The sequence below is a fragment of the Heptranchias perlo genome, chromosome 2, assembly GCF_035084215.1.
Source record: "Heptranchias perlo isolate sHepPer1 chromosome 2, sHepPer1.hap1, whole genome shotgun sequence".
NCBI lineage: Eukaryota > Metazoa > Chordata > Chondrichthyes > Hexanchiformes > Hexanchidae > Heptranchias > Heptranchias perlo.
The window spans coordinates 9,523,879-9,668,057 of record NC_090326.1 but is presented as its reverse complement, the minus strand read 5'-3'; the positions used below and the strand labels follow the sequence as shown (position 1 = coordinate 9,668,057).

Here is a 144,179-nt window from a genome sequence, read left to right as displayed (position 1 = left end):
ATCCTCCCTTTGTTACACTGGTTGGAGAATTCTACCTTTGTTACACTAGTTGGAGAATCCCACCCTTGTTACACTAGTTGGAGAATCCTACCTTTGTTACACGAGTTGGAGAATCCTACCTTTGTTTCACCAACTGGAGAATCCTACCCTTGTTACACCAACTGGAGAATCCTCCCTTTGTTACACCAGTCGGAGAATCCTACCTTTTTTACACGAGTTGGAGAATCCTACCTTTGTTACACCAACTAGAGAATCCTACCTTTGTTACACTAGTTGGAGAATCCAACCTTTGTTACAGCAACTGGAGAATCCAACCTTTGTTTCACCAACTGGAGAATCCGAACATTTTACACCAACTGGAGAATCCTACCTTTGTTACACTAGTTGGAGAATCCCACCCTTGTTACACTAGTTGGAGAATCCTACCTTTGTTACACTAGTTGGAGAATCCTACCTTTGTTTCACCAACTGGAGAATCCGACCCTTGTTACACCAACTGGAGAATCCTCCCTTAGTGACACGAGTTGGAGAATCCTACCTTTTTTACACGAGTTGGAGAATCCTACCTTTGTTACACCAACTAGAGAATCCTACCTTTTTTACACGAGTTGGAGAATCCTACCTTCGTTACACCAACTGGAGAATCCGACCTTTGTTTCACCAACTGGAGAATCCGAACATTTTACACCAACTGGAGAATCCTACCTTTGTTACACCAATTGGAGAATCCTACCTTTGTTACACCAACTGGAGAATCCTACCTTTGTTACACTAGTTGGAGAATCCCACCCTTGTTAAACTAGTTGGAGAATCCTACCTTTGTTACACTAGTTGGAGAATCCAACCTTTGTTTCACCAACTGGAGAATCCGAACATTTTACACCAACTGGAGAATCCTACCTTTGTTACACCAATTGGAGAATCCTACCTTTGTTACACCAACTGGAGAATCCTACCTTTGTTACACTAGTTGGAGAATCCCACCCTTGTTAAACTAGTTGGAGAATCCTACCTTTGTTACACTAGTTGGAGAATCCTACCTTTGTTTCACCAACTGGAGAATCCTACCCTTGTTACACCAACTGGAGAATCCTCCCTTTGTTACATGAGTTGGAGAATCCTACCTTTTTTACACGAGTTGGAGAATCCTACCTTTGTTACACCAACTAGAGAATCCTACCTTTGTTACACTAGTTGGAGAATCCAACCTTTGTCACACCAACTGGAGAATCCAACCTTTGTTTCACCAACTGGAGAATCCGACCATTTTACACCAACTGGAGAATCCTACCTTTGTTACACCAACTGGAGAATCCTTCCTTTGTTACACTAGTTGGAGAATCCTACCTTTGTTACACTCGTTGGAGAATCCTACCTTTGTTACACCAACTAGAGAATCCAACCTTTGTTTCACCAACTGGAGAATCCCACCTTTTTTACACGAGTTGGAGAATCCTACCTTTGTTACACCAACTGGAGAATCCTACCTTTGTTACACCAGTTGGAGAATCCCACCTTTGTTACACCAGTTGGAGAATCCCACCTTTGTTACACTAGTTGGAGAATCCTACCTTTGTTACACCAGTTGGAGAATCCTACCTTTGTTACACCAGTTGGAGAATCCCACCTTTTTACACTAGTTGGAGAATCCTACCTTTGTTACACTAGTTGGAGAATCCTACCTTTGTTTCACCAACTGGAGAATCCTACCCTTGTTACACCAACTTGAGAATCCTCCCTTTGTTACACCAGTTGGAGAATCCCACCTTTGTTACACTAGTTGGAGAATCCTACCTTTGTTACACTAGTTGGAGAATCCTACCTTTGTTTCACCAACTGGAGAATCCTCCCCTTGTTACACCAACTGGAGAATCCTACCTTTTATACACTAGTTGGAGAATCCTACCTTTGTTTCACCAACTGGAGAATCCTACCTTTGTTACACTAGTTCGAGAATCCCACCTTTGTTACACTAGTTGGAGAATCCTACCTTTGTTACACTAGTTGAAGAATCCTACCTTTCTTACACAAGTTGGAGATTCGAACCTTTGTTACATTAGTTGGAAAATCCTACCTTTGTTACACTAGTTGGAGATTCCTACCTTTGTTACACGAGTTGGAGAATCCTACCTTTGTTACACTAGTTGGAGAATCCTACCTTTGTTACACGAGTTGGAGAATCCTACCTTTGTTACACTAGTTGGAGAATCCTACCTTTGTTGCACCAACTGGAGAATCCTACCTTTCTTACACAAGTTGGAGAATCGAACCTTTGTTACATCAGTTGGAAAATCCTCCCTTTGTTACACTAGTTGGAGAATCCTACCCTTGTTACACTAGTTGGAGATTCCTACCTTTGTCACACTAGTTGGAGTATCCTACCTTTGTTATACTGGTTGGAGATTCCTACCTTTGTGACACTCGTTGGAGCATCCTACCTTTGTTGCACCAACTGGAGAATCCTACCTTTGTGAAACGAGTTGGAGAATCCTCCCTTTGTTACACTAGTTGGAGAATCCTACCTTTGTTCCACTCGTTGGAGAATCCTACCTTTGTTGAACCAACTGGAGAATCCTACCTTTCTTACACTCGTTGGAGAATCGAACCTTTGTTACATTCGTTGGAAAATCCTCCCTTTGTTACACTAGTTGGAGAATCCTACCTTTGTTACACTCGTTGGAGATTCCTACCTTTGTTGCACGAGTTGGAGATTCCTACCTTTGTTACACGAGTTGGAGAATCCTACCTTTGTTACACCAACTGGAGAATCCTACCTTTTTTACATTGGTTGGAGATTCCTACCTTTGTTACAATAGTTGGAGATTCCTAGCTTTGTTACACTAGTTGGTGAATCCTACCTTTGTTACACTGGTTGGAGAATCCTACCTTTGTTGCACCAACTGGAGAATCCTACCTTTGTTACACGAGTTGGAGAATCCTACCTTTGTTACACTAGTTGGAGAATCCTACCTTTGTTACACCAATTGGAGAATCCTACCTTTGTTACACTAGTTGGAGAATCCAACCTTCGTTACACTCGTTGGAGAATCCAACCTTTGTTGCACCAACTGGAGAATCCAACCTTTGTTTCACCAACTGGAGAATCCTACCTTTTTACACCAACTGGAGAATCCTACCTTTGTTACACCAACTGGAGAATCCTACCTTTGATACACCAACTGGAGAATCCTTCCTTTGTTGCACAAGTTGGAGAATCCTACCTTTGTTGCACTAGTTGGAGAATCCTCCCTTTGTTAAACTCATTGGAGAATCCAACTTTTGTTACACTTGTTGGAGAATCCTACCTTTGTTACACCAGTTGGAGAATCCTACCTTTGTTCCATTAGTTGGAGAATCCTCCCTTTGTTACACTAGTTGGAGAATCCTACATTTGTTTCACCAACTGGAGAATCCTACCTTTTTTTACACCAGTTGGAGAATCCTACATTTGTTACACCAACTAGAGAATCCTACCTTTGTTACACTAGTTGGAGAATCCAACCTTTGTTACACTCGTTGGAGAATCCTACCTTTGTTACACCAACTGGAGAATCCAACCTTTGTTTCACCAACTGGAGAATCCTACCTTTGTTACACTAGTTCGACAATCCCACCTTTGTTACACTAGTTGGAGAATCCTACCTTTGTTGCACCAACTGGAGAATCCTACCTTTCTTACACAAGTTGGAGAATCGAACCTTTGTTACATTAGTTGGAAAATCCTCCCTTTGTTACACTGGTTGGAGAATCCTACCTTTGTTACACTAGTTGGAGATTCCTACCTTTGTTACACCAGTTGGAGAGTCCTACCTTTGTTACACTGGTTGTAGATTCCTACCTTTGTTGCACTAGTTGGACAATCCTACCTTTGTTACACTGGTCGTAGATTCCTACCCTTGTCACACTAGTTGGAGAATCCTACCTTTGTTACACTGGTTGGAGATTCCTACCTTTGTGACACTCGTTGGAGCATCCTACCTTTGTTGCACCAACTGGAGAATCCTACCTTTGTTAAACGAGTTGGAGAATCCTCCCTTTGTTACACTAGTTGGAGAATCCTCCCTTTGTTACACTAGTTGGAGAATCCTACCTTTGTTCCACTCGTTGGAGAATCCTACCTTTGTTGCACCAACTGGAGAATCCTACCTTTCTTACACTCGTTGGAGAATCGAACCTTTGTTACATTCGTTGGAAAATCCTCCCTTTGTTACACTAGTTGGAGAATCCTACCTTTGTTACACTAGTTGGAGATTCCTACCTTTGTTGCACTAGTTGGAGATTCCTACCTTTGTTACACGAGTTGGAGAATCCTACCTTTTTTACACTCGTTGGAGAATCCTACCTTTTTTACACGAGTTGGAGAATCCTACCTTTGTTGCACTAGTTGGAGAATCCTACCTTTGTTACACCAACTGGAGAATCCTACCTTTGTTACATTGGTTGGAGATTCCTACCTTTGTTACAATAGTTGGAGATTCCTAGCTTTGTTACACTAGTTGGTGAATCCTACCTTTGTTACACTGGTTGGAGAATCCTCCCTTTGTTGTACCAACTGGAGAATCCTACCTTTGTTACACGAGTTGGAGAATCCTACCTTTGTTACACTAGTTGGAGAATCCTACCTTTGTTACACGAGTTGGAGAATCCTACCTTTGTTACACTAGTTGGAGAATCCTACCTTTGTTACACCAACTGGAGAATCCTACCTTTGTTACACCAACTGGAGAATCCTACCTTTGTTCCATTAGTTGGAGAATCCTACCTTTGTTACACTAGTTGGAGAATCCTACCTTTGTTTCACCAACTGGAGAATCCTACCTTTTTTTACACTCGTTGGAGAATCCTACCTTTGTTACACCAACTCGAGAATCCTACCTTTGTTACACTAGTTGGAGAATCCAACCTTTGTTTCACCAACTGGAGAATCCTACCTTTGTTACACTGGTTGGAGGATCCCACCTTTTTTACACTAGTTGGAGAATCCGACCTTTGTTACACTAGTTGGAGATTCCTACCTTTGTTACACTAGTTGGAGAATCCTACCTTTGTTACACTAGTTGGAGAATCCTACATTTGTTACACTAGTTGGAGAATCCTACCTTTGTTACACCAACTGGTGAATCCTACCTTTGTTACATTGGTTGGAGATTCCTACCTTTGTTACAATAGTTGGAGATTCCTTGCTTTGTTACACTAGTTGGTGAATCCTACCTTTGTTACACTGGTTGGAGAATCCTACCTTTGTTGCACCAACTGGAGAATCCTACCTTTGTTACACGAGTTGGAGAATCCTACCTTTGTTACACTAGTTGGAGAATCCTACCTTTGTTACACCAACTGGAGAATCCTACCTTTGTTACACTAGTTGGAGAATCCAACCTTCGTTACACTCGTTGGAGAATCCAACCTTTGTTGCACCAACTGGAGAATCCAACCTTTGTTTCACCAACTGGAGAATCCTACCTTTTTTACACCAACTGGAGAATCCTACCTTTGTTGCACCAACTGGAGAATCCTACCTTTGTTACACCAACTGGAGAATCCTTCCTTTGTTGCACAAGTTGGAGAATCCTACCTTTGTTAAACTCATTGGAGAATCCAACTTTTGTTACACTTGTTGGAGAATCCTACCTTTGTTACACTAGTTGGAGAATCCTACCTTTGTTTCACCAACTGGAGAATCCTACCTTTTTTTACACTAGTTGGAGAATCCTACCTTTGTTACACCAACTAGAGAATCCTACCTTTGTTACACTAGTTGCAGAATCCAACCTTTGTTACACTCGTTGGAGAATCCTACCTTCGTTACACCAACTGGAGAATCCTACCTTTGTTACATTGGTTGGAGGATCCCACCTTTTTTACACTAGTTGGAGAATCCTACCTTTGTTACACTAGTTGGAGAATCCTACCTTTTTTACACTCGTTGGAGTATCATATCTTTGTTTCACCAACTGGAGAATCCTACCTTTGTTGCACTAGTTGGAGAATCCTACCTTTGTTACACTCATTGGAGAATCCCACCTTTGTTACACTAGTTGGAGAATCCTACCTTTGTGACACTAGTTGGAGAATCCTACCTTTGTTACACCAACTGGTGAATCCTACCTTTGTTACATTAGTTGGAGAATCCTCCCTTTGTTACACGAGTTGGAGAATCCTACCTTTGTTACACTAGTTGGAGAATCCTACCTTTGTTACACCAGTTGGAGAATCCTATCTTTGTTACACTCGTTGGAGCATCCTACCTTTGTTGCACCAACTGGAGAATCCTACCTTTGTTACACCAGTTGGAGAATCCTATCTTTGTTACACGATCTGGAGAATCCTACCTTTGTTGCACCAACTGGAGAATCCTCCCTTTGTTACACTCGTTGGAGATTCCTACCTTTGTTGCACTCGTTGGAGAATCCTACCTTTGTTGCACCAAATGGAGAATCCTACCTTTCTTACACAAGTTGGAGAATCGAACCTTTGTTACATTAGTTGGAAAATCCTCCCTTTGTTACACTAGTTGGAGATTCCTACCTTTGTTACACCAGTTGGAGATTCCTACCTTTGTTACACCGGTTGGAGATTCCGACCTTTGTTGCACTCGTTGGAGAATCCTACCTTTGTTACACTGGTTGTAGTTTCCTGCCTTTGTGACACTCGTTGGTGCATCCTACCTTTGTTGCACCAACTGGAGAATCCTACCTTTGTTAAACGAGTTGGTGAATCCTCCCTTTGTTGCACTAGTTGGAGAATCCTACCTTTGTTCCACTCGTTGGAGAATCCTACCTTTGTTGCACCAACTGGAGAATCCTACCTTTCTTGCACTCGTTGGAGAATCGAACCTTTGTTACATTCATTGGAAAATCCTCCCTTTGTTACACTAGTTGGATAATCCTACCTTTGTTACACGAGTTGGAGATTCCTACCTTTGTTACACTAGTTGGAGATTCCTACCTTTGTTACACCAACTGGAGAATCCAACCTTTGTTACACTAGTTGGAGAATCCTACCTTTGTTACACGAGTTGGAGAATCCTACCTTTGTTACACTAGTTGGAGAATCCTACCTTTGTTGCACCAACTGGAGAATCCTACCTTTCTTACACAAGTTGGAGAATCGAACCTTTGTTACATTAGTTGGAAAATCCTCCCTTTGTTACACTAGTTGGAGAATCCTACCTTTGTTACACTAGTTGGAGATTCCTACCTTTGTTACACCAGTTGGAGAGTCCTACCTTTGTTACACTGGTTGGAGATTCCTACCTTTGTTGCACTCGTTGGACAATCCTCCCTTTGTTACACTAGTTGGAGAATCCTACCTTTGTTCCACTCGTTGGAGAATCCTACCTTTGTTGCATCAACTGGAGAATCCTACCTTTGTTGCACCAACTGGAGAATCCTACCTTTCTTACACTCATTGGAGAATCGAACCTTTGTTACATTCGTTGGAAAATCCTCCCTTTGTTACACTAGTTGGAGAATCCTACCTTTGTTACACTAGTTGGAGATTCCTACCTTTGTTGCACTAGTTGGAGATTCCTACCTTTGTTACACGAGTTGGAGAATTCTACCTTTGTTACACTAGTTGTAGAATCCTACCTTTTTTACACGAGTTGGAGAATCCTACCTTTGTTGCACTAGTTGGAGAATCCTACCTTTGTTACACCAACTGGAGAATCCTACCTTTGTTACATTGGTTGGAGATTCCTACCTTTGTTACAATAGTTGGAGATTCCTAGCTTTGTTACACTAGTTGGTGAATCCTACCTTTGTTACGCTGGTTGGAGAATCCTACCTTTGTTGCACCAACTGGAGAATCCTACCTTTGTTGCACCAACTGGAGAATCCTACCTTTGTTACACGAGTTGGAGAATCCTACCTTTGTTACACGAGTTGGAGAATCCTACCTTTGTTACACTAGTTGGAGAATCCTACCTTTGTTGCACCAACTGGAGAATCCTACCTTTGTTACACGAGTTGGAGAATCCTACCTTTGTTACACGAGTTGGAGAATCCTACCTTTGTTACACTAGTTGGAGAATCCTACCTTTGCTACACCAACTGGAGAATCCTACCTTTGTTACACTAGTTGGAGAATCCAACCTTCGTTACACTCGTTGGAGAATCCAACCTTTGTTGCACCAACTGGAGAATCCAACCTTTGTTTCACCAACTGGAGAATCCTACCTTTTTTACACCAACTGGAGAATCCTACCTTTGTTACACCAACTGGAGAATCCTACCTTTGTTACACCAACTGGAGAATCCTTCCTTTGTTGCACAAGTTGGAGAATCCTACCTTTGTTAAACTCATTGGAGAATCCAACTTTTGTTACACTTGTTGGAGAATCCTACCTTTGTTACACCAGTTGGAGAATCCTACCTTTGTTCCATTAGTTGGAGAATCCTACCTTTGTTACACTAGTTGGAGAATCCTACCTTTGTTTCACCAACTGGAGAATCCTACCTTTTTTTACACTTGTTGGAGAATCCTACCTTTGTTACACCAACTAGAGAATCCTACCTTTGTTACACTAGTTGGAGAATCCAACCTTTGTTGCACCAACTGGAGAATCCAACCTTTGTTTCACCAACTGGAGAATCCTACCTTTGTTACACTGGTTGGAGAATCCTACCTTTGTTGCACTAGTTGGAGAATCCTACCTTTTTTACACTCGTTGGAGAATCCTACCTTTTTTACACTCGTTGGAGAATCCTACCTTTGTTTCACCAACTGGAGAATCCTACCTTTGTTGCACTAGTTGGAGCATCCTACCTTTGTTACACTCATTGGAGAATCCCACCTTTGTTACACTAGTTGGAGAATCCTACCTTTGTTACACTAGTTGGAGAATCCTACCTTTGTTACACCAACTGGTGAATCCTACCTTTGTTACATTGCTTGGAGATTCCTACCTTTGTTACAATAGTTGGAGATTCCTAGCTTTGTTACACTAGTTGGAGAATCCTACCTTTGTTACACTGGTTGGAGAATCGTACCTTTGTTGCACCAACTGGAGAATCCTACCTTTGTTACACGAGTTGGAGAATCCTACCTTTGTTACACTAGTTGGAGAATCCTACCTTTGTTGCACCAACTGGAGAATCCTGCCTTTGTTACACTAGTTGGAGAATCCAACCTTCGTTACAGTAGTTGGAGAATCCAACCTTTGTTGCACCAACTGGAGAATCCAACCTTTGTTTCACCAACTGGAGAATCCTACCTTTTTTACACCAACTGGAGAATCCTACCTTTGTTGCACCAACTGGAGAATCCTACCTTTGTTACACTAACTGGAGAATCCTTCCTTTGTTGCACAAGTTGGAGAATCCTACCTTTGTTAAACTCATTGGAGAATCCAACTTTTGTTACACTTGTTGGAGAATCCTACCTTTGTTACACTAGTTGGAGAATCCTACCTTTGTTTCACCAACTGGAGAATCCTACCTTTTTTTACAGTAGTTGGAGAATCCTACCTTTGTTACACCAACTTGAGAATCCTACCTTTGTTACACTAGTTGGAGAATCCAACCTTTGTTACACTCGTTGGAGAATCCTACCTTCGTTACACCAACTGGAGAATCCTACCTTTGTTACACTAGTTGGAGGATCCCACCTTTTTTACACTCGTTGGAGAATCCTACCTTTGTTTCACCAACTGGAGAATCCTACCTTTGTTGCACTAGTTGGAGAATCCTACCTTTGTTACACTCATTGGAGAATCACACCTTTGTTACACTAGTTGGAGAATCCTACCTTTGTTACACTGGTTGGAGAATCCTACCTTTGTTACACCAACTGGTGAATCCTACCTTTGTTACATTAGTTGGAGAATCCTCCCTTTGTTACACTAGTTGGAGAATCCTACCTTTGTTACACTAGTTGGAGAATCCTACCTTTGTTACACCAGTTGGAGAATCCTATCTTTGTTACACTAGTTGGAGAATCCTACCTTTGTTGCACCAACTGGAGAATCCTACCTTTGTTACACCAGTTGGAGAATCCTACCTTTGTTGCACCAACTGGAGAATCCTCCCTTTGTTACACTCGTTGGAGAATCCTACCTTTGTTGCACTCGTTGGAGAATCCTACCTTTGTTACACTGGTTGGAGAATCCTACCTTTGTTGCACCAACTGGAGAATCCTACCTTTCTTGCACAAGTTGGAGAATCGAACCTTTGTTACATTAGTTGGAAAATCCTCCCTTTGTTACACTAGTTGGAGAATCCTACCTTTGTTACACTAGTTGGAGAATCCTACCTTTGTTGCACCAACTGGAGAATCCTCACTTTGTTACATTCGTTGGAGAATCCTACCTTTGTTGCACTCGTTGGAGAATCCTACCTTTGTTGCACCAACTGGAGAATCCTACCTTTCTTACACAAGTTGGAGAATCGAACCTTTGTTACATTAGTTGGAAAATCCTCCCTTTGTTACACTAGTTGGAGATTCCTACCTTTGTTACACCAGTTGGAGAGTCCTACCTTTGTTACACTGGTTGGAGATTCCTACCTTTGTTGCACTAGTTGGAGAATCCTACCTTTGTTACACTGGTCGTAGATTCCTACCTTTGTCACACCAGTTGGAGAATCCTACCTTTTTTACACTGGTTGTAGTTTCCTACCTTTGTGACACTCATTGGAGCATCCTACCTTTGTTGCACCAACTGGAGAATCCTACCTTTGTTAAACGAGTTGGTGAATCCTCCCTTTGTTACACTAGTTGGAGAATCCTACCTTTGTTCCACTCGTTGGAGAATCGAACCTTTGTTACATTCGTTGGAAAATCCTCCCTTTGTTACACGAGTTGGAGAATCCTACCTTTGTTACACTTGTTGGAGATTCCTACCTTTGTTACACTAGTTGGAGATTCCTACCTTTGTTACACGAGTTGGAGAATCCTACCTTTGTTACATGAGTTGGAGAATCCTACCTTTGTTACACTAGTTGGAGAATCCTACCTTTGTTACACTAGTTGGAGAATCCTACCTTTGTTACACCAACTGGAGAATCCTACCTTTGTTACATTGGTTGGAGATTCCTACCTTTGTTACACTAGTTGGAGATTCCTAGCTTTGTTCCACTAGTTGGAGAATCCTACCTTTGTTACACTAGTTGGAGAATCCTACCTTTGTTTCACCAACTGGAGAATCCTACCTTTTTTTACACTAGTTGGTGAATCCTACCTTTGTTACACCAACTAGAGAATCCTACCTTTGTTACACTAGTTGGAGAATCCAACCTTTGTTGCACCAACTGGAGAATCCTACCTTTGTTACACCAACTGGAGAATCCAACCTTTGTTTCACCAACTGCAGAATCCAACCTTTGTTTCACCAACTGGAGAATCCTACCTTTGTTACACTAGTTGGAGGATCCCACCTTTTTTACACTCGTTGGAGAATCCTACCTTTGTTACACTAGTTGGAGAATCCTACATTTTTTACACTCGTTGGAGAATCCTACCTTTGTTACACTAGTTGGAGAATCCTACCTTTGTTTCACCAACTGGAGAATCCTACCTTTCTTACACAAGTTGGAGAATCGAACCTTTGTTACATTAGTTGGAAAATCCTCCCTTTGTTACACTAGTTGGAGATTCCTACCTTTGTTACACTAGTTGGAGAATCCTACCTTTGTTACACTGGTTGTAGTTTCCTACCTTTGTGACACTCGTTGGAGCATCCTACCTTTGTTGCACCAACTGGAGAATCCTACCTTTCTTACACTCGTTGGAGAATCGAACCTTTGTTACATTCGTTGGAAAATCCTCCCTTTGTTACACTAGTTGGAGATTCCTACCTTTGTTACACTAGTTGGAGATTCCTACCTTTGTTACACGAGTTGGAGAATCCTACCTTTGTTACACTAGTTGGAGAATCCTACCTTTGTTACACTAGTTGGAGAATCCTACCTTTGTTACACTAGTTGGAGAATCCTACCTTTGTTACACCAACTGGAGAATCCTACCTTTGTTACATTGGTTGGAGATTCCTCCCTTTGTTACACTAGTTGGAGATTCCTAGCTTTGTTACACTAGTTGGTGAATCCTACCTTTGTTACACTGGTTGGAGAATCCTACCTTTGTTGCACCAACTGGAGAATCCTACCTTTGTTACACTAGTTGGAGAATCCTACCTTTGTTACACTAGTTGGAGAATCCTACCTTTGTTACACTGGTTGGAGAATCCTACCTTTGTTACACCAACTGGAGAATCCAACCTTCGTTACACTAGTTCGAGAATCCAACCTTTGTTGCACCAACTGGAGAATCCAACCTTTGTTTCACCAACTGGAGAATCCTACCTTTTTTACACCAACTGGAGAATCCTACCTTTGTTACACCAACTGGAGAATCCTACCTTTGTTACACCAACTGGAGAATCCTTCCTTTGTTGCACCAGTTGGAGAATCCTACCTTTGTTAAACTCATTGGAGAATCCAACTTTTGTTACACTTGTTGGAGAATCCTACCTTTGTTACACCAGTTGGAGAATCCTACCTTTGTTCCATTAGTTGGAGAATCCTACCTTTGTTACACTAGTTGGTGAATCCTACCTTTGTTACACCAACTAGAGAATCCTACCTTTGTTACACTAGTTGGAGAATCCAACCTTTGTTGCACCAACTGGAGAATCCTACCTTTGTTACACCAACTGGAGAATCCAACCTTTGTTTCACCAACTGCAGAATCCAACCTTTGTTTCACCAACTGGAGAATCCTACCTTTGTTACATTGGTTGGAGATTCCTCCCTTTGTTACACTAGTTGGAGATTCCTAGCTTTGTTACACTAGTTGGTGAATCCTACCTTTGTTGCACTGGTTGGAGAATCCTACCTTTGTTGCACCAACTGGAGAATCCTACCTTTGTTACACTAGTTGGAGAATCCTACCTTTGTTACACTAGTTGGAGAATCCTACCTTTGTTACACCAACTGGAGAATCCTACCTTTGTTACATTGGTTGGAGATTCCTCCCTTTGTTACACTAGTTGGAGATTCCTAGCTTTGTTACACTAGTTGGTGAATCCTACCTTTGTTACACTGGTTGGAGAATCCTCCCTTTGTTTCACCAACTGGAGAATCCTACCTTTGTTGCACTAGTTGGAGAATCCTACCTTTGTTACACTCATTGGAGAATCCCACCTTTGTTACACTAGTTGGAGAATCCTACCTTTGTTACACTAGTTGGAGAATCCTACCTTTGTTACACCAACTGGAGAATCCTACCTTTGTTACAATCGTTGGAGAATCCTACCTTTGTTACACCAGTTGGAGAATCCTATCTTTGTTACACGATCTGGAGAATCCTACCTTTGTTACACTCGTTGGAGAATCCTACCTTTGTTGCACCAGTTGGAGAATCCTATCTTTGTTACACGATCTGGAGAATCCTACCTTTGTTGCACCAACTGGAAAATCCTACCTTTGTTACAATCGTTGGAGAATCCTACCTTTGTTACACTCGTTGGAGAATCCTACCTTTGTTGCACCAACTGGAGAATCCTACCTTTCTTGCACAAGTTGGAGAATCGAACCTTTGTTCCATTAGTTGGAAAATCCTCCCTTTGTTACACTAGTTGGATAATCCTACCTTTGTTACACTAGTTGGAGATTCCTACCTTTGTTCAACTAGTTGGAGATTCCTACCTTTGTTGCACGAGTTGGAGAATCCTACCTTTGTTACACTAGTTTGGGAATCCTACCTTTGTTACACGAGTTGGAGAATCCTACCTTTGTTACACTAGTTGGAGATTCCTACCTTTGTTACATTGGTTGGAGATTCCTACCTTTGTTACACTAGTTGGAGATTCGTTGCTTTGTTGCACTATTTGGTGAATCCTACCTTTGTTACACTGGTTGGAGATTCCTACCTTTGTTACACTAGTTGGAGATTCCTACCTTCGTTACACTAGTTGGAGAATCCTCCCTTTGTTGCACTGGTTGGAGATTCCTACCTTTGTTGCACTAGTTGGAGAATCCTACCTTTGTTACACTGGTTGTAGATTCCTACCTTTGTCACACTAGTTGGAGAATCCTACCTTTGTTACACTGGTTGTAGATTCCTACCTTTGTTACACTAGTTGGAGAATCCTACCTTTGTTACACTAACTTTAAAAGCCGGCCCCGATATTTATGGGGAGGCGGGGGGGATCAGAGGAGTGTGACTGCGGCTGGGAGACCCGGAAATATCGGGAATGCGGAGGTCCTTCCTAATTTTACGGCAGGACTTCATTCGCACTTTTTTTACTCTTTTTCCCACCAGGCAGCTGGCCAGATTGACGGACTGGCCTGTGAGGCGGGCGGGAAAGCCTGCTGTAGATGGCAGCAGCCGGGGATCGCTGGGGACAGTCCCCGGCAAACGAGAGAATCAGGGGTTGGTGATCTGGGAGCGGCCTCTCAGCGCAGCAGCAAGGAGGGCGTGATCGCATGGGGGTTGGCCGATGGCGGGAGGGTGGGCAGCTGGTCTCGGCGCGGGGTGTGGGCTTGGCCGATCATGGGGAGGGAGAGATCACGAGGAGGGAGAGATCGTGGGGGAGGGATAGAGATTGCAGGGATGGAGAGATCGCAGGGGAGAGATAGAGATCGCGGGGATCGAGAGATCGCAGGGGAGAGATAGAGATCGCGGGGATGGAGAGATCGCAGGGGAGAGATAGAGATCGCGGGGATGGAGAGATCGCAGGGGAGAGATAGAGATCGCGGGGATGGAGAGATCGCAGGGGAGAGATAGAGATCGCGGGGATGGAGAGATCATGGGTCAGCGAGATCGTAGGGACGGTCTGGAGATCGTGGCAGAAGTTGAGCTTGGGGGGCCGGGGGGAACCTCTCCTGCTCCTCCTGGCCCACAAGCAGTGCTGGAAAGGCAGTTGGATCAGGCCATTCTCGCCTCCAGTCAGTTACCGGGTTTTCCGAGACCTGGGTATCCCGGCCCTCAGCCCTTAAATTCAAATGGCTCCCAAAATCTAAGGAACGGAGCCTCATTTAAATTTTATAATCACAGACCCGCCTCTCCAGAACAGGTTATTCGGATGACGCCATATCCGTCATGGTTAAACTGGAAGTAGGCACGTTCGTAGCGGCTTGGGGTCGGGGTTCACATATTTACCGATTTAACCCTCCCCCCACCCCCGACCCTTTCCTGTCATCCTGGGCAGGTCAAAATCCCCCCCCCGCCGCCCCATTTCTGTTGCTTCAACAGACACTAGCCAGAAATTCGTATCGATTCGTTGACTTCTGTGTATGCATGATAATACCACATCCAGGTCCCTACTTTTTGGACGCCATAATCTGTCGGGTTTGTATTTTAATTCTCTTAAGGGTAATCAGAGGTGAGATCGACTAAGACTTTAAACTTTTCAATGAGGAGTGTAGAAGAGCATGCCAGGAGCAGCACCAGGTGTACCTAAAAATGAGGTGCCAACCTGGTGAAGCTACAACTCAGGACTACATGCATGCTAAACAGCGGAAGCAACATGCTATAGACAGAGCTAAGCGATTCCACAACCAACGAATCAGATCAAAGCTCTGCAGTCCTGCCACATCCAGTCGTGAATGGTAGCGGATAATAAAGTAACTAACGGGAAGGGGAGGCTCCATTACACCCCATCCTCAACCATGGCGGAGTCCAGCACGTGAGTACAAAAGACAAAGCTGAAGTGTTCTTAACTATCTTCAACCAGAAGTGCCAAGCGGATGATCCATCTCGGCCTTGTCCCGAGGTCCCAACCATCATAGATATCAGTCTTCAGCCAATTCAATTAATTCCACTTGATATCAAGAAACGGCTGAGTGCACTGGATACAACAAAGGCTATGGGTCCCAGCAACATCCTGGCTGTAGCGTTGAGGACCTGTGCTCCAGAACTAGCTGCGCCTCTAGAAAAACGGTTCCAGTGCAGCTACAACAAGGCATCTACCCGACAATGTGGAAAATTGCCCAGGTATGTCCTGTGTACAAAAAGCAGGAGAAACCCAATCTGTCCAATGTTACATTGCAGGAAAATCCTCATCCCCTTGTGTTATCGGCCCATTGTGTCTATGCCGGCTCTTTGAAAGAGCTATCCAATTAGTCCCATTACCCTGCTCTTTCCCCATAGCCCTGTAAATTTTTCCCTTCAAGTAATTATCCAATTCCCTTTTGAAAGTTATTATTAAATCTGCTTCCACCACCCTCTCAGGCAGTGCATTCCCAATCATAACAACTCGCTGTGTAAAAGAATGTTTCCTCATCTCGCCTCTGGTTCTTTTGCCGATCACCTTAAATCTGTGTCCTCTGGTTACCGACCCTTCTACCACTGGAAACAGTTTCTCCTTATTTACTCTGTCAAATCGGTTCATGATTTTGAACACCTCTATCAAATCTCCCCTTAACCTTCTCTGCTCTAAGGAGAACAAGCCCAGCTTCTCCAGTCTCCCCACATAACTGAAGTCCCTCATCCCTGGGACCATTCTAGTGAATCTCTTCTGTATCTTCTCTAAGGCCTTGACATCCTTCCTAAAGTGTGGTGCCCAGAATTGAACACAATACTCCAGCTGAGGCCTAACCAGTGTTTTATAAAGGTTTAGCATAACTTCCTTGCTTTTCTATTCTATGCCTCTATTAATAAAACCCAGGATCCCATATGCTTTTTTAACAGCCTTCTCAAACCACCTTCAGAGATTTGTATACATACATCCCCAGGTCTCTCTGTTCCTGGACCCCCCCCGCTTTAAAATTGTGCCATTTAGTTTATATTGCCTCTCCTTATTCTTCCTACCAAAACATATCACTTAACACATCTCTGCATTAAATTTCATCTACCATGTGTCTGCCCATTTCACCAGTCTGTCTATGTCCTCCTGAAGTCTGTTACTATCCTTCACACTGTTTACTACATTTCCAAGTTTTGTGTCATCTCCAAATTTTGAAATTATACCCTCTATACCCAAGTCCAAGTCATTAATATATATCAAAAATAGCTGTGGTCCGAATACTGACCTCTGGGGAACACCACTATATACTTCCCTCCAGTTTGAAAAACAACCATTCACCACTACTCTCTGCTTTCTGTCCCTTAGCCAACTTTGTATCTTCGCTGCCACTGTCCCTTTATTCCCACGGGCTTTAATTTTGCCAACCAGTCTGTTATGTGGTACTTTATCAAATGCCCCTTTTGAATGTCCATATACATAACATCAGCTGCACTACCCTCATCAACCCTCTCCGTCACTTCATCAAGTTAGCCAAACATGGTTTTTCTGTTAACAAATCCGTGCTGACTTTCATTTATCAGTCCATACTTTTCCAAGTGCCAGTTAATTTTGTCCCGGATTATTGTCTCTAAAAGTTTCCCCACCACCGACGTTAGGCTGACTGGTCTGTAATTATCAGGTTTTTGAACAGGGGTTTAACATTTACAATCCTCCAGTGCTCCGGTACCACCTCCATATCTAAGAAAGATTGTGGCCAGAGCCTCCACAATTTCCACCCTTACTTCCCTCAGTAACCTAGGATGCAACACATCTGGACCGGGTGACTTTTCTACTTTGATTACTGCCAATCTTTTAAGTGCCTCTTTATCTATTTTTATCCTATCCAATATCGCTACCACTTCCTCCTTTACTGCTACAATGGCAGCATCCTCTTCTCTAGTGAAGACCGGTGCAAAGTATTCATTTAGTACCCCAGCCATGCCCTCTGCCTCCACAAAAAGATCTCCTTTTTTATCCCTAATCGGCCCCACCCTTCCTTTGACCACCCTTTTACTCATGATCAACAAATTCATCGGGTCCCGTAAACAATGTTGTCTTAACTGTTCACACTAGCCCTATACAAGCATCGGTAAAGTTCCTGAAGTGTGCAGCACCTTTATATGGCTAACTACATCACTTAAGCGTGAGGTTATTATGTAAGCGTGTTCTGACTATGTGCGGTTAGTGCATAAGTACATTCAACTGATACATCGTGTTATCCCAACGCAACTACTCCTTCCCCGCCCATGCGCTCACTAGTACTACTATCTGTTTATTGTTCTCCGATCATCCATCAGAGACCACATCTATTTCTAATGACCTTCACATCCTAATCCAGATATTTATTAGAGAGACCCATTATTCCTTCACACTCCCTTCCTGTTCTCCACACACCCTGGCACTGGTCCATTTGTTAAGCTTCCTTTTTCCGTATCTTCCCACACCTCGGTGCTGATCTCTGTGCCTTTCGTGTTCGGAGACTGATTTAATTCCATTAACCCTTACTCCAACCATAATCCAGCCTAATATGATGCTGGATATTCTACGCGGTGTACTTACTATTACAGCCAATTACTGCCCGATCAGCCTACTCCCAATCGTCAGCAAACTGATGGAAGGAGTCATCAGCAGTGCAATTAAGCGATACTTACTCACCAATAACCTGCTCACTGATGCTCAGTTTGGGTTCCGCCAGGACCACTCGGCTCCAGACCTCATTACAGCCTTGGTCCAAACAGGGACGTGAGGTGAGGTGAGAGTAACTGCCCATGACATCAAGGCAGCATTCAAGCTTATGTGGCATCAAGGAGCCCTAATAAAACTGGTCAGTGGGGATTAGGGGGAAAACTCTCGAGAGGCTGGAGTCATACCTAGCACAAAGGAAGATGGTTGTAGTTGTTGGAAGCCAATCATCTCGCTGCAGGAGTTCCTCAGGGCAGTGTCCTGGCCCATCTATCTTTAGCTGCTTCATCAATGACCTTCTCTCCATCATAAGGTCAGAAGTTGGGATGTTCACTGATGATTGCACAGTGTTCAGTTCAATTTGCAACCCCTCAGATAATGAAGCAGTCCGTGGCCGCCTGCAGCAAGACCTGGACAACATCTAGGCTTGGGCTCATAAGTGGCAAGTAACGTTCGTGGCAGACAAGTGCCAGGCAATGACCATCTCCAACAAGAGAGAGTCTAACCACCTCCCCTTGACATTCAATGGCATTGCCATTGCCAAATCCCCCACCATCAACATCCTGGGGGTCACCATTGACCAGAAACTTAACTGGACCAGCCACATAAATACCGTGGTTCCTAGAGCAGGTCAGAGGCTGGGTATTCTGCGGCGAGTGACTCACCTCCTGACTCCCCAAAGCCTTTCCACCATTTACAAGGCACAAGTCAGGAGTGTGATGGAATACTCTCCACTTGCCTGGATGAGGGCAGCTCCAACAACACTCAAGAAGTTCGACACCATCCAGGACAAAGCAGACTGCTTGATGGCAGCTCATCCACCACCTTAAACATTCACTCCCTTCACCACCGGCACATCGTGGCTGCAGTGTGTACCATCCACAGGATGCACTGCAGCAACTCGCCAAGGCTTCTTCGACAGCACCTCCCAAACTCGCAACCTCTACCACCTAGAAGGACAAGGGCAGCAGATGCATGGGAACAACACCACCTGCACGTTCCCCTCCAAGTCACACACCACCCCGACTTGGAAATATATCGCCGTTCCTTCATCGTCGCTGGCTCAAAATCCTGGAACTCCCTTCCTAACAGCACTGTGGGAGAACCTTCACCACACGGACTGCAGCGGTTCAAGAAGGTGGCTCACCACCATCTTCTCAAGGACAATTAGGGAAGGGCAATAAATGCTGGCCTTGGTAGCAACGCCCACATCCCATGAACGAAAAGAAACTGCTAATGAATTGGCAGCTAACAAATAGCAGGTGATTATTTAGTTACTGGCCAAGTGTTAATTAATCTACTGTGTAATACGGCTGAGCAGCTGAAACTGGTTTGTGATTGGTGGAGTATAAAAAGAGAATTAGTAAAGAGTGCAGACCAGTTCAAGTTCATTCTTTGTGGTGAAGTGAGCTGAGAACTAAGAGTGAGAACTAAGACTAAGACCGAGAGTATGACCAAGACCAAGATCAGAGTACTTTAATTGAAATTCTAAGTAGATAAAAGAATATAGACTTAAAACTTAACTATACCTTTTAATAACATTTCTAATAAGAATGGCAGCATGTGATGCTATAGTGATGTGCAGTTCTTGCAGGATGTGGAAGCTTCAAGTAACTGATGGTGACTCAGACAAACACATCTGGATACAAAGTGTTCAGGAAAGATAGGGAAGGTAAAAAAGGAGGGGTGGCAGTATTGATTAAGGAGAATATTGCAGTGCTGGAGAGAGAGGACGACATTGAGGGGCCAAGGACTAAATCTATTTGGTTAGAGTTAAGAAACAATAGAGATGCCATTACACTACTGGGGGTAGTCTATAGGCCACCAACTAGTGGGAAGGAGATAGAGGAGCAAATTTGCAGGGAACATAGGAAGGAACATAGGAATATAGGAACGGGAGTAGGCCATTCAGTCCCTCGTGCCTGCTCCGCCATTTGATAAGATCATGGCTGATCTGTGATCTAACTCCATATACCTGCCTTTGGCCCATATCCCTTAATACCTTTAGTTGCCAAAAAGCTATCTATCTCAGATTTAAATTTAGCATTTGAGCTAGTATCAATTGCCATTTGCGGAAGAGAGTTCCAAACTTCCACCACCCTTTGTGTGTAGACTAAGGTCAGAGAAAGCAAGGAGGGACAGGCTTTAGCAGGAACACCCACAGCAATCAAGTCCTCTCCAACAAGTTTGAAGCATTGTCTTCTTGTGAGGAAGATGATGACTCTGAGTAAGACATCAAATTTTTTCTTTTTTTTTATTCGTTCATGGGATGTGGGCGTCGCTGGCGAGGCCGGCATTTATTGTCCATCCCTAATTGCCCTTGAGAAGGTGATGGTGAGCCACCTTCTTGAACTGCTGCAGTCCGTGTGGTGAAGGTTCTCCCACAGTGCTGTTAGGAAGGGAGTTCCAGGATTTTGAGCCAGCGACGATGAAGGAACGGCGATATATTTCCAAGTCGGGATGGTGTGTGACTTGGAGGGGAACGTGCAGGTGGTGTTGTTCCCATGTACCTGCTGCCCTTGTCCTTCTAGGTGGTAGAGGTCGCGGGTTTGGGAGGTGCTGTCGAAGAAGCCTTGGCGAGTTGCTGCAGTGCATCCTGTGGATGGTACACACTGCAGCCACAGTGCGCCGGTGGTGAAGGGAGTGAATGTTTATGGTGCCAATCAAGCAGACTGCTTTGTCGTGGATGGTGTTGAACTTCTTGAGTGTTGTTGGAGCTGCCCTCATCCAGGCAAGTGGAGAGTATTCCATCACACTCCTGACTTGTGCCTTGTAGATGATGGAAAGGCTTTGGGGAGTCAGGAGGTGAGTCACTCGTCGCAGAATACCCAGCCTCTGACCTGCTCTTGTAGCCACAGTATTTATATGGCTGGTCCAGTTACGTTTCTGGTCAATGGTGACCCCCAGGATGTTGATGGTGGGGGATTCGGCGATGGTAATGCCATTGAATGTCAAGGGGAGGTGGTTAGACTCTCTCTTGTTGGAGATGGTTATTGCCTGGCACTTATCTGGCGTGAATGTTACTTGCCACTTATGAGCCCAAGCCTGGATGTTGTCCAGGTCTTGCTGCATGCGGGCTCGGACTGCTTCATTATTTGAGGGGTTGCGAATGGAACTGAACACTGTGCAATCAGCAGCGAACATCCCCATTTCTGACCTTATGATGAAGGGAAGGTCATTGATGAAGCAGCTGAAGATGGTTGGGCCTAGGACACTGTCCTGAGGAACTCCTGCAGCAGTGTCCTGGGGCTGAGATGATTGGCCTCCAACAACCACTACCATCTTCCTTTGTGCTAGGTATGACTCCAGCCACTGGACAGTTTTCCCCCGATTCCCATTGACTTCAATTTTACGAGGGCTCTTTGGTGCCACACTCGGTCAAATGCTGCCTTGATGTCAAGGGCAGTCACTCTCACCTCACCTCTGGAATTCAGCTCTTTTGTCCATGTTTGGACCAAGGCTGTAATGAGGTCTGGAGCCGAGTGGTCCTGGCGGAACCCAAACTGAGCATCGGTGAGCAGGTTATTGGTGAGTAAGTGGACTACAATGGCACCAAAAAAAAGATGATATGGCTTGGGGAGGGGGGCAGATTAGCAATTCAGTTAAGAATGCAATAGAAACGGGAGACTCAATAGGGGTGGGCACTATCCTTTGCAGTCCAGACAGAATCCCAACAACAGGTGTTTTCCAGGTGCTAAGGGAAGGGATGTTTTGGAAAGACTAAAAAAGACTGTGGAGAGAAGCCAGTCATTGCGGTTCATGTGGGAACCAACAATTTGGGAAAGGACGCGCCTAAACTCCTGCAAAAGGAGTTTAGGAGATTAAGAAGCAGCTTTAATAGCAGGAGGTCAAGAGTGGTAATCTCTGAAATACTCCTCCTGCCACGTTTGGGAAGATTACTGCGGTAAAGGGGTGATATTAGTACATCTGTTTTATGGGGCATTGGTACCAGTTGTGGGTAAAATGAGAGCAGTTCCAGCAGGATGGGCTCCATCTCAACAGGAAGGGAACTAATGTACTGGTAAAATGGATAAATAGAGAAGTGAAGAGTCATTTTAAATGAGGCAGGAGAAATAAAGCAATCCAAAAACAAGTAGGGAAGATAGGAATAGATAAGCTTATTATATAATTTTTTTTAAATAGCGAAAGGGACATCATGCAGAAGGAATAAAGGTAGTAGAGGAGAAAAATTAAATCGACCATTATAAGCAGGGACTAGACTGAGATAATGAAATGAGGTAAACAAAAAATGTTGGAAACACTCAGCATCTGTGGAAAGAACAGCCCAGTGGAAATCAAAGGGAAAAGAGTAGTGTTAAATATGAACACAAAAAAGATACTGAGCCATACTGAAAACACACCTCTTATTGTAAGTTCTGGAACGATAGGGATTATAAGGACAGATCAGACTCAGGCACACATTTTCGGGCTCAACTGTATTGTGTTTAATAAGATTAACAATGACACTAGTAAACAGTACAAACAGTACAACCCTGGCTTGTCCAATAAGCCCTCCCGTGCTAAATTACCACGGCCTAATAAGAAAACCCCCCCACCGTGACACAAACTAACACAGGACCCCCCCCCGGCACTAAAACCCTCTAAGGTTTGGTTGGGACTTACAATCACCCCCTCACACAGCTAAGTGGTCTTGTGGATGTGTAGACGCAGGCAGTATACTCACCCCGATTGCCCGTTGTCTTGCTTGCAGCTTCTTCCTCGTCTCGCTCCTGCCGACACAGAATCCAAGTTCCAGTTTGAGTCGAGGTCTGTTGATGAGGGATGAAGAGCAGCGCTCAGCTTTGGGCGGTGTTCCGTTGAATCGAGCCGAACCCCACTCGGGAGACTCGCTGTAGATTGATGTCAAGGAGAAGAGAGCAGAGCAGAGCGCGGAACCGTTGCCAAACGGCTCCTTATATCCCCAAAACCCATCACCTTTTCTCCCGCCAATACTGATCGATATATTGACTCAGGTGATCTGTCTGGACCCCCGCCCCCCCCCGTGGCCTGGAGTGATTCATAACCTTTTAAATCTTTGTGAAAAATGCTATATCATTTTCCCACTCCCAGGCCTTGCACCTGGAGAGACAATGGGTGCTGATTACTGGGTGTCTGTCGTTTCCTGAGTTGATGGCCCCCATTAGCAGGTAATGGGTTTCAATCTCAAACCGATCTTGCTTAACTGGCTTCTCTCCTGGAAGACAATGGCCCGGCCATCTCCTGCCTTCCACCAGTTTCGGTTGGGACTGAGTGTCTCTGAGTTACCCCTCGGGATATTGTTCCCAGTAATCATGTTACAGAAGTACAGACCAGTGAGCCTGACATCTGTAGTGGGTAAGTTGTTCGAGGGTATTCTGAGGGACAGGATCTACAGGCATTTGGAGAGGCAGGGACTAATTAGGAACAGTCAGCATGGTTTTGTGAGAGGAAAATCATGTCTCACGAATTTGATTGAGTTTTTTGAAGGGGTAACCAAGAAGATAGATGAGGGCTGTGCAGTAGACGTGGTCTACATGGACTTCAGCAAAGCATTTGACAAGGTACCGCATGGTAGGTTGTTACATAAGGTTAAATCTCATGGGATCCAAGGTGAGGTAGCCAATTGGATACAAAATTGGCTTGACGACAGAAGACAGAGGGTGGTTGTAGAGGGTTGTTTTTCAAACTGGATGCCTGTGTCCAGCGGTGTGCCTCAGGGATCGGTGCTGGGTCCGCTGTTATTTGTTATTTATATTAATGATTTGGATGAGAATTTAGGAGGCATGGTTAGTAAGTTTGCAGATGACACCAAGATTGGTGGCATTGTGGACAGTGAAGAAGGTTATCTGGGATTGCAACGGGATCTTGATCAATTGGGCCAGTGGGCCGATGAATGGCAGATGGAGTTTAATTTAGATAAATGTGAGGTGATGCATTTTGGTAGATCGAATCGGGCCAGAACCTACTCCGTTAATGGTAGGGCGTTGGGGAGAGTTATAGAACAAAGAGATCTAGGAGTACAGATTCATAGCTCCTTGAAAGTGGAGTCACAGGTGGATAGGGTGGTGAAGAAGGCATTCGGCATGCTTGGTTTCATTGGTCAGAACATTGAATGCAGGAGTTGGGATGTCTTGTTGAAGTTGTACAGGGCATTGGTGAGGCCACACTTGGAGTACTGTGTACAGTTCTGGTCATCCTATTATAGAAAGGATATTATTAAACTAGAAAGAGTGCAGAAAAGATTTACTAGGATGCTACCGGGACTTGATGGTTTGACTTACAGGGAGAGGTTAGACAGACTGGGACTTTTTTCCCTGGAGAGTAGGAGGTTAAGCGGTGATCTTATAGAAGTCTATAAAATAATGAGGGGCATAGATAAGGTCGATAGTCAAAATCTTTTCCCAAAGGTAGGGGAGTCTATAACGAGGGGGCACAGATTTAAGGTGAGAGGGGAGAGATACAAAAGGGTCCAGAGGGGCAATTTTTTCACTCAAAGGGTGGTGAGTGTCTGGAACGAGCTGCCAGAGGCAGTAGTAGAGGCGGGTACAATTTTGTCTTTTAAAAAGCATTTGGACAGTTACATGGGTAAGATGGGTATAGAGGGATATGGGCCAAGTGCAGGCAATTGGGACTAGCTTAGTGGTATAAACTGGGCGACATGGACATGTTGGGCCGAAGGGCCTGTTTCCATGTTGTAACTTCTATGATTCTATGATTCTATAAATGGAGATGACGTCAATCGGACTGGGTTCACTTCCACCCAGCCTGTCAGTGTGAAATGTCCGTTTACAAATGAATGCACCTTCGTCAGGTTAGCCTGGCTCGAAACTCCTGCCAGTCAATCCTATTCCCTAAGCCACTCCCACAAGCTTGCCAAACAGTACAGTTCTTTCTTGGGGGTATTGGATTTAAAATATGATTCATAAAAATGGCCAGAACACTGGTGCTACAATTGTAATGCTCAGCATGTGGGGAATTAGAATCATTGAATTATACAGCACAAAAAGAGGCCATTCGGTCCATCGTGCCTGTGAAAGAGCTATCCAATTAATCCCACTCCCCTGCTCTTTCCCCATAGCCCTGCAAATTTTTCCCCTTCGGGTATATATCCAGCTCTCTTTTGAAAGTTACTATTAGATCTGCTAGCACCACTCTTTTTCAGGCAGTGCATTCCAGATCGTAACAACTCACTGCATAAAACAAAATCTCCTCATCTGGTTCTTTTGCCAATTATCTTAAACCTGTGTCCTCTGGTTACCGACCCTCCTGCCAGTGGAAACAGTTTCTCTTTATTTACTCTAACAAAACCCAAAAGCCTCCATGATTTTGAACACCTCTATTAAATCTCTCTTGAACCTTCTCTGCTCTAAGGAGAACAAGCCCAGCTTCTCCAGTCTCTCCACATAACTGAAGTCCCTCATCCCTGGTACCATTCTAGTAAATCTCATCTGCACCCTCTCCAAGTCTTGACATCCTTCCTAAAGTGTGGTGCCCAGAATTAGACATAATACTCCAGCTGAGGGATAACCAGTGTTTTATAAAGGTTTAGCATAACTTCCTTGCTTTTGTACTCTATGCCTCTATTTATAAAGCCCGGGATCCCATATGCTTTTTTAACAGCCTCATCAACTTGTCCTGCCACCTTCAAAGATTTGTGTACATACACCCTCAGATCTCTCTGTTTCTGCACCCCCATAAGCCTCCTTTTTCTGTTTCATTTTAATCTCAATATCTTTAGTCATCCAGGGAGCTCTAGCTTTTGATGCCTTTCCTTTCCCCTCAGGAATGTGTGTAGTCTGTACCCGAACTGTCTCCACTTTGAAGGCCTCCCATTGCTCATTTACTGTTTTACCTGCCAGTCTTTGATTCCATTCCACCTGGGCCCGATCCCTTTTCAACTCACTGAAATTACCCTCTTCCAATTGAGTATCTTCAACTTTGATTGTTCCTTGTTCCTTACCATAACAACTCTAAACCTAATGATATTGTGATCACTGTTTCCCAAGTGCTCTCCCACAGAAATATGCTCCACTTAATTCCCCAGAACTAGATCCAGCGCTGCTTCCTTTCTCGTTGGGCTGGAAACATAGTGATCAAGAAAGTTCGCCTGTACACATTTCAGGAATTCCTTACCCTTTAGACTATTTTTCCCAGTCTGTATTAGGATAATTGAAGTCCTCTGTTATCACTACTCTATATTCTTTTTGAATCTTTCTGAAATTTGCTTGTAGATTTACTCCATCTCCTTCCCACTATTTGATGGTACATAGTAAACACCCAACAGCATAACAACTCTTACTCTGCTCCTTAACTCTAGCCAAATATATTCTGCCTTTGAATCCTCAAGCACACCTACCTTCCCTTTCCAGGGCTGTAACAGTACCGTTGATCAATACTGCCACCCTCCCTCCTTTTTTTCCTTTCCCTATTCCTCCTGAATACATTGTAGCCAGGAATGTTAAGTCCCATTCCTGCCCTTGTTTGAGCCAGGTTTCCGTTATTGCTACTACAGTATGTTATAATCCCACGCGGCAACTTGTGCCTGCAGCTCACCAACCTTAGTTTTCAGAGGAAATAGCACTAACAGGAATTTGGCTGCAAACTGGGCAGGATTGGAAAATAGACATGTCAGGTTATAGTATTTTTAGGAGGGACCGAATAGGTAAAAAAGGAGTGGCAATATTGGTGAAAGAGGGAATACATCCTGTAGAAAGGACCAAGGTGCAAAGAAGAGTTTCAGATAGAGTCAATACAGTCAGAGAGCAAAGATTTAAAAAAAATGGAGTGTTACATTAGTGGGTTTATACCTACAGCCCGCCTAATTGTGGGACGAAGAGAATTCTGTAAACAGATTAGGGAGATGAGCAGGAATTACAAACTTATTCTAGATTATAATTACCCACCCATTGATTGGGAAAGGGAGTAAATGGAGGAAAGGGAACGGAAATCCTAAATGTGTGCCGGACTCCGTCCTCAAGCAGTATGTTCATATGACTACAAGGGGAAAGATGTTAGATTTAGTTAAAAGTTACAAAGTAGATCAGGTAGATGAAATAAATGTAAGTGAGTACCTTGAGAGTAGTGACCATAATATGATCAGATTTAAGGTTCAAATAACAAGAGGAAAAGTTAGTAGAAAAACGAGGGCACCGGATTGGACTAGGGCGTATTTTAGAAAGATGAGGAATGAGCTAGCTCAGGTGAGGAATGAGCTAGCTCAGGTGAGGAATGAGCTAGCTCAGGTGAGGTATGTCAGAGAGCTGGAGAGTGGCTAATGTGATATCCATTTTTAAAAGGAGTGACTCAGCTAACTGGGGTAATTATAGGCCAGTTAGTTTAACAATGGTGGTAAGAAAAATTTTGGTATATTTAATTAAAGATGAAATTACTAAATACGTAAATGAAGAAAGTAATTGGAAGCAAGTCAACATGGATTTCAGAAAGGAAGATTGTGCTTGACAAACCTGACGAAAATTCTTTCAGGAGGTGACAGATATGGTGAATTAGGGAAATGCAGTGGATGTGGAGTACATGAACTTTCAGAAAGCTGTGACAAAGAAACACACAGACTATTGGAGAGAATTAAGTGGTATGGAATTAGGGAAAGAGTAGCAAATTGGGTTAAAATCTGGTTAGAAGGAAGGAAAGAGAGAGGAGTTAAGGGCAGTTTTTTTTGAGTGGTTGGAAGGCCGTATCAGTGTTCCACAGGATTCTGTTCTGGAACTGCTTCTGTTCAAGGTGTACATCAATGATTTGGATGGCTGACTAGAGGGAGTGCTGTCCAAATTGCAGACGATACTAAAATAGGAGGCACAATAAATAATTCTGAGGACCAAAGGAAGCTGCAAGGGGATATTGATAAGATGGTGGAATGGGCAAAAAAGCATCAGATAGAATTCAATGAGTAAGTGTGAGGTGGTACATTCCTAAAAAATAAAGTAATAATGATACTTTTGAATGGGGGAAGGTTGGGTGATGTGGAAGAACAGAAGTTCAGGTTCAGAGTCACAAGACCTTGGATAAAACCATTAAAAAAATAAAACTAATGGAATAGTGGCTTCATGAAAATGGGTATATGATATATATATATATAAAAGATATTAAAATATTATATTGAAAACACTCTTTTATCCAGGTATAGTGAAGCAGTAAAACTACCAAAAAAGCACTAAATGTTTCAGTAGAATTTTAATAAATAACAATGAAGGCAATTGGAATCACTTAACACAATTATTTTAATCAATTTCTGTGCTCATCATAATGAGGATTGTCAATGATGGGGAATGTTACATTATAGGAAAAAGAAATGTAGATAACCTGAAATCATTGCAATCCCGTCTAGGAAATAACATATCCCATAATATCCCTTTTAGTTGTCAGCCTTGGCTCGGTGGTAGCATTGCTCACCTCTGATTCAGAAGGTTGTGGGCTCAGGCTCCACTCTGGATTCTTGAGCACATAATTAGTGTAGTGCTGAGGGAGTGCTGCACTGTCGGAAGTGCAGTCCTTTGGATGAGGTGTTAAACCGAGGCCCTGTCTGCCCTCGGATAGGTGTACAACATCCCATGGCCCTATTTGAAAAAGAGCAGGAAAGTTCACCCACTGTCCTGGCCAATACTTTTACCTCACCCAACACCACTGAAACAGATTATCTGGCCGTTAAAAAGAAAAAGAAAGACTTGCATTTCTACAACTTCTTTCATGACCTTAGGATGTCCCAAAACGCTTTACAGCCAATGAAGTACTTTTGCAGTGTAGTCACTGTTATACTGTAGGAAATGCAGAAGCCAATTTGCACACAGCAAGGTCCCATAAACAGCAATGTGATGATGACCAGTTTATCTGTTTTAGTGATAAATATTGGCCAGGACACCACCACTACTCTTCTTTAAATAGTGCCATGGGATCTTCTACATCTACTGAGAGGGGCCTCAGTTTAGTATCTCATCTGAAATACTGCACATCTGACAGTGCAGCACTCCCTCAATACTGCATTGGAGTATCAGCCTCAATTTTGTGCTTCAGTCTGTGGGGTGGGACTTGAACCTACTGACTCAGAGGCAAGAGTGTTACCACTGAGCCACAGCTGACACGATAATTTCATTGCTGTTCATGGGGCCTCGCTGTCTGCAAATTAGCTGTTGCATTTCCCTACATTACAATAGTGACTATGCTTCCAAAGTATTTCATGGGCTATGAAGCACTTTGGGACATCCTGAGGTTGAGAAAGGTGCAATATAAATAAAATGTTGTTTCTTAGCTCAGATTTTTCATTAGGTACTTATTGAACCCTTTCTTGAATTTGCTGATACACTCACTCTCCACTGCTTCTCTTGGCAGTCCATTCTAAACATTCACCACCATCTACATAACGCACTTAAATCTAACATGTCTTTTCAACCTCCTTCTTGAGTTTGAGGCTATGCACTTTTATGAAATTTGTGATATTTATCTCATCTATACACTAAAAGATATCGGATGCTTCAATATCATCCCTAATCCTGCTGGAGTCTAAGTGTTTCCAGTTACTGCCACCTGTCCTGATAACTCCGCTACCTAACTCCAGCTAGCAGTTTACATAGGAACAGGAGAAGGCCATTCAGTCCCTTGAGACTGCTCCGTCATTCAACTAGATCATGGCTGATCTGTATCTCAATTCCATTTACCCGCATTTGCTCCATATCTCTTAATACCCTTACCTGGAAAATCCATTAATGTCGGTCTTGAAAGTTACAATTGACCCATGCAATCACAGCCTTCTGGGGAAGAGGGTTCCAGATTTCCGCTACCCTTTGTGTGAAAAAGTGCTTCCTGCTTTCCTTCCTAAATGGCTTAGCTCTAATTTTAAGATGATTTAGTTGCCCTTTGCTGAACCCTTTCCAATGCTTGAATGTCTTTCTGACAATATGGTAATCAGAATTATAAACGGTATTTTGCCTTCTTGTTTTTATATTGTTTCCAACATCGTATAATCTTTTTTCACTTTTACCCTTCCTTGATGCTGTTTGCTTTCATGTTTGTTTTTTTCCATTGTTATGCTGTTTTTACCTCTGTAATATCTTCTTGTTTGGTTTCTTTCAAATGTCTTTACAGTCACTTTATAAAATTCTTTAGTTCCTTCTCTGACAAGACATTTGAGTTAATAAAAAAGTGAGACCAGAGAAAAATAGAAACTATATTGATTGGACCAGTTGGTGTAATCTATGACTATAAATTTGTTTTTTTTTAGCTGAAGTACTTAAAGAATTACTTACTTTTAAAAAAAGCACAGCAAAGAAGATTCTGTATGACTGAATTCTTTTTATTTAGAAGTGCTGCACTGTTGGAGGTGCTGTCTTTCAGGTGGGACATTAAACCGAGGCCCGATCTGCCTCTCAGGTGGACGTAAAAGATCCCATGACCACTATTTGAAGAAGAGCAGGGAGTTGTCCCGGTGTCCTGGCCAATATTTATCCCTCAATCAACATCACTAAAACAGATCATCTGGTCATTTATTTCATTGCTATTTCTGGGATCTTGCTGTGCTCAAATTGACTGCCATGTTTCCTACATTACAACAATGACTATACTTCAAAAGCACTTAATTGACTGTAAAGCGCTTTGGGGCATCCTGAGGACTTAAAGGCACTATGTAAATGCAAGTTTTCTTTAACACTGTGTGTTTTAGCTCTCCGTCCAAGCTCATACAAGGTGCATATTGTCCCCAACTTGTTCATTAACCCGTCAACCAAACCCACTATGTTCATCTGCAACCCTAGTTGTAAGTAAATCCACCATTCATTTAAAGAATATTAAGCAATTACACCTGGCTTTAAAGAGTCACACACCTGCATTACATCTTATATTGGATAATGTTCCCATTACTGCATATTCTCACTTACTGTAAAACTTGAATAATTGACAAAGGAATGCAACCCTCTTACATACGAACATACGAACTAAGAACAGGATTAGGCCATTCTGCCCCTCGAGCCTGCTCTGCCATTTGATAAGATCATGGTTGATCTGATTGTGACCTCAACCCTACTTTCCTGTCTACCTACTATAACCTTTGACTCCCTTGTTAATCAGGAATCTATCTAACTCAGCCTTAAAAATATTCAATGACCCTGCCTCCACCGCTCTCTGGGGAAGGGAGTTCCACAGACTCACGACCCTCTGAGAGAAAAAAATTCTCCTCATCTCCATCTTAAATGGGAGATCCTTTATTTTTAAACTGTGGACCCTAGTTCCAGTCTCTCCTACAAGGGGAAACATCCCCTCAGCATCTACCCCTTCTAGTCCCCTCAGGATCTTATATGTTTCAATAAGATCACCTCTCATTCTGCTAAACTCCACTGTATACAGGCCCAACTTGTCCAACCTTTCCTCATAAGATAACCCCCTCATCCCAGGAATCAGTCGAGTGAACCTTCTCTGAACCGCCTCCAAAGCAATTATGCCCTTTCTTAAATAAGGAGACCAAAACTGCACATTCTAGATTTGGTCTCACCAATGCCCTGTACAACTGTAGCAAAACATCTCTACTTTTATATTCCATTCCCCCTTGCAATAAATGACAACGTTCCATTTGCCTTTCTAATCACTTGCTGTACTGCATACTAACTTTTTGTGATTCATGTACTAGGACACCCAGATCCCTCTGTACCTCAGAGTTCTGTAATCTCTCTCTATTTAAATAATATACTGCTTTTCTATTCCTCCTGCCAAAGTGGACAAGTTCACATTTTCCCACATTATACTCCATCTGCCAAATTTTTGCCCACTCACTTAACCTATCTGTATCCCTTTGCAGACTCCTTATGTCCTCTTCACAACTTACTTTCCCACCTACCTTTGTGTCATCAGCAATTTTAGCAACCATACATTTGGTCCCTTCATCCAAGTCATTGATATAGATTGTAAATAGTTGAGGCCCAAGCACTGATCCCTGTGGCACTCCACTCATTACATCTTGCCAACCTAATAATGACCCATTTATGCCTACTCTCTGTTTCCTGTTAACTAACCAATCCTTTATCCATGCTAATATGTTACCCCCTACACCATGAGCTCTTATTTTGTGTAGTAGCCTTTGATGTGGCACCTTGTCAAAAGCCTTCTGGAAATCCAAGTACACCACATCCACAGGATCCCCTTTATCCACATTACTTGTTACTTCCTCAAAGAACACTAATAAATTAGTCAAACACGATTTCCCTCTCACAAAGCCGTGTTGACTCTGCCTGATCGCATTGAGATTTTCTAAGTGCCCTGCTATAACCTCCTTAATAATAGATTCTAGCATTTTCCTTATGACAGGTGTTAAGCTCACTGGCCTGTAGTTTCCTGCTTTCTGACTCCCTCCTTTCTTGAATAGAGGAGTTACATTCGCTATTTTCCAATCTGATGGGATGTTTCCAGAATCTAGGGAATTTTGGAAAATTAATACCAATGCATCTTTGGAGGAAGTGTGTCACTATCTTGTGAAACTGCTAACATTCAGATCAATTTATACACTGTTGGCTTTGTTTGGTAATAAAGAATACACATCTACTTTAAAGGTTGGAGAGAAATATTCTAAGGATGGGTCCACCCCAAAATGTGCAAAATGATCCACCTGTACATTTTCTATTTTGACATTGAATTCATGCTGTATGAATTGATATATAACAGAATAATATAGTGCAGAGTGGGAGGAGAAGTGTATGTTGATTCAAAGTGACTACGGACAATGCAGTCCACCTGCATCGACGATTATGTCATCAATATACCGCAACCGGCCCTGCATCCCGTTATTGGCACCACGCGATTTAGGGTTAGGGCATTAGGATTAGTGGCTGGGGTTAGGCAGGAACCACTGCTTTGCCATTAGATGTGTCGGTATAATTTTTTTTACACAGCGAGTTGTGATGATCTGGAATGCACTGCCCCAAAAGGTGGTGATGTGGAGATGCCGGTGATGGACTGGGGTTGACAATTGTAAACAATTTTACAACACCAAGTTATAGTCCAGCAATTTTATTTTAAATTCACAACCTTTCGGAGATTTTCTCCTTCCTCAGGCAAATGTTTCAAGATCTCCAAAAGGTGGTGGAAGCAGATTCAATAGTAACCTTCAAAAGGGGAATTGGATAAATATTTGAAAAGGAATACATTTGCACAGCTATGGGGAAAAGTGTGTGTGGGGGGAGAGTGGGACTCATTGGCCAGCTCTTTCAAACAGCCTCCTTCTGTGCTCTATGAGTCTATTGGTTTAGTGAGAGGAAATGAAAGCAGAGAGTTTGATTGATAGGAGCGAGCGGAGCGAGCGTGTTCGGGGATGGTGATGTCACAATAAGAGGCATTCTAATCCCCGGAGCACGCGGGGTCGCCTGTGAGCCGGACAGTGATTGACGCGGGGTCGCCTGTGAGACCGACAGTGATTGACGCGGGGTCGCCTGTGAGCCGGACAATGACTGACGCGGGGTCGCCTGTGAGCCGGACGGTGACTGACGCGGGGTCGCCTGTGAGCCGGACAATGACTGACGCGGGGTCGCCTGTGAGGCGGAGGGTGACGGACGCGGGGTCGCCTGTGAGGCGGAGGGTGACGGACGCGGGGTCGCCTGTGAGGCGGAGGGTGACGGACGCGGGGTCGCCTGTGAGACCGACAGTGACGGACGCGGGGTCGCCTGTGAGGCGGACGGTGATTGATGCGGGGTCGCCTGTGAGCCGGACAGTGATTGACGCGGGGTCGCCTGTGAGGCGGACGGTGACGGACGCGGGGTCGCCTGTGAGCCGGACAGTGATTGACGCGGGGTCGCCTGTGAGCCGCACACTGATTGACGCGGGGTCGCCTGTGAGCCGGACAGTGACTGACGCGGGGTCGCCTGTGAGCCGGACAGTGACTGACGCGGGGTCGCCTGTGAGCCGGACAGTGATTGACGCGGGGTCGCCTGTGAGCCGGACAATGATTGACGCGGGGTCGCCTGTGAGGCGGACAGTGACGGACGCGGGGTCGCCTGTGAGGCGGAGGGTGAGGGACGCGGGGTCGCCTGTGAGGCGGACGGTGACGGACGCGGGGTCGCCTGTGAGGCGGAGGGTGAGGGACGCGGGGTCGCCTGTGAGGCGGAGGGTGACTGACGCGGGGTCGCCTGTGAGGCGGAGGGTGACGGACGCGGGGTCGCCTGTGAGGCGGAGGGTGAGGGACGCGGGGTCGCCTGTGAGCCGGACGGTGAGGGACGCGGGGTCGCCTGTGAGGCGGACGGTGACGGACGCGGGGTCGCCTGTGAGGCGGACGGTGACGGACGCGGGGTCGCCTGTGAGGCGGAGGGTGAGGGACGCGGGGTCGCCTGTGAGCCGGACGGTGAGGGACGCGGGGTCGCCTGTGAGCCGGACGGTGACGGACGCGGGGTCGCCTGTGAGCCGGACGGTGAGGGACGCGGGGTCGCCTGTGAGGCGGACGGTGAGGGACGCGGGGTCGCCTGTGAGGCGGAGGGTGAGGGACGCGGGGTTGTGCGGGTTACTGGGCTCCGTCTACCCCCGCGTGTGCTCCATGCAGCGCTTCATTGCCGAGATGGACGGTGCTGCGGCGCTGGCGCTGGTCCAGCCGTGCGACCCCGACAAGTACGAGCGCTTCATCTCCCACCTCATCGTCTGTGTCCCCAGGGAGGCAAAGGTTCCGTGCCGGCCGGTCACCTTTCAGCAGGTATGGGGGAGCGCGGCGTGTCTCAGAGCGGACATTTCAGTCCTTGGCTGAGTGCATGGCACTGTGCGAGGAATTAACATGTGGCGCCATCTGCAGATCCAAGTGCGATTGCTTGCTCTAAACGCGGGGCAGTCGATAGTGAACCAGAAACCAGTTACTCGACCGGCTATAATCCCCCCCCCCCCCCCCACCCCCGGCTTTTTATATTAAGTTCGCGGAAAGAAAAAACACATGTTTCTCTCCCTAGTGCAAATTCTCAACCCAGGCCATGACTGTTCGCTGAACGAACGGCCTGGGTTTTCCTGAAAGTTTACGCCATGCAGAAAATTTATGGCGTGAGTGACTTTTTAACTTATGCCACGCCATAATTTCCCGGGACTTTCGAGACCCTCCCCTAGATTCACTAACAGCTCCGCCCCCTCCCCTCCTCCTCCTCTACCCTCCTCCTCCTCTCCCCTTATCAATGGCGAGTGTGATTTTGCTGCATTAATGCAACTTTATTGCTGACAGACCATTACTGAATGGCAGTGGGGCTAATCGTGGGACCCCCCCCTCCCCTCAGAGGGTCAAGTAATTGCAAATAAATCCGGAGCTCAGGCACGTTGAGGACCTCTGGTCGCCGCCTTTTAACTCTCTTTAGGGGCAGTTACAAATGTGCGATAGGTGAACCTTCAGACCCTCCCTACACTCAGGCCAATAACATAATCCGTGGAGCAAGCAGTAAACTGACACAGGATGGTTATCAGAAATCCTAAAGATCCTTACAGAGCAAAAAACAATCATCCATGACTGACAATAGGCACACGATTTAGAATAACCAAAGCATGTAGGGTTTTTTTTAAATCTGGGAGGGATTAACTGCAGACAGAGAGGACGAAATAAAATATACCCAACCCTGATTAGATTTCAAGAAGTATTTGTAAGCTAAGTTTTCACAGGTACACACAAGTCCTACAGCAGTACAGTTTATATTTTCTGTGTACTCGCCACCTAGTGTTTTTCCCCTTTTTTTGAGTTGCTGAAGTTGTGTTATCTGAAGCCTATGAACTACTGTGTCTCTTCATTTTATATACTTTATGGCAGTAACATAAAGGATTTTTAAAAATTCGTTCATGTAATGTGGGCGTTGCTGGCGAGGCCAGCATTTATTGCGCATCTCTAACTGCCCTTGAGAAGGTGGTGGTGAGCCGCCTTCTTGAAGTCCGTGTGGTGAAGGTTCTACCACAGTGCTGTTAGGTAGGAAGTTCCAGTATTTTGACCCAGCAATGATGAAGGAACGGTGATATATTTCCAAGTCGGGATGGTGTGTGACTTGGAGGGGAACGTGCAGGTGGTGGTGTTCTCATGTGCCTGCTGCCCTTGTCCTTCTAGGTGGTAGAGGTCGCGGGTTTGGGAGGTGCTGTCGAAGAAGCCTTGGCGAGTTGCTGCAGTGCATCCTGTGGATGGTACACACTGCAGCCACTGTGCGCCGGTGGTGAAGGGAGTGAATGTTTAGGGTGGTGAATGGGGTGCCAATCAAGCGGGCTGCTTTGTCCTCGATGGTGTCGAGCTTCTTGAGTGTTGTTGGAGCTGCACTCATCCAGGCAAGTGGAGAGAATTCCATCACACTCCTGACTTGTGCCTTGTAGATGGTGGAATAATACTTTTTGCAATTGCTGTACTTAAAGTTTAATCACCAGATTATTTCACTTTTACTAAAGGATTGTTGCTTCTAATAGACCCCGAAGATGAGTACTTTGCATCGGTCTTTACCAAGGTAGAAGATGCTGCCAGAGTCTTAGTAAAGGAAGATATAATTAACGTACTGGATGGGCTAAAAATTGAGAAAGAAGAGGTACTATAAAGGCTAGCTGTACTTAAAATTGATAAGTCACCTGGTCCGGATGGGATGCACCCTAGGATGCTGAGGGAAGTAAGGGGGGAAATTGCAGAGGCACTGGCCAGAATCGTCCAATCATCCTTAGATATGGGGGTGTTGCCAGAGGAGGTTTTTTTCTCTGAGTTAGGGAATTGGGTAAAATTGAATTAAAAGCTAGAAGCGTAAAACTACTTAAAATTAAAAACTTAAACTACTTAACTAGAGTAACAAAACCTAAAATAACCATATTTAAGGCTTAATTTGTTTTTGCTTGGTTTAAGTTAATCTAATAAATTAAGGCATGGCAGGGCAGCTCACACCCGTGGAATGCACGACTTGTGCCATGTGGGAACTCCAGGACGCTTCCCGTGTCCTGGACAACCACACATATGCAGGATGTGTCGTCAGCTGGTGGAGCTCGAGCTCCGGGTTTCAGACCTTGAACAGCAACTGGCGTCACTGCAGTGCATCCGCGAGGCTGAGAGTTTCGTGGATAGCACGTTTCAGGAGGTGGTCACCCCGCAGATTAAGAGAGTGCAGGCAGAGAGGGACTGGGTGACTGCCAGACAGACAAGGAGGACCAAGCAGGTAGTGCAGGAGTCCCCTGAGGGCATCTCACTCTCCAACCAGTATTCAGTTCTGGGTACTGGTGGGGGAGAGGATTCCTCTGGGGAGTGCAGCCAGAGCCAAGACCAGAGCACCATGGTTGGCTCAGCTGTACAGGGGGGGAGGAGAAAGGTCGAGAGAGCGATAGTGATAGGGGATTCTATAGTTAGGGGAGCAGACAGGCGTTTCTGCGGCCGCAAATGTGATTCCAGGATGGTATGTTGCCTCCCTCGTGCCAGGGTCATGGATGTCACTGAGCGGCTGCTGGACATTCTGAAGGGGGAGGGTGAACAGCTAGAGGCCGTGGTCCATATTGGTACCAACAACATAGGTAATAAGAGGGATGAGGTCCTGCAAGCAGAATATAAGGAGTTAGGAAATAAGTTTTAAAAAGCAGGACCTCAAGGGTAGTAATATCAGGATTACTCCCAGAGCCACGTGCTAGTGAGTATAGGAATAGGAGAAATGCATGGCTGAAGAGTTGGTGCAGGAGGGAGGGATTTAGATTCCTGAGGAATTGGGACCGATTCTGGGGAAGGTGGGACCTGTACAGGCTGGAGGGGTTGCACCTCAACAGATCCGGGACTAATATACTCGCAGGGGGGGTTTGCTGCTGCTGTTGGGGAAGGTTTAAACCACAGTGGCAGGGGGATGGGAACCTGAGCGGGGAGTCAGAAGAGAGTAAAGTTGAAAGCAACAAGAGAGGGGAGGACCCAGGGGAAATTTACAATACAAATAGTTGTTCAAGAACAAGTGAAAGGGAAAAGCGTAGAGCAACAGAAAGAAAGTGTACTTTAGGCACTGCAGATAAAGTGAAAACTAGAAGGTGTAAAGCGATTAACCCAGCATCAAAGCTGAAGGTCAGGCTAGGGTGTGTGGCCCAACTAAGAGTTCTATCTACAAACGCACGGAGTATAAGGAATAAATTAAATGAACTACAGGCACAAATTCAAATTGGAGGGTATGACATGATAGCTATTACTGAGACATGGCTGCAGGATGGTCAGAATTGGGAACTAAATATACCAGGTTATAAGGTCTACAGGAGAGAGAGGGAAAATGGAAGAGGAGGAGGAGTAGCCTTAGTGATTAGAGATGAAATCACTTCAATGATAAAGGAGGATATAACGAGAGGTAAGCAGCCAATAGAGACCTTATGGGTTGAATTGAGAAATAGGAAAGGATCTAAGACTATAGTGGGAGTTGTGTATTGGACCCCTGGCAGCAGCTCTGAAGTGCTAGATTGTATAAATGCAGAGATTAGACAAGCGTGTAAGAAAGGCATAGTGGTCTTAATGGGGGACTTTAACCTTCACATAGATTAGGAAAAGCAGTCGAGCAACTGTCAGAAAGGTAGTGAATTTCTTGTGTGTCCAGGATAGTTTTCTACAGCAGTATGTCCTAGAGGCAATAAGGGGGCAAGCCATACTAGATTTAGTAATGAGTAATGAACCAGATTTAGTGAACAGCTTAACTGTGCGCGAACATCTATCCAATAGCGATCATAACATGATCGAGTTCAAGGTAGTGTTTGAAAGGGAAAAGAGTGAATCAGCTGCTAAGATTCTAGACTTGGGTAAGGCCGACTTCAATGGGATGAGACAGAGACTGTCCACAGTAAACTGGGCAAATCTGTTAATGGATAAAACGACTGATGATCAGTGGGAAATGTTTAAAGAAACACTTAATGTGATACAGAACCAGTTTATACCCCTGAGGGGCAAGAACTCTACTTGCCAAAAAAAACAGCATGGACAACTAAAGAGGTAAGGGACAGTATAAGACATAAGGAAAGGGCATACAAAAAGGCAAAAAATGGCACCGATCCTGCCGAATGGGAAAGATACAAAGATCAACAAAGGGTCAGAAAACAGATAGCAAGAGCTATGAAAAGAAACTTGCAAGGGATATCAAAACCAATACGTAGAAAAAGTGGATAGCATGCCGGAAATCCCAAGAAAACTAATATTGAATCAGAGACAGAGACTCAATAAAATTAACATAAGTAAAACAACAGTAATGAAGAAAATAATAGCACTAAAGAGTGACAAATCCCCAGGACCAGATGGTTTCCATCCCAGGGTTTTAAAGGAAGTAGGTGAGCACATTGCAGATGCCCGAACTATAATCTTTCAAAGTTCTTTAGATTCAGGAACTGTCCCTCTAGATTGGAAAATTGCACATATCACTCCGCTTTTTAAGACAGGAGAGAGAGGGAAACCAGGGAATTATAGACCAGTTAGCCTAACATCTGTTGTGGTAAAAATGCTGGAGTCTATAATTAAGGATAGGGTGACTGAACACTGTGAGAATTTTCAGTTAATCAGAGAGAGCCAGTATGGATTTGTGAAAGGTAGGTCTTGCCTGACAAACCTGATTGAATTTTTTGAAGAGGTGACTAAAGTAGTGGACAGGGGAATGTCAATGGATGTTATTTACATGGACTTCCAGAAGGCATTTGATAAAGTCCCACATAAGAGACTTAGCTAAGATAGAAGCCCATGGAATCGAGGGAAAAGTATGGACTTGGTTAGAAAGTTGGCTGAGCGAAAGGTGACAGAGTAGGGATAATGGGTAGGTACTCACATTAGCAGGATGTGACTAGTGGAGTCCTGCAGGGATCTGTCTTGGGGCCTCAATTATTCACAATATTTATTAACAACTTAGATGAAGGCATAGAAAGTCTCATATCTAAGTTTGCTGATGACACAAAAATTGGTGGCATTGTAAGCAGTGTGGATGAAAACATAAAATTACAAAGCGATATTGATAGATTAGGTGAATGGGCAAAACTGTGGCAAATGGAATTCAATGTAGACAAATGTGAGGTCATCCACTTTGGACCAAAAAAGAATAGAACAGGGTACTTCCTAAATGGTAAAAAGTTAAAAACAGTGGATGTCCAAAGGGACTTCGGGGTTCAGGTAAATAGATCATTGAAGTGTCATGAACAGGTGCAGAAAATAATCAATAAGGCTAATGGAATGCTGGCCTTTATATCTAGAGGACCAGAGTACAAGGGGGCAGAGGTTACGCTGCAGCTGTACAAAACCCTGGTTAGACCGCACCTGGAGTACTGTGAGCAGTTCTGGGCACCGCACCTTCGGAAGGACATATTGGCCTTGGAGGGAGTGCAGCGTAGGTTTACTAGAATGATACCCGGACTTCAAGAGTTAAGGTACGAGGAGAGATTACACAATTTGGGGTTGTATTCTCTAGAGTTTAGAAGGTTAAGGGGTGATCTGATCGAAGTTTATAAGATATTAAGGGGAACGGATAGGGTGGATAGACAGAAATTATTTCCGCTGGTTGGGGATTCTAGGAGTAGGGGGCACAGTCTAAAAATTAGAGCCAGACCTTTCAAGAGTGAGATTCGAAAACACTTCTACACACAAAGGGTGGTAGAAGTTTGGAACTCTCTTCTGCAAATGGCAATTGATGGTAGCTCAATTGCTAATTTTAAATCTGAGAGAGATAGCTTTTTGGCAACCAAAGGCAGGTATATGGAGTTAGATCACAGATCAGCCATGATCTTATCAAATGGCAGAGCGGGCTTGAGGGGCTGAATGGCCTACACCTGTTCCTATGTTCCTATGACTTTAGAATTGCAACTATTACACCCTTGTTCAAAAAAGGGTGTAAAGATAAACCCAGCAACTATAGACCAGTCAGTTTAACCTCAGTGGTGGGGAAACTTTTGGAAACGATAATCTGGGACAGAATTAACAGTCAGTTGGACGAGTGTGGATTGATTAGGGAAAGCCAGCATGGATTTGTTAAAGGCAAATCGTGTTTAACCAACTTGATAGAGATTTTTGATGAGGTAACAGAGAGGGTAGATGAGGGCAATGCAGTTGATATGGTGTATATGGATTTTGAAAAAGCGTTTGATAAAAGCCACATGGTAGGATTGTGGCCCATGGAATAAAGTGGGCAATAGCAACATGGATACAGAATTGGCTAAATGACAGGAAACAGAGTAGTAGTGAGCGGTTGTTTATTGGTCTGGAGGGAGGTGTACAGTGGTGTCCCCAGGAGTCGGTACTAGGACCACTGCTTTTCTTGATATATATTAATGACTTGGACTTGGGAGTACAGGGCACAATTTCAAAATTTGCAGATGACACAAAACTTGGAAGGGTAGTGAACAGTGAGGAGGATAGTGATAGACTTCAAGAGTGGCATGGGCGGACACGTGGCAGATTGAAGTTTAACGCGGAAAAATGCGAGGTGATACATTTCGGTAGCAAAAATGAGAAGAGGCAATATAAACTAGAGGGCACAATTATAAAAAGGGTAGAGGAACAGATGGATCTGGGGGTGAATGTGCACAAATCATTGAAGGTGTTAGGGCAGGAAGAGAAAGGTGTTTAAAAAAGCATACGGAATCCTGGGCTTTATAAATAGAGGCATAGAGTACAAAAACAAGGAAATCATGATGAACCTTTATAAAACATGAGTTCGACCACAACTGGAATATTGTGTCCAGTTCGGGGCACCGCACTTTAAGAAGGATGTGAAGGCCTTAGAGAGGGTGCAGAGGAGATTTACTTGAATGATTCCAGGGATGAGGGACTTAAATTAGGAGGATAGATTGGAGAAGCTGGGATTGTTCTCCTTGGAACAGGTTGAGAGGAGATTTAATAGAGGTATTCAAAATCATGAAGGGTCTAGACAAAGTAGATAGAGAGAAACTGTTCCCATTGGCGGAAGGGTCAAGAACCAGAGGGCATAGATTTAAGGTGATTGGCAAAAGAACCAAAGGTGATATGGGGAAAAACTGTTTTACACATCGAGTGGTTAGGATCTGGAATGCACTGCCCGAGGGAGTGGTGGAGGCAGATTCAATCATGATCTTCAAAAGGGAACTGGATAAGTACTTGAAACGAAAAAATGTGCAGGGCTATGTGGATAGGTCGGGGGAGTGGGACTAGCTGGATTGCTCATGCGTAGATCTAGCGTGGACTTGATGGGCTGAATGGCCTCCTTCCGTGCTGTAACCTTTCTATGATTCTAAGTATAGATTACTCATTTTGTGAATCCTGCTAATTCATTAAATTGATAACTGGAAATGGTTCAAAAGGTACAGTGTAGTGAACAGATGGATATAAATATTAAATTATATAAAATTAGATTACATTAATAAATACCTTTCTACTTGAGCTCTAAAATGAGCATCAAACAAAAGCATTGAGCTCATTGGGGTTTGTTCAGAGGAGTTAAATGTGAAATGTTACAGAAGAATATTTCTTAATTAAAACAAAAAAAAATGCTGTCAAGAGAAATCTGTGTTAAGAGCTCATCGTGGAAATTAAGTCGTTTGAGTCCCTGATTTTTTTTTTATTCGTTCATGGGATGTGGGCACCGCTGGCAAGGCCAGCATTTATTGCCCATGAGAAGGTGGTGGTGAGCTACCTTCTTGAACCGCTGCAGTCCTTGTGGTGATCTGCCTGCATTACACTTCACTGCACTTCAGAGTGCGATGAGACGTTTCTGAGAGACTGCATAAGGCACTAAATAAATGTAAGTCTTTGTAGTTATAAATTTTATAATCGACAACCACACATGTATTTAAAATCGCTAAGTAATAACATAGGCAAACGTTATACATCTGGACAACATGCCGAGAACATACCCTCGGTGAAATAAATGTAAGGAATCTTACAACACCAGGTTATAGTCCAACAGTTTTATTTGAAAATCACAAGCTTTCGGAGGCTTTCTCCTTCGTCAGGTGAAGTGTGGGATTCCTTGAAGGTTACCGCATATATAGTCAGAGAACAATGCCTGGTGATTACAGATAATCTGTCCAACTGCCCGTTGTCAAGGTAATCAAAGTGTTCAGACAGAGAGACATTACATACAGGACCACCGAATATACAAACGGCCAGAACAAAAGACAGACAGACAGACAGAGAGAGAGAGAAACATCCGATAGGAAGAGAAAGAGAGAGAATGACCCGTTGTATTAAAAACAGATAACTTTTTTTTCGCTGGTGGGGTTACGTGTAGCGTGACATGAACCCAAGATCCCAGTTGAGGCCGTCTTCATGGGTGCGGAACTTGGCTATCAATTTCTGCTTGACGATTTTGCGTTGTCGTGTGTCTCGAAGGCTGCCTTGGAAAACGCTTAACCGAAGATCGGTGGCTGAATGTCCTTGACTGCTGAAGTGTTCCCCGACTGGGAGGGAACAGCCACCCAACCTCAAATAGACCAGGTGGTCATGTATGTAATGTCTCTCTGTCTAAACACTTTGATTGCCTTGACAACGGGCAGTTGGAAAGATTATCTGTAATCACCAGGCATTTCAGGAGAACAGCATCCACGACACCACACAACCCTGCCACGGCAACCTCTGCAAGACATGCCAGATCATCGACACAGATACCACCATCACACGAGAGGAAACCACCCACCAGGTACATGGTTCATACTCCTATGACTCGGCCAACGTTGTCTACCTCATACGTTGCAGGAAAGGATGCCCCGGAGCATGGTATATCGGCGAGACCATGCAGACACTGCGACAACGGATGAACGGACACCGCGCAACAATCGCCAGACAGGAGGGTTCCCTCCCAGTCGGGGAACACTTCAGCAGTCAAGGACATTCAGCCACCGATCTTCGGGTAAGCGTTCTCCAAGGCGGCCTTCGAGACACATGACAACGCAAAATCGTCGAGCAGAAATTGATAGCCAAGTTCCGCACCCATGAGGACGGCCTCAACCGGGATCTTGGGTTCATGTCACGCTACACGTAACCCCACCAGCGAAAAAAAAAGTTGTCTGTTTTTAATACAACGGGTCATTCTCTCTCTTTCTCTTCCTTTCGGATGTTTCTCTCTCTCTCTCTCTCTCTGTGTCTTTTGTTCTGGCCGTTTGTATATTCGGTGGTCCTGTATGTAATGTCTCTCTGTCTGTACACTTTGATTGCCTTGACAACGGGCAGTTGGAAAGATTATCTGTAATCACCAGGCATTGTTCTCTGACTATATGCGGTAACCTTCAAGGAATCCCACACTTCACCTGACGAAGGAGAAAGCCTCCGAAAGCTTGTGATTTTCAAATAAAACTGTTGGACTATAACCTGGTGTTGTAAGACTCCTTACATTTGTCCACCCCAGTCCATCACCGGCATCTCCACATCGGTGAAATAATACATCAGATGCAATTAGAAACTGAAGTTAACTGTGTTCACTCTTTGGATTTGTCTAATTTGGAATTTTTTGGGCGTTTTTAGAATTCTGATTAAATGTCAGCAATATATGGGGAAAATAGAATTGAAAATGAGCTTTTTATCACGAGTCGGAATGTCAACAACTGCAAGCATCTGGCCACGTTTTAGAGACTGCTCTTGCTGTCGATAAGTTGAGTACTTTCTAGTTAGAATTCAATAAAAGATGCCCAGTGGATATTAACTTAACAGTAATTTATGACTTGAAAGCCCTCTTGGTGCCACGTAAAACATTTCCAGGTGAGAATGATAGCATTTCCTGCATTTATTCTACTGTTTTCTTTTAAAAACACACATCTATAAAGTGGACACAATCTCACCTTGGATCTGTATCGGACAGTGGCTGTGCTGCTGCTGCCTCGCCATCATGCTGGCTGTGAGTTCACCAGCAAACTTTGGCATAACTTCGTCACTGGAGGATCAGGGAGCACAACGGTCTAAATTATGACGCTCGGGGCCAAATGCGCCGTTCCAGGAAAATCTGGTCCATCATATCCATTGCTAAATTGGGAGCTATGCGTTAATATCCTTGATATCTCGCTTGTTCGCTCGCTCTTATTTTTATATAAAACAAACTAGGATTTCCCTAATGCTTGGGATAGTTGTCAGCCCAAGGAGAAAGCCGTGTGAATATACTGGAGGCCCCTCATAGTTTTGATTCCAGGTACAGGTTTATAACCGCAGAATAACCTTTTTTTCAATTTCCTTTCAGCTATCAACGCAGAGTGATGTGGTTCTGCGAGTAATTCAGAGGATTTGTGACAAAGGGAAAAGAAATGTGCTAAGCTTTGGTTACGCCTGCGTAAATGAAACAAGCTCCATACGGGTCAGATCTGCCCCTAACATATGCAGTTACCAACCAAATCCCACTACAGCTACCGTCAAGAACAGTGTGCTATGGAAAACACTGCTGAGCAGGATTGGTGATGATATCATGATGTATTTATTGGAGTTCTGCTCCCTCTTTATGCTGGTCCCACCAAGCTGTTGCTTTCAGATATGTGGAGTTCCCATTTATAGCCTCCTCACAAGTGGCACTGGGCGCTCCTCTATCTGGCTCAGACAGAGGCCAGTCCAATATCGGTGCAATAGTTTACTACAGTGTATTCAAAAGAAAGTCAGATTTTACAAAGGGTTTCTGTCAAAGAGCAGGAAATGGAAGGAAAGATTGTCAGGAGATGGCGATCGAGTTGCACATGTAGCACTGGATACTGAATCCAGCAGTTGGAAACATCGAAAAACCCTATGCGTACCTGGATGCAAATCTGCAAAGAGGGCTCGACTTGAAGTTGATGTTGGCAGATGGACATCACAGGAAATAGTCACCGCAGAAGTAAAGTCACTAAAAAGATTTCTGAATGACGATAAAGTAGAGTCTCCTGCAAAGAGGTTAAAGGGAAGTCAACTGTCAGCATCGGTGGAAGGTGTAGCCCTCCATCCAACAGCATGCGATAGATTGCATGTGGAAAACAAATCAAATGAGTCTCCAGAAATAACTAAGCAATCTGGTATTACAATTGATCAACCAAATAAAGGAGTCTTAGAATGGAAAGGAAAAGATGGTAAAATTGATAAATGTAAACCAAACTATCTCAAATGTAGTGCACAACTGAGCACAGTGGAGGAAAGTACCAATGCAGACTACAAAAGAATGGATCTGGAGACTGTTGCCAAAACATCTGAGCTGATTGAAGGAAGAGGAATTAAAAGCAATAGGAGTGGACATCTCATGCCTATCCAAGAGATTATTTCCTCTGATAAAGACATTTACTCCACTGAAGTTGAAGGAGAAGCTTCAGAATACACAAGGTTGAAGGCTAAAAATACAGTGACTGGTTATGAACCCGGTAAGAGTTGTGTTAATTCCACTGTTGCAGAAACTGGAGAACCGAAAAAATGTAAAGAAATAGGCAGAGCAAGAAGCAGAAAGTCTAATCAAGATGGCCGATTCACAAATAGAAGTACAAGCAATATACACAGTACTAAATCCACCACTGGAAAGGACACCTATTGGAAAGATGCAAAGGCAGATGGACAGAGCCGTGGAATGGTTGATGGGTTGGCAAACCGTATATTTGCTGGGGCACCACCGCATACTTCTATAGATGCTGCAGCAGTGAAGAATGGAAGAACATGGGGTGCAATTTATATTGAAAGAAGGAATATAATGTACTGTAGTAATAACAGAGAATGTTTGCCAAACGCGTTTATACTAAATCGCTTGCAGGACATCAGCACAGGTGGCCAAAGACTTGTAGAAACTATCTTCTTGAACAACAATACATTTGGGAAGAAGAAAACACAAGAACAGCCAAGTAACTACTGGAGGAAGAAGAGGTTTCCAAAGCGCTACTGGCAAATGAGAAATATTTTCTTTAGACTGCTGAGAAATCATGAACGTTGCCCATATTTGCTACTATTGACTAGAAGTTGCCTTGTTAACACCCAGAAAGGAAGTAAGAGCTTCAATGCTTCAAATGCTGTGAGAAAAGCCAAGTCAGGGAATGAGTCAAATTCTTTTCCCACCATGAAGGTGGCTTGCAGGCCTTTCAGCAGTAATGATGCAGGATTGAAAATTAATCATCCCAGTGGTTCAACCATTCACCTAATTGAAAAACAGGATCAACTATTGAACAAAAACTTGGATGATCATATTTCAACGAGGAAGGACCTTCTTGGCCATGATTCTACAATTAGAAGCCACTTGGAGGTGCAGACAGATGCTTGGAGATCTTCAGAACTTCCTGGCATGTGTTCTCAGCTGAGTTATCTACCTGAAGGCCCAGCAATGAAACATAAAGCAAATGAAAAGACCAGCAAGTCTAGAGACTTTGACCGTAACGAAGAGTCATCTAGTTCTCACAACGACTTGATGCAGTTGCTTAATCAGTACAGCAGTCCACTTCAGGTCCATAGATTTGTGAGAGACTGTCTTCTCAAAGTTGTACCGGATGAGCTGTGGGGCTCCAACCACAATAAATGCAGGTTCCTGAGGAATGTGAAGAAGTTTATTTCCTTGGGGAAGTTTGACAGATTCTCTTGCAATGAGCTAATGTGGAAAATGAGAGTGAATGACTGTACTTGGCTTCAGCTCACCAAAGGTAATCCATTAATTGTCTTTTTATAATGTCACTAGATATAACCTGTTACAGATATCTGGAGTTTCAGAAGTGGCAAGGGCTTTCTGTGAGGGAGCTCTTGCACTTTTTTTTTAAAAAGACAGGTCAACTGCCATTTTGCTGCTGTTAAACAGAGTGGTGCTAAATGTTCTTAGAGTCTAGGGGAAAATACAGACCCATTTTGATCTCTAAAGTCTACTGTTACTGAGCACCTGGAAGCTATTTGGGGTACTGCCATGAAGTATTGTAAATATGATTATTTTAAAAGTTGTGTTTTTCATTAAACAGAATCCCCTTGGATATGACCTAAATTTGACTTTTTAATTTAAAGCAAGTGTATAAACTCTTGTTGGTGCCTAGGTTTTCCTTTCCTCTCTCCTCAATATTTTGTGGTTGTTGAAGCGAAAACAGAACATGCTGGAAGTACGCAGGTCCACCAATAGGTTAACATTAGGGTGCAACCCTTTGAACTGAAAATTGTAGATGCTGTTTTAGGGAATTGTACTTTTGCACCTGTAAGTTTCTTACTATATTTACTCTTTTAGTAACTTGCCAGCACCTCTGGACTTATAAGGTTAGGTGAACCCAGAATGAACCCCCTTCATTCTCTCATTTCCCACTTGCTTCCATTTGGTGTCCTTTTCACGAACACACATCAACTCGACTGGTATGGTGGGACACTGCTTCACCTTTACAACTTGAATATCTCGTTTTTTTTTTAATACCAGTTTTCTCACTTTCTCTCTTGACCTTTGCTGGGATAAATTTCCATGGGTGCCAGCAGTCCTCTGGTACTACCATTCCTCATGTGTGCCTTGGCAGGCTATTTGTCTACGGAGGGCATGAGTCTTGATCATGAACTTGATAGGCAGATTTGCCAACATAGGTCAATGGAAGGCAATTAGGAGAGGAAACCATAACTGATTTTTCCCTTCCTAGCCCAAGGGTGTGAAAGCTAAGTGTAGCATCCCAACTATTGATTTGGCTGAGATCAATTAACTGAGCACAGGCTGGGGATGGAACTTGGGACCTTCTGTCTGTATAGCTCAAAATTGCACCATGCATTGCATTTACCCACTATGCTGTCAGGGAGCTAATGTGTGCAAAGATCCCACACATCAGCTTTGTGCTCATTAACTTTCTCTCTGTTTAGGTTTCAACATCAACCAATTTGCTTGGCTCTACTGTTCATTAAATGAGACACAATTTTTAAAAAAAAAATTTAAGGCTATTCAATGCTGTAGAACCATAGAATTTTACAGCACCGAAAGAGGCCATTCAGCCCATCATATCTTTCCTAGAGCAATCCAAAATGAATCCCACTGCTCTGTGCTCTTCCTGTAACCCTGTATCTTCCTCTGTTGTAATATATCATGGCATTCAGATTATTTTACTTAAGTTCTAGCCCTTTTAACACATTTTAAGGATCTATTCCATATTTAGTTTTTGAATCTTTTCCATTCTGTTTTTAAAATAGGTGCTCTTGTATCATGCACTGTCGCGCTTTGAGTATTAGCAGGCGCCCACGCCTTTGAACCTGCTGCTTTGTAGCTTAATGCCAATGGACACTTAAGACTTGACCTCCCACCCACCCCACCGCTTCCATCCACCTTTTGGAACAGACCCTCAAGTCAACCACATTTGTGTGCTCCCAACAACAACAACTTGCATTTATATAGCGCCTTTAATGTAGTAATACATCCCAAGGCGCTTCACAGGAGTGTTATCAAACAAAATTTGTTACCAAGCCACATGAGGTATTAGGACAGGTGACGAAAAGCTTGGCCGAAGAGGTTTTAAGGAGCATCTTAAAGGCAGAGAGAAAGACGGAGAGGTTTAGGGAGGGAATTCCAAAGCTTAGGGCCTAGGCAGCTGAAGGGACGGCCACCAACAGTGGAATGATTAAAATCGGGGATGCGCAAAAGGCCAGAATTGGAGGAGGGCAGAGGATTGTAGGGCTGGAGGAGGTTACAGAGATAGGGAAGGGCGAGGCCATGGAGGGATTTGAAAACAAGGATGAGAATTTTAAAATTGAGGCATTCCCGGACCGGGAGCCAATGTAGGTCAGCGAGCCCAGGGGTGATGGGTGAACTGGGCTTGGAGTTAGTTAGGATACGGGCGGCAAAGTTTTGGATGAGCTCAAGTTTATGGAGGGTGGAAGATGGGAGGCCGGCCAGGAGAGCATTGGAATAGTCAAGTCTAGAGGTAACAGGCATGGATGAGGATTCCAGCAGCAGATGAGCTGAGGCAGGGGCAGAGACGGGCGATGTTATGGAGGTGGACGTAAATGGTCTGGGTGATGGAGCGGATATGTGGTCGGAAGCTCATCTTCGGGTCAGATAGGACGCTAAATTGCCAACGGTCTGGTTCAGCCTCAGAAAGTGGCCGGGAGGGGGATGTAGTCGGTGGGTAGGGAGTGGAGTTTGTGGTGGGAACCGAAGACAGTGGCTTTGCTTTTCCCAATATTTAGTTGGTGGAAACTTCTGCTCATCCAGTATTGGATGTCGGACAAGCAATGTGACAAATGACAATCAGTGAAGGGGTCGAGGGAAGTGGTTGTGACGTAGAGCTGGGTGTCGTCAGCATACACTTGGAACCTGACATTGTGTTTTCGGATGATGTCGTCGAGGGGCAACGTGCACATGAGAAATAGGAGAGGGCCAAGGATAGATCCTTGGGGGATTCCAGAGGTGTGGGACTTGCAGCCTGATAGTGCATTGTATTGCAGATGTAAGTCTGTCTTCTAATTGTACATGTTTACCCTAACTACCGTCTAAATATAAAGGAATGTTTTTATCATCCAGATCAGCAATCTGTTCCTGCATCAGAACACCAATTGCGTGAAGAAATCCTGTCTAAATTCCTCTTTTGGTTAATGGACACTTACGTGGTACATCTGCTCAAGTCCTTCTTCTATGTTACGGAGACAACATTCATGAAAAACATGCTTTTCTACTACAGAAAATGTGTCTGGAATGAGGTGCAGGCGATTGGTGTTCGGTAAGGGTCAGCTATTCAATCACAATACCTTGAGCTAATTCGGCTGCCTTTCAACCCCCACAGCTTCCCCTCAATTAACAGCCTCTCTCTATCAGGGATCCTCTAGTAGCTGTGAGGCTGAGACTTATCCAGATTGAAGTCTTCTCTGTATGTGGACTAAATGCCTTTCTGTGATAGGCCACCAGGAGGTCTGATTCCTGCTGCATGGAAGAATTATTTTTAATGGACTATGACCAGACAGTGTAAAGTGTTCATGTTTGCAAACATTTTTCAAAATCAAGTCTCAAGTAGGACTACAGATTAGAAGAACGCCCAACACCCCCCCATAGTATTACATAGAATCATATATATTTACAGCACCGATGGAAGCTGTTCGATGCATCATCTGTTCCGCTAGAGCAATCCAATTTTACTACCCCGCTGTCTTGTATTGTCCTTTGCTTCAAATATCGATCCAATTTTCCCTTAATAGATGCGTTGGTCTGTGCTGCAACCATTTCCTGTAGCAAAGCATTCTGTGCACCAATAACTCTTTGTGTAAACACATTTCTCCTATTCTCTCTCCTCACTCTCTTAGTGACAAATTTAAATTGACAATCCCTGATCACTGACTCCCAGCCAGATGAAATATTCTTTCCCTAGTCACTCTATTAAACCCCATCATGATTTTATAAACCTCTGTTAAATCTCATCTTTCCCTTCTCTGCTCCAGTGGAAATGGTCCCAATATCTCAAGTCTCCCCTCATAACTAGTTTCCCATCCCTGGCATCATTTTGGTGAATCTACATTGTATGCTCTCTATGGCTTTAATGTCTTTTCTATATTGGAGTGCCTAATCATTGTTTTGTACAAATTCATAATTACTCTTTACACTTGTACTTAATGGCCCTGATATTAACACTGAGATGGGAACAGAGTGAGGACGCGGGTCGATAGTGGGTGACAAACGCGTAACATCGTGGGACGCATGGGAATGTCCGATTTCAGCAGGGATGCCTCATTGCATCACCTGGAGTATTGTGTACAGTTTTGGTCTCCTTACCTAAGAAAGGATATACTTGCCATAGAGAGAGTGCAGCGAAGGTTCACCACACTGATTCCTGGGATGGCAGGACTGTCGTATGAGGAGAGATTGGGTCGACTCGGCCTGTATTTACTCGAGTTTAGAAGAATGAGAGGGGATCTCATTGAAACATATAAAATTCTGACAGGGTTCGACAGACTGGATGCAGGGAGGATGTTTCCCCTGACTGGGGGGGGGTCCAGAATGAGGGGTCACAGTCTCAAGATACGGGGTAGGTTATTTAAGACTGTGATGAGGAGAAATTTCTTCACTCAGAGGGTGGTGAACCTGTGGAATTCCCTACCACAGAAGGCTGTGGAGGCTAAGTCACTGAATATATTTAAGAAGGAGCTAGATAGATTTCTAGACACAAAAGGCATCAAGGGGTATGGGGAGAGAGCGGGAATATGGTATTGAGATAGAGGATCAGCCATGATCATATTGAATGGCGGAGCAGGCTCGAAGGGCCGAATGGCCTACTCCTGCTCCTATTTTCTATGTTTCTATTATCGTTTTACTTCCGGGTTAATACGCGTGAGCAGGTTTGATGCGGACCTACGTGTCGCGATTTCACCTCGACTATTTAAAGGCCAAGTTCACAGATGCAATGGAGGAGGAGGTTTGGAGTTTGCTATATTGGGCTGGAAGGAGTACCTGCAGAGTTAGGGAAGGAAGGAGGGCAAAGGCTACACCCAGATTCAATGTGGCATCTCTGGATGTACTGCTGGGTGCAGTAAGGGCGAGAAAGGAGATCCTGTTTCCCGGCAATGGGAAAAAGAAACCTGCAGCCACAACAAAGAAGGCGTAGCTGGAGATGGCCCAAGAAGTAAGCAGCAGAAGCGTTGTAATGAGGACATGGATACCATTCAGGAAGCATTTCAATGACCTAACCAGATCAGGAAAGGTGAGCAAAGTTGCTGATTCACCTACGTCCTGTAGTGCATACCCCCCAACTCTCTTGTCACTCGTACTCCATTTTCATCGCTCCTCACATCCACTTCAGTTTCAGCAGCACCCATCTTTCCATTTCAATACACATCCTCACCTCCCCCTTTACATATGTTAATGACCCTCCCGTGACCCTCTCCATGGCAGTATACTCAGACACCCAGATATCCGCCAGCGTAAAAAAGGTGGCTGGCACGTTAGGGTTGCATTGCCTAATTGACTGTTTGACCCCCCACCCCCACCCCCTCCTGCCTGCCATGTGGGGTTAATATCGAGGTCAATGCCTCTATTTATAAGATCCAAAATGCTATTGGCCTTTTTTTAAAAATCATTTTATCTTCCAGGGAATGATGTATTTGAACCCGTGGATGTTCATCCACATCTTTCAATGTGTTTCCATTAAGTGTATATTCCCATTTCTTGATTTTTTTTCTTGCAAAATGTATTACTTTACATTAATCCAAATTAAACTGCATCCTCCTCTATCTGCCCATTCTGTTAGCTTGTTTTGTGTCTTTCTGAAGTTTTTAGTCTTCCTCACTGTTTGCCAAACCCCCTACTTTGTGTTGTCAGCAAATTTTGAGATTTTGTTCCCTACACCCAAGCCCAAATCATCTGTATATACCGAGAACAAAAGTGAACCTAACAGTGACCCCTGGGGACCACTTCTAACCCTTCCTTAGTCCGAGCAATACCCTTTTACCCTAAATCTTTTGTTTCCTGTCCATCTACGAACTTTTTATCAATGCTGGTAACATTTCCTCTTATACTGTACACTTGAATTTTTCAAATGAACCTCTTGTGAGGTATCTTATCCAATGCCTTTTAAAAATTTATATACACTGCAGCTACCACATTCCCTTTATCTATCCAATCGGTCACTTCAAATAAATCTATTAAATTTATCAACATGATTTGAGTTTATCTAATCCATGCTGCCTGTCTGATTAATCCATGCATTTCTAAATGCTCACTAATTTTATCTGGATTCATTGATTCTAAGAGTTTGTCCACAACTGACGTTGGACTAAATGGTCTATGGTTACCTGATTTATCCTACTCTCCTTTCTTGAACAAGGATGTTTAATTAGCTACTGTCCAGTCCCACAGGACAATTTGCCTATTTCAGGAGGATTGGCAAATTTGGCCAGAGCCTCTGCAATCGCCTCCCTGACTTTCAAACAGCCTAGGGCCCAGTGACTTATTCACCTTGGGTTCTACTAATCTTTTCAGAACCAATTCCTATTCCATAGTTATCTATAACAATGCTTCCACATCCTCTAATACATGTATGTATGTACATTTATGTACGTATCTAGGTACATCTAAGTTCTTTCACCATCATTCGTAAACCCTAATGCACAATATTTATTTAATATCTTCGCCATGTCTTCATCCGCGATAATTAGGCTCCCTTCTTCCAAGTGGTTCTATTCTGTAACTACTCTTTTTTTTATTTTTTGTATTCTTATAAAACCCCTTAATATTTCCTTTTAACTGGTAGTTTATTTTCATTTTCCCTTTTAGCCTTTCTAATCTCCCTAGTAGACATTCCATACTCCTCATGATTATCTTTGTTATTATTAACTCTAATTTTATCATATGCCCCATTTTAAGTTTGCTTAGTTTCATTCAATCCATGGAACTGTATACTTTGATGCCCTCCCCTTTCACTCTATAGGAATATAATTATTTTGTACACTGCGCATGTCATATTTGAAGATTTCCCATTGCTGATATGTCGACTTGTTTGCTAACTGTCCAGATCACTTGGGCCGTGTCCCCTCTGATCTCACAGAACATTGCCTTTTTACAGCCTACCACACTTACCTTTGACTCTTCATTATCCTTTTGTATTCTTATATTGAACCTAACCATGTTGTGGCCAATTATTGTCCTGCTGTCACATTGGTTATATGCCCCACTTCATTTCCCAGAGCTAAATCAAGCAATGCTTCTTTCCTCATTGGACTAGAAAATACACCAATCCAGGAAGCAGTCTGCAGTGCATTCTAAAAAGCATTCCCCACTTTAACCACATGCATTACCTTTATTCCAGTCTATCTTGGGATAGTTAAAATCACTTTGTTTTCTGAAGATCTCCCCCTCTATCTCATCTCCACTATTTATTCGCCTGTGATGCATTTTCTTTCTTATTTCTTAACGGTCATCCATCTATATGGATTCTTAACGCAACCAGCTAGGATATCTTTTCGTTCTGGGACTATGTTAGAATCCTTCACCAACGCTGCTACCAACCCTCTTCTTTTTTTTCCCCCTCCCTATCCTGAAAATGTTATAATCAGGAATAATAAGTTTCCAGTCTTGTCCAAACCTAAATTGTGTCCCTCCATAGTTATTAATGCTTTGTGCATTCACATACATGCCACTTAATCCGACTCCATCTTTTGGAAGTTGACTCTTATTTCTTTTCTTGGTGTTTTTCATTTAATGTTTTGATATCCCTTGCCCCTTCTACAACAGTGTTTTTATCTCTCACTCCCTTTAGCACGTTTCTTTCCTTTTCTCATCTGAAAATATTTTCTCACTATATTTATTTCAGCTAAGCCTTCTGCTCCTATTCTAATAGCTTTATTAATCCGACTGTCTCTCTCTAGTCTCAAATCTAGACTTTCCACACCCCTCTGCCATATTGGGATGTATATCCTCCTGTATTCTTTTATTTACTCTCTCCGCAAGGACATTGGTGCCATTTCGCATCAGGAAAAGGCCATCCCATCAGTATATCATTTCCTCGTTCTAAAAATCACTGCAGTGCCTCAAGGATATGAACCCTTCCTCCTGCACCAGTGCTGCAGTCATGTGTTGACCTCCCAATCTTTCTCTCCTTACCACCCTAAAGGTCTTGTTTTTCAGTCTAGTGCCTAACTCCTTTAACATCCCTTTGCAAGACCTCAAAAGTACATCTATCCCTGTCATTGGTTCCGACTTGGACCATAACTTTTGGCTGCTCTCTCCCTTTCCAGAACTTTTTCCACTCATTTCTGTGATGTCCTTCACCTTGGCATCAAGGTGGCAACATACCATTAAGCAATCCTGGTCACAACTGCAACAGTGATCATCTATACTATTGACTGTAGAATCTCTTATTACTATCTTCTCCTATTCTTGTAGTCTACCTGCCTCTCACCCCCTTGGTAGTCCCTTGCTCCATAGAGCCACAATGTTGCTCAGAACCACCCTTCTCTGAGTCGCTGTCAAAGGGGTGAAGGAAGCAGTCTAATTGTAAAGGATGAAGGTGTGGTAGAGATATTAAATATTGTGTGTCAGTATTTACTAATGATGGTGAAAGAATGTAAGTGTACCAGAGGAGGATGTGGAAAATTGTTAGAGATCACTGGAAAAAGAATTGGTTCTGAAACCATTAACAGAACCCAAGTGGTTAAGTCACTAGGCACTGACAGGATGCACCCTAGGTTCATAGAATCTTACAGCACAGAATGAGGCCATTGAGCCCCTCGTGCCTGTGCTGGCTCTTTGAAAGAGCTGTCCAGTTTAGTCCCACACCCAGCTTTTTCCCCATAACCTTGCAAATTAGTCCTCTTCAAGTACACGTCCAATTGCCTTTTGAAAGTACCTATGGAATCTGATTCCTCCACCCTTTCAGGAAGTGTGTTCCAGATCTTAATAACCCTCTGCGTGACAAAATTTCTCCTAATTTCCCCTCTAGTTCTTTTGCCAATTATTTTAAACCTATGACTTCTGGTTACTGACCCACATGGCAGAGGAAACTGTTTCTCCCTTCTTGGCTTTTCAAAATTCCTCATAATTTTGTATACCTCTATTAAGTCTCCCCTTAACCTTCTTAGCTCTAAGGAGAACAATCCCAACCTCTCCAATCTCACCACATAACTGAAGTCCCTCATCCCTGGTATCATCCTGGTAAATCTCCTCTGCACCCTCTCCAAGGCCTTGACATCCTTCCTAAAATGAAGTGCCCAGAAATGTACACAATAATCCAGCTCATAATTTTGAACACCTCTATTAAATCTGTCCTTGGCCTTCTCTGCTCTAAGGAGAACAACCCCCAGCTTCTCCAGTCTCTCTACATAAATGAAGTCCCTCATCCCTGACATCATTCTGGTAAATCTCTTCTGTAGCCTCTATAAGGCCTTGAAATCCTTCCTAAAGTGTGATGCCCAGAATTGAACACTACTCCAGCTGAGGCCTAACCAGTGATTTTATAAAGGTTTATCATAAGTCCCTTGCTTTTGTACTCTACGGCCACAATATTTATGGGGAGCCGGGGAGGACACGGGGGAGGGCGAAAACAGCTGCGGTGTGCGTCGAGGCTTCCTTGAGCGGTCGGTGGGGGGAGCACTTCTGCTCCTCCTGGCCCATGAGGAATGCTGGAAAAGGCACTTACCTTCTTGAACTGGCAGCTCCCGTCTCCCTTTCATTGCCGGGTTTCCCGAACCTTGGGAAATCCGTGCAGCAACTGTTTAACAATTTAAATTGGGCTCCCAATTGCACTGTGGAAGCCTGATTTAAATATGTTAATGAATTGCCCAGTCTCTCCATGGCACGACACTCGCACGACATGAAACACACCGCTATGAAAACAGCAACAGGCACGTACCCAGCGGACAGGGGTCACGTTCCCCATTTTTTCATTTTTATCTGCCCCCCCCCCCCCCAAGAACTAGATCCAGCACTGTTTCCTTCCCTGTTGGGCTGGAAACATACTGGTCAAGAAAGTTCTCTTGTACACATTTTAGGAATTCCTCTCCCTCTTTGCCCTTTACACTGTTTTTTCCAAGTCTATATTGGGATAATGTAAGTCCTTCATTATCACTACTCTATTGTTTTTACATCTTTCTGAAATTTACCTGAAAATTTGCTCCTCTATCTCCTTCCCACTATTTGGTGGTCTATAGTAAATACCTAGCAGGGTAATAGCTCCTCTTCTGCTCCTTAACACTACCCAAATAAATTCTTTCTTTGAACCCTCAAGTACATCATCCCTTTTCAGGGCTGTATCTTTGATCAATACTGCCACCCCCCCGCCCCCCCCCCCCCCCACCCTGGTTTGATCCAGGTCTCTGCTATTGCCATTGTATCTTCATCCAAGGTGACAACTTGTGCCTGCAGCTCACCAACCTTATTTGTCATGCTCCGTGCATTTACACACAAGCATTCCAAACCCACCTTAGTCTGCCTTGTATTTCTGCCCCGTCAGATCCCTCCTATTTCTGAACTACTCTTTATTCTAATGCTGTTTATCTTTCCCAGACCGCTGTGCACCTTGTTTATCCTCTCTCATGCTTCGTTCTGGTTCCCCTCCCCCTGCAAAATTAGTTTAAACCCTCCCCCACATAAGATAATGGAGGGCAGCCAGCACAGATTTGTTAAAGGCAAATGTTTAGCAAATTTAATAGAGGTTTTTAAAGAAGTGACTGGATAGCTGGGGAGAATGCAGTAGCTGTAGTGTATATGGATGTTTGATAAGGTGTTTTTCAAGAGGCTCATTAGAAAAATTCAAGCATATTCTGTAAATAGAAATCTAGCAGCATGGATAGAAAATTGGTTGATGTAAAAGAAATAAAGGGTTAGTGTTAATGGGTGTTGCACGGATTGGAGAAGAGTTGGAAGTAGTTTACCCCCAGGGTCAGTGCTGTGCCCACTTCTGTTGTGTATATATAGATGATTCAGACTTGAGTATAGTGAACACGATATCAAAATTTGCTGACAACACAAAAGTACAAACAATGAGGACTGTAAAAGATTTCATGAGGGCATAGCAAGTTAGTGGAATGGGTAAATAGGTGGTAGATGCAATTTAATACGGAGAAGTGTGAGCTGCTGCATTTTGAAAGTAAAATAAGGAAGGGGAGTTTATCCTAAGTGGAAGGATGTGGAGGAACTGGGGGAACCTAGAGGTTCAAATACATAATTTTCTCAAAGTGCGCGTGCACGTAGATTAAGCCATAAAAAGGACCAATAGAGTTCTGGATTTTATAAGAACATAAGAAATAGGGGCAGCAGTAGGCCAAACCACCCTTCGAGCCTGCTTTGCCATTTAGTAAGATCATAGCTGATCTTCGACCTCAACTCCACTTTCCCGCCTGATCCCCATTTCCCTTGATTCCCTTGGAGTCCAAAAATCTATCGATCTCAGTCTTGAATATATTCAACAACTGAACATCCACAGCCCTCTGGGGTAGAGAATTCTAAAGATTCATAACCCTCTGAGGAAAGAAATTCCTCCTCATCTCGGTCCTAAATGGCTGACACCTTATCCTGAGACTATGCCCCCTAGTTCTAGACTCTTCGGCCAGGGGAACCATCCTCTCAGCATCTACCCTGTCAAGTCCCTGCAGAATCTTGTATGTTTCAATGAGATCACCTCTCATTCTTCTAAACCCCAGAGTGTATAGGTCCATTCTACTCAACCTCTCTTCACAGGACAAACCTCTCATCCCAGGAATCAATCTAGTGAACCTTCATTGCACCCCCTCTAAGGCAAGTATATCCTTCCTTAGATAAGGAGACCAAAGGAGACACAGTACTCTAGGTGTGGTCTCACCAAAGCCCTGTAAAATTGTAGTAAGACTTCCTTACTCTTGTACTCCAACCCTTTTGCAATAAAGGCCAACATCCCATTTGCATCCTGCACCTGCATGTTAACATCTGTGCTTTGTACACAAAGACACCCAAATCCCTCTGAACTTCCTACAAAAGTGAATAACCTCACATTTCCCCACATTATACTATCCGCCACCCGCGGAGCGCGGGATTGGTGATAAAAGGAGGAGCGAGAGGAGACCTAGAGCGGGTTGCACCTCAACAGATCTGGGACCAATGTCCTTGTGGGGAGTTTCGATAGTTCTGTGGGGAGGGTTTAAACTAATTTGGTAGGTGGATGGGCACCAGGATGTAGCATTGGAAAGGAGGAACAAGGTGCACAAAGGATTGGGAGAGACAGATAGTACTAGAGTAAGAAATAGAACAGTATTAGAGGTGATCAGACTAAGACAGAATACAAGAAGTTCTAAGATAGGTTTACAGTGCATGTGTGTAAATGCATGAAGTGTAGTAAACAAGGTTGGTGAGCTGCAGGCACAATTAGCCACATGGGAATATGATGTGGCGATAACAGAGACCTGGCTCAAAGAAGGGCAGGGTTGGGTACTCAATACTCCTGGATACAAGGCAGCGGGGGAGGGAGAAAATTCGATGAGGCCTATTACCGCGTGTAGGTAGTATGATCCGCTATTATCCGTGCTCTATGGCCCCTACGCAGGCAGCACGTGAATTTTGAGCTCCCTGCTAATTATCATAGCTCCGTGCAGCCAGCAGTATCCGTGCTGCTGAGAGGTTGCATGGAGAATGAGGAAGCTGGAAATATGGCGTGCTCAGTGCACGTTATCGACAGCTGCTCCTCTTAAAGGTGCAGATGCACATTTTAAATGGGACATGCACAGTCCACTGGGAGGAGGGAAGGATGGCAGGACCGGCGCGAGATCGGGCCCCACGCTTCTCCGATGATGCACTGGAGGCCCTGGTGGAGAGGGAGGGCTACCATGTACCCACAGGGTGGCAGGAGACCCTCCAGACTCCAGCTCCGCAGGCATTGGCAGGTTGTGGCCCAGGAATTGAACGCCAGGAGCATTGCACCACGTATGTGGGTGCAGTGCAGAAAGAAGTTCAATGATTTGACACGAATGGCACATCCAAACAACTGCACCACTGCTCCATGCATCACACCCCCCCGGCACCCACCTACCAGCAAACACTGCCCATCCATACGCAATGCTGCACTTGGCATGCTGCATCTCACCCGCACATAATACCATACTTGCAGGCCACACAACTACCACTTACAGATCACACACACTGGCAGCTTTTCGACCATGACAAGCACATCACCCAAACACCTTGCAGGATACTCGCTGACACACTGCTCTCTGTCCTGGAGGAGAAGGTGGTGCATAACAGCCGGCAACAGGAGAGACCTGAGCGAGGACGAGAACGCTTACACGTCCTCACCCCCGCTGGAGGAGACAGTGCTTCAGATCATTGGGCGGGCCACCACTGCAGCCGTGACCATATGCCATGCTGGAGGTCCCGATGAAGGGGGTCTCTGCATATCTAATGCTCCTTCTCATTTCCCACATCTCCCTCCTCCCATAATCTTTTCTGACTCATGTGCTGCAGATGGTTGCTCCTCTCCCCGTTCCACAACTCTACCTGTTTCCCTTTGTCATTGCAGATACCCAAGAACAGGTGATGGCACCGTCCGAGGAGGAGGGGGACACCGAAGCCACACCGTCACTCGATCTGACACTAGCATCCACCAGCTCAGAGACTGACACTGCGCGTCCTTTAGAGGCTAGGTTAGAGGAGGGATCTGCACATGGTGAGACACCGGGCACAAGTGTGCAGAAGTCGGGGCAGTGGGAACGGATACAACAGGTGCCAGCTTACCAAAAGATGAGGACACACACTAGTTCTGCTGCAGAGGAGTCAGATGAGGACTTCGATGGGCCAGGCTACAGAAGACGGCTGATGGACGTACACCACCAAATGATTGGGGCCCCAGAAAGCTTGCCAGAAAGCCTAAGCACAATGAGAAAAGGGGCATGGAGGAGTCCAGCTCCAACTTGGCACAGGGCTTTGCGCAGAGCTTGGAGCCCATCGTTTCCAACATGGAACGGGTGGTCAACTCCATCAGCGCACCTGTGGAACCCACCATGATGGCCAATGTCGCGGCTTCCACTGCAGCACAAACTGATGTAATCAAAGGTTTGGCAAGCTACAGTTGCTGCCCAGACTGCTGCAATGCAAGCTCAGACTGCTGCTTTGGAAGCTGCTGCTATAGTGGCTCTGGGGACCACTGTGGAACGGGGCTTCCAGGGTGTCACAGCAGTCCAGCAATCTGTTCTCCAGCTGATCACCAGGGCTGTTGAGGCGCCGCCCTGGGAGAGTGGCTGTGGTGTCATGCTGTCTGTCACAACGACTGCATTCTTGCTCCCAACCCTGCCACCCCGCCAGTGCCCTTGCTGTTGCCTGTCAGCCAGCCAGGCTCCAATGGAAGCCAGCAGCCTTCCACCACCCCTGCTCTAGCCACTGGGAATGCACCTCGTGGGAGCACTAGGTAAAGGCACACTAACAACAGGCACTGAGGCAATGCAATAGTTCTGTTCTGTTTCCATAATTTTATTTGTTCATTGATAAATGTGACTTTGAATTTGCATTTGGTGGTGGTTTTTATTTGTGCAATGAGCTGTGAGGGAAAGCAATGTGCAATCAGATGGAGGACGATTTGATGGTCTGGTGGGTGCGGACAGATGGTGAGTGTAGGACTGTTGGTGAGTTTGGGGATGTAGTTGACATTATTGATAGCGGGCACGGATCAGACGAGCATGCAGAGCCCTTGCAGACAAGGCGTGTAATTCCTGTTGCACCCTTGCGTCCTCCTCAGCCGCCGCCTCCTCCTCCTCCTCCTCAGCCGCCGCCTCCACCTCTGGCTCAGGGTCTCCTCCGATCATTGGTGGCAAAGGCTGGTCCGTCATAATGGCGAGGTTGTGCAGCATACCACCACTAATCTGCCCTCCCGCTCAGCGGAATACTGCAGGGCTCCTCCAGACCGGTCCAGGTGGCGAAAGTGATGTTTCAGGAGGCCTGGGTGTGCTCCACGACGTGTGTGGCGGCATGGTTCTCATTGTAGGCCGCCTCCGCACGTGTGCGTGGTTTCCTGACTGGAGTCATGAGCCACGTCGTCAGGGGATAGCCTTTGTCGCCCAGTAGCCAGCCTTTGACTTGCCGAGCCGGTTGAAAGATAGCTGGCACGTTGGACTGCTGCATGATGAAGGCGTCATGACTGCTCCCAGGGTAGCGGGCATCGACCTCCATGATTCGATGCTGCACATTCGGGAAGTGAAAGCCGTTTTGGTTGACTAAGATGGCCGAGTTGATATGCAGGGCAATGTGTGTGCAGTCAATGGCACCTTGCACCATGGGGAAGCCAGAAATGTGGGCAAACCCCTGTGCTCGCTTATTCTGCTTGCCTCTGTCAAGAGGGAAGGTGATGAACCTGTTCCTTATCTCATACAATGCATCTGTGACCTCCTTTATGCAGCAGTGCACTGCACAGTGAGAGATGTTGCACATGTCGCCAGCTGAGGCCTGAAATGATCCTGAGCCGTAGAAATTCAGCGCCACAGTTACCTTCACAGCCACAGGCAATGCTGTCCTTGCTCTGCTTTGAGGCTGCAGTTGTGGCCGCATCAGTTGACAGATCTTCGTCACGGCCTCCTTGATGAACCTCAGCCATTGGATGCAATGCTCCTCACTCATTTTGAGGTAAGAGAATTGGTTCCGGAAGGCCCTCATTGGATACGGCCTCCTGCTCAGTGCCCTGCGCCTCCTTGTCCTCCCTCTCCTCGCAGCTTGACCTGCTATGCGTGGCCTCTCTGCATGCTCCCAGTCATGCTCGATGCCCAGCGGGATCCCTAGCAGACCACCCATGGTTGCCAGGAATGTTGTTCAACCACGGATGTAACTTTCCAAACCATGAGGCAGTACCTGTCAAACCACTCTCAAATGTACATTAGCAACTCTCCGTAAGTATAGGGGGCTTCAAAAAACACTTCCTATTCCACCAGCAGCCAGAAGCAATAATCTAGCAACTAACTTGTAAATCCTGGATGGTCCCTTTAAATAGCGCAGGTGAGGGGTCCTCCAGGCACTGTACGGCATGTTCAGGTGTGCATGGTTAAGACTGCATTGAGTTGAGTGTTAAGGTCCAAAATGGTGTCTATCACTTTAAATCACTACGCATTTTGTCCCTACTTTACATGCTGCCGGCATTCAGTATTTGTGCATGCGCTGATACCTATACCAAGATGGCGTCCAGAGCATGTCATGCTGGAAACGTGCGTGCGCAGCCAAGACACCATCTTGGCACTTCAGGAGACTGCATAGCACCGAAACAATGGGTGCTACACGGCCGAATTTCTCGGCCAAGGTGTTCAGGAAAGATAGGGAAGGAAAGAAAGCGGGGGGCGGGGGGAATGGTGGTGGCATTATTGATCACAGAGAATATTGATGTGCTGGAGAGAGAGGATGTCCTGGAGGGGTCAAGGACAGAACCTATTTGGTTAGAGTTAAGAAACAATAGAGGTGCCATTACACTACTATATAGTCTATAGGCCACCAACTAGTGAGAAGGATATAGAGGAGCAAATTTACGGGGAAATTACAGAGCTGTGCAAGAGCTATAGAGTACTGATAATGGGGGACTTCAACTCTCCTAATATAGTCTGAGAATAGTAATAGTGTAAAGGGCAAAGAGGGGGAGGAAGTTTTGAAGTGTGTTCAAGGGAGAAAAGTAGGGCAAGAGCCAGAGCTCCCTGGATGACAAAAGATGACATTCCTTCGTGGGAATGTATCTAAACTGTACCTGAGCCATCTCCTGTTTAAAGGCCACCCATTGTTCAGTTACAGTTTTGCCTGCCAATCTTTGATTCCAATTTACCCGGGCCAGATCTGTTCTCATCTCATTAAAATTGTCCCTCCTGCAATTGAGTATTTTTACTTTAGAGTGGTCCTTGTCCTTTTCCATAACTATTCTAAACCTTATGACACTAGGATCGCTGCTCCCTAAATGCTCCCCCACTGACACTTGCTCCACTTGGCCCACCTCATTTCCTAGAACAATTGTTTTTAAGATGAAGCAGCAAAAAGGGGTGTATGATATGTCAGGTTGATAATACAACTGAGAACCAGGCTGAATTTAGAAAGTTGAGAGAGTAGACGAAAAAGAAAATAAGAGGGGCAAAGAGAGAGTATGAGAATAGACTGGCGGTTAACATAAAAGGGAATCCAAAAGTCTTCTATAGGCCTGTAAACAGTAAACAGGTAGTAAGAGGAGGGGTGGGACCGATTAGGGACCAAAAAGGAGATCTATGCATGGAGGAAGAGGACATGGCCGAGGTACTAAATGAACATTTTGCATCTGTCTTTACCAAGGAAGATGATGCTGCCAAGGTCACAGTAAATGAAGAGATAGTTGAGATACTGGATGGGCTAAAAATTGATAGAGGAGGTACTAGAAAAGCTAGCTGTTCTTCAAGTAGATAAGTCACCCGGTCCAGATGGGATGTATCGTAGGTTGCTGAGGGAGGACAGAGTAGATAGAGAAACTGGTCCCATTGGTGGAGGGGTCAAGAACCAGAGGACATAGATTTAAGGTGATTGGCAAAACAACCAAAGGCGACATGAGGAAAAACTTTTTTCGAGTGGTTATGATCTGGAATGGACTGCCTGAGGGGGTGGTGGAGGCAGATTCAATCGTGGCTTTCAAAAGGGAATTGGATAAGTACTTGAAGGGAAAAAAATTTGCAGTGCTATGGGGATAGGCCAGGGGTGTGGGATTAGCTGGATTGCTCTTGCAGAGAGCTGGCACAGACTCGACAGGCCGAATGGCCTCCTTCTATGCCGTAACCATTCTTTGATTCTTGCCCACTCACTGAACCTGTCTATAGACCTTTGCAGACTCTTTGTGTCCTTCTCACAGCTTACTTTCCCACCTAGCTTTGTATCATCAGCAAACTTAGAAATAGTTCACTCGGCCCCTTCATCTAAGTCATTAACATAGATTGTAAACAGCTGAGGCCCCAGCACTGATCTTTGCCGCACCCCTATATTTACAGCCTGCCAACCTGAAAATGACCTGTTTATTCCTACTCTCTGTTTTCTGTCCATTAACCAATCCTCTATCCTTGCTAATATATTACCCCCAACCCCATGAGCTCTTATCTTGCATAACAGCCTTTTATGTGGCACCTTATCAAATTCCTTTTGAAAATCCAAATATACGACATCCACTGGTTCTCCTTTATCTACCCTGATAGTTACATCCTCAAAAAACTCTAATAGATTTATCAAACACTATTTCCCTTTCATAAAACCATGTTGACTCTGCCTACTCATGTTATTTGTAAACAATTTTACAACACCAAGTTATAGTCCAGCAATTTTATTTTAAATTCACAAGCTTTCGGAGGCTACCTCCTTCCTCAGGTGAACGATGTGGAAAAATCTGAGGAAGGAGGTAGCTTCCGAAAGCTTGTGAATTTAAAATAAAATTGCTGGACTATAACTTGGTGTTGTAAAATTGTTTACAATTGTCAACCCCAGTCCATCACCGGCATCTCCACATCATGACTACTCATGTTATGATTTTCTAAGTGCCCTGTTACCACATCCTTAATAATGGATTCCAGAATTTTCCAGATTGCTGATGTCAGGCTAACTGGCCTGTAGTTCCCCTGTTTTCTCTCTCCCTCCTTTCTTGAATAGTGGTGTTACATTTGCTACCTTCCAATCCACTGGGACCGTTCTAGATTGTAGGGAATTTTGGAAGATCACAACCAATGCATCCACTAAGTCTGCAGCCCCCTCTTTTAGAACCCTAGGATATAGGCCATCAGATCCAGGGGATTTATTGGCTTATAGTCCAATTAATTTCTCCAGTACTTTGACTTAAAATAATTAATATTAGTAAAGTTCCTCACTCTTGTTAGACCCTGGGTTCCCCTTTATTTCTGGTATGTTTTCAGTGCCCTCTTCTGTGAAGGCAGATACAAAATGTTTGTTTAACGTCTCTGCCATTTCCTTATTCCCCATTATAATTTCTCCTGTCCCAGCCTCTAAGGGACCCATGTTTACTTTCGCTACTCTCTTCCTTTTTACATACTTGTAGAAGCTTTTATAATCTGTTTTTATATTTCTTGTTAGTTTTCTCTCATATTGTATTTTTTCCCTCTTCAATTTTTTGGTCATCCTTTGCTGGTTTCTAAGACTCTCCCAATCCTCAGGCTTACTGCTCCTCTTCGCAACATTATAAGCCTCTTCTTTTAATCTAATACTATCCTTAACTTCTTCAGTTAGCCATGGATGGATCACTTTTCCTGTGAAGTTTTTATTCCTCAATGGGATGTATATTTGTTGAGAATCATGAAATATTTCTTTAAATGTTCGCCATTGCTTATCTACCGTCATATCTTTTAATCTAATTTCCCAATCAACCTTAGCCAACTTGCCCCTCATACCTATGTAATTGGCTTTGTTTAAGTTTAAGACACTAGTTTCGGACTTAAGTACGTCATTCTAAAACTCAATGTAAAATTCTATCATATTATGGTCCCTCTTCCCCAGAGGATCACTTACTATGAGATTACTAATTAACCCTGTCTCATTACACAGTGGAAGATCTAAAATAGCCGTTCCCTGGTTGGTTCCATGACATATTGTTGTAGGAAATTGTCTCGAATGCATTCCATGAACTAGTCGTCCAAACTACTTTTGCCAATTTGATTTTCCCACTCTATATGAAGATTAAAGTCCCTCACGATTATTGCATTACCTTTGTTACATACTCCTCTTATTTATTGATTAATACTCGGTCCAATAGTATAACTACTGTTTGGGGGACCTATAAACTACTCCCACCCATGTTTTTTGCCCCTTGTTATTTCTCATCTCCAAAGATGATCAAGCAACCCCCAGTGACAGTATACAGATACAACATCATTCAAAGTTACTGCGAAAATTACACTGAAAGTTTCCTGTTTTATCCTTCCCAATTCTATTAAACTCAGAATAATTTGATGGGGGGCAGATGTGCTGGGACATGCTACTGGTCAATTTGTTTTATTAAAGAAGATCGACTATTAGTTATAGCTGTCTGGAATGTCTCCCTGCTGGTGTGGTCCCGCCCACTTGGTCTTGATTGTGTGCTGTTATACTTTGTATATTACTGTACCTTTTGCTCACTTTTTAGTCAGTTCTGTGATTTTATGTTATATCTTCACAACAAAAACAAAAAAATGTGAATATTTGTTGTAATCCTGCTTGGCTGACAGCTGCAAGTTAAAACATTCTTATCGGCTGCAGGCTATCCGCCCCATATTGGCTGTGAGGGATGCTTCTGGTTTTGTACAGAGTTCCTGTCAACTATTCAAGTCATTCTGAATGTATTTAAAGGCTATTAGACACAAAGTCATGACCTTAAATCTGCTGTGAGGGCTATGGATGTTCACTTTGAGATCCAATCCTGTCTCTTTTTTTATAGTTTAACTGCACCCCTGTCGTCTCAGTCACTTATCCTTCTTTGGGAGAGCGCTAAGATGATTTTGAATGGGAAGAACATCGCTTTTGTTTTCAGTGAGAAGCTGGAAGCTCTTGCTGGATTGGAAGAGCGGATTTGAAAGTTAAAATCTGTTCATTGATTCAGATTTCAGCGGCTTTTTATTCTCCAACACGCTAAGAGGGAATTGGATTGTAATTTGACTTCTAAAGTTACATAGCTAATTTTGGCTGAGCATTGCTCAGTATTATGAACATGGAGGTAAGCCATGTGGATGTCTAGCCTATGATTTGCAAAAGCAGCAAAGTGATAGACTGATCCTACGGTTCAATGTTTACCTTTTGCTGCTGATAATAAAAGTGTTTCACCACTTATATTCTGAGCTCAATAAGTTGCAGGATGTGGCTCAACCTGCAAAGGTAAGAAGTCACCTGGCTGGCTTGCCTCACTACTTTTTTGTTTGGATGAGGAGACTCTGCTCTGTTTAATCCTCCCGTCATCTTGGGAGAGGTTATTCAAGCCATTAGATTCTTAGTCTTGCAAGATTCTGTGCCTGGATAGTATGTTAACAAGTGTGGACTTCCTACAAATGTTGTTGAACTCTTGGGGGCTTCTTACACTTCCAGAAAACCTATGTCCAAAGTCAGTTAGCTACCCAAAGATATATATTTTATTTTATTAATATATAGCAATAGAAGTTGTTGATGTTTCATCACCGGCTTCCTCCCGATTAGCATCCAGGAATGTATGTTGATCCACGTTGTTCTCTATGGAGTGGTTGTTGTTTACTCACAAGCCGTTCTTTATTCGTTTGTCTCCTGTGAAATGTTAACTGTTGAGTGACCAGACCAGACTCTGAGGGAGTGGGCAAAATAAACTAAAAATTCAAGTTTCGCCTAATTACTTTTAATATTACTACTTAAATGATGAGTATTTTAGGATGTATTTATGCAGCATGTTTAGTGTTGGTGTAAAACCAGAGTCAGGGTCCCACCTCTCACTGTTTGGGCTTGAAACTGCTAGGAGTATAAATCCAGTGTAATATTAAACCTGATTTACAAAGTTCCCCATGGCAATATTTTAAACCTACCTGGCCTGAAATGAAATGTTCAAAGAGGGGGGACTCTCCCCTTCGCCCTCTCTATATTTAAATTTCTAACTATTTTGTGCACGCGTTGAGGTCTATCCTAAAACAGTACAGTTAAGAATTCTAGTGAGCAGTGTAAACAGGGCTCTGCCCGGCTGGAACCCAGATTGCAGCCATCAGTCTGAGACCGGTAAGCTGCAATACAAATAGATCCTTATATATGAAGTATTTACTCTTACACTTACCTTCTCCTTTTATGTGACCAGATATGTATGTGCGGTATACCGTATTGGTAATATTGTATTATAAGTGAAAGATTCTAAAGGAGGACCATTTTTTTTGTACACGACTGCAGAAATCATCTAGCAAAGGTACAGCTGCGACCAGTCTCTCTCAAGCTCGTGGAACAGAGACAGCGACAGAAGACCATACCACCCCCTTCCAGCCTACGGTTTATTCCAAAGAAAAATGGCCTGCGACCAGTAGTGAAAATGCGGAACATAACCGGACCAATAACCTCTGTGAAAGGGAGCAGTTTTAGGAAGGTTAGTGACCACTCTAGTCTTAGTGTGGCCAGTACTGCATTTTGAATCTAGTATACCTCATGCCTGTCAGACACTTTTCTAAGCTGTGAACCTTGATGTCAGCCTTGGCTCAGTGGGTAGCACTTTCGCCTCTGAGTCAGAAGGTTGTGGGTTCATAGGCCCACTGTCGGAGTTGCCGTCTTTTGGATGGGACGTTAAACCTAGGCCCTCTCAGCCAGACGCAGAAGATCCCATGGCACTGTTAGAAGAGGAGCAGAAGAGTTCTATAGGAACAGGAGATGAAATTTAACGCAGAGAAGTGTGAAGTGATGCATTTTGTTAGGAAGAATGAGGAGAGGCAATATAAACTAAATGATACAATTTTAAAGGGGGTGCAGGAACAGAGAGACCTAGGGGTGCACATACACAAATCTTCGAAGGTGGCAGGACAAGTTGAGAAGGCTGTTAAAAATCCTGGGCTTTATTAATAGAGGCATAGAGTACAAAAGCAAGGAAGTTGTGCTAAACCTTTATAAAACACTGGTTAGGCCTCAGCTGGAGTATTGTGTTCAATTCTGGGCATCACACTTTGGGAAGGATGTGAAGGCCTTAGAGAGGGTGCAGAAGAAATTTACTAGAATGTAAATTATAGTAAATCTCTTCTATTAGAATTTAGTAAAAGATTCTAATAATCTAGAATTCGGTTTCAGTTCAGACGGACTTCAGTTATATGGATAGACTGGAGAATCTGGGATTCTTCTCCTTTAGAATGGAGAAGGTAGGGGAGATTTGATAGAGGTGTTCAAGATCATGAACTGTTATGACGGAGTAAATAAGTAGAAACTGTTTCCAGTGGTGGAAGAGCCAGTAACCAAAGGCCATAGATTTAAGGTGATCGGCAAAAGAGCCAGAGGCGACATGAGGAAACTTTTTTTAGCGAGTTGTAATGATCTGGAATGCACTGCCTCAAAGGGTGGTGGAAGCAGATGCAATAGTAACTTTCAAAAGGGAATTGGATAAATACTTAAAGAGAAAAAATTTATAGGGCTATGGGGAAAGAGCAGGGAATGGGACTAAATGGATAGCTCTTTCAAAGAGCCGGCACAGACACAATGGGCTGAATGGCCTCCTCCTGTGTTATACCTACTAATGAGTAGGCCATTTAGCTTTTCGAGCTAGTTCCACCATTCAGTGAGATCATGGCTGATCTGTGACCTAACTCCGTATACCCACCTTGGCCCTAAATCCCTTAGATTTTTGTTCACCAAAGGTATTATCAATCTCAAATTTTAAATCCAACAATTAAGCTAGCTGCCATTTGCAGAAGAAAGTTCCAAACTTCTACCACATGTGTAGAAGTGTTTCCTAACTTCACTCCTGAAAGTCCTGGCTCTAATTTTTAGGCTATATTCCCTTGTCTAAGACTCCCCAACCAGCGGAAATAGTTTCTCTCTATCTACCCTATCAGTTCCCCTTAATATCTTGAAAACTTTGATCAAATCACCCTTCAATCTTCTAAATTCCAGGGAATACAACTCCCTGGTGACCTGGTCAATATTTATCCCTCAAACAACATCTCTAAAACAGATTATCTGGTCATTATCTCATTGATGTTTATGGGAGCTTGCTGTGCACAAATTGGCTGCCGTGTTCCCTACATTACAACAGTGACTACACTTCAAAAGTACTCCATTGGCTGTAAAGCACTTTGGGACGCCCTGAGGTTGTAAAAGGTGCAATATAAATGCAAGTCTTTCTTTAAGCTAATTGTGCACATTTTGTTCATACATGATGATGGAGAGGATAACAGATAAAAGGTTTTAATCAGCTTGTTTTTCCAGGGCCAAGCATGATTTCTTTCTTTACTAGGTGTAATTTGCAATTCTGTCCATATATTAGATTCAAATGGTCTGCTTATGTGTAACAAGGCTGCCCCTGACATCTAAAATTGCTCCCTTGTCACTTGCCCTTTATAGTAAGACTTCAAACTCCCACTTAAATGTAGTTTTAAGTGGGGTAGCTTTGCGCTGGAGCTGAAACAGTCACATACTTTTGCACATCTTGATCCAATGGCACAAGAAACTGAGCAATTTATTTTAATGGCTCTTATTTGATTTGGTGTGCACGACATGCTCCCGCCTCCCGTGCGCACAGCGGCTTTTTCCAAGAGAGTAAATTAATGAATTCTTTATTGCTTATTTGGGAAATACGTCAGCCTTAATATTCACGGGGAGGTGGGGGGTGCGGTGGAGGCCGAAGAACCCCGCAGGGCCAGGGACGCGGAGGTCATGCTGAATTTAACGGCAGGACCTCTATCTTTTTTTTCTTCCGTTACCCGCCTGGTAGCTGGCCAAATTGACAGCCTGGCCTGCTGCCGGGCGGGAAAACCTGCGGCAGGAGGCCACAGCCTGGGACCCTTGGGAACCCCCGGTAATCGGCGCGGGGTGGGGGGGGGGGAAGAGTTCGGCTTTCGGGACTTGAGGGGGAGTGGGATCAGCCGTGATCGGCTGGAGGGAGAGACAGGCCGTTGGTGCTGGACGGGGGAGGTCGCGATTGCAGTAGGTGGGAAGAGAGAGGCTGCAGTCGGCAGTAGGGAGGGCTGGGGGGAAGACTCCTGCTCCTCCTGGCCCACGACGAGTGCTGCAAAAGGCACTAACCTGCTGCACCCTCCTCCCTTTCAATACCGGGCTTCCCGAGCCCTGGGAAACCAGCGAGGCAGCAATGAATTTTAAATCGAGTTCCCAACTGCAATGATTTAAATATGTTAATGAAGTGTCCCACATCTCCATAGTGGGATGCGCGGATGCCACGAAACCCACCGTAAAAAAGGCAACAGGCGCCTATGCGCTGGGCTGGAGTCGCGTTCCCCATTTTTTTCACTTTTAACTCCCCAACTGTCTCCCGCTCGTCGGGCAAGCGCTTAATATCGGGGACATCCATTCTCTCTTCTTTTTTAATTCCTTTTTTTCCCTCAATCTTTCTTTATAGTAGTTATGTGTGGTCACTCATTGTTGGAGGGCAGCCACTTATTCTAAACGGAAGTGCTGCAGCTTATAATGTGACATTGTTGAGTTAGAATCGATTGGTCTGTCAGCTGGTTTCCTTCTCTTACTATATGCTCAGATCAGATTGACTGGAACCAGTTGGTATCCCAGTGCAATCCTACTTTCTCAAACATAATGCGTTGCTATGGAGAAAGTGTCTTGCCACAATTAGCACACTTGGTGATTAAATGAATTCTAGTTAGTGCAGGACAGGTGCTACAGTATGTATAGTTATTACTTGTATTTGTAGACATTTAACAGTTTTTTAAAATTGTTTGTTCAAAACAGATCCAATATTCCGACTCCCAGATAAAAGTCCTGTTTGGTGTGCTGAATTATGAGAGTCACAAGAATCCAACCCTGTTGGGCTCCTCAGTCTTTGGACTTGATGACACGTATAAAACATGGAGGGAGTTTGTGTTACGGAGTTTGAAAGCTGGAAAAGTGAGAGAGACACATCCTTATTATTTTGTGAAAGTGAGTTTAAAGTCCTGTACTACACCAGATAAAATGATGTCTATTTCAGTATTCTACACAAATTGCCAATAATGACATGATTACTTGGTGGGTATTGGTTCTACCGCACTGTGTTCTTGAAATACTCGGTGGTACATTCATTCATAAGCATCTCTAACTGTTAAAATTAATATATTTATTAGCTATGAAAGGAACATCCTGATACCCTCCTATGTCGTTGTAACTTAAAGTTGCTTGCTCATTAAGTAAAGAGCTGGAAAGATCTCCAATATTTGGCATGCATCGTCCAGTGTGGTACTGATCTATACACATAAGAAAGGTTCTGGGCTCAATGCTGAGTTCAGATGGGGCAGCAATAGTATCATAGGTGCAGCACAGGAGGAGGCCAGTTGGCCCATCGTACCTGTGAAAGAGCTATCCAATTAGTCCCATTCCCCTGCTCTTTCCCCATAGCCCTGTAAATTTTTTCCCTTCAAGTATTTATCCAATTCCCTTTTGAAAGCTATCATTGAATCTGCTTCCACCACCCTTTCAGGCAGTGCATTCCAGATCATAACAACTCGCTGCGTTTTAAAAAAAAATGTTTCCTTATGTCACCTCGGCCTCTTTTGCCAATCACCTTAAATCTGTGTCCTCTGGTTACTGACCCTTCTGCCACTGGAAACAGTTTCTCCTTATTCGCTCTATCAAAACCGTTCATGATTTTGAACACCTCTATCAAATCTCCCCTTAACCTTCTCTGTTCCAAGGAGAACAATTCCAGCTTCTCCAGTCTATCCACATAACTGAAGTCCAGCCTCCCTGGTACCATTCTAGCAATAGAACCACTGCAATTGGTCATGGCACTTATGGACTGAAGAGGGGGAAAGTCAACCAGGGCTCCTGCTTGTGGGGCATGAGGAGAGACTGGGGCTTGGTGGTGATCCATTCCACCGCCAGAGTTCATTATCTGGGCCCTCATTTGGGTGAAATACTGGAGGGTGCCTGTGAACAGCGCTCCAGGATGAATCAGCAGTTACAGGTACGAAGAGGAGAAAATAAATCATTGTCCTTGCCTCTGCTACACAGTGAGTTTCAGCTCCCAGTCATTCGAGTCTAATTCCACCCCACTCCATCAACTATATTACACTTGCATGATGCTCCATAACCTTGTGTATCCTTCCTTTGAGATTGTGTCCATCTGTATCTTAAAACTTCTGAAAGACTCGCCTATTAGCAGCATTGCTCTCTGCTGGCTGGGTCATTGGGTTACATGTTTGTTTCTGGATGTGTCGTTCTCTCACATGACGTTGCAGTAGACCTGTCCTAAAGACATTTGGAATTGTCGTAATTCCTTCTGTAAAACTTAGCCTAAATACCAAAAGGTGGGTAAATTCTATCTGACGTCCACATGAAAACAAGAGTACTAGTATAAGTGTCAGTGTATGGTCATCTTTGTAGATGGCCCAAGTGCCCAGTTTCTCCTTATTTACTCTAGTAATTAAGGAGTACCTGGCCCAGCATCCATCCAATCAATTCAAAGATAATTTTATTCCACCACAGTGGCTATGTACGGGCTACTTTTAAGCAGGTAGTCTTTAGAAGAGGCAGCAACTTAAAATTTCACCAAGCATTATTACCTGCACCCAGCTATAAATCTGACCAATTTCAATTGTATTTCTGAATCTGTCATTGATGTAAATTTAAAAACACCAACTCTGAGCCCCCAAACATACTTTCCGACAAGGCATCTGAATGAACAAAGTATAAATAAGTACACTTTGTTGCAGTTTTGTTTGTTCAGATGCCTTGTTTGAAATGAGGTTTGTTTAAGTTTCTCCTCTGTGGATTAATGAGATTGTGCAGAGTTGCATTGTGATCCTGTTCTTCTCCATTGGGGGGCAGGAGAAGATGTAAGAATCCTGATTCTAAATCATATGCCCCTCATTTCACAGTACAATGACTGAATCATTACAAGTTGATCTCCATACTATCGGATTTTTATTTTGTCTTCCAATTTTTTGAAGACAGTTTCTCATTTCTCAAGACCAACCTAAATTCCAAATTTAGTCTTCCATCATTTGTTGACATTTGGCCTCACTGTCTCCTCCGATCTCAAGCAGAACTCTCACATCTCTTCTTTTCATCTTGCTGTAACTGTATCAAGAAGCACAAACATTTTGTCTCAACAACTTTTAATTCTCTGTAAAGAACAAGTCTGTCTGAGATTTGAATACTGCGCCAGTATCTGGGAAAGCGCTTCTAACACTTGTCTTGCACTCCAGGACAAGTTACAAGAAAAACCTTGTCTGACATGAGCTCCTTCTTGGCTCCATCCTCCCTGTGTTGCAGCCTTTCTTGTCTTTCTGATTTATTGATATTACCATTTGTCAACGATCCTCTGAACTTTCCTCTTTTGTTCTTCCTAAAGTGCAAATTTGTCATCCAACACACTCTGCTGTGTGCTCACTGTTTTGAAATCAAGACTACTGCTCTTAAATTATTATTTCCCAGGACCTCAAATCCTTGCAACTTCTTACCTCCCTTGGTTTTCAGCCTTTTAAAACCCAAGCACGCTATTACCCAGTTACTGGTTATATCGGGCTTGATTTTCCCAGGAAATTGCGGGTGCGTTGTGGGCAGGGGGGCTCCGAAAATCGGAGAAATCCCGTTCAGGTTCGGAGTCCGGCTCCAACCCGCTGACTTCCGGGATCCCCATTGACGTGAGTGCCTCCCGAATGGGGAAGTCCCACCGGCAATTAAAGCCAGCGGAATGATCATTTACACAGTTGTTGAGGTAGTTTAAGTACTTGAAGTACTTAATTTTCTCCACATTTTGGCAGGGGTGCGATTTTGAAGCATCCTCAGCGTGTTTTCCGTGCTGTGGGAAACACACCACGTTGCAACATACGTGTTTCAGCCAGCAGCCAGTGAGACATTCAAATGCTTATTTGACAGATGGGGAGAAAAGGTCACTTATTGCAGCAGCGCACTGTTATTTCGGACAAAAGTTTTTGGCTGCAAAATCTTTGTGTTTTCACTGAAAATTCTTACTTTCCACTCAAAATTCTGCTGTTCAAACATATTTAACTACTTTGCGGACCCCTCAAGCTCACACCATCAGGATGGGGGGGGCACCATGACTGCATTCACCACTACATCCAAGGACGAGCAACATCACCAGCCTCGCCAGGCACGGCGTCCACCTTCGCCACATGGAGCTCCACAACACAGTGCTGCGCCACAGGCACCTGCATAAGAGAATGGAGGGCAACAACAGAGAGCGACATCGTAGGAGGCACTACCCTCGCAACAGGGTGTTCAGACCGAGGCTCAGCTTCCTGAGGAGCAGTGCATACGGAGGCTTAGAGTCAGTCGCCAGGTAGTCGCAGATATTTGCAGCCTCCTTCATGCCGAGCTGCTCCCGGCTGGGCCGAACAGCATCTCCTTACCTGTTGCTGTCAAAGTCACCACTGCCCTCAACTTCTTCGCCTTCGGATCATTCCAGGGTGCCACCGGGGTCTCTCAGTCGTCTGCACACAAGTGCATAAGGCAGGTCGCCGACAGCTTGTTTCGCAGGGCTTCGCACTACGTCAACTTCCCCATGGATGACCTCAGCCAGACGGAGAGGGCAGTGGGATTCCACTCTGTGGCTGGTTTCCCACAGGTGCAGGGTGTAATCAATTCCACCCATATAGCAATATGAGCACCTTCTTAACGAGCCAGGACTCTTCATCATCAAGAAGGACTATCACTCCATCAACACTCAGCTCGTTTGTGACTACCGCAAAAGATTTCTTCACTTGTGCAACAGATTCCTTGGCAGCTGCCCCAATTCCTTCATTCTCCGGGAATCCAACATCCCGCCCCTCTTCCACACACTGAGCACCCTTAAGGGCTGGTTCCTCGGGCACACATGGCTCATGACACATCTGAGGAACCCCATCACCGAGCAACAGCGTCGATATAACGACAGCCACATTGCCACCAGGTCTACAATTGAGCATGCTATAGGGCTGCTCAAGATGTGATTTAGGTGCCTTGATCGTTCTGGGGGAGCGCTTCAATACGCACCAGACAGAGTGGGATGCATTATAGTCGTGTGTTGTGTCCTGCACAACATGGCACAACAGAGAGGGGTGCCGCCGGAGGAGGCCCCATCCACATCTGCCACCCACATTGAGAAGGAGGCGGAGGAGCAGGATCAGGAGCAACCCATGGGCAGAGCAGCGTCTCACCTAGCTTCTCGTGAGGCATGGGAGTCATTAATATGTGAACGGTTCTCCTAACGTCAGAGTAGAATCCAGTCCACACATCACCTGGATAGAGCAGTGCCCACACCGGCCCCCACCCCTCCCTGCACAAAACAGGCCTGCAACTACACATGCACCCACTGTAGAGTGACCCAATGGGTGGCATCAAGTGTCACCGTTCATGGTGAACCTCATGAAAGGGCCCTATTACAGAAGCCAGTCAAAAATGGCCAAGACGTGGCAGTAGTGGTGACAATAATAATATTTAATGTGAGTTTAACTTAAAGCTATTATAAATAAAAAAACATAACCAACCGCCAAACACCTTTGTGCATCCCTTTCGTGCTTACAAAATCTTCGCCTTTTTCTTCCGACTTCTTCTACGTGGTGCATCCCCTGTGGCTGCAGCAGAGGTAGTGGCCGGTTGCTCTTGTTCATGCCCTGACCGATTAGATGCTTTGGGCCCACGCCCTCTGGGTTTTGGAGCCCGTGAGGGCCGCTCCAAAGACTGCTCCACTTGCACCTGTGCAGGGGCAGACTCTGCCACCTGGAAAGGAGGCAGCATTGTGGGTACTGGTTGAGAGGGGGGCAACGAGTGAGGTGTGGGAGCACTTTGAGTGGCGTCCCCACTTCCATGTCCCTTTTCGCCATCATCCCTCTCCTAGGCCAGGCCCACATCACTCCTACCACTCTACTGGACAATAGTTTGGAGGACATGTGTGAAGCCTTGTAAGGCCAGTGCTAGTGTATCTGCCCGCCTGTTTAAGGTGGCAGAATGTTGTTCACTGTGAGTCTGAATGGCCGTTGTCAGGGCCTGAATGGACTCATTTGTGAGCCATGCTTGAAGCTCAATGGAGGCTAGCCTTCTGTCCATCGCAGACATTCCCGCACTTACCCGTGACAGTATCTCAGGGAGTTGCTCACGTCCCTGTGACACTATCTCAGAGATTCCCTTCCTTACCTGTGCCACCATTCCACTCATGCAGGAGTTGGACTCCTCCATCCTCTGCGCTATTGTGGAGAGTGCGCATGGCACCGGTTCCAGCACCTCGCAAATGTGCTGCTGCCTCTCGATCGTTCTCCTTTTAAAGGATGGCACCCAGGGTTCAGCATCTGTATCCAGCTGAGCAGAGCATGGATGGGAGTGCTTCCACCGACGATGACTCTATGTAGCTGCCCCTGCCAACAGTGTCTGCTCGTGCTCACGTGTGTGGTAACTCACCAGGTGCCAACCCAACTAACTGAGGATGGGGACCCACCGAGGTGTGAGTAGCTGCGCTGGTGGATGGCTCGCTCAGATGTGACAGTGCACCCTCAGAGGCCGGCAGGTCCTCTGAGGAATCTCCCACTGCCGTCACAACGGTCGCCCTGTAAGAGAACAGAAGACAATATTAAGCATCATCACAAATGTGTCATGTTGCGATGAGCATACTGAGGTCCTGAAGATGGCAGGGCACGTTAATATCAATTCATATTGTGTGTGCTGAATGTTAAAATTCCACCACCAGACGTTTGTCGGGTGCCAGTCTCTGCGTCCCCGATGGACAGGCACTTGGAGGTTCGGCTGAGCTCCAGCGCCTCCTGCTCCACGCCTGTGAGGACGACGATTTGTTGCGGCCACCCCTCCGGTCCTCGTCCTCGCCCGTGCATTCTGAGCTCTCTTCTAGAAGGGGAGAAAGTACAGGCGCGTGAGTGATGGTGACGTGGCCAATCGATAAATGCATTGGTTTGGGTACGGCTGACTGTGAAAGAGATGCATCAGAGGGTGAGTATGAGACAGACCAAAGACATTGTTTGAGGATTGGTAGTGGTGGGGTGACTAATGGGGAGGTGAGAAAGTGCAGGTAAGTTGAGGATGAGCCTTAAGTGGGTGTGTGGAGTGATGTGATAGAGTAGTGTTGGCACTGCAGAATGAGTTGGGGAGTGGGGGTGGTGATGTGGAAGATGGAATGTAGGAGAATGAGTAAGTGTACTTGTTTTGGCTGACCTAGTTAGGTCATTGAAGCTCTTCCTGCACTGGATCCAGCTGGGGGAGATGCTGCTGCTGGTGACGTCCTCTGCCACCTCGATCCAGGCCGCCTTGGTGGCAGAGGCAGGCCACTTCCTCCCTCCTCCAGGTAGAACACATCCCTCCTCCTCCTCACCCCATCCAGTAGCACCTGGAGTGAGGCATCATTGAATTTTGGAGCAGCCTTGTCCCTGTGCAGCTCCATTGTGGTGTGTGGATGTTTGCTCCAGGAGCAGCCATTGGAGGACTGCCCCTTTAAATAGAGCTCCTTCAGCTGACAGCCTGTGATGTGGGTGCGCAGTCCGCCCGCTGCGCAGGTTTCGGACAGCAAACCTGGAAGCCACGTTAAGCGGCTCCAATTGACTCACGATCGCAGGCGAAACGGACATTTTGTTATTGGGCGTGTTACCTACGCACCCAATCACCCCCCTGCTGCCATCCCGCCTCCCCGCTAATATCGGGGCCATCGAGTCTACAGCACAGAAATAGGCCATTGGGCCCAACTGGTCTATGCTGGCATTTATGCTGCACACGAGCCTTTTCCCGCACCTCTTCATCTAACCCTGTCAGCATAATTTTCTATTCCTTTCTCCCTCGTGTGTTTAATCTAGCTTCTCCTTAAATGCATCTGAGCTATTTGCCTCAACTACTCCTTGTGTTAGCATGTTCCACATTCTTACGACTCTTTGGGTAAAGAAGTTTCTCCTGAATTCCCTATTGGATTTATTGGCGACTATTTTATATTTATGACCTCCAGTTTTGGTCTCCCCCGCGAGTGGAAACATCTTCTCTACGTCTACCCTATCAAACCCTTTCATTATTAGGTCACCCCTCAACCTTCTCTTTTCTAGGGAAAAGAGCCCCAGCCTGTTCGATCTTTCCTGCTAAGTATATCCTCTCAGTTCTGCTCTCATCCTTGTGAATCTTTTTTGCACCTTCTCCAATGCCTCTATATCCTTTTTGTAATATGAAGACTAGAACTGTTCACAGTACCCCAAGTGTGGTCTAACCAAGGTTCTATACAGGTTTAACATAACCCTTCTGCTTTTCAATTCTACTCTTCTACAAATGAACCCCAGTGCTTGGTTTGCTTTTTTATGGCCTTATTAACCAGCAACAGACCATGAAATAACGTATGATAGTATATTGTAACCACTGAAATTGTAATAAACAAATTCTCAATGTACCTTTCTGTAATTTGTTATTATGTTAAATAGAAAATGCCTGTTTTTCAGACATGTGATTTAAAAAAAACAGTAAAGAAGGAAAGAAAGAATTAAGTTGTGTTTATGTAGAGTCCTTGGTGTTCTCAGTATCTTCCAAAACCATTGGCACAGATTTTGCTGTGAAAATAACGGTGAGGCTGACAATGCTCACCTTTACTTATGCGCAAATTGGACAGTAACTTCAGGTGAGCGGAGATGTGCAGTTAAACGCAAAAATTCGGAAGTTGCTGTCCGAGATGCCCCGTTCCTCTGTAAACTGTGCGAAAATAGCATCTCGCCGTCCGACCCACCATTCAAATATATTGAACGGCTTGAAGTTCCTGTACTGACGTCGTAGATACGAACTAAATTTGCCACAGAAGGTTAGGGCTTGTCTATTCCAGTCTAAGTACCCTTTTAACGCCACGGTAAGTCTTAATTACTGCCAAACAACATCTCTGGCACTGACTGTTAACTTTTACAAGTGTGGAGTCTCATTCCTTCAGCTTTTAATTATTGTTTTCTCTTTTTCCCTCTCAATCCAGCCTTTCTTTCCCTCTCTTCATTTCGCTTTCTGTACCTGATTTGACCTTAAATTCACTATTCTCACTTACACTTCCTGGTTCAGACTCGACTCTGCGCTGCTCATTAACGATTCTTCAATCTGATTGGTTAAGGAGATACACAGCTGCTGGCCCTGTTCACACAGGCCCCAGATGCCCTGTAGAGGGCGTCGCACTGTGTGGATCCCCCACTGACAGTGACTTGGCCTGCAAAACTCCAGAGAATGTCTTTGGGCAAGTGCAAGTCTAACGCTGCTCATAGCAAAATCCGGCCCAATGAATTACTTTTGAAGTTCATTCACTTGTTTTATAGTCAAACATGGCAGCTAATTTGTGCACAGACTGCAAATGAGATAAATGACCACTTAATCTGTTTTGGTAATAGTTGAGCGAGGAATGTTGCCCAGGGCACTCCCTGCTAATGCCATAGGATCCCACGCATTCATCTGAACAGACAGATGTTGCCTTGGGTTAACATCCATCTGAAAGACAGGATCTCTGACAATGTAGCATTTCTTCAGTACCACACTGAATTGTCAGCCTAGATTAAATGCTTACGTATTAAACCAACAACTTTCTTACTTAAAGGCAAGAGTGCTACCACTGGGCTAGTTTGAAAGCTGCATGGGGTATATTGTGTTGGAGAGTTAAACATCAAACTATTCTTGTTGCAGGCTGATGTTACTGGTGCCTATGACGCCATTCCTCATGCCAAGTTAATGGAAGTGATTTCAGGCATACTAGATCCCAAAGTACAAGAGAGCTACTGCAGCCGACGTTACACAAAGGTCTGGATGGATTCTACTGGACAAATTAGAAAGTCATTCAAAAGACAGGTACAGACTAGCGGTATTCGGTGTGGGCATTATATGAGGGCCGGTGGTCTCGTGACTGAATATAGCTGCTTGAAAATTTGAGGAGTATTGTTAACTTTTCTTACTTTGAATTCTGGCCCCCTCTGTAAACTTGAGCTCATCCAAAACTTTGCTGCCTGTATCCTAACTCGCACCAAGTCCTGTTCACCCATCACTCCTGCGCTCGTTGACCTACATTGGCTCCCGGTCCGGGAATGCCTCGATTTTAAAATTCTCATCCTTGTGTTCAAATCCCTCCCTGTCTCTGTAACTTCCTCCAGCCCTACAACCCTCCGAGATCTCTGATTTCCTCCAATTGTTGCTTCTTGTGCATCCCCGATTTTAATCGTTACACCATTGGCGACCGTGCCTTCAGCTGCCTAGGCCCTAAACTCTGGAATTCCCTCCCTAAGCCTCTCCAACTCTCTACCTCTCCTTTTTTAAGACGCTCCTTAAAACCTACCTCTTTGACCAAGCTTTTGGTCACCTGTCCTAATATCTTCTTATGTGGCTCGGTGTCAAATTTTGTTTGATAGTTGCTCCTGTGAAGCGCCTTGGGACGTTACTACATTAAAGGAACTATATAAATCCAAGTTGTTGTTGTACGTGGACTATAAATCTAGGTTCTGTGTAAATTTTAGGCCTAAAAGCAGCATTTAAAAAAAAAAGTCAACATTATTTGCAGATGTTCTATATGGCACTTTTGGCATACGTAGTAAAATATTAAGTAAGTACTAGACGTGCAGCCTCAAATGACTTGTAAGGCTGATTTCCATACTCTTGGAGTCAGGTAAAAGGAAGGAGGTGATCATAGAATCTTTCAGACAGCTACAGGCCATTTGGCCCATGAAGTCTTGTGTTTTTCTCCAAATGAGTCACTTGGTTTAATCCCATTCTCCTGATTGTGCCTTAAACCTATTAATATTTCTCTTTTCCAAGCAGACATCTAATTCCCTTTAAAAGAATTTATGAGCTCTGCTTCAACAACAGTTTGTGGCAACGAATTCTACTGTGTAAAGAATTCTTTTCTAACCTCCCCTTTAATTTTTTTTGTTCCCTATTTACCTTCTCATAAACCTGCACAATCTTGAAGACTTTCAACAGATCACCTTCTCAGCCCTAGTGGAAAAGGTCCTAATTTCTCGTCTGGTTTGCATAACTTTAACCCCTTATTTTTTGTCACTGGTTCTGTCCTGTTTTCAGAAACATTGTCTCATTCCACTGCATTCATGTCATTACTTTCACAAAAGACTTAAATAATCCCAGAATTTTCACCCATTAAAATATCTGATTTGTTAAACCAAATATTGACTATATGTTAAAAATGGCACAATTGCCTGTGCATTTTGTCTGTCACACTTTAGGTTTTACACTTTTCTGCTGCAGCGTTCCTGAACAAAACACTCCATTGTCACATTTAAACCTGATTGCCTGAAATTACTTATTCAAGAATGAAAGTATGTGTTCCTAAAACAGCAAGAAATGTGATTTGCTGATATGCAGATTTTGTAATTATGATTGACTTGCATTGAAGTTTCTTACAAAACAGATTGGTTCATTTGGTTGCCCATCAGGTTGATCATAATACTTTAACTCCAACTGCACATGCTTAGTAGTACCTTAGTGACTCAGTGCTGAACTTTTCCATTACTTTCATATCCTTCATATAACGGAATTTGCAAAACTACACAACACTCCAGTAAATGGTTGCACTATCTCACTTTTCTGGTCAGCCTTCAGAGGGGTAAGAACAGGTAGCCACAGCCACTGATCCGATATACTTTGAAGAGGTAAGATACAAGTTTTTAAAACCCAAGTTTAATGTCACCTCATCATTACTACTTGATTTCCTTGTCTTCTGTCCTGCTTTGTAACCATGCTGGTATTCTGTGTAAGGGTCTTGGGTCCTCTCATTCCCACACCTTTATGCATTTAAAAAAAATAGTAATGAAGCTGTTTTTCCTTCTGTTTCATACTATTGATGTTCAGGTTTCCACTATGATGGATCTGTTGCCAAACATGAAGGAGTTTGTGTCCCATCTACAGCAGCATACCTCTCTGCAAAATGCTGTATTGGTTGAGCAGGTATGACAAATTATTGTGGTTATTCCATCCTACAAACATTCGTGCTTCACATTTTTTTCCTTGCCTAAGAAGGAAGAGACTATCTAAGATGGGTGAGATGTTTCTTTGCTGCTGTTTTATTTTTAGAAACATTGGCAAAGATGTACATTATTTAATGGAGTTCAAAATCAGTTCTTAAGAGATTCAAACCCATTCTTTTCTATGAGAGTGCATTGAATAGAATGATTTAGAATATTAACTAAATTTCTACCTATCTGGCTACTTTGACAAATCCAATATTACTTCATATCTAACCATCCCAATTGAATTTGAAGTCTCTGCATGAAAGACTAATATGACTGTCACGATGTATTGATGTGGTTCATAACCTTTTTCAGATGTGCTGTTTTTTTTCCCCAGGGTCTGACATTGAACGAGAGCGCTGGACAAATGTTCACTCACTTCAAGCAGACGATTGAGAACAACACTATCAGAATTGGGGACAAGTAAGCAAAATGTTTTTGGAATATTTGATTGAGAGTTATTAAGCCAGTTTAATCATCACGTGAGATACAAGTCTGCAGAAAGATCTATTTTCAATGAGTATCCTTGCAGTCACCAGCAGGTGGTATCCGTGATTTGTGATTTTAAATTTGTTAATTGTGAAGGTAGTACTCTTGTTTTAGGCTGCACTGTTGAATCCCACACTATACAGCATTTGGTCACAATTACCAAAATACTCCTATTCAGGTTGCTCACTGTTTAAAACCAGTTGAAGGTACCTCAGCAAGATTGAGCAGTTGTACTCGACATTACAATTTAGAACAGTGCTTTCAAACTAGCTTAATAAACTTACCCTAATACAGCAACCCCAAAGCACTATGTGGAATTTCTGTCACCAGAATTATATGCACACTTTCATGTATCCACCTCATTTCCATGCTCAAAAATCTAGGAGATACTGTACACATTCAGTGACTGTGCCATGACTGCCAACAACTTTAGTTGATTAATAGTTGAGAATAAGCAGGGCACACAGTAAATAGCATTTCTAGTTAGCTCACAGCAAGGACCTTACAGCACCAGTCAATCTGGAGTGCTGCCAGAGTTTGTAAGAGAACAGGTCAGTAGGCACTAACTCTGTCGACATCATCTCCTATTAAAGAGGTAAGATCAAATACTAAACAGTTACTCTTTTGTCCTGGACTAAAGAATTGTGGTTAGACAGGTTAATTGAACAATGATCCACAGCTCATCATTATTATTTTCTACAGAAAAACAAATAAAATTGTTAGTCAGATTAGCTCTTGGACTGGAAGAGACTATAATTGTTTTAGATAACTTTAAATGTTGGGACAGGGACCTGGGTCCAACTTTTGCTTATAATGTTAAATGCATGGCTTTGTCACTCAATTTATATCCCCTTGAAGGCCCCATTTTGATGTGTACGTACACAGATTTGATTTTAGCAATAAAAGTTGTGTACAAGTGAACTTGATGCTTGTCGATGCCTGTAGTTGAAACAGAAAGCTGTGTTTGGAGCTTTCCCATACGCAGCTGATTTTGTTGCATGCATTTATGATGTGCCTCATTAATATTTTTTAAATGTTCCTTCAAAAACTGCAATGGCACTTCTTGAGTTTTGAATTTGTAAATCAAAAACAGTTGAACTAAAGTTCAAAAATTATGAAAATTATGAAAGAATTCTTTTTTATATATAGTTATAATATATATTACATGCAAAGAATGAAATCCAGTCTCCAAAAGGCTCCTTTCCCTGTTCACAGATACTATGTCCAGTGCTGTGGGATACCGCAGGGCTCCCTCCTCTCAACCTTGCTTTGCAGCTTGTGTTATGGTGACATGGAGAACAAGTTCTTTAGTGGAATTCAGGAGGATGGGTAAGTGGTAGCATCTTTTTATTTTAAATCTAGAATAGTTTTTATTTAGAAATTGAGCTTATAAATGTTGCCAGCAGTGCTAATAGCTTGCTATGAAAAGCTGCTTTCTGGCTTTGGAAGCTGGCTTTAGTTTGCAGTTTTACTTCCTTATTCCAATGATTGGTGGGAATGTTTCTTTTCCTTAGGTTGATGCTGCGATTGATTGATGACTTTTTGCTAATTACTCCACACTTATCACAGGCAAAAAGGTTTCTAAGGTATGTCATATGGAGCAAGAAGTAACTACGCATCGACTGTGAGCTGAAATGTCAATTCTTCATTCAAAGAATCATAGAATGATAGAGCACAGAAGGAGGCCATTTGGTCCATCATGCCTAAGCTGACTCGTTAGAAGAGCTATTTAATTAGTCCCATAGCCCTGTAACTTTTTCCTTCAAGTATTTATCCAATTCCCTATTGAAAGTTACTTTTGAATCTGCTTCCACCACCCTTTCAGGCAGTGCATTCCAGATCGTAACAAGTTGCTGCGTAAAAATTTTTTCCGAATGTCCTTTTTTCAATTACCTTAAAACTGTGTCCTTTGGTTACCAAAACTTCTGCCACTGTAAAATGTTTCTCCTTATTCATCTGTCAAAACCGTTCATGATATTGAACACCTCTATCAAATCTCCCCTTAACCGCCTCTGTTCTAAGGAGAACAAGCCCAGCTTCTCCAGTCTCTCCACATAACTGAAGTCCCTCATCCCTGGTACCATTCTATTAAATCTCTTCTGCACCCTCTCCAAGGTCTTGATATCCTTCTTAAAGTGTGGTACCCAGAATTGTACACACTGGTTAGGCCTCAGCTGGAGTATTGATTTGTAAAGGTTTCGCATGACTTCCTTGTTTTTGTATTCAGTGATCCTATTTACAAAGCCAAGTACCCCATACGCTTTCTTAAGCACCTTAACAACTTGCCCTGTCGCCTTCAAAGATTTGTGAATATGTACCCCCAAGTCCCTCTGCTCTTGCACCCTCCTCAAAATAGTACCATTTAGATTGTACTGCCTCTCCATGATGTTCCTCCCAAGGTTGTTGAAAGAAGGCAGAGAGAAGATTGCAGAGGGAGACTAGAGAATAGTCACTGTAACATGCCTGTTCAAGAAGGGGAGGGGGGGAAAGATAAACTGGGTAACTATAGACAAGTTGGTGAAATGGTAGTTTTGTTCAAACTCTTGAAATCCATAATTGGAGATCAAATTAATGGGCAATTGGAGATCGTAGAATAATACAGCACAGAAGGAGGCCATTCAGCCGGTCGTGCCTGTGAAAGAGCTATCCAATTAGTCCCACTCCCCTGCTCTTTCCCCATAGCCCTGTAAACTTTTCCCCTTCAAGTATTTATCCAATTCCCTTTTGAAAGTTACTATTAAATCTGCTAGCACCACCCTTTCAGGGAGTGCATTCCAAATCATAACAACTAGCTGCGTAAAACAAATTCTCATTTCCCCCCTGGCTTTTTTATGAATCATATTAAATCTGTGTCCTCTGGTTACCGACCCTCCTGCCAGTGGAAACAGTTTCTCCCTATCTACTCTATCAAAACCCCTCATAATTTTGAACACCTCTATTAAATCTCTCCTTGATCGTCTCTGTTCTAAGGAGAAAAACCTTTTGCTCTCTTGTTTTCTGTGGTCTTCTTCCCTGTGCTCATTCTGATTTAATGCCAACTGTTCTTTTTCTATCCCCTCTCCTCCTAGAATGATTGTTGTTGGCTGGGCAGTTGACTTGTATCCGAGACCTCTGCCAATACAACGCTCTAAGCAGTTGTAGAAGGCTCTAGAGAGCAGTCTGGAATTTGCTCATCCACTAATTTTGTTTTCTTTTTTAAATATTAGTTTATTTTTTCACTCATTTCCAGTAGGTAAGTGACTTGTCCCCTTGGTATCTTCCCTTGGAGGTGGGAAGATCCCTAGCCACTGACTCCATGTCCCTCCCTGGCCACTGTCTGAGGCTGAACCAGACTGTTCACAACCTTGGTATCCTATTTGATCCTGAGCTGAGCTTCTGACCCCATATCCTCTTCATCACCAAGACCACCTACTTCCACCTCTGTAATATCGCCCGTCTCCGCCCTGCCTCAGCTTATCTGCTGCTGAAACCCTCCATCCATGCTTTTGTTACCTCTAGATTCGACTATTCCAATACTCTCCTGGCCGGCCTTCCACTTTCCACCCTCCATAAACTTGAACTCATCCAAAACTTTGCTGTCGGTATCCTAACTCGCATCAAGTCCCGTTCACCCATCATCCCTTTGCTTGTTGACCTACATTGGCTCCCACTCCGGCAATGCCTCGCTTTTAAAATTCTTATCCTTGTATTCAAATCCCTCCATGGCCTCGTCCCTCCCTATCTCTGTAACCTCCTCCAGGCCTACAACCCTCCGAGATCTCTGCGCTCCTCCAATTCTGACCTCTTGTGCATCCCCGATTTCCATTGCTCCACCATTGTGGCCGTGCCTCCAGCTGCCTCGGCCCTAAGCTCTGGAATTCCCTCCCTAAAACTCTCCGCCTCTCTACCTCTCTCCTCCTTTAAGACGTTCCTTAAAACCTATCTCTTTAGCCAAGTTTTTGGTCACCTGTCCTAATATTTCTTTATGTAGTTCGGTGTTGAATTTGTCTGATAACACTCCTATGAAGCGCCTTGGGACGTTTTACTATGTTAAAGGCACAATATAAATGCAAGTTGTTGTTGAGAGGGTTTTAAGATTTACTGCAGGGAATGGATTATGGATAGCAATTCATATTGGTACATCAGTGCCCTATGGCACCAGAGCACCCAATCTTGTATATTTGTGAACTCCTACACAATTGTAAGAGTTTTTTTCCACTGCTGTGAACAAGTACTCTGTCGATCATTGAATAGATCAAACTGAACAATTAATTATTTCTGTTTCTTGATGATCAAGAATTCTGGCTGCAGGAATCCCAGAGTATGGCTGTTTCATAAGCCCCCATAAAACAGTGGTCAACTTTGCTCTTGATGAGAACCTACCAGGCTGCAGCAAGGCCAAGTCATTGCCAGAACACTGCCTCTTTCCTTGGTGTGGCTTGCTATTCGATACACAGACACTTGAAGTCTACTGTGACTATTCCAGGTAGGAGACGTATCATACTGGGCCTGTTCATGTAACCACAGTTTCTTAAGTGACAAGTTGACAATCATGGCCATACATCTGGGAGCAGTGGCCATGAAAGGAGGGTATATGGGAGGAAGGGAGGTGATCCAAGACTCCTAGCACCTCCTTGTGGGTGGTTATTCAGCGGGATCAACTGAAATTGAGAGCAGGTGACCTGACTGCTCCTCTCAGTTGGGAAATGGGATGAAGACTACATTTTAAAAGGGGGCAAGCTTTAGCATGATGCTGAGCGACAGATTCATTCCCCGATCATTTGATAGTTGAGGAATTGGGGATTTTGTTCTTATCTACTGGTTGTTCCCATCAAGAGACTTTCGCTGAGTAATACTTTTATACAAATCTGGATTCGTTACTTAAATTATAAGATAATATAATTGTGGGTTTGAATAAATAGCAAGGTAAATTGATATCTTCAAAAGGATTTGATCTTTATTTTGTGCTGTTACAGTGGAGGAATATAGTATTATGATATATGCAGGACATTGAGTATATATTGGATCAATCTTTAAAATACATGTGCGTTAATGGAATAGGAGTCGCTTATGAACCATACTTGTTTAGTTAAGAAGTCCCGATAAAATGAGGGCAAATCTGCTCCCATGCTCAGGCTGTTGACTTTCTGGGCACTTCCAATCAGTCACTATTCAGTCCTGTGGCTAAATTTCACCATGCCTCACAATGTAGTGTCAATAACCGTTCTAGTCTTGTTAGTATTTTAGAATATATGCCAATGTCTTAAAAGGTTAAATATAGTCAGCATTCACAATTTCTCTGTCAGATACTACAGACAAAAATACAGTACCGCTTCAGTTCAAATCACATGGTACAACGGTGCGCTTTAATTTAAACAGGGCTATAGGGAAAGAACAAGCGAATGGGGCTAAGTGGATAGTTCTTTCAAGGAGCCGGCACAGGCACGATGGGCTGAATGGCCTTCTCCTGTGCCGTACCTACTATGATACTAAAACGGCACTTTAGTACAAATCATGGGATTTCATTATGGAAGTTGCCATTTTGTCACTGTTGATCATGATATCCGTCAAACAATAAAACTAAACTTGCCAAAAACTAAGTAGAACCATCCACCTCATTTGAACCCCCCCACCCCCCACTCCACTTTGTATATATTAAGATTAGATTAGTACAGTGAAGTACCAGATAGCAACAAAGCTCTGGCTCCCCCCGCCCCCCGCACTGCGATCGTGACACCTCCTGCCCCCCACTGGGACGTATCTTGCCGATAGTGCCTGAATCCGACGAGCTGCATCGGCACGCCATTTGGGATGGGCAGCTCGCCAGTGTCACTTAAACGAGGCCCAGGCCTCTTCATTGCCGGAACAGACGGACTATCCATCTTTTGTCTATGGGTGGGTGGAAAATTTGGCCCTTAAATTCCACATTTTATTATTTGACAATAAATCAGTGTCACATTCATAAGTAATTTTTGGACCTGGATTATAAATTCACTTCTTTTATTCGTTCATGGGATGTGGGCGTCGCTGACGAGGCCAGCATTTATTGCCCATCCCCAATTGCCCTTGAGAAGGTGGTGGTGAGCCGCCTTCTTGAACTGCTGCAGTCCGTGTGATGACGGTTCTCCCACAGTGCTGTTAGGAAGGGAGTTCCAGGATTTTGACCCAGTGACGATGAAGGAACGACGATATATTTCCAAGTCGGGATAGTGTGTGACTTGGAGGGGAACGTGCAGGTGGTGGTGTTCCCATATGCCTACTGCCCTTGTCCTTCTAGGTGGTAGAGGTTGTGGGTTTGGGAGGTGCTGTTGAAGAAGCCTTGGCGAGTTGCTGCAGTGCATCCTGTGGATGGTTTACATTTTGGGGAATGCACAATAGTATTCCCATTGTCCTGCACACAGAGTGGTGGTATAATTAAAAGCAGAAACTTTCTCTCTTGGACCCCACCTATAACGTATTTTTAAATACTGTGAACCTTCTTGAATGCATGTTAGTCTTGTCACAAAGTTACTTGTATGTGTTTTAGAAATACCATTAATATTTTTGTTTGCATGACTGAGGAACACAGTAGTTTGCAGCTGGTGATTTATTTACTTACTGGTGATATTCTAGGTTTCCAGGCTGCCTATTGTATTCTCCCCCGATATGACTATCTTGGTTTGGTCAGGTATGCCTCTGACATGAGTAAGTTATGTGTGAACATAAGACTCGGCTCCTTGCACCATATGTAAAAATTGCTAATGATAACTGTTAGCATATGACTGAATTATATGGCAATTTGGTAATTTATTAACTTTTTAATGCATTGCTGGACATTGACATCTGACCATTCCCTTGGAAATGGTCTCTTCCTGCTGTGTTATATAATTGTCTGACTCATCTCTGCACAGTAGTACTTTTTAGGAGCTCTATGATGTAGTATTTTAAACCAGTATTATGGACAGTATTCTGTCCTACACTATGTTTCACATCATCGATGTACTTTTGGCAGTTCACTATGTCCTTTGTGGGGAAAAGGATGTAATTTTAGGAGGCATTTGTATCATAGTAAAAGCCACTTGGTGGGTGCTAGCCAAGAATTCTTGATTCAAGAAAGGCACCTCACCATATTACAGCTTCTCTCAGAGCAGGCCTATCTATCTCTCCTGGCCTAAAATATGGTTTGACTTTCAAATTATTTCCTACCATTTTATAGTTAGTGAGGGTGATGTCTGAATCATAAATCTAGGCCAAATAGTATATTTCTGATTTGTAAGTGGATTCATTTGCATGATTTTGGCCTGCATTGAATTGGATAGGTTAAATCACTACTGGGAGCAATACCACACTCAAGAGTGCAAGATACTTGTGCTAGCCCTTTCTTTGGTAAATTGCCAATATTACCCAGATACGTAGTCCGAATACTCCTGTCATTCACCCACTGGAATATCTAACTTGATGTTCTTTAGCAAAAGGTTGCGAAAGCTTTCTGTCAGTGCAGGAGGAACCTGATATGCATGCTTCTAATTCTCTGTTATGCTAGCATTTTGCTGGTGTGTTGTGCTGTGTTGCTTTGTACCACTGCTCCCATCCTTAAACTGTTACTATTTAAATGAGGCTATGTCCAAGTAGTGGTATCAAAGCAATTTTCCCATCAATCTCAGAACTACTGTGAATTACTGTACAACAGTATGAGAAAGTAATTAAACTGAAAGATGACAAGAAATGGCAATTTTCTTTTCAAATTGTAGAAGTATTGTGTTCTCACCTTTTCATGCTATCCGTGTCTTTTTAATGTTTAGCCTACAGTGAGGACTGAATGATCCTTGAAACTTAATAGGACATCTCAATGTAAACAAGAAATGCTTGTCAACTGTTGCAGTAGTGAGAGTGCTGGCAATGATTTCCCTTATCTTTATGCTAGGACTTTGGTTATAGGTGCTGTGTTGTTTGTCAATTTGGATTCTTGAGCTCAATTTAACTCATTATGGCAATATTTATTAGCTGATTGCAATATATCCACAGCTATGATTATCTAAGTATCTATTTTTTTCCAAGGGAGATTAAAGCCCTGTCAGTGAAACAGCTGTGAATTAAGATTTGAAATGTGTTTGTAACTGATCTAATTTAAAATCTCCAATGAGGAAAGAAACCTGAGATGTGAGAGACTAGGAGCTGTGGAGGAGCAAAAGGATTTAGGTGTCCAGGTACACCTATCACTAAAAGCTTGTGCACAGGAACCACAAAGGCTAATGGAACATTGGCCTTTATCTCAAGGGGGTTGGAATACAAAAGTGAGGAAGTGATACTTCAGTTGTACAGCGCCTTGGTCAGACCCCGTCTGCAGTACTGCGTTCAGTTTTGTACACTGAACCTCAGGAAAGATTGATGATACCAGGGCTTAAAGGGTTAAATTATGAGGACAGGTTGCATAAACTTGGCTTGTATTCCCTTAAGTATAGAGGGTTCAATGATGATCTAGTCCTAGGTCTTTAAAATGATAAAAGAATTCGATAGGGTAGATACAGAGAAACTATTTCCTATGGAGGGGGAATCCAGAACAAGAGGACACAATCTTAAAATTAGTTCAAGGCCATTCACACACAAGGTAGTGGAAATCTGGAACTATTCCCCCAAAAGACTGTGGATGCTGGATCAATTAAAATTTTCAAGACTCGGATCGATTATTTTTGCTAGGCAAGGGTATCGGGGATATGGAGCAAAGGTGGGTACATGGAGTTGAGAAACCTGAAGTTAAGTTCTGACATGTGACCATTAGGTAAATAAACTGTCTTAACAGATCCAGAAGAACTTGGTAATTGTCTGTTAAGCCATGATCCATGGTGACTACAAGCCTTGATTCCTAGACACAGTAGCTCAGAGACTGTGAGTAACAGAAATCGGCAGAGTTCTTTAAATCAGAATGTTCACAATTAGTTTATTTCAGTGACAAAAACCTTGAACAAGCTCCTAGTACGAGCAGACACCAAGTACCAGCTTAGGCATGACCACGCCTGCCCCATCCCTGATTACCACATGTCAGTGGGGAGGTGGAGTGCGGCAAGCCATACCATTGTTGTCTCAGTTGACCCCAGGTATTGCCAGGAGAAAGTTGGCTGCAGCTCCTGGGTAGCAGTGGTAAGTCGCAAGATGGAAGGAGAGGGCCTGTTAGTGGCCTCCTCTCCCTCCATATGGACCCCAAAAACTGATCAAAGATTGCACCTTTTCCTCTTTGAGGCACTTCCGTCCTCTCTAAGTTCCTGCCAACTCTTTGAGTACTGCTGCAGCAGTGCCAGAATTTTCCATCATGGCAGCAGTGGGGATCCTACTGAGGGCCTACTCTCCATGCTAAATGAACCCTGAAAATGGGTCGGGTTATGGCAGGGTCAAAGTGGTGAGAGGCAGCCCTCTTTCGCCAACACAAGGGAAATCCAACCCCAAGAGTCAAACTGTTTGTTCTTGGGATGTTGGTGACATTGGCAAGACTGTATTGCTCATCCCTAGTGGGAGACTGGAGTCACATGTAGGCTAGATAAGGTTGGGGTGACATTAATGGACCAGTTTTTACAATAATCCAGCAGCATTCCAGATCATTTCTTCCTGGTGCTAGCCCACGAATTATCCGATGTATTGAATTCAATTTCACTATGTCATGATGGGAGTTGAACTTACAACGTCTGGGTTTCCAGTCCAGTACCATATTCACGACGTTACCATACCTGGCTGCACTTCCAATATTGGTATTTAGCTTGCCTGGTTATTCAGTGGATGTATGGTCGATTTTGGGGCAGTTCTCAAAAATCTTTCCTTGCTCCTGAGCTGCTGAAGCTATCGTTCTGACGAAGTTGCTGGTATTCCGATCAATTTTGACAGTTATCTCATCAAAATAAGATTCCCCTGTTATAAAGCAAAATCTCATAAGATGTTATAGCCGGGAATGCCTCTATACAAAGATTAACAGCACAGCTCCTGCTTGCAAATGAACCTGCAGAATCCCTGCAAGTACATTGGCCACCAGAGCTAGAACCCTCCCCATCCCAAGATCAGGACCACACGAGGTTATTGTACACATTATAATTGCCAACTCATGACCAATAATGGTCATAACCTTGGCCACAGTAAGTGTAAAGCCCAAGGCAGAATGTAGCTTTTAAAAAATCTCAACTAGGATATGGTTATGTCACTTATTTGAAATTCTATATCACCAGGAGTTACATCAAAAATAACCTTAAGAGAAAGTAGGGGTTAAAGGTAGTTACTCAGACTGGCGGAGTGTGGCAAGTGGTGTTCCACAGGGATCGGTTCTGGGACCACTGTTGTTCACCATTTACACAAACGATTTACACTCTGGAATCGGAAGTACAATTTCAAAATTTGCAGATACACCAATTTGGGGGGTAGTCAACATTGAGGCAGACTCCAACAAAATACAAGACGTTAATAAATTTGCAGAATGGGTGTGTAAATGGCAAATTAATTTCAATTATAGATAAGCGTGAGGTGGTGCATTTTGGTGGGAGGAGCAAAGGGATCTAGAGGTACACATTTGCAAATCATTAAAAGTAGCAACGCAAGTTAACAAGGTCATAAAAAAGGCAAACAAAGCATTGGAGCTCATTTCTAGAGGAATAGAATTGAAAAGCATAGAAGTTATGTTAAACTTGTGTAGAACCTTGGTTAGACCACACTTGGAATAGTGTGCACAGTTCTGGTCTCCATATTATTAAAAAGGGATATAGAGGCACCGGAGAAGGTGCAAAAAAGATTTACAAGGATGATACCAGAAACACCGAGGTTATAACTATCAGGAAAGACTGAACAGGGTGGGGTTCTTCCCTCTAGAAAAGAGTAGGTGACCTAATAGAGGCCTTTAAAATTATGAGGGGGTTTGATAGGGTACATGTAGAGAAGATGTTTCCATTTGTGGGTGAGTCCAAAACTAGGGGCCATAAATATAAGATAGTCACTAATAAATCCAGTAAAGAATTCAGGAGAAACTTCTTTACCCAGAGAGTGGTGAGAATGTGGAACTTGCTACCACATGGAGTAGTTGAGGCAAATAGCATAGATGTATTTAAGGAGAAGCTAGATATGTACATGAGGGAGAAAGGAATGGAAGGATATGCAGATAGGGTGAAATGAAGTGGGGAGGGAGGAGGATTGTTTGGAGCATAAACACCAACACAGACCAGTTGGGCCGAATGGCCTGTTTCTGTGCTGTAAATGCGATGTAATTCTATGTAAGCCTTGCAAATAAGATGGAAGAATGAATATATTAACATTTATGATAGTGAGATTAGAGATTTGCATTCCAAAATAATACACTTAAGAGGAAAAGCTATTAGATGCAAGAACTAAGGAAAATTCAGGTTTGTTAGAAAGCCGCCTTATGAAGTCGCCTTCATTCCTCCAATGGAAGCATCCTCCCCAAACTACAAGGTTAAGCCTATGACACCAACGGGGCATATGGTGGTCAAGGTTAATGATGTCATGGCAACATTCATTTGTCCCTTCTCTTCCATGTTTTCTTTTCTTTAAAGAAAACAGGCACCTAGCTAAAGAGTAGGCAGAAACTTTCCTAGAATAAGCCAAGAAATAGTGAATTCATAACCACTAAGCACAAGTGCTGATCCCAACAGAACTTGTACAAGAGATTTTTTTTTGTTGCATAATGCAAGAATACTAATGTGGAATACACAAAATAAAACCAGGTTTTAAGGGTTTGCATCAGAAGTTAACATCTTCACTCCCTACTGAAGACAGGAAGGAATGATGTGGAAACTGTGTTATCAGATACATGCGTAGCGTCTATATAGATGGGGCATCGTCCTCATTCATAAGTATCCTCTGAAATGTATAAACAATTATACAGTTTTATAATATGACATTATAAAACATTATAATTTTATAATGTTCCACCAGTGTAAAAAATTATAAAATTAATTTCTGAATTTCACAGGATCCACCTGACTTTACAGACTCTGCAATTTGTCTAATCTGTACAAAATCATTATGTCACCGATTATATAGAGTGATGAAAATAATGCTTGACTCTTTCCCTAAACAAAACCAACTTTGCTGACTACTCTATGTTGAACATAGTGCCCCTGGTGACTAAAAATTTTTAGGTGAGGAAAACATTTAAAATGTTCTGTATTTATTATAAAAGCTTTTAAATTAGCAACTATAATAAAAGATCTATGAATAGGTTATTTGATGAAAAATTACCATTACTCCAAAACAGTAATGTGTTATGAAACATTTGTGTCCAATGCAACTGATACTGTATAAATAACTTCATTTTTAAAAAATTTAGCTATGCAAACATCTCCATCAGATCAAGCCTGACTTTCAACTGTAGTTCCAAAGCTGGACAAAATATGAGGAGAAAACTACTGGCTGTTTTGAAGCTGAAGTGTCACCAGATCTTCTTGGATCTGGAGGTGAGATGTGACCCAATCACAGATAGTACACGTTTTGTGTTGTGATTAAGACACAGTCGGGGCAATTTTCAACTGGTGCCTGCCCGTGATACGTTGAGACCCTGAAAATTGGGTCATGGTTTGGCCACTCATTCATCCCGGAAATGCATCTGACACTACTTTGGATCAGGCCACTTGAAATGGGCAGGTCCTTACTTAATCAATGTAACTTAGGGTCCTGCGCCTGTTTTAGGACCTGAAAGGCTGGCGCCTGCAGCATCTCGGTTACAGCCAGATTAGTCTGGCCAATTGGCTTTCTGGCACCAAGGCGGGCATTGGTTGAAAGGTTGGCTGAGTATCAGCCATGCTATTATCCGGAAAGCTTCGCCCATGGCACCAGTGCCGCTCGCATGAGGCTGCACCTCAGTACTCACGCTGATCTGCAGGAGAGCAGTCTGCCGGAAGCCTGTGATGGTGTTGAAGCTCCTATTCTTGATTTCACACAAACTTTGCAAGCTTGTGGAGATGGTTGAGCTCAGAGGCTGAATGGGAGCAGTCTAGGCTTCCAACGAAGCTGTCAGGGCTGTCACCACAGGCTCCATAACTGAGGGCCCCATTGGCAGGCACATAGAGCTGACTGCTTCCGGGGTTGAGCGTATTGCCTTGATGCAATGCACGATAACCCCACACTAGTTGGATGTGGACTCCTCCCCGCTGTCTGACATGATGCATAGACTCCCCGACAGGCTCGCTCTTCCGATAGAAGTGAGGCACCTACATCAAAATGTGTGCCCCACGTCATCCGCTTCGGGCGACTGTTTTCTGGCTAATTAGGTGGCCATGCAACCTGCTCCGAGGCTGAATCGCTCACTCCGATAGCTTGCATCAGGCACTTGCTTGTTGGGAATCACCAATGCGTCACCTCTCTTAGCCAGTTGGTAACTGTTTCAGAATTAGCAAATTTTATATGAAAGGGTAATAATGTTTAAGAGATGATAAATTGATAAGATAAGAAGAGTTGACCAGCACGATGGCCTATTTGAAACCAGTTCCCCTCTTTGTTGATTTTCTTTTGTCCAAAATTTCTCTTTCCTCGTCAAACTGTGACTTGTTCAAACATGCAAACAAAGAGACCTGTAACGGTTTCTGCTATCTCCAATGTCACGCAAACTTATCTGTTAACCGACAACAGGCCAGCATTGTGTCAAAAATGTCAAAAGTAGAACCCTTAATGGGTTTTTTTCCAGAAACCTGTTTTATGTTAAAAAAAAAGTCTGCTGCATCGCTGAACTGTTGCATTAATCTGCTGGAAAGTCTAAACATTTTGAATTGAAATGAGTCATTTAAACTGAATAATTGCTTTGATATAATGGTAAAATACAATTACAAAGGCATTTTACCTTACCATACTTCAAAATTATCAGAAGCCCACCTGATATGCCAAATGAGGAAAACGGATCTTTAAAACCCTCTCCCTGCCGTGTTTGGTACAGTTAACATAGCTGCATTTTTTTTAACCTTGATGTAGTGCATTTGCCCAGAGAATAAAATACAGGATTTTAAAAGATGTACTCATTTTATTTTTTAAAAATATTTTGTTTCCCATTTTACCCTCCCTACAAAGCATTCTTCCTGCCAACATACTTAAGAAAAAACTTGTGTGTATATATAGGCATGTATAAATTTGATGATCAGCTAGAAATCTCTCACGACACGTTTTATAATTTCTGCAGATCAATACACTAAGAACGGTCAGCATCAATGTCTACAAGATATTTCTTCTCCAGGCCTACAGGTACTTTTCAAAGAATTTTGTATCTTTTGGTTATTTTCACTAAGTTTAGAACCATGCATTTCGAAGGTGTATACAGTTGGGAAAATTAGAGTGGAAATAAATAAAAGACCACCTGATCCCTTAAGATTGTTTCAATTTGAAGTTTGTTTTCGAGGCCAGCGTCTTGTCTCCGTATTGCCCTAGTATTCAGCTGTGTTTGTCCGCTGCTTCTCTACCCTGCAATTTGTCCCTTTCCTAGTTAGAACATTTCAGACATCCTGTGTGATCCATTCCATCTTTGTGCACAAAAAAGCTGCAAAGCAACAAGCTGTTGTGTAGAATTAGTTACCAAATCTATCATCACAGTTTGTTTAGAATACACAGAGAACTTTCTTCATGTTTTTTTAAATTTACCATCTTAGGAAGTAAAACAGAAGATAAAGGGAGATTCAGTGAATAACCTTTATCAATTAGTTACCTGAACCTGACTAACAAATATTTTTGCCATATATTGTGGTCTGTGGAGCCAGGTTATAAACACAATGCTGCAAATGTGTCATTTGACATACATATTTTGTATTTTGTTGATGGTCAGGTATCCTATTTTCAAAAACTTTCCAGAACATAAAAATCCTTGCCTTATATAAGAGGTTGAATGGAGGGGTTGCTAGTGACCCCGTTGCATTATAAATTCTCAAGTTTGAAGGGTCAAAGTCTTCGTGAAAAGTAGTAGACCTATCATTTTGATCACTGTGATGCCACATGGTATTGACATGTCTTGACAGCCTGTGCACATCATTTACATTTTTTAATGGTTAGCCTTTTGTGTAGTGACACAACACTTTGTGCCTCTCGTGCTTATCCATACTGCCCAAATAGTGTGTTTAAATATGAATTTAGCTTACAGAGCAGCTATTATAAAAGCACTGGGATATGTGATGTCTATCCTGGTCTATACACCCAAGATCATTGAGTGGTAAATGACTTTGCAGATAAATACAGCCTAATTGCAGCATTGAGAGAGTGCTACATTGTAGGAAGTGTAGTCTTTCAGTTTATGTTAAACCAAGGCCTTGTCTTCCTGTTCAGGTGGATGTTTAAGATGGAAATGAGGAGGAATTTCTTCACCCAGAGGGTCGTGAATCTTTAGAATTCTTTACCCCAAAAAGCTGTGGAGACTGAGTCATTGAACACATTCAAGGCTGAGTTAGACAAATTTTGAATCAGCAAGGGAGTCAAAGGATATGGGGAAAAGGCGGGAAAGTGGAGTTGAGGTAAAAATCAGATCAGCCGTGATCTCATTAAATGGCGGAGCAGGCTCAAAGGGCCAAATGGCATACTCCTACTCCTATCTCTGATGGTCTTAAGTAAGAGATCTCACTATTTGAAGAGCAGAGGGAGTTCTTCTGGTGTTCTGGCCAACATTCATTTCTCAACCCATACCATCAAAAGCAGATTAACTCGTTGTTCATCTCACTTGCCATTTGTAGGATCTTGCTGTGGGATGAGTGACACAGTCGCTCATTCATTGTGAAGAGCTTTGAGATAATAAGGCACTATATAAATTCTTCCTTTCTTGGGGAAAGTAACATATCACAGACACGAGATCCTAAGACATTCTTATGTTCTATCCATTCTTTCCAGTGTGTAAAAGATCAAGGAAATTGTACGGTTCCTCTGCCAGCATGGAGCCTCACTATGCGTGAGCCCTGGTTACACATCAAGCTACAGTAATGTTGCCCTGATTCTGGGCTTTGTGCCAACAGCAAAGCTTTCCACATTATTTCCAATTAAAGACTGCAATAATTGCACACTCAACAGAACTGCTAGTACCTGGTGTCCAGCAGATTGTTAACCCTGCAATGGTGTAGGGTATACATAATTTTCCTACTATTAGTAACAGATAATTTAGGTGAGTTCAAATTGTCTAGGTTCAGTTGAAGCAGATCTGGTCACCAACCAGAGATCTGGTCATCAATCAATTAGTTACCTATGGTAGAGTTGTGTGATATAGTATATCAAGCTATGTTACGCAAAATGATCTGACACTAACTAGAATCAGAATCATACAACACAGAAGGAAGCCATTCATCCCATCGTGCCTGTGCCAGCTCTTTGAAAGAGCTATCCAATTTGTCTCACTCCCCCACTCTTTCCCCATAGCACCGCAAGTTTTTCCTTTTTAAGTATTTATCCAATTCCATTTTAAAAGTTACTGTTACATCTGCTTCCACCACCCTTCAGTTAGTGCATTCCAGATCGTAACAACTCGCTGAGTTTAAATAAAAGGTCCTAATTTCCCCCAGACTTGCCAATAATCTTAAATCTGTGTCCTCCGGTTACCGACCCTCCTGCCAGTGGAAACGGTTGTTTCCTATCTACTCTATCAAAACCCCATTTAATTTTGAACACCTCTATTTAAATCTCCCCTTAGCCTTCTCTGCTCTAAGGAGAACAATCCCAGCTTCTCTAGCCTCTCCAGATAACTGAAGTCCTTCATCCCTGGTACCATTCTGGTAAATCTTCTCTGCACCTCTCCAAGGCCTTGATGTCTTTTCTAAAGTGTGGTGCCCTGAATTGGACACAATACTCTAGCTGAGGCCTAACCAGAGCTTTATAAAGGACTAGTAGTATAGTATAGTAGCGTCCATGTGGGAATTGTGAAAGTCTCAGAAATACATCGAAACTACAGCACAGAAACAGGCCATTCAGCCAAACTGGTCTGTGTCGACGTTTATGCTCCACATGAGCCTCCTCTCTCCCTACTTCATCTAACCCTATTAGGATACCCTTCTATTCCTTTCTCCTTCATGTGCCTTCCAGCTTCCCCTTAAATGCATCTGCTATTTGCCTCAACTACTCCTTGTGGTAACGCATTCCACATTCTTACCACTCTTTGGATAAAGAGGTTTCTCCTGAATTCCTGATTGGATTTATTAGTGACTATTTTATATTTATGACCTCTAGTTTTGGACTCCCCCCACATGTGGAAACATTTTTGCTACGCCTACCCTATCAAACCCTTTCATTGTCTTAAAGACCCCCATCAGGTCACCCTTCAGCCTTCTCTTTTCTAGAGAAAAGAGACCCAGCCTGTTCAGCCTTTCCTGATAAGTATATCAGTATAATTGTTTTTATTCATTCTTGGGATGTGGGCATCGCTGGCAAGGCCAGCATTTATTGCCCATCCCTAATTGACCTTCAATGTCAATTAGGGATGGGCAATAAATGTTTGCGTTGCCAGCGACGCCCACATCCCATGAATGAATAATAAAAAAAAATCCTCAGTTTTGGTATCATCCTTGTGAATCTTTTTTCCACCCTCTCCAATGCCTCTACGTCCTTTCTATAATATGGAGACCAGAATTATGCACAGTATTCCAAGTGAGGTATAACCAAGGTTCTATAGAAGCTTAACATAACTTCTCTGCTTTTCAATTCTATCCCTCTAGAAATGAACCTCAGTGCTTGATTTTACTTTTTTATGGCCTTATTGACCTGCATCGCTACTTTGTGATTTGTGTATCTATACCCTTAGATCCCTTTGCTCCTCTATTCCATTTAGACTCTTATTGTCCAAGCAATACGTGGCCTCCTTATTCTTCTTACCAAAATGCACCACCTCACACTTATCTATATTGAAATTTATTTGCCGATTACACGCCCATTCTGCAAGTTTATTAATGTCGTCTTGCATTTTGACGCATTCTTTCTTTGTATTAACTACATCCCCCAATTTGGTGTCATCTGCAAATTTTGAAATTGTGCTTCCGATTCCTGAATCCAAATCGTTAATGTAAATTGTGAACACTTGTGGTCCCAGCAGCGACCCCTGTGGAACACCACTTCCCACCTTTTGCCAGACTGAGTAGCTACCCTTAACCCCTACTCTGTTTTCTGCTTTGTAGCCACCTTGTTATCCATTCTGCCACCTGTCCCCTGACTCCTCATACTCTGACCTTAGTAATGAGTCTACTTGCAGTACCTTTATTGAAGGCTTTTTGAAAATCCAAATATATTACCTCTACTGCATTATCCTTGTCTACTCTTTCTGTTACTTCTTCAAAGAATCCAATAAGGTTGGTCAAGCATGACTTTCCCTTCTGAAATCGGTGCTGACTATTCTTTATTCAAAGATGTAATAGAAAAACATCTATAGAACGAAAATATAATAAAGATTCCATTATCTTTCCTACCACCGACTTAAAACTAATTGGTCTATAGTTCCCTGGACTTGCTCTATCTCCCTTTTTAAATATAGGAATCACATTAGCTGTCCGCCAGCTCCCTGGCACTATTCCCTTTTCTAATGAATTTTTATATATATGTATTAGTGCCTCTGCTGTCTTGGCCATAATTTCTTTTAATATTTGCGGATGCAATCTATCCGGATTTTTCTTTTGTTATTTATGTGTATGTAGAATACTTCACTATTTTGTTTTATATTCCTTGATAATTTAATCTCGAAATTCCGCTTTGCTTTCCTAATTGTTTTTTGACTTCTTCATATTCCCTTTTGTCATCCCCTCCTTTATTGTCTATGAACTTAGAGTATGCCTTTTCCTTTAGTTTCAATTTTACCCTTATATCTCTTTATTCATCCATGATGTTACATTATTGGCTAGTTTGTTCTTGCTTTTTAGAGGAATATATTTCTCCTGAACTCTTAGTCACCATTTTAAATATTTCCCACTGCTGTTCTAGCTCTTTGTCAATTTTTTTCCAGTTTACCTTCCCTAGTTCCACACTCGTCCCCTCAAAATTAGCGTTTTTTCCAATCTATTACTTTTTTCTTTGTCTTACTTATGCCTTTCTCAATTATTATCTTAAACCTTATTATTTTATGGTCGCTATTGCCTAGATGTTCCCCTACAATTACTTCTCTTATCTGCTCTGGTTCATTTCCCATTACTAGATCCAGCAGTGATTCCTCTCTTGGGCTTCTCACATACTGGATAAGAAAGGAGTCCTGTACACACTGTAAAAACTCCATTCTCTTTTCCCCTTTCCCTACCTCTTCTTGCCAGTTTATTTGGGGGTAGTTGAAATCTCCTATGATTATTATTTGATGTTTTTTACTCATTTCATAAGATTTGCCTATATATTTCATCCTCCACTTCCTTTCCACTATTAGGTGGTCTGTAGAATGTACCTATTAATGTGATTGATCCCTTCTTATCCTTTGTTTCAATGCATATGGATTCTGTTCCTATTTTAATGTTGCTTATGTCCCTTTTTTCTATTGCCATTATGTTGCCTCCTAAATAGTACAGCTACTCCACCCCCTTCCTTCCCTCTCCTTTCTAAATACATTATATCCTGTAATATTTAAGTGCCAGTCATGTTCCTTATGTAGCCCTGTTTCAGTTATCCCTACCCACAATTGTAAAATATCTGCAATCTTTGAACTGTCTGTGTTTGTGGAGAAACAGCCTGCTGTACACCTCCCATTGTCCGATAACTAAGGCACAAATAACTTTTCAATCACCCCATATAGACTTACTGTGCAACAAACTTATTGAGATTGATCTACAGCTGCATTGGGAATAAAATCCTGTGATTTGACACATGCTGAGAATGCACTTGATTTCTGCTTGCACCCCTGGCTTTACCCACACGTTCCTGCCTCTGCCTTAAAACAAACCAGATATCAGTAAGGCGAACATGTGGTCCCAGAGTAAATGGACAATTAATTTCAATGAAAGGAATATCAGGCAGCTTCCGTTACTCAGAGGGTAGTAGGTCTGTGGAATTTGCTGCCCCAGGAAGCTGTGGAAGCTACATCATTAAATAAATTTAAAACAGAAATAGACAGTTTCCTAGAAGTAAAGGGAATTAGGGGTTACGGGGAGCGGGCAGGAAATTGGACATGAATTTAGATTTGAGGTTAGGATCAGATCAGCCATGATCTTATTGAATGGCGGAGCAGGCTTGAGGGGCCGATTGGCCTACTCCTGCTCCTATTTCTTATGTTCTTATGTACCTGCGAGTGACATGCTGTGCCAGCATTTCTGTTCTGTGCTCTGCCCAAAGACCAAATTCTACCCCCATATGTATGCACATTTGTCAGATTATCTGGTCATTCGCCTCATTTCTGTTTGTGGGCTGTTGACACAGAATAGTTCCCTTGTTTGCCTACTTAACATTTATTGCATTCCAAAAGTAGTTCATTTTATGAAGTGCTTTGAGATATAAATACTAGCAGTATAGTATAGCTGCGTCCATTTGTGAAAGTCTCAGGAATACCCACAATTGTAAAATATCTGTAATTTTTGAACTGTGTGTAGCTGCATTTGTGCACTTCCCCTTAGAGGCATTTGTATGATATGCTTTGGATGGATTTTGTTGAAGACATTTTCTTCATTTGTTCATTTGTTAAATTGGTTAAGGCAATGAAACAACATACTATTAGAACTTGCCAAACTGACCAGCGTCAATCAATATTTATACAGTTGTAGAACTCATGATATTGCCATGGATGGTCCAAGATCTAATGCTTACCACAGTCCTCTAGCAGACTAAGTATGATCACAACAACTTCGTCACTGTAATACAGCACACTTACTGCAGCAATATATCACAATTGACACAAGTAAATATATTTCACGTTCCTGATACTGAAATATACAGATCTTACAGATGCAATATTTGCCTACCACTTTAGAAAGCTTAGTTACGGTTCAAGTAATTTTATTCGTCCCTCCTCAAAGTATCTTCTTCTCAATTATTCACAGTGTGCAATATATATTTTTTTGACCTGCTTCCCATGGTGTGTTTTTTTCCGAAACTGTCATTGGCGTAACATTGTTACAAGGAAGTTTACCCACCATCCAATTTCTAAAGATACGGGAACTTGAATAGGTGGTCACTTTTCAAAATCACCTGGATGATTTTGGCCACAGTGGTTGAGCTTTATAGCAAGTTGTTTCATAAACTCCCCCACCTGGCCCAGTGCAAATATCAGCACCCCCTCTTCAGCATAACAACTCCCACATCTCAAGCAACTTCTCCGAACTTTCATTCAGTGGCTTAAACTGTATAATTTGATGGGGGAAAAAAAAAAATCAACTTTTTTTTTCTGCCAATTACGCTCCACCATTTAAAAATGTTATGTCCGGTTGTCGTGACTCAGATTATTGTGCTGCATTCTGTTCCACAGAAGCATGCCAGATACCGCAGCCTCGATTTTTGCGGAGGAAAGGGGATGGTGCGTGCAAACCTTGTAGCGAGCGGTGCACCTGAAGAGTTCGGAGACGTGGGGGCCCGGCCGATCTTAACGGCAGCGCTTCATGTAAATAAAGTTCCCGGAGTCTCCCCGAGACCTGGCCAGCGGGAGGGAATGGGAATTTAGGAGGAGGGATTTCACTGCAATCGGTGGAGGGGGGGGCTGGGGATTCCCTCATGATCAGGGGGCGGTAGGGGCTGGGGGAGGCCCAGGTAGAAAAGGATCTTTCAGATGGACTGGGCCACGACTTTTGCATGTTACGTAGGCCCCTGCACACTTTTAGCGGGAGCCTCATCGATGGACTGAATCGTCGTCATTAATATTATGGCAGCTGGAAATGCGGCAGGTTGGAGGCGGGATCGCGATTTTCAAAATTTTTAATCCCTTTCATGACCCTTTCCTGCTCGTTGGTGGGGGTTAAAATAGAGGCCTTCACCTCTCTCAATTTGTCAATGGAAGCTACAATTCACCAGTCCATCTGAAGGATCCGTTTCTACCTGGTTGTCACACTATACTCTGGTTATTGTATTGTGCAGGAGCAGGATAAAAACTACAGCTCCCACCTCTCTTTTTACAGCTCCCACCACTCACACTCTAAATTTATGTACAGCAGCTGGAAATCCCAAGACCAATCTTGGCCCTTGCAAAATTTACAACTGGGGCTGAAGCCCCAGGCTGGAAAGAAAGGGGCACATCTCTTTGGGGGAAACTATTTGCAGGGACACCTAATATGAAATGATTCATTTTAAGGGCAAGTTTAATGATTTAGTGGAATTATTACATTTTTATGTGTTTCTTACCAATGTCATTATGCAGCTACGAATTCAGAAATCCAAGCAGATTGCTGGCACCACTTTGGAAAAATAAATTGAATGCCGTGACTGATGCGATTGTGACACTTCGAGTTGGTTGCTTTTTGTGATCTCTTTTCTGATCTTTTATGTTTCAGTAAATCAACGTGGTTAAGTTCCTTATCTGAGCCAATCAGAAGATCATGGTCCTTGATTTTTTTTATTCTACTGTACTCTGATGCAATGAACTACCCTGCACATTTAACACGTAATGTGTTTTACGCAAGACTTAATTATATTGGTCGATATTTATAGCCCAATCATCACACCAAGTAAAATATCCAGCAAGTCAAAACTGTACATTGATCTTTAACAATTGCTTTGTGGATTTCATTTGATTGCTAAAGATTATTTTAAAAGAGCCAGCATCCCTAGTCATTGTAAACTGGATTTCAAGTTCGTCTCCAAGAATTGTGACCCTTTTTCCGAAGAAAATAGAAATTGCAATGGTGTCTGGTCACTTGCAACTAAGGTATAAATTTAGCCTTGCAGCATTTAATTATGGGTTATATTTTCTAAAGGGCTTAGGACATTAAAGGGTTTGGAAAGGGAGATGCAATACCCACCCCCCCCCCGCCTTCTAAATCTGCTTTCCTTCTATTTCTGGTTTCCCCACACTAAGCAGCTGATTAGTGAGGGGCCTGCTCCCTGACCTCTGCCTTGCTGTCTTAAACCAGCTGCTATAATATGTGTTATTGTCCCTGGATTCTGGAGTAACATGGTTGAAATCAGCAATGTAGTAGAGTGAAAAATCAAACCTGCATCCAACCACTCCACTGCACTGTGTATAAAATGAAAACCCTAAAGGGGAGTTTTACCGTCCGCTGGAAATGGAACAGGAGTGCCCCCAAATGGTGGGGAAGAACTTAATGCCCCATTCCCACAGTTGCTGTGGCTGCCGCCATTTTGCCAGGGTCCTCTGAATAGGCAGGTGGAAGCAGATATACAGGTAATTTAGGTATTTAACTCAAGGTCCTATGACGCCAATAGAACCCCGATACCATTTTAGGACACAGCTGGGCAGAGTGTGCGTGGTGCACGCTCGCCGGTATCAGCCGGGCAGAGTGTGCGTGGTGCACGCTCGCCAGTATCAGCCGGGCAGAGTGTGCGTGGTGCACGCTCGCCAGTATCAGCCGGGCAGAGTGTGCGTGGTGCACGCTCGCCGGTATCAGCCGGGCAGAGTGTGCGTGGTGCACGCTCGCCGGTATCAGCCGGGCAGAGTGTGCGTGGTGCACGCTCGCCGGTATCAGCCGGGCAGAGTGTGCGTGGTGCACGCTCGCCGGTATCAGCCGGGCAGAGTGTGCGTGGTGCACGCTCGCCGGTATCAGCCGGGCAGAGTGTGCGTGGTGCACGCTCGCCGGTATCAGCCGGGCAGAGTGTGCGTGGTGCACGCTCGCCGGTATCAGCCGGGCAGAGTGTGCGTGGTGCGCGCTCGCCGGTATCAGCCGGGCAGAGTGTGCGTGGTGCGCGCTCGTCGGTATCAGCCGGGCAGAGTGTGCGTGGTGCGCGCTCGCCGGTATCAGCCGGGCAGAGTGTGAGTGGTGCACGCTCGCCGGTATCAGCCGGGCAGAGTGTGCGTGGTGCACGCTCGCCGGTATCAGCCGGGCAGAGTGTGCGTGGTGCACGCTCGTCGGTATCAGCCGGGCAGAGTGTGCGTGGTGCACGCTCGTCGGTATCAGCCGGGCAGAGTGTGCGTGGTGCACGCTCGCCGGTATCAGCCGGGCAGAGTGTGCGTGGTGCACGCTCGTCAGTATCAGCCGGGCAAAGTTTGCGTGGTGCACGCTCGTCAGTATCAGCCGGGCAGAGTGTGCGTGGTGCACGCTCGCCAGTATCAGCCGGGCAGAGTGTGCGTGGTGCACGCTCGTCAGTATCAGCCGGGCAAAGTTTGCGTGGTGCACGCTCGTCAGTATCAGCCGGGCAGAGTGTGCGTGGTGCACGCTCGCCAGTATCAGCCGGGCAGAGTGTGCGTGGTGCACGCTCGCCAGTATCAGCCAGGCAGAGTGTGCGTGGTGCACGCTCGTCAGTATCAGCCGGGCAGAGTGTGCGTGGTGCACGCTCGCCAGTATCAGCCGGGCAGAGTGTGCGTGGTGCACGCTCGCCAGTATCAGCCGGGCAGAGTGTGCGTGGTGCACGCTCGGGCAGAGTGTGCGTGGTGCACGCTCGGGCAGAGTGTGCGTGGTGCACGCTCGGGCAGAGTGTGCGTGGTGCACGCTCGTCGGTATCAGCCGGGCAGAGTGTGCGTGGTGCACGCTCGCCGGTATCAGCCGGGCAGAGTGTGCGTGGTGCACGCTCGCCGGTATCAGCCGGGCAGAGTGTGCGTGGTGCACGCTCGCCGGTATCAGCCGGGCAGAGTGTGCGTGGTGCACGCTCGCCGGTATCAGCCGGGCAGAGTGTGCGTGGTGCACGCTCGCCAGTATCAGCCGGGCAGAGTGTGCGTGGTGCACGCTCGTCAGTATCAGTTGGCGATCCAGCCAAAAAGGAGCTCTTGAGGCAAGTGCTTATTTTCTCTTTTGGGGCCAGGCGATTCAGGAGTGCTTCTGTGTGTTACACATAAATAACCTGGGATGCTTCCACACCTGCTTCACCCTCTTTTCCGCCCCCGCCCCCCCCCACCAGACCTACCTATTCTGGGCCTGGGTGCAGACGGGCCGCTTCATATTGCAGTGGTCTGGAGCCAGCGGACTGCTCCGAGGCTCTCGCTTTCTGCTCACAGCCCATCGGCCCTATGTTAATGAGGCCCACCCCTTAAAGTGGACTGGGCCTACCATCAGCACTATTGGACAGCAGGCTGGCACACTCTGCCAGTTTGATGCCCGAAAACTGGACGCAGGCAAAATCTATCCCATAGTGTTTAATTAGCTTCCACCTCTGCATTTCGTCCCCTCCTCACAGTTTTCAAACCTCACATGAACTATCCTGTAGCTGATTTTGAAAGCAATTCATTGTCAACACTTAAGACTGAGTGACTGCTCCTCCTGTGCCGTATCTCCCTGGGCTCCCCGGAGACCACTTGTTGGTGCAATAAAAAAGAACTTGCATTTATGTGACATCGTATCGTGTTTTCAGAATGTCCCATAGTGCTTTATAACCGGAACCAGTGAATTACTTTTTGAGCCAATGCAGGTGCCAATTTGCACGCAGCAAAGTCCCACAAACAACAAATAAAATGATGAATAACCAGTTAACCTGTTTTGAGTGGTGTTGGTTGAAGCAGGATTGTTGACCAGAACTCTGATCATCTCCAAATAGTGCCATAAGATCTTTTACATCCATCTGAACAGGAAGCTAGGGCCTCAGTTTAATGCTATTTAGGCACTCACTCAACATTGCATTGAGGTGTCCCAGCCCCCGAATGGTACTTGAACTGACTTCTTTCCAACTCATGGGGTGGGAGAGTGCTATCAACTGAGCCAAACTGACAGTAACATGTCCTAGTGATATATTGTGGAAAACATTTTTGCTTTGTGATTTCTGAGTTGAAAATGATTTACCAATTCACTGATTCTATGGATGCTACTTTCCTTTGAGATCCACGCCGGCATGCGTTTTTATGGACTTGATATAAATCGTTACAGCCCTGCTGATCTGGTGTGCTGTATCCATTATAGTAGTTGTGTTAATCTGGGCTCTGTTGATCACAAGGTGGCAAGATAAGGGCGACCATTCAGGCCATCTTAGCTTATCCATCCTGAAAAGGCTGCAGCTGCTCCTGTCTCCTCCCCAGCACAGCATCCAGTGGTATCTCAAATGATTCCAAGTTGCATATGTAAATTCTAAGCAATAGGGGTCTCATCACTGATTCCTGGAGTGCACCGTTCAATACTTTCCCACACCAACATCACTCCCATAGTCAGTATCTGCTGCTTCCTTCCCTTCAGCTAAACGCTTATTATTTTCAGCTTTTACCTTGAATTTCCATTAAGTTTAAACAGCCTTTTTGTGCAGAATTTTGTCAAAAGATTTCTGGAAATCTAGGTACTCCATGTTGTAAGGCTTTCTACAATCCACTTGGAATATCAGTTCTTCAAGGAAGAGATAATCCAAAGGCATTATCAAGGGCCAGTGTCCCTGGGCAGGAGTCTTCTAGTTATGAGGGGGTTAGTAATACTGCTCTTCAGTTATGAGTGGGTTGGTAATGCTGCTGTTCAGTTATGAGTGGGTTGGTAATGCTGTAGTTCAGTTATGGAAAGTCCTTGGTAATGCTGCTGTTCAGTTATGAGTGGGTTAGTAATACTGCTGTTCAGTTATGAGTGGGTTGGTAATGCTGTAGTTCAGTTATGGAAAGTCCTTGGTAATGCTGCTGTTCAGTTATGAGTGGATTAGTAACACTGCTGTTCAGTTATGGAAAGTCCTTGGTAATGCTGCTGTTCAGTTATGGAAAGTCCTTGGTAATGCTGCTGTTCAGTTATGAGTGGATTAGTAACACTGCTGTTCAGTTATGGAAAGTCCTTGGTAATGCTGCTGTTCAGTTATGAGTGGGTTGGGGGGTGGGGGCTGTAAATAAGAGAGAGAGAGAGAGAGACATGAATGGGACTTGACCATTTATCCCTCAGTACTTTGAATTGTTTTGACTTGAATGAATGAGCAACATTTGGATTGGAGTTGACTTTGATCCTAGTGCTTCAAGAAGTTAGTTAACATTTAAGTCTATTTTTATGAATGTGTTATTGATTAGCATTTTATAACCCTGTTTTAAAAAAAACAGTACAAATGGTTAACTATTTAACAGCTGTGTTTGCTTCCATGATAATTCACTTGAACTTTGTTAATGTTTAGAACTATATCAAGAACGGCACATTGCAACGGTGATAAGCAGCCCCATTTCATTCAGGACTCTCCATCCAGTTTTTGCATTGATTGTACGATCTTCATGGGTAGGAGCAGTTCTATTGCGTGGAAATTGACTTATTTTCCAGACTGTGATTTTGCAATAATGTACTAATTGATCCCTACCTCCTCTTGCCAGTTTATTTGGGAGTAATGGCAGTTCCATGCAATGTTGCAGCACTGGGGAGGGTGCTGGGGTCTGGAGTGTTGAGGAGGAGTGGAAGTCTGGCTGCAATGCAGGGAGGACCTGGGAACTGGCAACACTGAGAAGAGATGTCAGAGTCTGAAAGCGTGAGAGGAAGTATGGGTTGTCTGTCAGTCCTGAGGACAGAGGGTCCCAGGGCATAGCAGCACTGAAGTGGGGGGGGCGGGGGGGGGAAATGACTTGGTCTCTCAACACCTGAGAGAGGGAGGAACGTGGTTGGGTGGCGGGGGGTGTTAGGTCACATGATCTGGTCCCACTGGGAATGGGTATCACAGGGTCTGGTTATAGTGAGGAAAGGCAACCCAGGTATGGTAGCTGAGGGGGAGTTAGGTCTAATAGCACTGGGAGGGAGCCATGGGGTCTGGGAGCATAGGCGCTGGCGGTTTTGGAAGGAGGGTGGGCTCATGAACATAGGAACAGGAGTAGACCACTTAGCCCCTTGAGCCTGTTCCACCATTCAATGAGATCGTAGCTGATCTATGACCTAACTCCGTATACCCGCCTTAGCCCCATATCCCTTAATACCTTTGGTTAACAAAAATCTATCAACCTCCGATTTAAAATTAACGATTGAGCTCGCATCCACTGCAGTTTACAGAAGAGAGTTCCAAACTTCTACCACCCTTTGCATGTAGGAGTGTTTCTTAACTTCACTCCTGAAAGTCTTGGCCCTAATTTTTAGACTATGTCCCCTAGTCCTAGACTCCCCAACCAGCGGAAATAGTTTCTCTCTTTCAATCCTATCAGTTCCCCTTAATATCTTGAAATCTTCAATCAAATCACCCCTTAATCTTCTAAATTCCTGGGAATACAACTTTAGTTTGTGTAATCTCTCCTTGTAATTTAACCTTTGGAGTCCAGGGCCCTGATATTAGTGGGGAGGCGGGATGGCGGTGGGGGGGGGGGGGCGGGGGAGGCGATGGGGTGCGTGGGTGACCCGCCCAATAAATCTGTTCGTTTCCCATGCGATCGCGGGAAAATTGGAGCCATTTTACGTGGCTTCTGGGTCTGGCGTCCGAAACCTGCGCAGCAAGCGGACTGCACACCCGCATCACAGGCTGTCAGCTGGAGCAGCTCTATTTAAAGGGACAGTTCTCCAATGGCTGCTCCTGGAGCAAACACCCAAATAGCACAATGGAGCAGCACAGGGGAAAGGCTGCTCCCAGATTTACTGATGCTTCACTCCAGGTGCTACTGGATGGGGTGAGGAGGAGAAGGGATGTGTTCTACCCGGTGGGCGGGAGGAAGTGGCTGCCTCAAGAAGGCCTGGCTCGAGGTGGCAGAGGAGGTCATCAGCAGCAGCAACATCTCCCGCACCTGGGTCCAGTGCAGGAAGAGCTTCAATGACCTAACTAGGTCAGCAAAAGTGAGCACACCTACTCATTCTCCTACATTCTGTCTTCCACATCACCCCCCCACCCCACAACTCATTCTGCACTGCCAACACTACTCTATCGCACCACTACCCACACCCTCTCAAAGCTCATCTTCAACTTACCTGCACTTCCTCACCATTTCCTCACCTCCCCATTACTCACCCCACCACTACCACTCAGTCCAATCTCATACAATGTCATGGCTCTGTCTCATACTCACCTTCTGATGCATCTCTTTCACTGTCAGCCGCACCTAAGCCAATGCATTCATCGGTTGGCCACGTCGCCATCACTCACTCATGCGTCTGTACTTTCTCCCCTTATCGGAGAAGAGAGCCCAGAATGCACGGGAGATGACGAGGACCAGAGGGGGTCCGCAACAGATAGTGGTGCTCATAGACGCGGAGCAGGAGGCACTGGAGCTGAGCTGCACCTTCGGGTGCCTGTACAACAAGGATGCTGAGACTGGCACCCGACAAACGTTGGGTGACAGAATTTTAAAATTCAGCCCACACAATAGCAATTGATGCTAACATGCTTCAGCACCTCAACATCTGTGATATTGCCTTCTGTTCTCGTACAGGGCCTTCAGCGACCGCTGTTACAGCAGAGGGAGATTCCTCAGAGGACCTGCCAGCCTCTGAGGGTGCACCATCACATCTGAGCGAGCCATCCACCAGCGCAGATACTCACACGTCGGTGGGTCCCTGTCCTCAGTTAGTTGGGGTCGCACGTGGTGAGTTACCACACAAGTGAGCACGAGCAGACACTGGTGGCAGGGGCAGCTGTGGAGAGTCCGCGTCGGTGGGAGCACTCTTCTCCAGGCTCTGCTCAGCTGGATGCAGATGCTGAACCCTGGAGGCCATCCTTTAAAAGGAGAATGATCGAGGGGCAGCAGCACATTTGTGAGGTGCTGGAACAGGTGCAGAGGATGGAGGAGTCCAACTCCAGCATGAGTGGAATGGTGGCACAGGTACGGGGAGGGCATCTTTGAGATACTGTCACAGGGACATGAGGGCATCTCTGAGATAGTGTCGTGGGTATGTGTGGGAATGTTTGCGATGGAGGGAAGGCTAGCCTCCATGGAGCTTCAAGCACAGCTCACCAATGAGTCCATTCAGGCCCGGACAATTGTCCTTCAGACTCAGAGTAAGCAACTTTCTGCGCCTTAAACAGGCGGGCAGATACACTAGCACTGGCTTTACGAGGCTTCACAAATGTCCTCCAAACTGTCGTCCAGCATTGTGGTAGGAGTGGTGTGGGCCTGGCCCAGGGGAGGGATGATGGTGAAAGGGGACATGGAAGTGGGGACGCCACTCAAAGCACCCCCATGTCTCACCTGTTGCCCCCCCTCTCAACCAGTACCCGCAATGCTGCCTCCTCTCCAGGTGGCCAAGTCTGCCCCTGCACAGGTGCAGGTGGAGCAGTCTTTGGAGGGGCCCTCATGGGCACCGAAACCCAGAGCGCGTAGGCCCAAAGCATCTAATCAGTCAGGGCATGAACATGAGCAACCTGCCACTACCTCTGCTGCAGCCACAGGGGATGCAACACGTAGAATTAGTCGGAAGCGAAAGGTGAAGGTTTTGTAAGCATAAAGGGGATTCAGAAGGGTGTTTGACGGTTTGTCATGTTTTTTATTTATATTTGCTTTTTGTTAAATGCACATTAAATATTATTATCGTCACCACTACTGCCACGTCTTGGCCATTCTTGACTGGATTCTGTAATAAGGCTCTTTCATGAAGCTCATCATGAACGGCGACACTTGATGCCACCTATTGCGTTACTCTACAGTGGGCGTATGTGTAATTGCAGGACTATTTTTTGCGGGGTGGAGAGGGTGGTGGGGTGGCTGGTGTGGCCAGGTGGTGAGGACTGGACTCTTCACACTGTCTGATGCTGACAGAGAACCGTTCACATATCAGTGACTCCCTGGCCTCACGAGCAGCCAGGTGAGCCACTGTTCTGGCCATGGGTTGCTCCTACTCCTCCTCCTCCTCCATGTGGGTAGAAGATGTGAATAGGGCCTCCTCAAGCAGCACCCTCTCTGTTGTGCCATGTTGTGCAGGACACAACACACGACTATAATGCGTCCCACTCTGGTGCGTATTGAAGCGCTCCTCCAGAACGATCAAGGCACCTGAAGCGCATCTTGAGCAGCCCTATAGCATGCTCAATTGTAGATCTGGTGGCGATATGGCTGTCGTTATATCGACGCTGTTGCTCGGTGGTGGGGTTCCTCAGAGGTGTCATGAAGCACGTGTGCAGGGGGCATCCCTTGTCCCCGAGGAGCCAGCCCTTACAGGTGTTGGAAGAAGGGCGGGATGTTGGATTGCTGGAGGATGAAGGAATCGCGGCAACTGCCATGGTATCTGGTGCACATGTGAAGGAATCTCTTGCGGTGGTCACAAATGAGCTGAGTGTTGATGGAGTGATAGCCCTTCCTGTTGATGAACAGTCCTGGACCGTGTGGAGGTGCTCATATTGCTATATGGGAGCAATCGATTACACCCTGCACCCGTGGGAAGCCAGCCACAGAGTGGAATCCCACTGCCCTCTCCGTCTGGCTGAGGTCGTCCATGGGGAAGTTGACGTAATGCGAGGCCCTGCGAAACAAGCCGTTGGTGACCTGACTTGAAAATATATCGGCGTTCCTTCATCGTCGCTGGGTCAAAATCCTGGAACTCCCATCCTAACAGCACTGTGGGAGAACAGTCACCACACGGACTGCAGCGGTTCAAGAAGGCGGCTCACCACCACCTTCTCAAGGGCAATTAGGGATGGGCAATAAATGCCGGTCTTGCCAGCGACGCCCACATCCCATGAACGATTAAATCTTATGCCCTTGTGTGCAGACGACTGAGAGACCCTGGCGATGTCTCTGGTGGCACCCTGGAATGATCCGGAGGTGAAGAAGTTGAGGGCAGTGGTGACTTTGACAGCAACAGGTAAGGAAATGCTGCTTGGGCCAGCCGGGAGCAGCTCGGCATGAAGAAGGCTGTAGATTTCTGCGACTACCTGGCGACTGAATCTGAGCCTCCGTATGCACTGCACCTCAGGTTGGTCCAGGAAGCTGAGCCTCGGTCTGTAGACCCTGTTGCGAGGGTAGTGCCTCCTGCTCTCTTTTGTTGCCCTCCGTGCTGTTGTGCAGGTGCCTGTGGCGCAGCACCGTGTTGTCGAACTCCACGTGGCGGAGGTGGACGGCGTGCCTGGAGAGGCTGGTGATGTTGCTCGTCCTCGGACGTAATGGTGAATGCAGCCATGGCGCCCTCCCATCCTGACGGTATGAGTTTGAGGGGGACCGCAAAGTAGGTAAATATGTTTGCACAGCAGAGTTTCAGGTGGAAAGTAAGAATTTTGAGTGGAAGCACAAACGACTTGCAGCCAAAACTTTGTCTGAAGTGACAGAGTGCCCTGCTGCAATCAATGAGGTTTTCTCCCCACCTGTCAAATAATCGTTTGCATCTCCCACTGGCTGCTGGGTGAAACATGTCTGTTGCAACAGGGAGTGTTTCCCACAGCACGGGAAACACGCTGAGGATCCTTCAAAATTGCACCCTTGCCAAAATGTCTACTCAGTCAGGTATCTCAAGTACCTTAACTATTTGTCAAGGTATATAGAGTATCATCTCACCAGCTTTAATTGCCGGTGGGAGTCCTGCATTCGGGAGGCGTGCGCATCCGAATACGTCACTGGGGAACCCGGAAGTCAGCGGGTTGGAGCCGGGTTCCGAACCCACTCCGGATTTCTACGATTTTAGGAGCTCCCCCCACCCCCAACGCACCTGCTCCGCCATCCGAAAATCGGCCCCCATGTATCATTCTAGTAAATCTATGCTGCACTCCCTCCAAGGCCAATATATCCTTCCTAAAGATAATTTGCCCTCAATTCCATGTGCTTTAGCTTTAGCTAACAGTCTCTTATGAGGGACATCATCAAATGCCTTCTGGAAGTCCATACAACATCCATAGACATTCCCCTGTCCACTACTTTAGTCACCTCTTCAAAAAATTCAATCAGGCTCGTCAGGCATGACCTACCTTTTACAAATCCATGCTGGCTCTCCCTGATCAGCTGAAAATTTTCAAGGTGTTCAGTCACTCTATACTTAATTATAGACTCTAGTAATTTCCCAACATTAGATGTTAGGCTAACCGGTCTATAATTCCCTGGTTTCCCCCTCTCACCTTTCTTAAATAGCAGAGCGACGTGCAATTTTCCAATCTAAAGGAACGATTCCCGAACCGAGAGAACTTTGGAAGATTATAGTTAGGGCTTCTGCAATTTTGTCACCTACTTCCTTTAAAACCCTGGGATGGAAACCATCTGGTCTTGGGGATTTGTCACTCTTTAGTGCCATTATTTTCTTCATTACTGTTAATTTGCTTACGTTAATTATGGTGAGTCCCGTAAAATTGAGCCCCATGTCACCGCCCTATTTATCCTTTCTGCTAGGACCCTGGTCCCAGCCCGGTTCAGGTCCCAACGTTACAGTTACTTCCTGACCGAGTACTGGTGCCAGTGAACCATGAAATGGAACCCCTCTTTCCCACACCACTCCTTCAGCCACGTGTTCACCTCCCTGCTTATCCCTATGCCAATTTGCACGTGGCTCGGGTAATAATGCAGAGATTATAACCCTAGAGGTCCTTTTTTTCAATTTAGCTCCTAGCTTCTGTTACACCCTTGCCTATTCTTTCCTATGTTATTGGTCCCAACATGGACCACAACGACTGGATCCTCACCCTCCCTCTCCAATATCCTTTCAAGCCAGTTTGAGATTTCCCTCATTCTGGCACCAGGGAGGCATCATACCACGTGGGACTCTCGATCCTGCTTACAAAGGATGCTATCTGTCCCCCTAATTATTGAATCCCCAACAATTACTACATCAGGCTTTTTCTCCCCCTCCTCCTCCCTTTGGACAGCTCTAAGGTGCCATGGTCAGCATTCTGGCTGTCCTTCCGACAGTCTTTATCTTTATCTTTATCCTCACAGGTAGCAGGTACATTGCACCTGTTGGATAGGATCAGTTTCTGCGGATCCTCGTTCTCTATCTCACCTGGGTTCCCCTTGTACTTTGTACACTATCGGTCACACCAACCCCGATCTGATCCAGTCTGGAACAAACTGTCCAGACCCCCCTCCTCCTCCTCCTCCTCCCTTACGTGTCGGAGTGTCTCCAATTCGCACTCCAGCTCAATGACTCTGAGTCGGAGAGATTCGAGGCGGAGACATCCACTGCAGTTGTGTTCGCTCGGGACATTCTCGACGTCCGCAAACTCCCACACACACAATCTGCTCTGCCGTATCTTAGTCTATATTTATTTATAGATAATTACTTTTCAGTCTGTTTCGGGTTTTTTCTCACTTTTAAAAAAATTTAGCACCTAATTCCCACTCTCACCAAATTTTAACGTTCCCACTCGGTTCACCATCCATTCAGTGACTATGTGCTCTGTGCTTCAACAGATAACCTTCTATTTTATACGCCTTTTGAGGACAGCAGCTACAACTGCTCAATCAGTTTCCAGCTCCCAGTAATTACCCTGTGGCCTGCAGCCTGTTTCTGCTGATCAGACTGGGTCCTGGATGTTGTTGTGTTTGGCACCCTCCCCGTCCCCCTCTCTCCTGTCCCCTCCCCGTCCCCCTCTCTCCTGTCCCCTCCCCGTCCCCCTCTCTCCTGTCCCCTCCCCGTCCCCCTCTCTCTGGACGATGGTCAGTTTAAAATCATGTTATAAGAAGAATCAGCTTTACTCTTGAGTGAAAAAATCATACTGATGCATGGTGGGAATTTGTGCAGACTGCACATGCTCGAACTGTGGCATTTCCTCAAAGAAAAGTAACAGCTGTGGGTCAAAATATCAACTTCAAGTCCAGGCTTTTGAGATATGTTTAGAGCTTTAATTTAGCCGATCTGAAGATTTGCTGGTGCATCTAACCAGCTAAATGTACAAGATTGTCTAAACGGATACTGGCATCAGTTAAAGTGTCCTACAAGAAGCCCTGCCAGGGTTATACACTTAGGAGTATGATTGGTGAGATGTTGTCATTGCATCGTCAAATCTATCTTTAAAATGATCTCTTGGCTTAAATTTTTGAAAATGTTATTGCATCAACTACTGGAGCACAAACTTACTCCACAGGCTAATGTGGAAGACTTGAACCTGAATTTTCAGAACAGGCTGTTCCAAGGCTCTGTGTACCTGAAAACCTTTCCCTGTAACCGCCCCCCCCCCCCCACACCCTCCCCTCCCATTGCAGTGACAGAATTTCTTTACACTATTGTCTTGTGGAGATACAGTATCTCAGTTCTTCACAATTATCCCCATTTAGCTTCTGGATGGTGAAATGTAGTTTGCGCCTTGGTGGGATTAATAGCATCCCTTCTGGATGGTGAAATGTAGTTTGTGCCTTGGTGGGATTAATAGCATCCCTTCTGGATGGTGAAATGTAGTTTGCGCCTTGGTGGGATTAATAGTGACCCTTCTGGATGGTGAAATGTAGTTTGCGCCTTGGTGGGATTAATAACGACCCTTCTGGATGGTGAAATGTAGTTTGCGCCTTGGTGGGATTAATAGTGACCCTTCTGGATGGTGAAATGTAGTTGGCGCCTTGGTGGGATTAATAGTGACCCTTCTGGATGGTGAAATGTAGTTTGCGCCTTGGTGGGATTAATAACGACCCTTCTGGATGGTGAAATGTAGTTGGCGCCTTGGTGGGATTAATAACGACCCTTCTGGATGGTGAAATGTAGTTGGCGCCTTGGTGGGATTAATAGTGACCCTTCTGGATGGTGAAATGTAGTTTGCGCCTTGGTGGGATTAATAACGACCCTTCTGGATGGTGAAATGTAGTTTGCGCCTTGGTGGGATTAATAGTGACCCTTCTGGATGGTGAAATGTAATTTGCGACTTGGGTAGGATTAGTAACGACCCTTCTGTTGCTCAGAGAATAATGGCAGTCTTTCATTCACCTTTGCTTTTTTTTGGGAGCAGGTTATTCATTGGTGGCAAAGCTCTATTGCTTTTATAAAGTGATAATTGATGCTTACGTCTTGTTGTCTAAATAGAACAAAGAGATTATTTTCTTAACCATTGCCTACAAGTTACAATAAGTATTTAATTGGTTATGAAGTATTTTGGAACCTCCTGAGTACATGAAAGGCTCTGTAAAATAAAATGCAAGCCTTTCTTTAACTTTTTACAAGCTAATTAACCTGTTAATAATCTAGTTTAGTTTGTAGTGTTTTATAGTGCGCATAATGCCCGTCATGATTGCACCCGTAACAGTTGTTGCACTTCAGTGTCATTCATTGCATGTGAACGTTTTGAGATGTCTCTGAGCGACATGATAGGCTGCTAAACTAATCCCAGTCTCTCTTCTTTCATTAATGTGAATTGAGATAAAGGAACACACCAAAATCAAAAGCAAAATACTGCGGATGCTGGAAATCTAAGATAAAAACAGAAAATGCTGGAAATGCTCAGCAGGTCAGGCAGTATCTGTGGAGAAAGAAACAGAGTTAACGTTTCAGGTCGATGACCTTTCATCAGAACTGGAAGAAGTTGAAGATTTAACAGTTTTTAAGGTTATCGGGTACACATCAACTTTGCTTCCAATTTCCACCCTTCCCTCGCCTTCACGTGGTCCATCTCCGACTCTTCCCTTCCTCAACTTTTCTATCTCCATTTCTGGGGATAGGCTGTCAACTAATATCTATTATAATCCCACAGACTCCCACAGCTACCTTGACTACACTTCCTCCCACCCCACTTCCTGTGAGGACTCTATTCCCTTCTCCCAGTTTCTCCGTCTCCATTGTATCTGTTCTGACGATGCCACCTTCCACACCAGTGCTTCCAATATGTCTTCCTTTTTCCTCAACCGAGGATTCCCTTCCACTGTAGTTTGACAGGGCCCTCGACCATGTCCGCCCTCGCCCCTTCCTCTCCCTCCCAGAACCATGATGGGGTCCCCCTTGTCCTCACCTTCCACCCCACCAGCCTCCACATTCAACGTATCATCCTCCACCATTTCCGCCACCTCCAGCGCGATCCCATTATCAAACACATCTTCCCCTCCCCTCCCCTTTCAGCATTCCGAAGGGACCGCTCCCTCCACGACATCCTGGTCCACTTTTCCATCACCCCCAACACCCGCTCTCCTCCCCATGGCACCTTCCCGTGCGAATGCAGGAGATGCAACACCTGCCCTTTCACCTCCTCCCTTCCCACCGTCCAGGGTCCCAAACACTCCTTCCAGGTGAAACAGCAGTTTACTTGTACTTCCTTCAATTTAGTATATTGTATTTGCTGTTCATGATATGTTCTCCTCTACATTGGGGCGACCAAACGCAGACTAGGTGATCACTTTGCTGAACTCCTCCACTCAGTCCGCAAACGTGACGCTGACCTGCCGGTCACTTGCCATTTTAATTCCCCATTCCATTCCCACTCTGACCTCTCTGCCCTCGGCCTCCTATACTGTTCCAACGAAGCTCAACGGAAGCTCGAGGAACAGCAACTCATCTTTCGATTAGGCACTTTACAACCTTCTGGACTCATTGATTTCAATAACTTAAGATCATAACCACTGCTCCCATTTTTTTCGGACAGCCGTTGCTGGTAATGGTTCTGCTGTTGCCATTTACAGCTCCTCTAGACCCATCTTTTGTTTCTTTACTTGTCCCATTGCCACCCTCCTTGCCTTACACCATCATCCCTTTTGTCATTTAATCCCTCCCTCCACCCTATCAGAAACCTTCCCTTTTGTTCTTTCCTCCCCCGCCCTTTCCTTGGTTCTGTTCTTGCTTAAAAACTGTTAAATCTTCATCATTTTCCAGTTCTGACGAAGGGTCATTGACCTGAAACGTTAACTCTGTTTCTTTCTCCACAGATGCTGCCTCACTTGCTGAGCTTCTCCAGCATTTTCTGTTTTTATTAAAGAAACACTATACTGTATTATTGATTTTTTTTTTTCATGCTTGTTAGGTTCCATGCTTGTGTTCTACGACTCCCATTTGGACAAAGAATAAGAGACAACCCTTCGTTTTTTCTCGAGGTCATCTCTGACACCATTGCTTGTTGCTATTCCATACTTAAAGCTAAAAACCGAGGTGAGGTTTTTACCTTCAGTGATTAGAGGGAAGATTGGGCTAATCAGGTTACCATAGATTGCTTGGCCTGTATGTAACATGGGAAGAATATGTTTTCCTCTGTGTAATACTGCCATCCTATAAAGATGATTTTTATCCAGCTGGGCAATTATAAATGGGAAGGTATGGGTTTCCACCACACCAGGGATGGTTTGGCAAAAGGCTGGTTTGGCTAAAAGTTGTACGGCAACATGGCTCGCACCACTGAACTTTGCTGAAGCCCCCATTTTGTTCTTAAGAATAGAAGGATCGGCCACATGGAATGGTAGAATATAAAGGAGGCCAATCCACCTTGTCGATTTTATTTTAATTTAAAAAAGTGACATTTAATAGTAAGAGGAACTAGTGCATTATTTGACTTTGTTTATTGAAAGAAAGTCACCCATCATATAAAACAAAACTGTTGCATCCATTTTTAACTGGTTTTATTAAATTTACAGTCCATAATATGAATGGTGGCACTTTATGACCTTTCATTGCCAGGCTCACTGGTGTCACGGAATGATTAAGTGCTTTCTATGATTCTATTAAGTATCTGAAAAGGAAGAATATAAAATATATACAATAGCAGTCGGTATTTTCACTGGTGTAAACATGATAAGTTTTTTTTTAAATCCACTTATACTGGTGCAAACAAAAATGAAATGTATTTTCTATTTTGTTGAAAAACTTTTGAAGAGTAGTTTTTTTTTTGGAATTTACATGAAATGAGTTCTTTTATCAGGGATTTCTCTGGGATCCAAAGATGCCTCTGGTCCTTTTCCTTATGAAGCTGCCCAATGGCTTTGCTCCCATGCTTTCACTGTCAAGCTGTCCAATCACAAGACTGTTTACAAGTGTCTGCTGGGACCTCTAAAAACCTGTAAGTATACATTGATGAAATCCTCACATTGGCTTGACTTTGTATTACTTTTTCTGCTATTGTTTGAAAAATATGATGGGCAAGACTGAATGATCAATTTACATATTAAATTAAACAGTCTACCTGGTAAAAGCTGTGTTTGTGTTCTGTATTGTTTACAAAATGACTCCCAGACATCGGAAATCCATTATATACTGTAGACACCCTTGTTTAAAACTGATGGGATAGATAGAGAGTAATTAAGAAAGGCCATTTAATAAAACTAATAAGCACCAGAGATATAACTGACTTCTGTAGCTAACTTAGCAGGGAAAATAAAATGTGAAATACATCTGCCAATTCAGCTGTTTATTCCTTATCATAGTAGGTACAGCCAAGGAGGAGGCCATTCGGCCCATCGTACCTGTGCCGGCTCTTTGAAAGAGCTATCCAATTAGTCCCATTCCCCTGCGCTGTCCACATAGCCCTGTACATTTTTTCGCTTCAAGTACTTAACTTTCAAAAGGGAATTAGATATTATTGAATCTGCTTCCACCACCCTTTCAGGCAGTGCATTCCAGATCATTACAACTTGCTGCATTTAAAAAAAAATGTTTCCTCATGTCGCCTCTTGCATTTTTGCCGATCGCCTTAAATCTATGTCCTCTGGTTACCGACCCTTCTGCCACAGGGAACTGTTTCTCTTTATTTACTCTATCAAAACCGTTCATGATTTTGAACACCTCTATCAAATCTCCTCTTAACCTTCTCTGTTCTAAGGAGAACAACCCCAGCTTCTCCAGTCTCGCCACATAACTAAAGTCCCTCATCCCTGATACCATTCTACGAAATCTCTTCTGCACCCTCTCTAAGGCCTTGACATCTTTCCTAAAGTGCGTGCCCAGAATTGAACGGAGGTTTAGCATAACTTCCTTGCTTTTGTATTCTATGCCTCTGTTAATAGAGCCCATGATTCCTTCTGCTTCTTTAACAGCCTTCTCAACTTGTCCTGTCACCTTGTGTAAGGTTTTGTTTTATTTATTTTAAATTAAATCATGCTTTCCTGTCTTTTTTTAATTACTTTTAGCTGGTTTTATTAAAATCAAAGCAAGGTTAGAATACCAGTTGTGACAGTTTAAAAACTTGGGAGAACAGGAGGGACCCATAGTCAGACACTGCCAAGATTGAAAAGGTTGTGGCCCCAATATTGCCAAGGAGGCGGGATGACAGCGGGGGTGGGGGGTGGGGGGGCGACTGGGAGCGTGGGTATCCCGCCCAGTGAAATCGGTCTGTTCCCCACGCTAAATTGAAGCCACTTACCGTGGCTTCCGGGTTTCCCATCGTCAACCTGCGCAGCGGGCGGACTGCGCACCTGCATCACAGGCTGTCAGCTGGAGGAGCCCTATTTAAAGGGGCAGTCTTCCAATGCTGCTCCTGCAGCAAAGAACCAAAATGATACAATGGAGCAGACCAGGGGAAAGGCTGCTCCCAGATTCACTGATGCCTCACTCCAGGTCCGACTGGATGGGGTGAGGAGGAGGAGGGATATTTTCTACCCGGCGGACGGGAGGAAGTGGCCTCTGCCACCAAGAAGGCCTGGCTCGAGGTGGCAGAGGAGGTCACCAGCAGCAGCAACGTCTCCCGCACATGGATCCAGTACAGGAAGCGCTTCAATGACCTAACTAGGTCAGCCAAAGTGAGTACACTTACTCATTCTCCTACACTCCATCTTCCACATCACCGCCCCCACCCCCCAACTCATTCTGCACTGCCAACACTACTCTATCACTTCACTCCTCACACCCACTCAAACCTCATCCTCAACTTACCTGCACTTACTCACCTCCCCAGTACTCATCCCACCACTACCACTCAACCTAATCCTCATACAATGTCATGGCTCTATCTCATACTCACCCAGAGATGCATCTCTTTCACGGTCAGCCTCACCCAAACCAATGCATTCAGCGGTTGGCCACGTCACCATCCCTCACTCATGCCTCTCTACTTTCTCCCCTTATAGGAGAAGAGAGCCCAGAAGGCACGGGAGAGGACGAAGTCCGGAGTGGGGCCGCAACATCTGGTCGTCTTCATAGATGCGGAGCAGGAGGCTCTGGAACTAAGCCACACCCTCGAGTGCCTGTCCGTCGGGGATGCCAAGACTGCCACCCGACAAATGGCTGGTGACAGAACTTTAACATTCAGTGCTCACAATAGCAAATTATGTTAACATGCCTTGCCATCTTCAGCACCTCAACATCTGTCATCATGCTTAATATTGCCTTCTGTTCTCTTACAGGGCCTTCAGCGACCGCCATGACGGCAGAGGGCGATTCCTCAGGACCGGCCGGCCTCTGAGGGTGCACCGTCACATTTGAGCGAGCCATCCACCAGCGCAAATACACACACCTCGGTGGGTCCCCATCCTCAGTTAGTTGGGATCGCACGTGGTGAGTCACCGCACATGTGAGCACGAGCAGATACTGGTGACGGGCAGCTGTGGAGAGTCCGTGTCAGTGGGAGTACTCCTCTGTAGGCTCTGCTCAGCCGGACACAGATGCTGAACCCTTGGGGCCATCCAAGAAAAGGAGAATGATCGAAGGGCAGCAGCACATTTGCGAGGTGCTGGAACAAGTGCCACGCGCACTCTCCACAATCGCGCAGAGGATGGAGGAGTCCAACTCCTGCATGAGTGGAATGGTGGCATAGGTACAGGAGGGAATCTCTAAGATACTGTCACAGGGACATGAGGGCATCTCTGAGATAGTGTCGCGGGTAAGTGCGGGAATGTCTACGATGGAGGGAAGGCTAGTCTCCATTGAGCTTCAAGCACGGCTCACCAGTGAGTCCATTGAGGCCCTTACAATGGCCCTTCGGACTCGGGGTGAGCAACATTCTGCCGCCTTAAACAGGCAGGCAGGTACACTGGCACTGGCCTTACAAGGCTTCACACGTCCTCCAAACTGTCATCCAGCAGAGTAGTAGGAGTGGTGTGGGCCTGGCCCAGGGGAGGGATCATGGTGAAAGGGAACATGGAAGTGGGGACGCCACTCAGAGCGCCGCCACGTCTCACCCGTTGCCCCCCTCTCAAACAGTACCCGCAATGCTGCCTTCTCTCCAGGTGGCCGAGTCTGCCCCTGCACAGGTGAAGGTGGAGCAGTCTGGAGGGGCCCTCATGAGCACTGAAATCCAGAGGGCGTAGGCCCAAAGCATCTAATCGGTCAGGGCATGAACAAGAGCAACCTGCCACTACCTCTGCTGCAGCCACAGAGGAGGCACCACTTAGGAGTAGTCGGAAGCGTACGGCGAAGGTTTTGTGAGCACAAAGGGGATGCACAAGGGTGTTTGACGGTTTATCGTGTTTTTTTATTTATATTTGATTTTTGTTAATGACACGTTAAATATTATTTTTGTCACCACTACTGCCACGTCTTGGCCATTCTTGACTGGTTCATGTAATAAGTCCCTTTCATGAGGTTCACCATGAACACCTACACTTGATGCCACCCATTGGATCACCCTACAGTGGGTGTATGTGTAATTGCACGACTATTTTGTGCAGGGGGCGGGGGAGGGGGCTGCTCCTCTGTCCAGGTGGTGAGGACTGGACTCTTCACACTGTCTGATGTTAGGAGAACCATTCACATATCAGTGACTCCTTGGCTTCATGAGCAGCCAGGTGAGCCGCTGTTCTGCCCATGGGTTGCTCCTCCTCCTCCTCCCCTGCCTCCTCCTCCTCAATTGGGTGGCAGATGTGGATGGGGCCTCCTCCAGAGGCTCCCCTCTCTATTGTGCCCTGTTGTGCAGGGCACAACAGACGACTATAATGCGTCCCACTCTGACTGGTGCGTATTGAAGCGCTCCCCCAGAATGATCAAGGCACCTGAAGCGCATCTTGAGCAGCCCTATAGCATGCTCAATTGTAGACCTGGTAGTGATGTGGCTGTCGTTATATTGCTCAGTGGTGGGGTTACTCAGAGGTGTCATGAGCCACGTGTGCAGGGGGTATCCCTTGTCCCTGAGGAGCCAGCCCTTGCGGGTGTTCGGTGCGTGGAAGAGGGGCAGGATCTTGGACCCCCGGAGGATGAAGGAATCGTGGCAGCTGCCAGGGTATCTGGCGCACATGTGGAGGAATCTCTTGCTGTGGTCATAGATGAGCTGAGTGTTATTGGAGTGATAGCCCTTCCTGTTGATGAAGAGTCCTGGCTAGTGTGGAGGTGCTCGTATTGCTATATGGGTGCAATCGATTACACCCTGCACCCGTGGGAAGCCAGCCACAGAGTGGAATTGGACTGCCCTCTCTGTCTGGCTGAGATCATCCATGGGGAAGTTGATATAGTGCGAGGCCCTGTGAAACAAGCCGTCGGTGACCTGCCTTATGCACTTGTGTGCAGACGACTGAGAGACCCCGGCGATGTCCCTGGTGGCACCCTGGAACGATCTAGAGGCAAAGAAGTTGAGGGCAGTGGTGACTTTGACAGCGACAGGTAAGAAGATGCTGCTCAGGCCAGCCGGGAGCAGCTCGGCATGAAGGAGGCTGCAGATGTCTGCGACTACCTGGCGACTGAATTTGAGCCTCCGTATGCACTGCTCCTCAGAGAGGTCCAGGAAGCTGAGCCTCAGGCTGTAGTCCCTGTGGCGAGGGTAGTGCCTCCTGCGATGCCACTTTCTCTGTTGTTGCCCTCCCTGCTGTTGTGCAGTTGCCTGTGGCGCAGCACTGTGTTGTGGAACTCCACGTGGCGGAGGTGGACGGCGTGCCTGGCGAGGCTGGTGATGTTGCTCGTCCTCGCATGAAGTGATGAATGCAGCCATGGCGCCCCCCCATTCTGACGGTGTGAGTTTGAGGGGGTCCGCAACGTAGGTAAATGTGTTTGCACAGCAGAGTTTAGGGTATAAATTAATAATTTTGAGTGGAAAGACAAAGGTGTTGCAACCAAAATTTTGTCTGAAGTGACAGAGTGCCCTGCTGCAATAAATGAGGTATGCACCCCCCACCTGTCGAATAATCCTTTGCATCTCCCACTGGCTGCTGGCTGAAACACGTCTGCTCCAACAGGGAGCGTTTCCCACAGCACGGGAAACATGCTGAGGATCCTTCAAAATTGTACCCCTGCCAAAATCTCCAGTCAATGATGTCTGTCAAATACCTCAGCTACCTAAATAAGAATCTAAATTATCATCCCGCCGGCTTTAATTGCCAGTGGGAGTGCCACATGTGGGAGCTGCACGCGCACCCGAACTCGCCATCTCGGCCGCCTCCCGATATCCCCATCATCACAGAAGCCAGTCTTCAGCCAATTCGATTCACTCCACGTGATATCAAGAAACGGCTGAGTGCACTGGATACAGCAAAGGCTATGGGCCCTGACAACATCCCGGCTGTAGTGCTGAAGACTTGTGCTCCAGAACTAGCTGCGCCTCTAGCTAAGCTGTTCCAGTACAGCTACAACACTGGCATCTACCCGACAATGTGGAAAATTGCCCAGGTATGTCCTGTCCACAAAAAGCAGGCCAAATACCGCCCCATCAGTCTACTCTCAATCATCAGCAAAGTGATGGAAGGTGTCATCGACAGTGCTATCAAGCAGCACTTACTCACCAATAACCTGCTCACCGATGCTCAGTTTGGGTTCCGCCAGGACCACTCAGCTCCAGACCTCATTACAGCCTTAGTCCAAACATGGACAAAAGAGCTGAATTTCAGAGGTGAGGTGAGAGTGACTGCCCTTGACTTCAAGGCAGCATTTGACCGAGTGTGGCACCAAGGAGCCCTAGTAAAATTGAAATCAATGGGAATCAGGGGGAAAACTCTCCAGTGGCTGGAGTCATACCTAGCACAAAGGAAGATGGTAGTGGTTGTTGGAGGCCAATCATCTCAGCCCCAGGACATTGCTGCAGGAGTTCCTCAGGGCAGTGTCCTAGGCCCAACCATCTTCAGCTGCTCCATCATAAGGTCAGAAGTGGGGATGTTTGCTGATGATTGCACAGTGTTCAGTTCCATTCGCAACCCCTCAGATAATGAAGCAGTCCGAGCCCGCATGCAGCAAGACCTGGACAACATCCAGGCTTGGGCTCATAAGTGGCAAGTAACATTCGCGCCAGACAAGTGCCAGACAATGACCATCTCCAACAAGAGAGAGTCTAAGCACCTCCCCTTGACATTCAACAGCATTACCATCGCCGAATCCTCCACCATCAATATCCTGGGGGTTACCATTGATCAGAATCTTAACTGGACCAGCCATATAAATACTGTGGCTACAAGAGCAGGTCAGTGGCTGAGTATTCTGCGGCAAGTGACTCACCTCCTGACTCCCCAAAGCCTTTCCACCATCTACAAGGCACAAGTCAGGAGCGTGATGGAATACTCTCCATTTGCCTGGATGAGTGCAGCTCCAACGACACTCAAGAAGCTCGACACCATCCAGGACAAAGCAGCCCACTTGATTGGCATCCCATCCACCACCCTAAACATTCACTCCCTTCACCACCGGCGCACAGTGGCTGCAGTGTGTACCATCCACAGGATGCACTGCAGCAACTCACCAAGGCTTCTTCGACAGCACCTCCCAAACCCGCGACCTCTACCACCTAGAAGGACAAGAGCAGCAGGTACATGGGAGCAACACCACCTGCACGTTCCCCTCCAAGTCACACACCATCCCGACTTGGAAATATATCGCCGTTCCTTCATCGTCGCTGGGTCAAAATCCTGGAACTCCCTTCCTAACAGCACTGTGGGAGAACCTTCACCACACGGACTGCAGCGGTTCAACAAGGCGGCTCACCACCACCTTCTCAAGGGCAATTAGGGATGGGCAATAAATGCCGGTCTTGCCAGCGACGCCCACATCCCATGAACGAATAAAAAAAAACCCGGAAGTGAGCGGGTTGGAGCTGGTCTCCAAACCCGCTCCGGGATTCTGCCATTTTCAGAGCCCACCCACCCCTACCCGCTCGGCAATCCGAAAATCGGCCCCTGTGACCGAGGACAAGCTAAATCAGAAAGTGGTGAATAGGTGACCCCAAGTTTGGGTTTTATGAATTGTTGGAGATGAGGAAGACTAAGTGCAGGCAATTCTACAGATTTCAGACTCAAGGGGGAGAGTACTGAGTTATAATGGGAGATGATTTTTAACAGTGTGGGGATGCTGAGGAAGTAACAAGGTTGGATGGCATATTTGCAACTTGAGAGACCAAGCGATGAGAGTTTGGAGAAGTACTGACCATATTGTAGTATTTTTTCTTTGCCTTTTAAGATAATATTAGCTCCAGAATAGTTGTTCCTATTTTGTTTTGTTTCTATTCATAAATGAAATTACTTTTACTTAAGGATTTATATGCTGACCTTGTTTATAATGACGTATACAATGAAACCCAGCCTATTTCTTTGTTGGGAAGTTGGTATCTTAACACTTAACACAGGTTCAAGTCTGATATACGCTTGGGGCTGATGTTTACTAGTCACTGTAGTAATAAATTCTCTGTTTCCACAGGTAATTAAGATTTATTTTGATACATTTAATTCAGAAAAGATGCTTGTCAGCTTACTTTCCGTGGAGGTGAGATGGCACCTAACTGCCTTCTGTGTGACATCATTTTAGTTAAACATTTCCCTTTGTACGAGGTGGACTTCCTTCTACAATAAAAATGCACTGTTAACGCAGGGTTGGAAATTTCCATTAATCAATTTCCTGGAAAACAAGGAAATTCTCCAGGTTGCAACTAAGCATTAGTTTGTGTGTTTTACCTTACTATGTCCATTTCTTCATTGTTCATTTCTTTACGATTTTGCTCTGTTTCTGTTTTACATGTTTAAACTCTTCATTTGACTGGCTAGTTCATTTTATGTTCTGTTTATGTTCTGACGGTGTATTTGTTTTCTTTTTTAGGATTAATTTCCTTTGGTTCACTATATAACTGATTTTAGCAAAAGTTAACATAGGCAAGCTTCTAAAAAGTTCTACTTTTTGAGTAACAAGTAACCTTTAAAATATGTTGTAACGCGTTCCTTTAGCGTTTATCCTCCTTAAAATAGGTGATAGTAATCACTTCAGGGAATATATCACACCAATGATCGTAAATTCTTAGTTTCTGTATGTATGTTATAAGTCATGAGTGAATGAATGTGTGATATCTGTTTGTATTGAGCAGGCAGTCAGTTTATGCTATATCCTTGATCAATAATTGTGGGTTCTCGCAGCTCATGATTGATGGGATGGATAGAGATTCTCACTGACTTTCGCTAAGCTTAGGAATTTTTCATTCCTATGTTTAAATGAAGTGTTGGACGTAGTTGGATAAAATAAAAGCAGGCATAATATAACAGTTTATCACTCTATTTCACCAAGCTCCCTACAGTAAAGCAATCTCAACAATAGGCATAATGAGGTACGTTCCAGCAGGCTTCACTCCTCTCACAATGAAACATAGCAATTGTAAGTCAGAAGCGAAAGCCAGTCCAGGTGCCCTTGAGGATAAATTTCGCACTATCTCTCTGATAGTGCGGCTTTGGATGTGCCCATTACTTGAATGAGGTAGTCCAAGCTATCGGCTCTTTCTGGACTGTCGTCAGCTGTTACACCCTGTAAAGTGGGATGTTAATGTCTATGTATTACTGGCTTCCTGCAAACATTCCCTTTAATAGTTCAGTGGTCAGAGAAATTAAAATTTGCCTATTCCATATTTTGTCAATCTCAATAAGTGTTTGATTGATTTTAGCTGAAGTTAATATGTACTACGCCCATTGTCCTTCAGAAGAGCAATAATTTGATTAACTTGGGGTTCAAAGGTTACTGAGCTTTGGTCCCGATTTGTAATTGCCAACATAGATTCCAAGGAAGTATTACTTGGACACCATTTATCATCCTCAAAATGATATGTGTATATATGTATGTATATATGTGTGTATATATATATAAAAAATCATAATGACCTTTTGTGATTTGCCTTTCCTCTCAGTTCTGATTACCAGTATTCCCACTCTACATTCCTTGTCTTTCCATTAAAGACACACTAGCCTGGACTTTCAGTTTGCACGTAAGCCTGACCAGAAGTGCAGTGGTTCAAGAATAACACTCGCCTGATCCATAGTGCGCTGACCCTGCCCACATTTCCGGGGTCAGTGTTATTTGAATACAGTGGGTGAGCTCTCGGCATGCAGTAGCTTGAAGGGGCAGGCATTGTAGTTTGGAACACAGCGAGCTTGTTTTGTCCCCAATGGTCCCTGGCTGAGGCCACCTGCTGCTGGTTTTCCCGCCCTGTTAACCTGCCCAGCTGCCGGGCGGGAAACAGAAGGGAAAAAAATGATAATGAGGTCCTGCCGTTATATTCAACAGGACCCCTGCATCCCCGACCTGGCCGGGTTCCCCCCGTCCCTGCACCCTCCCCATAGATATCAGGGCCATTAGTTCTGTATTCAGTTTTGTGTGTGATGCAGAGTCAAATCTTTTGGCTTTGTCCTAAGAAAGTGATCAATCACAAATGCTTAGATTATGTTGAGTTTTGTGTTGACAAGTCCAATAAGAAATAAAGTGCTGATTGGCAGATTTGCATGTATCTTCCTAATCTGTATTTGCTATGTTTAGCAGTATAAAAACTTAGCATTATGATTGCCTTAAGTATATGGCTACATAAATGTTAATTTAGTTCTATAACACTGGTGGCCTGAGGGAAGTGGGGGGGGGGGGGGGAGGCAAAATTAGCTCAGAGGAGGGGGCGTCTTCCAAGACTGGAAGGGGGGAGGGGGATGGGCACTACTGGATGCCAGCGAGGCCACTGTCGCGGAGAATGTGACTGGCCTTTTCGGTCAGAACACTTCAGTCAGCGATGCCTGTGGAGAGGAAAATCAATATGACGATTGGGGAGGGGGCATCACAAGTGAGCCCAATTCCAATAGGGGTCACTGGGTAGTAATCAGGAATGGGGCCTCTGGCTGAATCTTTCTTAGTCGAGGGACACTGGTAGCACTTACAGCACCCATGCCCCTCACCCCAGTTGAGAACGAACTCAGCACATACCAGGGATTGAATTTTTGACCTTCCTGGTTTGTATGGCTCAGTACTGTTCCATCAATCCACTAAGGAAGCCCATTCTGGTAAAATTCAGAATGAATTCTCTGGCAACGTGCATTACTATCAAAGACAACCTCCTGCAAATGATCATTTATGATTTTTGTATGTGTGAAATAGTGAACGTGGAGACAATATTATCAGGGTCATAGAATAATAATCTTGCCAACGAGAGTAAGTTCCAGGTATTCTACTTGTGGAAAAGATTGGTATTGCCTTTGCTTCAAAAAGAGTTTATGTAAATAAACATCATTGTCAGCTCTGCTCCTTCAGTGCATTGATGCAGATTCAGAAGGACCCACGAAGTAATTGTTCCCCAGTAGAGAGGGTCTGATGCTTCCTCCAGATCCAGGAAGTTCTACATTCCTGGTATGTTTATTGAAAGAGAAAAATACTAGGCAAAGGTCTGTTGTGCTCCTCAATGGAGCTTACTAACGGCATGTGGAAAATATGTTAATCAAAAAACGAGGGAGGCCCTAATAGGTAAATTGTTTTTCTGTTTATATCTTTAAAAATGAACATTTAGCTCTTCTTTGAATTATATCCAAAGCTGAAGTATCGAAAGGTCAAACCTGTTTATTACTCCCATGGCTGTAGTTGAAACAGTACCTGTGCTTTAGGCAAAGCTAAATGTTTGCCGTTGGCCAAAACCCTTTTCTCACTCTTTGTTTCGAGGGCACTTAATGGGTTGACTGATGCAGTAAAAGCTTTGCACGGCTGCTGCTGTTAAAATTGAAGCCAAGTTTTTTGGAAGTGGTTTCACAATATTGCAGCCAATTAGTACTTTTCATAAGGGTGTCATCACCTTGGGACACTTAAATCTGAACTTTGTTCATTGCAATTAATGACAGGGAATTTCTAATCTCCCTCCATATACTCTTGTCATTTCTTCATGGTAATGATTCAGCTATTTTTACTGTTGTGTTGACAGGATTTTTGGTTTTGAATTAAATATTATTACTGAAAGAGGAAAGTTCAGTTTTTGTCATGTAATAACAGACTTCAGGAGGACATAGACAGACTGGTGAAATGGGCAGATACCTGGCAGATGAAATTTGATGCAGAGAAGTGTGAAGTGCTACATTTTGGTAGGAAGAATGAGGAGAGGCAATATAAACTAAATGGTACAATTTTAAAGGGGGTGCAGGAACAGAGAGACCTGGGGGTGTATGTACACAAATCTTTGAAGGTGGCAGGACAGGTTGAGAAAGCTATTTTAAAAATATGTTGAATTATTTCCTCATATTTTGTACCAACTTCTATGGCGGAATTTTCAATATTCTTCAGACCCTATATCTGCCAATAAAGGAATATTGCTGGTTGACAGGCAGCAAGAAAATCCTACCTCTCACTCCTAGACTCTGTATAGCCCGAAACTATGCAAGTCGCAGGCTCAAGGATGTGTTACTCCATGCCAGAGTTCACCCTCTGCCATAAAAGAGGTGGCTGACTGCCCGTCTTCTGCAGGGATATGACTAGAACAGCACCACAAGCAATGATAACATTGAAACCAGATTTCCATGGAGCACAGGATGTGATGGTGTAGCAACACTTAAACATTTTATATCAATGTTCAATGTGAGACCTTCTAACTTACTTGCATTTCTGTACAATCGCATGCCACCGCTATGACTTATGGGTGACAGATATATGTGGTTGTTCAGGAATGAGGTGTGTTGATAAGTCGGCAATCCAGAATGTCTGTGCAGGATGTCTGCTGCGCTCACCATTTCTTCAACCGTTGAAACTATCCCAGATATTGTTGTTCTCTGGAACTCGATCATTTGAATGCAGAATTAATCATTCCTTGCTGAATCAGGGTTGTTGGACTTTGTATTAGGAAATGGGAGACAATAACTAACAGTTCTATGTTGCTCCTCCATCTGCAGGAAGATGCCTCAAAGCACTTTACAAAGTGTGAGGGGAAAAAGCAGATCCTGAGCAAGAGGGGAAAAGGATAAAACAAGATTTGGAAGTTGGAGAATTTTGGGAGATCTTTGAAAGCAGTAAAGAAGGTGGCAACCTGGATGAGTTTAGGGAGAAAATTCCAGAGGGCAGATGTGTAATGGCTGAAGAGCAGCTGCTCATGGTGGATTGGAGTCAAGACGTAGACTGGTATCTGAAACGTGGAGGGTAAATGTAGGGTCACGCGGGTGGACGAGAACGCTGAGGTAGGGTGGGGTGAGGTCATGGAAGGATTTGAAAGCAAAGGTACAAATCTTAAAATTAATTTGATGGAGCACGTGGAGCAAGTATAGAGTGGCAAGGACAGGGATGAGAATGTGGGCGACATTCTGAATGAATTGTGATTTGTGGAGGGTGGAGACCAGCTAGGACAGCATTTGAGAAGTCAAGCCTTGATGTAATATAGGTGGGGATTAGGATTTTGGCAGGGGTGGAGAGTGGTAAGGGTGAAGGCTGGTGACTTGCTTCCTTGCACCCTGTACAATCTCTTCAAATATTTCTGTGCACCCTATGGTTAATTTTTTAAGACATCTCCCCTTCTTAAGTTGTCTTTTCACCATGTTGTTATAGTGCAATAATATACAAAAGAAAAAAGAGCAGGGGGATGCAAGTGTTTCTTAATTATATTTTTGTGTTCTAATTGTCCTGTTTTTGTTTGAAGGCAGGGCCAGATTGCAGAGGGTGCTTCCACGTTCCACAGTCTTGCTGCTGCAGTCCATAACAGAACCTTCTCTTCATCGAGATTTTGCTGTCATCTTGGATTAAAGAGAAACTGGTAAGGAGGGCCAAAATGTTAATGATTTGTCAGCAGTCTGAATGATATTGGAGATCAACAAAAAATAGGTTTGCTTGAATTACACGTTGTTAAAGTGTTTTGTGGCAAAATTCATTAAAAGACACTCTGTTCTGCGTACTTCAAGTACTTTAAATAATTTTTGCCCCCATTTTTTTATTTTCATTAATAGGGAATCCAGTAACAGATACTGGGAAGACCAGAGTCTAACCAAGCAGTTGAGCTGACATTATCAACACCGTGCGATTACCTTCCACAATTCATAAACTGTTATCTGGACCCTGAGATCACCAACAGGGCCCCCACCCTATTTTATGATGTGCATTGGGCTTGTTGACTGTTGTTGTGCTCCATGCCCTTGATAAGTGGTAATGTTTACAGAAGAATATTAATTGTTTGTTACATTATCAATGCAAGTTTATCATAAAAAGAATCTTGACTTAGTGTCATTTCCCCAGTTAGACTGTGCCAATTTGAACAGTTATGCTTATAAATATTAAGGCTGGGTGCCACTTATTCATCTGAGGTTGAGTTGGTCCAAATGGATGGATTTCAATAAATCTGCATTGGGGCAATAAGTGCCCCTTACATCATTTAAGTGCAGGCATAATTACCCCAAAACCTTGGGCAATGCACTATGGAACACCTGTCAGCAGTTTGGAAAACAGAAACCTGATGGATCTTCCATCACCCATGTTTTGAAGCTTAGTAAAGAACCGGTTAACGCCTGACCAACTGATGACTATTACAGAGATAGCCTGAACTAACTCCACTTCCAATTGTCACAGTTTTATTGTACATTTGAATTGAAGTTTATTACTCAACAGCAATAATAGCTGCTAGTACTAAAAGTTAGGAACAAAACAATTGCAGGATTGAACTGCAAAATGCTTTGATTATGCTCCATGTACGATAGGAGCTCATATTGTGCTCTGACGTTTCAAGTGCAGAATGTGTTGATCGGAAATTCTGGCACCTTTGGACTGTTCATTACGTGGGTGTTAGTGACACGTTTACTGTCCTAGAACTTGATCTGTAACTGCAGTGAAAATAAATGTGATCTTTAACTGCATTTGGTTAGCGCGTCAAGGTCTACATTGTATAGAACAAAGTGCTGCATAAGAACATAAGAAATAGGAGCAGGAGTAGGCCATACGGCCCCTCAAGCCTGCTCCACCATTCAATCAGATCATGGCTGATCTTCAACCTCAACTCCACTTTCCCGCCCTCGCCGCATATTCCTTGATTCCCTTAGTGTCCAATCTCAGTTTTGAAAATACTCAACGACCGAGCATCCACAGCCCTCTAGGTTGAGAATTGTAAAGATACACAACCCTCTGAGTGAAGAAATCTTTCCTCATCTCAGTCCTAAATGGCTGACGCCTTATCTTGAGACCATGACTCCTAGTTCTAGATTCTCCAGCCAGGGGAAACAGCCTCTCAGCATCTACCCTGTCAAGCCCTCTAAGAATTTTATACGTTCCAATGAGATCACCTCTCATTCTTTTAAACTCCAGAGAATCTAGACCCATTCTACTCAATCTCTCCTCATAGGACAACCCTCTCGTCCCAGGAATCAATCTAGTGAACCTTTGTTGCACCACCTCTAAAGCAAGTATATTTAAATATAAATGTTTTTATATGTTCACTGCACTTTTGAAACTTTCCAACAACATGTGTACCCAGAATTCTTTATCATCTTTGATTGTAAGGAATCAATTGTCATCGCTGTGGTAAGATTTGATTAGTTACCACAATCAAATTGTCTTCACAAAGTCTCTGTTAGATGCTACAGCCTTTAAGGGACTTGATAAATTTGATGTATTTTTTCTCACTATATCAAATACTAAATGTGATCATGGCAACATGTATTGCTTTATTATGAAATAGGCATTCATAATTACTATTTTTTTAAATTAAGGTCAACAACAGCTTGCATTTATATCACACCTTTAACGTAGAAAAATGTCTCAAAACATTTCACAGAAGGGTAATCAGACAAAAGTGGACACAGAGACAAAGAGGTATTGGGAGGGGTGACAATAAACATGGTTAAAGAGTTGGGTTTTAAAGAGGGCCTTAAAAGAGGTTGAGAGGTGAAGAAGTTTCACAGAAAGCAAACTGAAGTATTGAATTGAAGGTTATTTAAAGGAAAAACTGTTTTATATGAGATTTGCTATATCATTTGACTCATGATTCTTCTCTGGGTTTGCCTGTGTTTTTAAGATGTCAGTCCGCCTCTTATCTTTCAGATCTGAAGAAGGATACACATCTGAAACAGTAACTTGCCTCTTCACTTCACGAAAGCTGACGACTTGCTGAGGATTTCCAGCATTTTCTGTTTGTGTTTCAGACTTCCAGCACCTGCAGTAGGCCAGACATGAGATTTGTTGTGTGATCTCTGGATTTTATTGTAGAGCACAGCAGATGTGCCATGCCATACTGGAATGGAATGTATAAATCACAATGATGCATGCCACCCACGCCTGGCTTCAAATTGTGATATGGTGCAGCAAATTTGAAAATATAATTTTTCCCATTAGATTACAAACTGCATTGGTTATTGTTAGTGTGGCTTATTTAGTTACGTTGTGTCACGCAATCCTATCTATTTCTTCTCATCGTATCCCTCCTTTTACTGCTGTGGCTCAGATTTTTTAAATGTGACTACTGAATCACATTAATGCTCCTATTTTTACTACCATTGGAACTTGAATCGAGGCATGGCCATTTTCCTGGCCTGTTTCAGTCTGAAAGCCTATTATCAAATTTCACATGTTCTGTGTTTAGCAGACCGTGGAAGTGGGGCTGATAATGTCAGGTCGGTCCATTTGTGTAATAGACTGACCGTCCATTGCGCCTCCCATGACCTGCAAGGTTCGCCAGGGTTGCATTGTCAGCCACCCACCAGCAGTGTATGCTGGCTGCTGCCCGTTATACCTTAGGCACACTGCTGGTGCCGTAAAGGGGCATCGTGCAGGAGCCGGCAAGGGGCACTGGGTAGCAGGTAAGAACATAAAGAAATAGGAGCAGGAGTAGGCCATACAGCCCCTCGAGCCTGCTCTGCCATTCAATCAGATCATGGCTGATCTTCAACCTCAACTCCACTTTCCTGCCCGATCCTCATATCCCTTGATTCCCCACATTTATATTCCATCAGCCACCTTTTTACCCACTCACTTAACCTGTCACAATATCCTTTTGCAGACTCTTTGGGCTCAATTTTCCAGTGAAGTGTTGTGGGGGGGGGGGCTCCGAAAACCGGGGAAACCCCGTTCGGGTTCGGAGCCCGGCTCCAACCCGCAAACTTCTGGGGTTCCCCATTGACTTGTCTGGGTGCACGCGTGCGCCTCCTGCGTGGGGAAGTCCCACTGGCAATTAAAGCCGGTGGAATGATCATTTACACAGTTGTTGAGGTAGTTTAAGTACTTGAGGCACTTTCTCGACATTTTGGCAGGGGTGCAATTTTGAAGCATCCTTAGCGTGTTTCCCGTGCTGTGGGAAACACTCCATGTTGCAACAGACGTGTTTCAGCCAGCAGCCATTGGGATATTCAAATGCTTATTTGGCAGATGGGGAGAAAAGGTCACTTATTGCAGCAGAGCACTCTTGTTATTTCTGACAAAGTTTTGGCTGCAAGATCTTTGCGTTTGCTTTCCACTCAAAATTCTGCTGTTCAAACATATTTAACTACTTTGCGGACCCCCTCAAACTCACACCGTCAGGATGGGGGGGCTCCATGGCTGCATTCACCACTGCATCCGAGGACGAGCAACATAAATCACCAGCCTCACCAGGCACGGCGTCCAATCCGCCACGTGGAGCTCTACAACACAGTCCTGCGCCATTGGCACCTGCACAAGAGCACAGAGGGCAACAACAGAGAGGGGTGCCACTTGAGGAGGCCCCGTCCATATCTGCCACCCACATTGAGGAGGAGGAAGTGGAGGAGCAGGAGCAACACATGGGCAGAGCAGCGGCTGCTCGTGAGGCCAGGGAGTCACTGATATGTGAACAGTTCTTCTAACATCAGACAGTGTGAAGAGTCCAGTCATCACATCACCTGGATAGAGCAGTGCCCTCACCAGCCCCCACCCCTCCCTGCACAAAACCAGCCTGTAACTACACATACGCCCACTGTAGAGTGATCCAATGGGTGGCATCAAGTGTTGCCCTTTATGGTGAAGCTCATGAAAGGGCCCTACTACAGAAGCCAGTCAAAAATGGCCAAGATGTGGCAGTAGTGGTGACAATAATAATATTTAATTTAACAAAAAGCTAATATAAATAAAAAACATGACCAACCGTCAAACACCCTTGTGCATATCCTTCGTGCTTCCAAAATCTTCGCCTTTCGCTTGCGACTAATTCTACGTGGTGCATCCCCTGTGGCTGCAGCAGAGGTAGTGGCAGGTTGCTCTTGTTCATGCCCTGACCGATTAGATGCTTGGGCCTACGCCCTCTGGGTTTCGGTGCCCGTGAGGGTCCCTCCAAGGACTGCTCCACCTGCACCTGTGCAGGGGCAGATTCGGCCACCTGGACAGGAGGCTGCATTGCGGGTACTGGTTGAGAGGGGGGCAATGGGTGAGACGTGGGAGCGCTTTGAGTGGCGTCCCCACTTCCATGTCCCCTTTCGCCATCATCCCTCCCCTGGGCCAAGCCCACACCACTCCTACCGCTCTGCTGGACAACAGTTTGGAGGGTGTGTTTGAAGCCTTGTAAAGCCAGTGCTACTGTATCTACCTGTCTGTTCAAGGCGGCAGAATGTTGTTCACTGTGAGTCTGAATGGCCGTTGTCAGGGCCTGAATGGTCTCATTTGTGAGTCGTGCTTGAAGCTCAATGGAGGCTAGCCTTCCCTCCATCACAGACATTCCCGCACTTACCCACGACACTATCTCAGAGATTCCCTCCTGCACCTGTGCCACCATTCCACTCATGCAGGAGTTGGACTCCTCCATCCTTTGTGCTTTTGTGGTGATTGCGCATGGCAGCTGGTCCAGCGCCTCACAAATGCGCTTCTGTCCCTCAATCATTCTCCTTTTAAAGGATGGCTCCCAGGGTTCAGCATCTGTGTCCAGCTGAGCAGAACCTGGAGAGGAGTGCTCCCACCGACGCAGACTCTACGCAGCTGCCCCTGCCACTAGTGTCTGCTCATGCTCACAGTGTGTGGTAACTCACCAGGTGCCAACCCAACTAACTGAGGGCGGGGACCCACCGAGGTGTGAGTATCTGCGCTGGTGGATGGCTCGCTCAGATGTGACGGTGCACCCTCAGAGACTGGCAGGTCCTCTGAAGAACCGCCCTCCTCTGCCATCACAGCAGTCGCTGAAGGCCCTGTAAGAGAACAGAAAGCAATATTAAACATCATCACAAATGTCATGTTGCAATGAGCATACTGAGGTGATGAAGATGGCTAGGCATGTTAACATCAATTCATATTGTGTGTGGCGAATGTTAGTTATGTCACCAGACGTTTATCCCCACTCTCTGTTTTCTGTCCATTAACCAATCCTGTATCCATGCTAATATGTTACCCCCAACCCCATGAGCCCTTGCGTTGTGTAACAACCTTTTATATGGCACCTTATTGAATCCCTTTTGAAAATCCAAATATACTACATCCACTCATTCCCCTTTATCTACCCTGTTAGTTACATCCTCAAAAAATTCTTAATAAATTTGTCAAACACAATTTCCCTTTCATAAAACCATGTTGACTCTGCCTAATCATATTATGATGTTCTAAATGCCCTTTTACCATTTCCTTAATAATGGATTCCAGCGTTTTCCGGACGACTGATGTCAGGCTAACTGGCCTTTAGTTCCCTGTTTTCTCTCTCCTTCCTTTCTTGAATCACTGGATTACATTTTCTACCTTACAATCTGCTGGGATCGTTCTAGAATCTAGGGAATTTTGGAAGATCACAACCAATGCAAGCACTATCTCTGCAGCCACCTCTTTTAGAACCCTTGGATATAGGCCATCAGATCCAGGGGATTTATTGGCTTTAAGTCCCATTAGTTTCTCCAGTACTTTTTCTCTACTGATATTAATTACTTTAAGTTCCTTACTTTCATTACCCCTTGGTTCCCCACTATTTCTGGTATGCTTTTTGTGTCTTGTGACAGATACAAAATATTTGTTTAACGTCTCTGCCATTTCCTGATTTCCACATTATAATTTTTCCTATCTCAGCCTCTAGGGGACCAACATTTACTTTTGCTACTCCCTTTTTACATACTTGTAGAAGCTCTTACAATCCATTTTTATAGGTGCTGAGGGAGCACAGAGAGGAGGTGGCTGAATTCTTTGTAAAAGAAATGGAATGGCACACTCATCTTCAACACCAAATTTTTTTTTATTCGTTCACGGGATGTGGGCGTCGCTGGCAAGACCAGCATTTATTGCCCATCCCTAATTGCCCTGGAGAAGGTGGCGGTGAGCCGCCTTCTTGAACCACTGCAGTCCATGTGGTGAAGGTTCTCCCACAGTGCTGTTAAGTAAGGAGTTCCAGGATTTTGACCCGGCGACGATGAAGGAACGGCGATATATTTCCAAGTTGAGGTGGTGTGTGACTTGGAGGGGAACGTGCAGGTGGTGGTGTTCCCATGAGCCTGCTGCTCTTGTCCTTCCAGGTGGTAGAGGTTTGGGAGGTGCCATCGAAGAAGCCTTAGCGAGTTGCTGCAGTGCATCCTGTGGATGGTACACACTGCAGCCACAGTGCGCCGGTGATGAAGGGAGTGAATGTTTAGGGTGGTGGATGGGGTGCCAATCAAGCGGGCTGCTTTGTCCTGGATGGTGTCGAGCTTCTTGAGTGTTGTTGGAGCTGCACTCATCCAAGCAAGTGGAGAGTATTCCATCACACTCCTGACTTGTGCCTCGTAGATGGTGGAAAGTCTTTGGGGAGTCAGGAGATGAGTCACTCGCCACAGAATCCCCAGCCTCTGACCTGCTCTTGTAGCCGCAGTATTTATATCCAGTTAAGTTTCTGGTCAATGGTAACCCTCAGGATGTTGATGATGGGGGATTCAGCGATGGTAATGCCGTTGAATGTCAAATGAGTGCGGTGTGGCTGCTCGCGCTCTATAGCAGCATTGTGGGACAGGTGCCTCCTTAATATTCAAGGCAGGAGCTTAATGAGCTTTGCGTTTGGCTTTGTGTGGAGGCTCCCAGCCTCCTTTAGTGTTCACTGTCTGTTTTGGTGCATGTTGGGTGCTCAAGTATGTTTCAGGCCGTAGGCCTCCAAAGCTGATTTTCTGGGAGCAGGTATCCATGTGCTTCAGCGCTTCGAGCTCCTGCTATTGCAAAATCTGTCCGTAGATTTGATGATGGAGTACTTAATATTGCAGAGGTCCAGCTTGAGGAAAACTGCTACAAATCAAACAGCTTGGAGGTAAATCTGCAACCAAACTGATATGTAAAGTGACCATCTTGTGGCGCTTCTGTCATACTCCTGTCATAAGTCTGGTGGGAGTGTGACAGAAGGGCTGCGATTATGTCAGGACCTGGCCTTCCCTGGTAGTTTCTGCAGGGGAGTTGTTTAGGGCAGAACTTAAGCCCACCCCCAAACATGCCCTCCCACATCAGAGGGAGTGTGGCCAGAGGAGTAAGCTCTCGGGAGTAGCAGTGGGACAATTGACTGAGTGAGACCGGGCTCACTGGCCCACTGTGCAGGTGCAAACAGAACCCATTTAGGCCCAGGTCATGGCTGGGACACCCGATGATCTGAAGAGTTTTTTTCAACATATATCCCCTCGCCCTTATAAAAGCAGGTACATGTGACTGGTCTTCTGGGGGAAGGGCACTTGGCAGTACCCTGGACCCAGCATCCTATGCTGCATTTTGCAGCCTCCCCCCTCTGGCAGGTGCGTAACGTTAAATTTGCCTGGTTTATTTAAAAGAAGTGACTCGACCCTGCCAAGTGTTTTTAAGTGAGAGGATACTGACAAATACATCATGATTGGGAGCCTGTGTTGTTTGACCCACTTATATTTTACTATAGCAGACCCTCATTCACTGCTGGTATTCATTTATTTATCATTTAACCCTATTTTCTCTCCAATAGGGTAATTCACCTTCTGAGCTA

At 44.5% G+C, this 144,179-nt stretch overlaps 1 protein-coding gene and 1 long non-coding RNA gene across 4 annotated transcripts; one reads left to right on the top strand and one right to left on the bottom strand.

Moving 5' to 3' along the window:
- Positions 1-34,808: 34,808 nt before the first annotated feature.
- Positions 34,809-138,642, top strand: tert (telomerase reverse transcriptase). 3 transcript variants are annotated; one of them, XR_010966323.1, is made up of 18 exons: positions 34,809-35,051; positions 45,463-47,851; positions 50,674-50,869; positions 69,439-69,628; positions 72,940-73,128; positions 81,811-81,972; positions 83,980-84,075; positions 84,475-84,560; positions 85,842-85,955; positions 86,141-86,212; positions 88,903-89,091; positions 96,901-97,027; positions 98,740-98,801; positions 122,259-122,383; positions 123,147-123,284; positions 135,960-136,073; positions 136,264-136,459; positions 138,344-138,642. XR_010966323.1 is itself a non-coding variant. In XM_068000162.1 (17 exons), exons 1-16 carry the CDS (start codon positions 34,899-34,901, stop codon positions 136,061-136,063), a joined length of 4,392 nt encoding a protein of 1,463 aa, XP_067856263.1. In that variant the 5' UTR covers positions 34,809-34,898; the 3' UTR covers positions 136,064-136,073; positions 136,264-138,642. The 3 variants fall into 3 exon arrangements, 2 of the variants coding, with proteins under 2 accessions (XP_067856263.1, XP_067856277.1); XM_068000162.1 differs by having other exon boundaries at positions 136,264-138,642; XM_068000176.1 differs by lacking the exons at positions 123,147-123,284; positions 135,960-136,073; positions 136,264-136,459; positions 138,344-138,642 and adding an exon at positions 111,633-111,730 and having other exon boundaries at positions 122,259-122,379.
- Positions 72,946-85,030, bottom strand: LOC137335080 (uncharacterized). Its single transcript, XR_010966325.1, has 3 exons — positions 84,911-85,030; positions 75,161-75,264; positions 72,946-73,087 (listed from the first exon to the last, which is right to left on the bottom strand). It is a non-coding gene; the product is annotated as an uncharacterized lncRNA (long non-coding RNA).
- Positions 138,643-144,179: the final 5,537 nt, after the last annotated feature.

What these genes read in the sequence shown, in the direction of transcription:
- tert (XM_068000162.1), top strand. Translation starts at nt 34,899, where the DNA reads ATGCAGCGCTTCATTGCCGAGATGGACGGTGCTGCGGCGCTGGCGCTG. An exon ending in ATGCTGTATTGGTTGAGCAG is followed by an intron (nt 84,076 to 84,474) that starts GTATGACAAATT and finishes TTTTTTCCCCAG; the next exon opens with GGTCTGACATTGAACGAGAG. An exon ending in GTCTACTGTGACTATTCCAG is followed by an intron (nt 89,092 to 96,900) that starts GTAGGAGACGTA and finishes TAAAAAATTTAG; the next exon opens with CTATGCAAACATCTCCATCA.